Below are 144179 nucleotides of genomic sequence, written 5' to 3'. Positions count from 1 at the left end.
TAATTTATATATTTGTAATAATTATTTATCTATTGCATGATGTGTACCATTTTATTTATTGTGTCCAATCCAATGAATGTTGAAAGCATTGCCCAGTCACAAACTTTCTTAAGTATAAGCCAGTGCAGGGGGCGTCCGTTTGTTTGTTTTGTGAGCACTATGATATCTTCGGAACCAAGGGCTATGTATAAATGTGCACGTTGAACATATTGGCCAAGGTTTACAAGATCAATGATGTCATGTTTGTGTGAGTCTTTTCGCATGTGATGTTTTGCAATAAAATTGATCGTAATGTTAAAGGTGTCTTTTGTGTAAAACGAACAGGTGGCTGAAGAAACTCAACCTATTTCTTCTCTGAGTATCTTTTTAATCTCTTGCGACTGTAATGACAGTTACGTTGCTTTGCAGTTTTCTTTCTAGGACATGGTTATTCACTGCAGAGGTAAGTATGCCAGGATCCGCTTCTACGGGTTCGAATCTAACATTGGAACCAATTATGATCCTTAGGGTTAATCACCTACTGTGTCTCTACGAGCTTACTTCCTATCCAGTATACCGAGTAGCTGTGATATTTCTTACATAGTGATCAAAGCGCCGCCCCATGGAAAACTTGGCCTACCGTGCCCTATACGTACCACACCAGCTGTGTTCTTCCACCAGGTGACCATAACACCACGTGTCTGGTATGTCTTTGCTCAAGGATGGGAGTAATGATGGTCTTAGGGACCGTTCACAATTTATGACCAGGGGGGTGATGATGATTTTATGGAGAAGCATGTACAATGTGAATGACTCCTCCTAAAATTTATGTACAAAGTAAGTGATAACCCACCCACCCCTGCATGTCATGTACAAAATCAATGACCCCCTCCCCTTCCAATATTTTTCAAGCATAACTTTCAAATATTTTAATGTACAAAATTGCTGCCCCCTAGAAACATGTATACAAAATTGACCCCCAATAACACACACACACATCTCCTCAGAACAAAATGGGTGACCCCACTTAAAATCATCATCACACACCCCCCTACCCACCCATAAATTATGAACTGTCCCTTAGCAATAAGATCGCTTCTTTAGTCCATCCGCTTTAGACTGAACATTAAGTGACATTTTTGTCAAACGGAACATGTGTTTATAATGAAACAGGGCCTCGTTGTACTAAACGATCTAAGTTCTGAGGTATCGTAACTCCCGCACTTTATCATAGCCCTACGAACGTCGTAGAGCTAAGGTCGTTTTGTGTGCTGGTATGTTTTGACGTGGAGATGATAAAACTGAAGTGTTATAAAGAAGCTGACATCTCCTAAATTCTCAACTGAATTCCCCTCCCCATCTATCGGTCAATCTCAATGGTTAATCTCAACTGTATTGTTAACCTTGCACATGTTCCCATCTTGTGTGGAGCACACGGATGTTGCTGATATGAGAAAATATAGAATTATGTTATTAACTATGGATCTTAAATGTGTTGTTTTTTCTATTTTCTCTGTATTCAAACTTAATGTTTCGTTGTCATATGATAGGTCTGTATATCGCCCAAAAGATATTGGAACAGAGAAAAATATTTCACCGAAATCACACGCGCGCACGCACGCACACACACATACACTCACATGTATAAGCATTCGTCCGATGAAGGAGCAAGAATTAGCTCTGAAACGTTGTGATAAGGAATAAAAAGAAGTTGCTATCCATACAAAGTGTCATTTATTCATCCACATTACAGTGTTTTTCGTGTGCAGACCTTAATTAATTTGAGTTTATATTTTGATCAATCGTGTATAGCATCGAAGCCAGTCGCTTCATCACACACATTGTCTGATAATACAAAACCAGTCACCGCAAGAGTAATGTACCTGGGGTACATATTTGCTGTACCCGTCACAATATCTATCTGTGAGTAAAAAGTACCTTTACTGTGGCGATCTCAATTTATGTCTGTTGAGGATGAAATCTCATCTTTGTAAATCGTTTTTGAAATCAAAGCAGCATTTTGATTGGACATCCTGTTTTCATCACATGGAATACAGCCCACAGTCTACGCTTGGCACTAAAGGTGCTCAGAAAAGCAGGCTTGAATTAGCAAGGGCGGAAAGTAGGTTTGGAAATAGGCTAGTAGCCACTCTTGCCTCGCGAAGAAGATCCGATGCGGGAAACATTTAAAATATTTTGAAAATTCTCGACTTTAAATGTGAAAACTGAATAAGACAAATCCTCTGTTATGCATAATATTCTCTTATAATGGAGAAACGCATAGAATATAACCAAAATGCTGATTTTGTGAATTCTTGAAAATTAATATTCATTACAAACGCACATATGTCGTTTAAGGATCGGAATATCCTTCTCAATTCAACCCAAGATTGTCATAGGAATAGTAAAACAAGAGTCTTTCATGTACGAAATCGACATGATTCTGCCACCGAGACAGCATGTGCCTAATTTGAGGAGACATCAGACCATCTGCAGTCGTCTTGGCAGTTTGTATCGATGTCAACGTATGCGACACAGCAACACCGTGTAGACTATGAGAACTTCCTTGGACTCGAGTTCAGTGATTTCTTACCCTGTTGTCGAGACGAGAGACACCGTGTCTACCAATATTCACGAGCTGCGTTCCGACACATCAACAGATTCGGTGGCGGAAGTGTGATACTGAGGATCATACATGGAGATCTGACTTTGTGGAAGTTCAACGGTTCTGAGAAGTAAATAGGTACATCGGTCAAATTCTTCAACGTCATCTCCGTCCGATTATCAACCGACATAGGGAGTTGTTTCAACATGGCCTCGCTACACAGCTCTCGTCACTGTTGATTTCCATCATAATTCAATCATCAGGGACTATTGGATCTCCGGATCTGAACCCAATAGAGTATGAACTTCTTAGACGTCTACGTCAACGACAAAATTGTTCGGTAAGAATGGAGAGAATTCCACAGGACATCCGTTGACCTCTGATCTGAACGCCCCCTCGTGGACGTTTCTATTTTGTGACGGTCCTACTTTTAATGTCGAAATGTCTGCAAAATGTCACCATGCTACGTTATATTCTTCTACCAATGAAATAAGATCAGCTTGCATATTCATTTGAACGCAGTAAAGTTTTAAAAAGAATAGGTTGCGGAGATTGTTTGGCAACACATCCAACGGACTCTGGAAAGTATCTTTCGTATTAATCGTATTTAATGAGAGATAGGCAATGATTTGGACGGAATCAGTCGTTCGGAATATCCCATGTTAACCTTCGATGTAAATATGTAAACCACGAAGACCACCACGAATGCCCAGTCAGCGAGATGCACAATGTTAGCTTCCATTATACTTGAACCGTGTTATCGTTACATTGCAAACTTAAAGTTGACAGTGATTTTGTTTGTAATATGTGTATGTGTGTGTGTGCGTGTGTGTTTATTTATAATCAGAGTGAGAACATATTCCATAGTCTGGGAGACCTCTGTAGGGTTTTCTTCGGCTCTCTGGGCATTGCTAGAGTGAGTACGTGAACTGTGTGTACCGTCACTGTGAACAGTATGTAGGATATCACGGTGTTTAATGTGAGTGGGAGGCTCGAAGTACGGAGGTCTCCGACGTTTAGGACAGGGGTGAAACCCCGAGCACGGGTATGGTGCTGACAAACGTGAAAACATAGCCGGGGCGAAACCGAATTTAAAGGCACAATCAAACACTTCCGGCGTGCTAAAGGGACACAACTCTGCACAGCGAAAAGCTGCGAGTTGAACTAGCTTTGACGTCACAGAATGATCCGTTGTTGACCCGACCCACAAGATGTCTAGATATATCTAAAAGTGTCCTTGCATCATCAAGTTCTGCTTGGGACACATCGGTGGAGAATTCCTACTTTTGAAATGTTTTACGTGCTTTAGTCCATAGTTTAGTTCAAGGTCATGGTCAAATGGTGATCTGTAGCCACAACGATATATTTTGTTCTGTTATGAGTAGCGAGCATTGCTAACGGTGGTACTGAATAACACAAACTTCCACATACAAATTGAATACATTATTCATTGTCTTACTATTCATGTTTATTCGACATCGGCACAGCACGCCTAAATAAATATTAAGTATGTACAAACAGCAGCAAAAGTAAGGTTAAACATGAGGTCAAACCATGTCACATATGTACATCGTGATTACGAATATATAATACTGTACAGGATAATTAAAATGAAATACGAGTAGTTTACATAGCGTACAAACATCATATTGACAGGGAACAACACACATACAATACAGAAAAATCATCGATCCAATATTTCTGCTGTTGCGAAGAAACACACCCATGAAACATTTGAATGTAATCTGGCTGCACGAAGGCTAATGTCTAAATATTTCCAAGACCTTTAAGAATAGGACTCGTTTAGTTTAGTGGAATTTCTCCTTTAAGAAGGTATATCGACACATTGACAAACATTCTAAAATAACGAAACGGCATACAAACAATTTCATTTCTAAACTTCAAACAAAGAATATATCAAATAGGGAGGCAACAAAGTGATGTAATTAATTCTCTCCAGTCTTGTCCACAATCGACCATGACACTGTGCTCAACATATATACGGTGCTGGTAGATTAGAGACGTCACTGATCATACAGACAATTTGCCTGAAATCATTTAATTAATAGTTTCTTTTGAATTATTAAGACTGTTCTCCGACGTCTGTAATTTCTTTTTGTTGAAGATCAACAAGCTAGTCATAGGATGGAGACTTTTATTTCATGTTGTCCAATAGCCTGTCACCCATCTCGACTAAAATCTGTCCTTATTAATGTTTAGTTCCGTTTCTATAGAGGACCAGCACATGTTGGCATTTCATAACAGTTCAATACAAATGTCTGTCGTCTCACAAAGTTGTATCTCTGTATATGGCCGGACTGAGCAGGCTCCTTGACCTGGACACTTTGGCGCTGTTTAAACTTCGACCTTTCTTCCGCATGGAGCGTGAACTCTTGGCTGGTGTGTTTGGTCTGACGAGTGGGTCCGCCTTCTTCCAGTAGAGGGCGCGGTCATACAGATAGTCCAACCCGTCGTCTGCTTTATGCCGCAGCGTGCTCTCAGATCTTGTACTGGTGGCTGATAGAAACGAGTAGGAAACAAAGGTGAAATCATTCCTAGAAATACCAGGTGGAAAGGAATATATACTACTCACACTTTGCTAAGGATCACAGAAATACCCAATTTTACTTAAACATAGATTTATACTTTGAAATCATATCCATTTAAAACTGGATAAATAATAATATGGTAACCCTTCTTTAGGCAGACAGCCACTTTAATCTAACCTTATGCACTTAATACAAGAGTAACCATGAAAATGGTTTTCATGGCACCAATCAACCATTTTGCAAATCATGGAACGAGTCATTACAAGTACACAACACCTGTCAATAGCAGGTATGGGATCCACAAGATGAAATGACATACTGAAACCTAGGATCCATACTTACAATAAGCTTAGATATTTAAACCAAATTAGACCCGACATCATAGTTTTCTGTTGAATCAATGATTTGATCCTTAGCAATGTGTGAATAGTATACTATAGAATGTTTGCATCAGCCCTGTCATCTGATAGATTACGCCCACAACCTAAATCTGAAATACTGGATATTGATATTCTCTTTGAATTCACCGGTATATATGCATGATTCACCGTTTTTTTCTGTTTTAAGCCGAACTCAGTAATATACCAGACGGTTGTCTGTAAATACTGAACCAGACAATCCAGTGATTGGGTTTCATGATCATCGGTCTACGCAACTGGGATACGACGACATTTAACAACAAAACAGCGAGCCTCACAGCAACCTGATCCGTCAGTCGCCTCTTACGATAAAGCACGCTGTTTCTGAAATCGTTCTAACTTACTCCTAGATTTAACCTGGGGTCATAGGCATTATAAAAAACCCCAACTATCACCCATGTACTAAAGCAACAAAGCATAAAACAATCTGTTGGTCTATGCTCAATATAATAGAGATAGCTTTCTATGCAATGTTATGCGAAAGTTGTTTTCATGCCTAGATTTTTGAACCTAACCAGGACTGGACTGTCCGAACACTGCCCTAATGTCCGAACACTGATCCTATATAAATAAATACAATGGACACTTAAACAATCTTTCTTAGACCCGTTCATTTTCATCGTGTCCATAAGTTCTTGCATATATCATGCTATTCCCAACTGCAATGAGTATAGGATGCAACATCAAATGTCGATGTCAACGTATGCGACACAGCAACACCGTGTAGACTATGAGAAACTCCCTTGTAATCGAGTTCAGTGATTGCTTACCCTGTTGTCGAGACGATAGACACCGTGTCTACCAATATTCACGAGCTGCGTTCCGACAGATCAACAGATTCGGTGGTGGAAGTGTGATAGTGAGGATCATACACATGGAGATCTGACTTTGTGGAAGTTCAACGGTTCTGAGAAGTAAATAGGTACATCGGTCAAATTCTTCAACGTCATCTCCGTACGATTATCAACCGACATAGGGAGTTGTTTCAACATGGCCTCGCTACATAGCTCTCGTCACTGATGATTTCCATCATAATTCAATCATCAGGGCCTATCGGATCTCCGGATCTGAACCCAATAGAGTATCTGCGGGATGAAGTTCTTAGACGTCTACGTCAACGTCAAAATGTTGCGGGAAGAATGGAGAGAATTCCACAGGACATCCGTTGACCTCTGATCTGAACGCCCCCTCGTGGACGTACGTGTATTTTGTGACGGTCCTATTTTTAATGTCAAAAATGTCTGCAAAATGTCACCATGCTACGTTATATTCTTCTACCAATGAAATAAGATCAGCTTGCATATTCATTTGAACGCAGTAATGTTTTGAAAAGAATGGATTGCGGAGATTGTTTGGGAACACATCCAACGGACTCTGGAAAGTATCTTTCGTATTAATCGTATTTAATGAGAGATAGGCAATGATTTGGACGGAATCAGTCGTTTGGAATATCCCATGTTAACCTTCGATGTAAATATGTAAACCACGAAGACCACCACGAATGCCCAGTCAGCAAGATGCACTGTGTTAGCTTCCATTATATACGTGCCGTGTTATCGTTACATTGCAAACTTTACGTGGACCGTGATTTTGTTTGTAATGTGTGTGTGTGTGTGTGTGTGTGTTTATTTATAATCAGAGTGAGAACATATTCCATAGTCTGGGAGACCTCTGTAGGTTTTTCTTTGGCTCTCTGGGCATTGCTAGAGTGATTACGTGAACTGTGTGTACCGTCACTCTGAACAGTATTTAGGATATCCAGTGTTTAATGTGAGTGGGAGGCTCGAAGTACGGAGGTCTCCGACGTTTAGGACAGGGGTGAAACCCCGAGCACGGGTATGGTGCTGACAAACATAGCCGGGGCGAACCCGAATTTAAAGGCACAATCAAACACTTCCGGCGTGCTAAAGGGACACAACTCTGCACAGCGAAAAGCTGCGAGTTGAACTAGCTTTGACGTCACAGAATGGTCCGTTGTTGACCCGACCTACAAAATGTCTAGATATATCTAAAAGTGCCCTTGCATTATCAAGTTCAGCTTGAGACACATCGGTGGAGAATTCCTACTTCTGACATGTTTTACGTGCTTTAGTCCATAGTTTAGTTCAAGGTCATGGTCAAATGTTAAAGGTGATCTGTAGCCACAACGATATATTTTGTTCTGTTATGAGTAGCGAATTTTGCTAACGGTGGTACTGAATAACAAACTTCCACATACAAATTGAATACATTATTCATTGTCCTACTATTCATGTTTATTCGACATCGGCACAGCACGCCTAAATAAATATTAAGTATGTACAAACAGCAGCAAAAGTAAGGTTAAACATGAGGTCAGACCATGTCACATATGTACATCGTGATTACCAATATATAATACTGTACAGAATAATTAAAATGAAATACGAGTACTTTACATAGTGTACAAACACCATATTGACAGGGAACAACACACATACAATACAGAAAAATCATCGATCCATTATTTCTGCTGTTGCGAAGAAACACACCCATAAAACATATGAATGTAATCTGGCTGCACGAAGGCAAATGTCTTAAGACCTTTAAGAATAGGACTCGTTTAGTTTAGTGGAATTTCGCCTTTAAGAAGGTACAGTAGAACACGGATATAACGAACTGCAAGGGACCAAGAAATTTAGTTCGCTATATCCGTTGTTCGTTATTCACATTTGACCGCCATCTTGGATTGTAGAGATGTAGAGACATGTGTATGCTGAGGCTACAAATCTTTATTCTTGTACATGTACATTGACATAACACTTAGTGTTCGGTGGAAGGAAGACCAGTTTGACGTGTGTCCGGTGTTTCACAACAGGATGGGCAGGACAATTGTCTACAAACATCAGGATCTTTGCTGACTTCCCCTGTGACTAACAACTTAAGTGTTTCACTCCCGGACATGTTTGCCGCTTGATGTATACCGCTAAGTCGCTGAGCTGACACTGAGTGAGTTCGCTAATCACGTCGTTAATTGGGTCTTGGGGGTAGTAAATCAGTTCGCTATAGCCGTTAATTCGCTACTCACGAGTTCGTTATTCGCGTATAATTTTAATGATATTATAAAGGACTATTGACGGGACTTTTAAATTTGTTCGCTATATCCGTTTGTACGCTATATCCGTGTTCGCTATATCCATGTTTTACTGTATATCGACACATTGACAAACATTCCAAAATAACGAAACGGTATTCAAACAATTTCATTTCTAAACTTCAAACAAAGAATATATCAAACAGGGAGGCAACAAAGTGATGTAATTAATTCTCTCCAGACTTGTCCACAATCGACCATGACACTGTGCTCAACATATATACGGTGCTGGTAGATTAGAGACGTCACTGATCATACAGACAATTTGCCTGAAATCATTTAATTAATAGTTTCTATTGAATTATTAAGACTGTTCTCCGAAGTCTTTAATTTCTTTTTGTTGAAGATCAACAAGCTAGTCATAGGATGGAGACTGTTATTTCATGTTGTCCAATAGCCTGTCACCCATCTCGACTAAAATCTGTCCTTATTAATGTTTAGTTCCGTTTCTATAGAGGACCAGCACATGTTGGCATTTCATAACAGTTCAATACAAATGTCTGTCGTCTCACAAAGTTGTGTCTCTGTATATGGCCGGACTGAGCAGGCTCCTTGACCTGGACACTTTGGCGCTGTTTAAACTTCGACCTTTCTTCCGCATGGAGCGTGAACTCTTGGCTGGTGTGTTTGGTCTGACGAGTGGGTCCGCCTTCTTCCAGTAGAGGGCGCGGTCATACAGATAGTCCAGCCCGTCGTCTGCTTTATGCCGCAGCGTGCTCTCAGATCTTGTACTGGTGGCTGATAGAAACGAGTAGGAAACAAAGGTGAAATCATTCCTAGAAATACCAGGCGGAAAGGAATACATACTACTCACACTTTGTTAAGGATCACAGAAAAACCCAATTTTAATTAAACATAGATTTATACTTTGAAATCATATCCATTTAAAACTGGATAAATAATAAAATGGTAACCCTTCTTTAGGCAGACAGCCACTTTAATCTAACCTTATGCACTTAATACAAGAGTAACCATGAAAATGGTTTTCATGGCACCAATCAACCATTTTGCAAATCATGGAACGAGTCATTACACAACACCAGGTATGGGATCCACAAGATGAAATGACATACTGAAACCTAGGATCCATACTTACAATAAGCTTAGATATTGAAACCAAATTAGACCCCACATCATAGTTTTCTATTGAATCAATGATTTGATCCTTCGCAATGTGTGAATAGTATACTATAGAATGTTTGCATCAGCCCTGTCATCTAAAAGATTACGCCCAAAACCTAAATCTGAAATACTGGATATTGATATTCTCTTTGAATTCACCGGTGTATATGCATGATTCACCATTTTTTTCTGTTTTACGCCGAACTCAGTAATATACCAGACGGTTGTCTGTAAATACTGAACCAGACAATCTAGTGATTGGTTTCATGATCATCGGTCTACGCAACTGGGATACGACGACATTTAACAACAAAAACAGCGAGCCTCACCACCTGATGCGTCAGTCGCATCTTACGACAGGCATAAAGCCCGCTGTTTCTGAAATCGCTCTAACTTACTCCTAGGTTTAACCTGGGGTCATAGGCATTATATAAAAAGAGCCCAACTATCACCATGTACTAAGAGCAACAAAGCATAAAAACAATCTGTTGCTCATTATCAATATAATAGAGATAGCTTTTATGCAATGTTGTTTTCATGGAAGCTTTCAAGCTATTCCAGGATCCTGGACTGTCCGAACACTGATCCTATTTCTTATATAAACAAATACAATGCACACTTAAACAATCTTTCTTAGACCCGTTCATTTTCGTGTCCATAAGGTCTTGCATATATCATGCTATTCCCATCTGCAATGAGCATAGGATGCAACATCCAAAACTTGGTGCTTGTGACTATACCTTTTGCATAGTCGAAGTAGAGTTTGTCAGGGTATATCTCATCCAGGTACTTCCCCCAGTCTCCATCCCTGGCACTGCGTCTCAGGCCGCCACTGGTCACTCTCGCTGTCTCGATGTCCGGCATCGCAAGGCTGGCCGGTGGCTTCCGGTGTATCCGGCCCAGATAACTGTTGTTGTGCCGGACCTTGGTGCTCACGGGCTCTCGACGGAACTTCATGTTTGGAGTTACCTCCCTTCCACTCACAGTGTACACCTTAGCTGCATCCTGAAGGACAAGATGGTGAAGTGAATTGGTTTTATTTGTTTCCAGTAGGGCTACGATAGTACATACAAGATATGCCACAGAATAAAAAACGATACCCATAGCATTGCAGGACACGTATAAATGCCTTTGGGAAATACCGATTTACAAATCATTTTGAAGACGTACAACAAACCACCCTTGAATACATCTTTTGATTCTAGAAATAGTCCAGTGATCCGATACTTGCTTTCATATAAAGACCCCAGAGCATGTCCACCCCCATCAACATTCAGTATCCTGTTGCCTGTGTCCATCCCTCCTTGTACCTCCTTGTACCTCCTTGCACTCGGTATGTAAGGCTTTAGCAATATTCCAGCAACATTCCAGCAATATCGCAGCGGTGGCCAGTAGACTAGGGATTCACACTATGTACCATGACGTGTTTCGCTTTAAACCTTTGCTAATAACTAGACTACCCAAACGGCTTTCAATCACAGTGAATACGCTGTGGAGGATACACTACTACTAACTAAACACTTTGCTTTATGAACGTTAAATCATTCAAGCCTAGGGTCGGTTAGGTCGCCTAGAGGTTAAAGCGTTCCCTGAAAACGCTGAAAACCTGAGTTCGATTCCCCACATGGGTACATTGTGTGAAGCCTATTTCTGGATTCCCCTGCCGTGATGTTCCGGGAATATTGTTAAAGGCGGCGTATCAAAGTTTCGAAAAAACTTTAATACTGTAGACATGTGGACGACACTCCCAAACGTGGTGCATCAGAGTCAAAAATGATTTCCCTACTCTGACTTTCTTAATTATGCTGACATGTTTGTTCAGGTGCACGCTTGACTTGCCTTTGCATGTGTTTGTGATCTGTGATACCGTCACTATTTAACAGGTACCAGAACTGACTTACAGTGATTCAGAAAAACATGTTTGCGCTATCGGAGATGTAGAATAAGGGTGATTATTTTTATGTGTTTTTTCCTACTTCCATTGAAAATACATCATAACCTCGATGTTGAGTCAGTGGTAGCTGTAGATGAACCAATCTCTGACGTGACCGGCCATGGGGATGTCCTCGGATCTTTAATTAGGGGAGCGAAAACTAAAATCTGATTTAAAGAGATTATAGATGACCCTACCTCAGCCCTTTCAGGACTCCCCATGGTAGTGGTGTGTTCCAGGTCCTCCACGATCACGTCGTTGTTGACCTTGCCACCGTCGGCGATCGTCACAGCCTTGAATAGACAAAAGAAGTAACATGCTGGGTTTTTATTAAATTCTTTCTCAGGCTAATAAAACTAACATGAGCATGTTAGGATACTGGAATGAACTGTACATATGACATGTGACATATACCTCTGAAGCACATGCATGTCTGTGCCCCTCTCTATGGGTTTTGTTACCCTCGGGCGTTGAGTCCATACCTCCCCAGAAGGGAGGCGAGGACGCACTGACACCAAGCTGGACACGAACACGGTCAACGCTAATGTAAATTGCTACAAAATAGATTCCTGCTACTTCGGAACGTGCACATACAATTAGACATTGTACATCCTACATTCAAAACACACTGTTTACAAGAAAGAGTTCCACTCACACTAGCTCCCCCGTCATGAGGCCTGGGGTTTTCCAGATCAGTAATAAACAAATTATATGTATTGAACTTGGGGGTGGGGGTGGGGGTGGGTGGGCAAATAGTATCTGATCGACGTATATAACACCATGGCTGGCGGCTGTGTTGCTACACTGGGAATTAGAACTCGGGGGTAGTCTTTAAATAGAAACAAATCATCATTTATTCAGAATAATATCTAAAATATTCGTTGCATGGGAAAGTAACAATGACACACTGCAATTACATATATCTCTTTGTAAGCACCGGGGCGACCTAAGTCGCCAACGGTATTGTTTGTGTTGCTGCCGCGTCACGGGTTTGTAGATACGAGCGGGTACGTTATCAAAACATACCACCAAAACACAGCAAGTTAGGAATGAATCCCAGCCAAGATACCAATACACAGAACACTGTACGGGAGTGGTAAAACAATATGAAAACTCCATCCTCTTTTGACACGATGTCCTTTGACAGTTTCTCTTAGGTGAACTAAAACATACGTACTCCGTGGGAAGTGATCAAGGAAGGGTCTGCCATATTTTTGAAAAGTTATAAGTAATTGGAGATGTAGATGTGCAATGTAACTATTACTGGAATACCACTTACTGCGCCGTAAAACAACATGTATTTACAATACCCATATTCTGTCGTCTATTACATCTTGGATGGTGTCATAAAATACCTAAAGGAGATTGGCGGTAGTGTGTACGTGTGGTGAAAACGTGTGTGTGTGTGTGCGTGCGCGCGCATATGCATGCATACGTGCGTTCGTAGTGTTTTACCTTGGGTCTCCGATCCTCTCCGCGGGGCGTCTCGGTGGCGAAAGGGGGTAGGGCAGTGTAGGCAAGCAGCTGTGATACGTCCAGCTGTGTAGGGACACCGTCATCGCTTGCTTGTGATCCCCCGTCCTCGTCCTTTTCCATTATCTCATTAGCCTCGTTCTGGTTTACTTCATTTGTTTTTCCAGCATCCACGGTGCTGCTCTGAACCGCGCCAGACGTCCTCCGTCGTTTTCGCGCCATTTTCTTGATCTTGCCAACAAGGTTTATTCCAGCGGAGCTCATCAGGTCTTTTTCATCCTTGAATCCCTTTCGTCCATGAATTTTCATGAATCGTTTCTCCTCTGGCTGAAATGATTAACACATAAGTTATTAATTTTTTTCGAACTGTTCATTATGAAGAACCCGTGAAGATCCAGTTTAGAACTGATCTTCAGTAACCCATGCTGGCCGTAAGAGGCGACTAACGGGATCGGGTGGTCAGGCTCGCTGACTTGGTTGACACATGTCATCGTATCCCAATTGCCTAGATCGATGCTCATGCTGTTGATCGCCTATTGTCTGGTCCAGACTCCATTATTTACAGACCGCTGCCATATAGCTGTAATATTGTTGAGTACGGCGTAAAACTAAACTCACTCACTCATTACATAGACTCAAACTAGATTTTGCTGACTTAGATATGAATTTCTAATATAACAACATCATTTAACTTGCTATCAATTTATATTCATTCCAATATAAGTCAATCACAAAGTTGAGATCATGTTAAAATGTACCGTTTTAACACATTTGACAGAATTGGAATATATATCATATTGAATAGTATGATACGTTTTTTTGTTATGCTTCTATTTACTCACAATTTTAGCCCTCTCTTTCTCCTTCTCGCGCTGCTCGTCGTGGAGGGTAATAAGCCTCTTCATGAAGTCGCTCACCTAGGACAACAGACAAGCAGGACCGTCAACTTCCACTGGTTGTTCTAAAATGTTATTTTTCTAACAAAATCTATACCAAACCCTCAGACATCTCAGGGTATCTCATTGATTTTGTGCTTTATTCGAACATACACTCCACCAGATGGAAGATCCAAAGGTCTGAGGAATATGCGAAACGAAGGCAGTCTATTATTTTAACGTTAGAGCTAGTGATTGAGCGTTTAATGTCTGTTTATATGTTTTACATCATGGTTACATGACAGTGAGATGTGGATGAAAACATCGGTCTCTAACGTGTAAGGCACGTGTGTGGAACCCAGGAGAACCGACCCATATGGTACTGCAAACATAGCAACACCAGGAACCTAGACTCGAACTCATTATCAAACGTTCTCGCTCACCGAAATGACGCGACACTATACGGAACAGGATATATGCGGCAGCGTTGACAACTGGACCACCCTCATATCAGATACATAAGATCCGTGATATACCCTCTCTGTAAGCTTTCATTATGGTTAAATCTTGATGTATATACTGACAGGGTTTTAACACTGAATGTTTCTCTACATCATTATATACATGTATATATGAAACGTTTTTCGCAAAGTTCACAGGTATACAGTTAGATATATTTAAATAGATTTAAAAAAAACACGGAGCCAATTTCACTCCTACATGTTTCATTATATCTTCAGGGAGTAAAAAAGGTATTTTTAACAATGTATTTAAAAAAAGATTTGTTTACTCCCCTAAGATATTAATGAAACATGAAATTGGCTCTGTGTTTTATCAATCTATTTAGATAGAACAACATGGACTCATGTGGTACAGCAGTTATAAACATACCGGCCTTGCCCTCTGTGACCTCAACATGGGATAACCGTCATCTTCCTGAAAGAATGAAAAGGAACAATTTAGGTTTAAATATGCGAGAATAATGATAAATCTGACTCCCATTCAGAGCAGAAAAGTAGTCTCATTGCCCTTAATGAGTACACTGGTCAACGTATTCAAGTGGACCAGTAGTACTTAACGCACCAAACAGTAACATTCCAACTATATCAGGCCTATCAATGATCGAGTCTGGAGCAGACAAACCGTTAGCTTACATATGGGGATCTTTGACACAAGTTGAAGCAAGACACAGACCATCTGCCACATACGTCTTCTCTTTCCACAAGCGAGCATCGTATCCCAATTGCGTAAATCGATGTTCATGGTGTCAATCACGGTATTGTCTAGTTCACACTCGATTATTTTCAGACCGATGCCTTATAGCTTGGATATTGTTGAGTAAAGGCGTTACACAACAAACAGGACAAATATACAGGCGACCGCCTCCATGACCAAGTCGGAGGATGGTTACACGATGTTCAAAGATGCTTGTAGGGGCGGTGGGGTAGCCTAATGGTTAAAGCGTTGGCTCGTCACGCCGAAGACCCGGGTTCGAATCCCCACATGGGTACAATGTGTGAAGCCCATTTCTGGTGTCCCCCGCCGTGATGTTGCTGGAATATTGCTAAAAGCGGCGTAAAACCAAACTCAGTCAGTCAGTCAGTCAGAGATGCTTGTTGTTACTGTGCCTGCTGCTTGGCATTAAGAAGATTATACAAGGACTGGTCGGCTCGGGGTCAGTATACCGTGTCTGAGTGGGGTATCTATACAAACATGCAGCATGGTATCTCAGTGGACTAGCACTATAATACCAGCATTGGTCCGGACTAGAACAAGCATCCGCAGTGAAAACATCGTGAACGCAACCTTAGACCCATTTCACTGTCGACAAGCTACAGATAACTCAGAACCTTGTCCCCACACGGACCATGGAACCAAACACACACTATACTTTGTGTACACATCGTCAGTATTTCACGGGTTGGTAGACACAACGTTCCGGCAGCACCGGGTCATGGAAGAACGTGGCGTATATATACCCGCGATGAGTTGACGATGGCGTTACCTCCTTATAACTTGTTCATACCACGAAAAGTAAAATGGGCGTACAGGAATGTAACTAGAATTACCATATCATTGCTTCACAAAGTCATTTTAGCGATAAGATAATTCTAATACTTTTTCATAGAGCTATATTAGACTTAAGGCTAAGATGGTGTTAGGCACACGGTCCATAATAGTCACTGAAGTTGTGCATTCCACTCTCACTCATTAGGGCTTTGAAAACATATGGAAAAATTACTTACATCCATTCCAAGGGCACTGTCGGGTGATTCCGTCTCCCTGACGGAAATACCCGAAGGTGATAGAGGTCTATCGTAATCATCCTTGACAAGTCTGGTTCTATCTCCTTTCTGCTGCTTCCGAAGGTTGAGAAGCATGCGTCGAGTGTAGTCTGGGAAGGTGAACTTGACGCTAGGTGGCGCTTGACCTCTCTCCTCATACTTCTCATCAGTTGCCCGATGTTCGTCGTCTGCTGCGCGACAGTCGATGATGTTCCGCTGGTGGGCATCCATTACTTTCTTGTAGTTGTAGCAGCAGTAGACATAAGCGGCGATGATGAGGCCGAGGAAGACGAAGATGCCTATGACAACGGCTGCGACCCAGTCTAACGAAGCACTTGCTGGCTCCGGTGCAGGAGTTGTTGTTGTCGTGGTGGTGGTGGTGGGCTCATCTACAGACCATTGCCATACATCACGCCATATATCATATGAGGGCGACCATACCATATGAGCTATACTTTGCACACACTCACTCACGCACGCAAACGCGCGCACACACTTCTTGATATATGAATAAATATATAGTCCTCACTGACAGTTGAGGGCTTTTATTCTGAACCAACTCTCGAGGCTTTAATTTTGCTGCCATTCGAAACTTTTTAAAACCAACAGATGCTATAACCATTTTCGTCTTGTCCAAGCAGGATTAGCCTCTATGAGGACTTAAGTTTAGTTTACACAGTAAAAGAATGAATATCAATGGCTGATTTCGCTTTACACATTTGACTTAATTGGCTTCCCAAAATATACTTCAAAACGTTTTCATATAACTGATTGGTGGACGAGTTATCTGCTTTGCAATGTTCCATAGGCAGGATACTTACAGCAGCTGGCTGGAATATAAAGAGAAAATATGTTAATTATTGCATATGCATGTTCTCTATACTGGGATACATGCAGATTTAACATTTTGATAAAATATACAACCACGTATTGACTGTGTAATTAGACACACTGTCTCTGTTTTAAAGTCACTGCACAATATATATGCATATGAAAGAAAAAGAAACAGCATTGTGGTTCCGGGCAGGTGGAAGAGTGTCGTTAAACCGAACACGAAAATGTTAAATCATGAAGATTGAGATGTATAAAATGTTAGCTTTCCACTAACCTGGAATCTATCTATCTATCTATCTATCTATCTATCTATCTATCTATGAGTGTGTGTGACACTCTATATGCGTGTGTGTAATTTAGTTTTCGTTTAATCTTAAAATTTCACTGGAAGATGATATGTTTGGAATTCGTTATCTTTGTAAAATATATGGATAGACTTTTCAGTCAATAAATCTGAAATAGTGTGAAAACTTAAATAATTTTACATACTGACTGTAACAAACATATGAGTTCTGCTAGCGTTAGACACTCGCCAGCTCTTGCATGTTTCCGTAACCACGAATACCTTTCGGCACGTTTTGGAATGATACGAGCTGGTCACGAATGAGAGCGAGACTCACCGTTGAAAGTGAAGACGAGGCTATTGCCAGGGGACTGGACTGATGTGGAAGTCTGGTTGACTTGACACGTTCGGGGATACTGGCTGGCGGAGATAGCCGTGGAGCTGCTTAGATCCAGGACCTGGTAGATTAATAGCGGTAACATAAGGCAAATCATTCAGCCGATCTTTAATCAGGTAGTGTAGGCACTGCACCCATTCTTCATACCGATAAATAAAGTACACGAAAGTGACATGTTGTGCCGTAGTTTAAACTATAACCTATTAATTGGGTAAACTATACACCCTGAAAGAAGTCGAGCCCCTCTTACTATACATTTCCATATTGCAACCGCCATTTTCTGAAAACGTATACTGTATAATATCTATTAGTGCAGAGTGTGTACAAAGTGACACGGATATTTATACAAATAATATTATTTTTCCGAAAAATGATTGAAAATATAATAAATATGCTTCAGACTAAAGACATATCGTTTGCCACAATAAACAATATCCCATACACGGTGAACATTCTATTTTAAAATACAGTCGGGTTCAATCCCGTTATGGTTCCAGTGTGTAAAGACAGTATTGTTTGTCTTAAGACATGTCAAGCTCTGTCTCTCACTTACCAGACATGTGAATCTGTAGGTGCTGGTGTCGTCGACACTGTAGTCGGTGTTGTACGTCGTCAGGTAGGTTGTGGAGCCGGATGTGTGATTGTACAGACAATTGACGGAACCGCCACCTACAACAGTGAGTGAGTGAGTTTGACAACCTGTCAGTATGATGTGATATACACGTTTGCCCTTGTACGAGTGTAACGGTAACGTTCTGACACAAGGATCCGGGTGGAAGTGAAACGGAAATTCAAATACGGATCCACGATTAAGGGACGTAACTCTTCACAAACAATGTGGAGCCATAGGTCTCAGTTCATGCGTGACTCTTAAACAACAATTATTTTTTAATTTTTTCATGAAAAAATAAAGTCTTCCATCATAGCATTCGTTACATAATGACACTTAAGAAATACACTTCGCTCTACCACCATGCCTGAACTATTATAGTTAAAGCACGAGGACGCTTGCGTCCGAGTGCTTTAACGTTATAATAGTTCAGGGCGAAAGTTATTTTATTACACTATACATGGTGGTAGAGCGAAGTGTATTTCTTTCTAAGATGCCAAATTTCATACTTTCTAAAGATAATTACGATTAATTTAAGGCAGAAAACAAACGACGGTGTCGGTGACCTAAATTAAGAATCCTCGCACAGGGCTAACTGGCGCGCTGTTCTATTGATGTGTCTGCCCCTACGTTAAGACGAACGTTACCAGAAAAAAACAAATGATAACAGTTTGATGACGGTTTACGTTCGGATTAAATATCTTCTCTGAATTATTTTAATTACATCTGTCATTAACGTAAACCACATGGGGCAATATGAACGTTGCATTTCTACTACTAGCGTAAGTTTAGATCAGTACATCCAGAGGAAGTTGAGTAGTCAAGCGACATTCCACAATTGCATTGTGGGAATGTAAATATTACGAACGTTACCGTGTCGCTGAAAACTTGTGTGTCGAAATGACACATTTTAACCGTCGTAAAACATAAACGTAATGTTTCCACCAGTGATGTTAGCTGCGTGAAGCAACAGCAAACCAAGAAACTGGATGCAACGGTGTAGTTTACTGTAGGAGGCCGTACGAGGCGATGACAACTGACATGCATCGTGACGTCGCTTACATTGTGACGTAATGTAAAATGGTTCGATTACGAGGGGGCACACTAGAATGGCGCAGTGACGGGATAACGTCATTCAATTGTTACGTCATCAAAAAACTATACCTTTATTGTCTGATAATGTATTTTTTTTCGATTGTTCTAACCGCTAGGCATCTTAGAAATACAAATACATGAATATGATCATCGGCCTCATATCATACATAGCATGTTGTATATGGGTCACAACCAACATATGTTGTATATTGCGCAACTTCCAAAATAAGTTGTATATAATGTTCTTAAACAACAATTAACATCGAGCACATGTACCTGAACTATATAGAGAAACGACCCTGCAAATGTTTTACAGTAATCTTAATTGGTCATTAGATCATTAGTTTCTGTTACATCATCTGGCGTTTTCGTACAGTCAGTCAATTGCAGACGATGTCCTATAAAACAGCTGACGTGGATACATGCGACCTTCCCAGTATCCCACAATCCACACATTCCAAGTATTGTTTTTCATAATTAAAGTGCGGTGGGGTAGCCTAGTAGTTAAAGCGTTCTCTCGTCACGCAAAAGATCCGGGTTCAATGCCCTACATGGTTATAATGTGTGATGAGCATCTCTGGTGTCCCCAGCCGTGATATTGCTTGAATATAGCTAAAAGCGTTGTAAATCCATACTCACTCACACATATTCCAAGTACTCGTTTCCTTTTTTAAAAATGTGTTTCGTTTCCACTTTTTACATAACCCTTATTTCTTCAGAAAACGCATTGTTCTTCTTATTATAACCAATGAATTGTAGATACCCCTACTTTCAATGTACTTGCTAGTTGTACTTAGGGAACAGCTCTTGTTTTTATTTCAAAGTTTCATTTCATAAGTTTTACAAATCTGCTCACTTGAATACATGATGTAAGAGCTGCACAGAGTGTAGTTGAAGGTGAAGGCCGTGGTGTCGAGGCAGCCATTTAGCTGCGTCTCATTGGAAGAACACGTGTCTGCGCTGCCGTTGCTGATGCTGTAGGTCCAGTAGTTCTCGAACTGATAGGGGCAGGCCACTTTGGAGGACGAAATAGTGTCTGAGAAGCAAATTGGATAGATAAAGGGTGAGATAAAATGATGCAAGCAGGTGTACGGGTGTGCGGGTGTTTAGGGAGGTTAGAACGGGTGTCACGTGTATACAGAATCCCCTAAGGTCCGAGCACCAGAGTGACAACAAATGACACCCTTTAACGCGTTCTCATTTATGGCATTTAGAGCATGAAGGGCCATCAGAAATAACTCCACCCAGTTTCTGGGTATAGTACAGACATAATAAAGAAAGACTTTGATCTCTGTGGATCTCTTTTTGAAAGTCCTTGGTAAGCATCCGGAAAATCTGATATGGGCCACTTTTAGGGTTCACACATGCAGTTAACGTACGTATTAATAGCCAAGTACGGAATACGTGTCCGTATCTATGCAATCGCGAGTATTACATTATTTCAATAAATTAAAGTCGATCTGTGTTGTTTAACAGCTGCCTAAACTCACCATTCCTCATCAGGAACCTGTACGTCCCCGTGTCGTAGGAGGACGTAGAACAGATGTCGCTGTAGACGGGGGTGGCGCCGCTGATGTACATCTTAACGTTCTCGCCGCCAGCATCCGACAACGCAGCTGTGGAAATAGACAAAATGTTCGTTCTCGAAATCGCAAAATGTAATATTTATCAAATACTCGAAAGAGTAACTTTGAATTAAATTGGAGCCGTGATACCATTGTAAATTATTTTGTTTGTTTGTTGTTGCCTAACGCCGTATCGTGATATATATTGTTTTCGGTAAGACGAACATATCGAACATCGAACATATCGAAATTCAAGTTGGCTCTCTCTTAAGTTGGATGCATTCTATTTTTGCTTCTAATATATGTTTATCGAGCAAGTACATATGATGAAAGGCGGACGTTCAGTGTATGTGTTATTGAAAAAAGTGAAGGTTTTTGCTCGTGTGGTGGTCGAGAGGGGATATCTATTTCTCGCCTCTCACTTCCGGTGAGAGAGAAATCGCGAGAAACGAAAATGAAATACACATTGGACTCGGATATTTCCATGTATTATAAAGCCAGTTGCCAAGCCTACGATGCATGAAATTTGAAAAGTGTCTTAATGGCAAAAACATTGATCGAAGCGCCTGATTTTTACTGTGGAGATATATTTCCCCATTCTTTCAAGCCTTACTGCACTAAACACTGGAAATATCTTGTAATATCTAGGGGGGAATGAAAACACGGACTGATTCCATGTTTTGAATGTATCCGAGTCAGACCTGTGGATTCGTAAAAGTAGAACTTGTCTGAGGAGATCTCCGTCAGGTCCCAGCACATGTAGGCGTCCCAGCTGAGACTGAAGTAGGAGAAGCTGGTGGCCGACCTGGGGACGGATATATGGTCATGGATATACTGGATATATGTCAACATGTTGTCAGTCACTGATAAACTGGATATGCGTCAACGTGTCGTCAGGCATAGATAAACTGGATATATGTCAACGTGTTGTCAGACACAGATATACAGGATATATGTCAACGTGTCGTCAGGCACAGATATACAGGATATATGTCAACGTGTCGTCAGGCACAGATAAACTGGATATATGTCAACGTGTTGTCAGACACAGATATACAGGATATATGTCAACGTGTCGTCAGGCACAGATAAACTGGATATATGTCAACGTGTCGTCAGACACAGATATACAGGATATATGTCAACGTGTTGTCAGTCACTGATAAACTGGATATATGTCAACGTGTTGTCAGTCACTGATAAACTGGATATGCGTCAACGTGTCGTCAGGCACAGATATACAGGATATATGTCAACGTGTCGTCAGGCACAGATAAACTGGATATATGTCAACGTGTTGTCAGTCACTGATAAACTGGATATGCGTCAACGTGTCGTCAGACACAGATATACAGGATATATGTCAACGTGTCGTCAGGCACAGATATACTGGATATATGTCAACGTGTCGTCAGGCACAGATATACTGTATATATGTCAACGTGTCGTCAGACAGATATACAGGATATATGTCAACGTGTCGTCAGACAGTTATACAGGATATATGTCAACGTGTTGTCAGTCACAGATATACAGGATATATGTCAACGTGTCGTCAGACACAGATATATAGGATATATGTCAACGTGTCGTCAGACACAGATATACAGGATATATGTCAACGTGTTGTCAGTCACTGATAAACGGGATATGCGTCAACGTGTCGTCAGACACAGATATACAGGATATATGTCAACGTGTCGTCAGGCACAGATATACTGGATATATGTCAACGTGTCGTCAGACACAGATATACTGGATATATGTCAACGTGTCGTCAGGCACAGATATACTGGATATATGTCAACGTGTCGTCAGACACAGATATACTGGATATATGTCAACGTGTTGTCAGTCACTGATAAACTGGATATATGTCAACGTGTTGTCAGTCACTGATAAACTGGATATGCGTCAACGTGTCGTCAGACACAGATATACAGGATATATGTCAACGTGTCGTCAGACAGATATACTGGATATATGTCAACGTGGCGTCAGACAGATATGCTGGATATATGTAAACGTCTCGTCAGTCATAGATATACTGGATATATGTCAACGTGTCGTCAGACAGATATACTGGATATATGTCAACGTGTCGTCAGACATATACTGGATATATGTCAACGTGTCGTCAGACGGATATACTGGATATATGTCAACGTGTCGTCAGGCACAGATATACTGGATATATGTCAACGTGTCGTCAGGCACAGATATTCTGGATATATGTCAACGTGTCGTCAGACAGATATGCTGGATATATATTATTCTGTCGCCATAGTTACCTACACACAGAAAATATATAATTATGTCATCATTTCATCATTTTGTAGTGATACATTTTTCACCTTCCACATCAGTTCCACACAACTGAGATCAATAATATAGTTTTACACTTCAGCAGGTATAGATAGAAATGTGTTCACAAATACAACATCAGAACGCTGAGGTTTTGGGGCCGGCTGTGTCGTCTTAGGATCATTAGCCAGTCGGCTTACAAAGACAGCGGATCATGGTATAGTCAACCAGACTAGTTACAGCTGACCGTTGCTCATCTCAAGAAGCACCTCTGCTTAACGAGTAGCCCAGCCTAATAATATCTATAACCATTGCAGAACTAAGGGATCGCATCTCTGCACAGTAAAAGACGAGTAAACTATGGGTGTTCCAAAAGACGGTGATAATTGAGTGTAATTCTAGTCCATGGCGGTGTCGACTTACTTCATAATGTACTGCGTTGAGGAGTACTGGTGGTCGCAGTTGAAGTTGAGAGTACCGAACGTGTGCAGGACGTATGACGTCATCTGACTGGAGGTGAACGACAGTACCCCTTTAACGCTCTCGTCGAAAGTCCCGGATAGATGACTTGGAAACGTACAAGCTGCATCTGAAAATTGGGAAACATGTCTTTTAGTTGTTGGTTGTCAAGTATGATGCCTGGAAACACTACGACGGTTAACTCGGTCTTCGAGACAACGTTATTACACCAGGTGAAGTCTAATGAACAGCAACACGATGTAGTGCATCAACTCATTCTTGTCCGCCATATGCAAATGACGAAAGCGTTTAGAAACTTGTTTGAAAGTTACCGGGTTTGTTTATATGAATTACAAATTTTTGGGACTTATGACGACTATGATACGAGAGAGATATTTTCAGGTATCGTAGCTCTTGAATATAAAGTATACACTTCAAAATTAAATTTGATAACAAAATTACAAACCGTATCCAAAGTAGGCTGAAATGAGTCCCCAAAACACTGCCATTTTAGACATATCAAATACAGCACCATCAGACAACAGTTTCTTGTTTGTTTTGCAACCAACCAAACCGGTTTTTGAACTTCTTACTTTAAGTCGATCTTCTTAAAAATCAAAGTGAGTGAGTATGGTTTTACGCCGTGTTTAGCAATATTCCAATAATATCGCGGCGGGGGACACCAGAAATGGGCTTCAGACATTGTATACATGTGGGGAATCGAACTCGGGTCTTCGGTTTGACGAGCGAACGCTTTAACCACTATGCTACCCCACCAACCCAAAGGATGTCTACATAATGACAGTACATAACATGGAACGTTGCTTAAAGTTACATTCCCTCCATCATTTCGAAAACAGTGCACTGTATGTCCTTCACTGTTTATTAATCAGTCGTAACTTTACGTTCTCATTTCGTCAATAGTTGATTAGAAGCAGACTGCCTGTATATATAAATGTCTTTCATAATGTCTGACACGTTACTTGTCACCCATGTGTCTATCCAGATGATATTAGATATAACAGGAGCACGTCTATGCACTACTACTGTTATATTACTGACAATACTACAGTCGTCAGTTGGTTTATTTCTCACTGTGACGATAACACCCGAACAATAACATCAAAGGAAAGCACGGAAAATGGATAGTCCTGATTTACAGGTGTTCGGATAACTGTTTGCTGATATTCATTGATCATAAATATGGTACTTAACAGAAACCGACCAGTAGATAGAATTTCCAGACGGACAGCTGAACTTAAATATAGAGTTATTTTATATTTGAAAGTAAAATATACCGCTTGAGATTAATAGAGACATAAAATATGCTTGCATTGAATCCAAAGGTTCCATAGCAACAACAGAAATCTCGCCATGAAATATATTGTTTTCGTGGTAGTACATTGCTAAATAATGTAGACCTGTAATTTTAGGGTATATACAATTTGCAATTTCAAATGAATACTTCTCTATATGTGGCCATATATTTTACCATCAGTCAAAATCTTACCTCGTCCAGGAGTAATCACACCAATTACTGCGCACATCAGCAGCACGACCTTCGGCTCCATTTTGTATATTCGCTTATGTCTCTCAGGTTAAACCTTATCCATTACTTGTTCAGCTTTAACTAGTCTTGTCCACAAGTCTTTAATGTACAACACCAAGTTCAATATACGTCATCAGTCTAATAAACTTGTCCATGTGCTTCCATCGTATACACTTCCAGTTCTTCCAGGATATCAGAAAGTTTTTACGGTGCGATACTGTCTATATCACACTGTTGCTGATATTGTCTGCATCACACTGGTCATCCTGGGGTCAGTTGTTGCCCATGTCACTGCCCCCTGAGGCAAACAGTTTGTTTCTAAGGGTGTCCTCCCAATCCTTCACCCTCGCGAAGCCGATAGGTGTGTGATTAAAGCCTGGCCGCTCTGCTGCCTAGACTGAAGCCCAGTCTCAGCCTAATCCATAACACTGGTTTTAACGTAATCTGATTGGGCTCATACGTAGCGCTATATTGTTAAGGTGATTGTATTAGCACTCTGAAAATGGCAGATTTGGGACACTTATACGTAGGTACAATTATACTCCTCAGAAACCGATTGAGTATGGTATTCGAAAAGGTTGCATAATTATATGCAACCATCGTAATTATTGATTACATGTACGCAGGAGTTTATTGTAGGAAATGAAACCACTGGACTTGTCTTTGTAATTAACATTGTTGATAAAACTAAAACTGCCGGGCAAAGAGTAGTATACACTTGAAAAACTACGAACATTATCAAAACGTTACAAGGTTGAAAACTGTCGCCGAACCACTAAAATCATAAGGTAAAAAACACAACTATCATATCTGTATCGCCACCGTCAAAGTAGGGCGTGTAATGGCCGGCCTGGCAGTGTAAATGCTGTCGTATTTTCAATGATATCAATTGACACTTTTCCTATGTGTAGCTACATATTTGTGCATGAAATAAATACCAATATGTTTAATTAGTCGAGGAATTATATTTTGCAACCTTGTCTGCTGAAGACCCGGAGGTCGTCGATACTGTATCGAGTCATCCGTATTTCGGTACAGACGGAGTAACGACATAGTTCACAGTTCATGCCGATAAGGATGCTGATTGGAGCCCAACATTATTAATAACACATCGTGACGTTCGTTGTTGTTTAACGAAGCACTCAGCAATATTCCACCTATATTGCAGCCGTTTGTAAATAATAGAGTCTGGACCAGGCAATCCAGTGATTTATAGCATACTGAGTTAATACGGCTCGTGTTAAAGATTAGTATAACTATTCATCAGGTATTAAAACAACTTCATGAAAATATAATTTACTTAATATAACTTAATATGATACCAACCTAGTCAACATAATATTAATATTGTTAAGTGATTGTTAGATCAAGAGTTCTGTTATTCGTGGACTAACATAAGCAATCGGTACCATTTATTGGTGTTTTATAAAAGAAGAAGTTCATCACAACAGCGCGAAACATATCAGCAGCAACAACACACCAGGCTGTACAGAGAACAACCTTTATTGTCTACCCAGGAATCACCACAGCAATCCGTATCTGACGCATTCACCCCTTTCACGGGTGACACTGGCAACCTTTCCCTGATGCTGCTGTAGTCTGATTTCAACAATGGGACCCTCCGCCATTCCTGAATCAGTACACTAAGTCTTGAATTGGAGAGTCTCCAGTTCTTACATTGCGGCCTGTGTAATCCTAAACGTGTTACGCTGGGTTCAGATAATTGTTTTAATTATTTGGGATTGGGTTTTGAATCAGATAGTGCTTAATAACACCAAGATGAATATATCAAAATGGCGGCATACATGGCCGTCCTTTAATATGAACGTATACGTCATGACGTGGCAGGAGTGACGTTACGACAACACGATCACTCACAAATTCCAAACATATTTTTGAAAAAATGTGTCATATGTGAAGTCCAACACATAAAAAATTATTATTTATTTTGACTCTGTATATTATAATAAATATCATCATTAAAACTTGTATGAAAAGATATGAATATATGGGTTGTTTTGAATGACCCAACATGACAACAAATGTGGAACCGCTTACCTCCCGGACAACCGGGTGTTGTGTAAGCAAATCACGGCTTAGGGAATCAGAAACAATGACTGGGACTGTGTACACCCGGGTGGAACCAACCAGCCATTAACATAAGCCCTAAAAGCGATTACGAAGAACGACTTTGGAACCAAGGATTACCCAGGGATTGGTCGTCGCATGGTTTGCGTCAGCGCACACTGGAAGCGACGCCATTTTCCTTTCTGGAGTTGGAAGAAAACAACAGAAACATCTGTACAGGAAACGGCAAATCAGGAAATAGTGGGGAGTTTGATCAAATAGAAGTTGTATAATCGTGATCTCAAATTTGACAAGAAACAGATTTTGTTAAATTTTTACTTTGTTTCGGCGCATACAAAATGGAGTAAATCGCGAAAAACACTTCACGGTAGTTCAAGAGGGTGTGTCCGGTTGTAAGATGTCGAACAACATGAGGACAGTGAGGAGATGTAATGTGCTGGCTGTCGTTGTCATTGTTGTTATAGCGGCTCTACAAGGTGAGTTACCATTAGCTGTGTTCCTACGTTGTGTTTGTACATAGAAAATGTAGACATCTTGAGACGTATTTTGAAAAGGCAGACTAAGCATTCTATGATCTCGAAATTTGTCAATTTCAAATAAATCTCCAATTTCAATTTCAATAACAATTTGCTGGGCCTAAAACGTATACAACATGTTTTATGATGGCAAACTATGAAACAAACATGAGTTAGTTATTCGAAAATGATGTGTTCATTAGGGGTCTTGGCCCTTACGGTTGCCGTGTGTTGCTTTCAGCAAAGTCCGGTTTGATAAGGGTGTAATGTTTATTTTCAAATCCTTATTCACGTGTATATATGCTCGGCATTTAAATCTCTAAAACAAACATAATTCGGCCGTTTCAAAGTATTTATTTCATTTTTAAAACATTTTTTAGTTTTGTTAATTTCACCTCATTTAAGAAAATCATGTCCGTATTTAAAATGTTCTAAAACAATGTGTATAGTCGACGTTTGACTCTGTGATATTTACAGAACTACACACAACATACTGTTGTTCATGACTGTAAGTAACCAGCTTTCGGCCATGTTGGAATTTCGCTAATTCGATCACGTCTCAAAATGTATGTCTCTATTGCTCTGCTTACATTTTGTTATTTGTGATGTTTATTCACTTTTATCTTGTAAAAATACTTTGTTAATTATCGACAAGTGAATATTTCCTGCTATAGTAAACTAGAAAGATTATTATTGCTGGTTTTCTTAACACAGACTGTGACAGCTCGTGTTCCTACCCCAGCGCTCTCGACGGCGTCTTCTACAGCTCCCACGACGGCTACATTACGTGGAACTCCACGGTATTCGGCACATATACAGTGGTAACCTTCAGCCAGACCTTTACTGACCTCGAGTACGGCTGCCACCTGAACGATGGCAATTACTATGTCGGCAGGTACGTGTTGAGCTGTAACGACATTCTGAGCTAGGTACGGCGTCATGGCTGTGATGCTTGTTACACCGTACAGTGCCAGAGATGGTTACACCAAGGTGGTAAAAATGTACGACATGCATTTCATGGTGTGTTACCAGATGTGGCTTCTAAACCAAAGTCACTCACTCACTGGTTGTTCTTTATCCTTCAGACACAATCTGGTATTGTCGCGACAGTGTAGAGAGCTCCGGGATGTGGGAGTTGGGGGTGGAGGGGTGGGGGGTTAGGTGCACACATGGGACATCGTCACCTATCTCCACATACATGGAAACATACATAGGATTATGGGTCCTATCCTCTCGGGGGAGACACGTGGGGTACTGGGGAGGACTCCCACAAGGGAGACGCGAGGGGACATACGGGGGGCAGTTTGGATATACTCTTTAAGGGAGACATACAGGGGTACCTTGAACCGTCTCTCCCAAGGAAGATATACAGGGGGCATTGTACCCCGTCATCCTATACCGAATCCGTTGACTCAGTATGATGACTTTGTTCTCCAGGTCTGAGTCTTTCACCATCTACACCAGCCCCTTCTACGCCTACATCTGCCTGGAACTGCACAAGGTGTCAGACAACCTCTTCTATTACTACTATGCCACCAGTAAGTCCAGCAACTTGGTTCTATATTAATGAAGGCAATTAATATAATGAACACCGCACCTCTGCAACACTCAAGGTCAAGAATAACGTCATCACAGCTGAGTTGACGTCAATATTAACTATATTAAAGTATTTCATGCTAATTATGACGTTACATTATATTTTTGTAATTGTATTTATGTTCTCTATCATACAATGACGACATTTTACTGTTATTTGTCAAATATGAATATTGAGATGTCAGATTCAACTATAACCAAATATAAATGTCAAATAAACAACTGGGTTTACAACTGAATACTGGATTTGCCCAAAACTGTTGAAAGGTCGTTATGAAACGTTACAAGTCCCCGAAACACGGGACACTTACGGTCCAAAATGTATCTGTGATACCGATATCAAATACCAAGCCCGATAACCATTTCTTTTCTCTCGTTTGAAGCCAGCATCAAACATTAGTGCATACTTTTACCTAGTAGTTTATAAAAGGTTTGGGGCGGTGGGGTAGCCTAGTGGTTAAAGCGTTGGCTCGTCACGCCAAAGACCCGGGTTCGAATCCCCTCATGGGTACATTGTGTGAAGCCCATTTCTGGTGTTCCCCGCCGTGATGTTGCTGGAATATTGCTAAAAGCGACGTAAAACCAAACTCAGTCAGTCAGTATAAAAAGGTTTAGTATATTTCTAATTATCTAGTCTGTCCACAGCCTGAACCACATTGATGTTGCTGGAAGCACCCTATGTGCTAAAGCCCCAAATAAAAAGTCGACGTTCAAAACCAACGGTGTCTCCCTAGCAATTGAAACTTTCAATATGAAATGGGCTTGTTAGTGTCAGTATCAAAAAATAACAGAAAAAGAAAAAGTAAGCCTTAGTATATTTCTATCCTGTGCTGTAGTGAATGTAGTCATACTCTGTTGCGTCCCCAGCTGAGCTGAGTGGCGCTGGAGGGGCCCGTGTGAAGATCCTGCCAACCAGCACCAGTGTTACATCCGTCTCCACCATCTGTGACGAACCAACCCCTACGGTGACGGCACTTTCAGCATCCTTTACAAAAATGGTGTGTCATGATTCTGATGACTATTATTTTTAATTGCAATGATTTTGTCTACATTGGAAATTTCTCTCAAAACAAACCAAACCTTTGAAGTTTTGGAGAATGTTTTAATCCCTATTCAAATGGTTATAGTTTTGGCAGATATGATAACATGACCCAATAATAAATCAATTTATTATGTTCCAAACCAAAACAATTTATTTTGTTATTTCAGTTGTGTTTTCTATATGATTGTTCATCCAAACATCAAGTTCATTCTAGAATGCTTGTGTTTCTCTACATTCCCAATGAACATGACAAATACTCTCACGTAGCTCATTACAAAGTACTGACTTGTTTTGAAATCAAGTTTCATCTGTAAGTCATAAAAACCCATACCAATCTGTATTGGAAATCAAAGTATCATTAGTTAAAAAAAGATGCTTGCCATTTAAGACACACTTTAGCTAACTCTTCACTAGAAATCAAGGTATCATAAAAAAATCTAGAGCCTTTGCATGATTCCAGTAAATTCAAATGACATTCAGTTATGAGTAAATACAAAAACTGGGATATTTCTAGAGTGTCTAATGGTATATTTCCAAGTATCAGGTAGTATATTCAAAACATGCAAATAGTCCAAATATGTGCCTTTAGTACCACAAATTGCCTTCAACTTGTCAAAGGATAAGAAACCAGTTTTGTCACATAGATCCAATTATGGTTAAACCATAGTGATTGGGCTTGGATTCATAATTATCTCCAGAATTCACATGACTTTTTTACAATATTTGTTCCATACTTTCAAAACATCCTTCCAATCAGTGTTATCAATATGTATTACTTGATCAACATCTGTACAGGATTTTAAAATGACATCAAAAGTAATATTACAGGGATTTTAATTGTTGTTTTTCTACAATATGATCTCAGATTGGCAAGTTTCAATGCTTCACCAAAAGCTGCAGTGTCAACAATCCTTAATCCACCATCTCTGTATATCCTTTTCAAATTGTTCCTTTTGATTTTATCAGGTTTGTCATTCCATATGAATTTGAAGAAGATATTTTGCTATAAAGTAATGAAATCCTTTGGAGGATTAAGCATAGTATTGAATTTATGAACAAGTTTTTGACAGAGCCTAAGTTTTCATTACAGTTATTTTACCAATCAGAGTCAAATGTATTTTCCTCCATTGTGCAAGCAGTCTATTTAATTCCTCTAGTCTTTTTTTGAATTGATTACTCACAAATTGTTAAGATCTGTGTGGAATTTAATTCCCAAGGCTTCAAATACAGTATTTTGCCATTCTATTTTAATGTCTTTGCATGATAAATCAGTACTATTTCTCTTTGAGACAATCCATATTGCTTTTGACTTATCAATGTTTATTTTAAGCCCTGACATTTTATAAAAAGTATTTATTTCATCAATAGCAGCCTTTAAGCTTTGTTCACTCCCACCAAGAAATACTTCAGTATCATCTACATATTGATTTAATTAATAGTTACTCATTATTGGTTGTTAGGGACTCGGTTAATGTTTTCTTTAAACGGTTAGTGATACAAGTGCTAATAATTTTATAAAGTGCATTCAATAAAGTAATAGGTCTCCATTTTTTCAAAAGTGTGTTATCTCTGTCAGCTTTAGGTATGCAAGTTATTACTCTTCTTTTCATAGTTATAGACATGATTTTTTTCAGAAATATTTTGAGTTCCTTCCAAAAGAATTTTAAAAATCATTTGTGAATCCATCAAATCCGGGCTTTTGTTATTTTTCATATTCTTAACTGCATAGGTAATTTCATTCATATCAGTCTCTTTCTCCAAATTGTTTCTTAACTCATCATTAAGGGTTGGGGTTTACAATGTTATCTAGAGGGGTTGGGGGTGGGGGTGTGACTATCTGTTAAATCCTCATTGGTGCTTGACAGAAGTTTATTAATAGAGTTACTAACATAATTTCTGTTTTCCAAGTGACAAAGATATTTTGTTGGTTTTTCACCTTCTTCATACCAGAGCAGCCTATTTCTCATTAATATTCCTCTCATTTCTTCTTCTTTCATCTGTTCAAGCTGGGTTTTGTATTTTGAAAGTTCACCTTGCAAATTTTCACTGACGTTTTGAAAACATCTTCTTAAATCTTCTTCAAGAGTCTTTATTCTAGATTCTAGTTCATCAGTTCTATTCTTTTCACTTTTTTTGAAGATATGTAGAATAGGATATACTCTTACTTCTTATTTTCATTAGCAGGGTTTCTTGAAATAAGTTATCATCAATCTTAAGCTGTGTTTCCTTTGGATTATTATAATCGACTGGTCCAGATATCGTGTTTTCATCAATGGCTTCTTTTATTGTATATCCAACTAATTTTCCATAACCTGGGTTTAGAAGCAAGGAATTATTGAACTTCCAATGACCTCTCCCTCTTTCTTGGTTAATAGAGTTTGAAAAAAATAGGGAAATAGTAGAATGATCAGATTTATATCCTGGTAAAATATTGGAATCCAAGGTTAGGTCACAAATGTCTTGTGAAATCCTGAAGATTTCTAGTCTAGCTTGTTGCCTTGGATTTAATTTCCACCAGGTATATTTAATTCTCTCCAAATATCGAAAAGGTTGTAATATTCAAGAGAGTTCAATACTTCTTCTCTGGATTTTGGGTCATTTATGTGTTTATAATTCTCTAAGTCTATTGATGGGTCTAAAACAAAGTTCCAATCGCCCACAATGACAATCTTTTCATTTCCGAAATCATGAATATTTTCAAATATGTTTTTATAGAAATTTGGGTTATCGTTATTTGGTCCATAGAGATTAGTATGTTCTTTTATCTTCTACAGTTAGATCTGTGATGATTTCCATTTTCATCGATAATTGTTCTATGTATATTGTAGTCAATATCATTATTGAAAAGTATTACGACGCCTCTTGCGTTACATTTATAGGGAGCAGTTATACATTGCAGACCCCTCTCATATTTTCATAGTATTCACATTTTCGGGGGTTTATAAGGATTATTTATTTGTTAAAGAATTACGTGGTATATTAAAGATAAAGAAACATTCCAAATACGCGGGCGTAGCGAGCAGTTAAATAAATGTCGGATTAAAATCCCAACTTGTTAATTTATATTCACTTTTTCGGGTTTACATTTTAATGTGTTTATGTAAGTGTATTTTGTAATAGTTTGCTTATCTGACTGATCTCTTACAAATAATACATCTGGTCGACTATGATAGCTTTAAGCATCACAATTATGACTGTCTGTAGCTAATGTTGAACACAGGCACCAGCATATCGACAGAGGCAACCACCTGTCCAACTGACCTACAAGGATACTACTTATACACCCTCAACGACGGCACGACGACTCACTGCAACGACAACAGTTATCTCGACGTGTGTACCGACACGAAGCTTCTCTCCTTCAACTACACCCTGTGCAACAGCACTAACGCATTGTATTCTGGTGAGCTAAACAAAAATATTCTTATGAAAATTTGTTATTTAGATTGTGTAAAACAGATGGTGTTTTGAGTTGATGTGTTTCATACAGCGTATGTACGGGGTAGCGCCACTTTTTAACAATATTCCTGCAATATCACGGTGGAGAACAAAAGAAATGGGCTTCACACATTGCACATATGTGGGGAATCGAACCCGGGTCTTCGGCGTGATTAGCAAACGCTTTGACCACAAGGCTACCCCACCAATCCGTGTTACTTCAGAACTGATTTGTCAGATTGATGCTAAAATGATTGACACAAAAACAGTAGCCACCAATATATCAGGGACATCGTCCACAAGCCACGCCCACACTGTCACCAGCCAGTGAATATACAGTAGTCTAGTGGGTGTGGCCTAACGTTATAGATTTATGAAAACATTAATGAACAAAACGTATATGTATAAGTGTGATTAGAAATATATCCATTCCTAATATAATTTATACGTTTGAAAATTTTCGTATTTTCACCTTTGTCCTACATCATGTCGAGTCTCTTCCCAGAATTGGGTCCCTAAGTAGACAATTTCTGTGGTTTCTTGGTTACCGATCAAAACATCGAAATCGTGATGTGTCTATCTTCCATCACTCGCTCACGTTGTTCTATCGCTCCTGTTGCAGCCGGCGGTCAACTGTACTGTCTATACAGTCAGAACACAAGCTCCACCCACTACACGATCCTGTACAACGCTGACGCGAGTGTTGATGACAGCACAACCTACCAGACTGTATGCATGGTGAGATCGTTGTTATTATATTTAGCAACTGAAAATAGGACGAGCTGATGTGTTGGTGGACCACAGGTCGGCACATGCTATCAACCTTGCATAGTGGTAATATAAGTTATCACATCGTGTCGAGGGAAATGCGGGGTTTTATCAGTCCCGAGTAAGGTTGTATTTCCCGAGCCGGAGGCGAGGTGAATACGACCTTACGAGGGACTGATAAAACCCCGTATTTCCCTCGACACGATGTGAAAACGCATTTATCTAGCCGAATGTTTTTCCTAAATGAAAAGAAAAGAAAAGAAAATTCTCAGTTGTTGTGGCAAAACGTATCCTCAGTGCAGCGCACGTTTCTAAAGGCTTGGCGATGCACGCTTTTCTCACTTCGCGTGGTCACCGAGGCGTGGCGGGATAATACGACTTTTGTACTCCCTGCTCGCGGATCGTCACGGGTGTACATGGTATTTTATCAGAGTCACGTGAACCAATCAAAACTCGACATTCTTACATGAGGCTGGATAATAGTATTGTTATAGTTTTAGTTCAACGTCGGTCTACATATTTGCGCTCAGCACACTCAATAATTAAAAACAAAGCATTATACTGAGACAACAGGGTAAAAATGTTCATTTGGCCACATACCCAAGTCTATATGTATGATAATAATGTCTCCATTTATATAGCGCCAAACTCCACCCCAGGTATACTCATAGAGCTAACAATCAAAGCACAGCACATTATTACCCCGGATAACCCAAGCTGCCTGTTAGGCCATGATTTATCCCACCGGGTACCCATTTTCTGATGGGTGAACAGAGACAATTTTGAACAAACTCATTTCCCTAAGGTGAGACCACATGTGCTTCGTTGTGGGGCATGACTGAAGTCTCAGGAGTCAAGCTGCCAAACACGGTCACCCATCCAAGGACACTCTCCGCGCCCAACGTTGCTTGACTTCACCTGATTGTGACCTGCACAGGATCACAGACCATCAATAATTTGGCTATCACAAGCTTCACGCACAGCAGTACTAATAGTGAAGTTGCGAGCCCTGAACTCTAATGTTATTATCCACAGAACATTTAACAAGGTAGCGCTCAGGTGGTGACTTCAAACTGTACAATGGCCACATTTAGAAAAGAACGCCCTATTGACGATATTCCTATCTAGGAGCCACGGTTTCACCACGGTGACGTTTGCGATCAGATACGGCAGATAGTCGGCCCGGCAGTGCAAGCACCCCACAATTGTTCACAACGTATTGAAATAGATTTCGATGAAAACAGCTTCAAAATTAAATTTAAAAACGTTAGAACTCAGTCCAGGCCTGGACAGATGCCTTGGAGCAGAGGGATCTAGGGGATTACAATTGTAAAGACCATGCGAAGCAGATAATCTCTGAGTTCAGCTTGACCGCCCCACATGATATATTCCACACATTCGCAATCTCTATAACGTGCTCTTTGATTTCATCTTAACCATGCATGGATTGCTCGTGAGTTCATCACCCCGACAGACCAATGTTTATCTTTAAATGTATTTGTTTCCAGTTTTAGCTACACTTAGCAATAATCCAACTGGAATTGTTAAATTACATTCAAAAGGTAGAAATTCGTGCCTCACTCATTTGAAAAGTACCTTCTTAATAACCTGTGAACCAAAGGAAGCGATTGACCTTTGAGTTCGACCTGCTGACACACATTATACACATAGGATTTGACCAGTTGTATCATTCATTCCGGAACTGTGAGCCAAAATTGATAAGACTGAATTAAAAGTGATATGCTTTAAATTTGGATTTAGTCAGAAAGTTACATAAAAAGTGGTTTGAATATTTAAGAAAGTCAAAAGGGATCTCCAGATCAATATCAAATTAGCAAAATTAACTTTTGCCAAGAAAATGTCAAGAAAATGTACGTATTGCAAGTACGTAGAGACCGCAGCTTACTGTATGTGCTCCCAGACAAACATTTGGAGTTGACTGGATTGACCTCTCGGTGGTGTCCCAATCGCAGAAAACTGACCATGGCGAACACGGTGCAAAGATAAGTTGAAGTAATGAAGGAACGTAGAGTGTACAGGTATTAATGATATACTAAATCCCACACAACAGAGAGGGGTTTGTATCATGAAGCTTCGTCTGATTCCTGCAGGTCCTCGAGAAGTCCAGCAGCGGTGCAGTGTACGCCACCCAATATCCCAAAGAATGTCAGAACGCCACCGTCATGAATTCCACAGCAGTTGCCTCCCCTGGAGCCAGTTTGATCCTAACGCTCAATGGTAAATCAGTTATGTGTGTGTTCATGTATGTGTGCTTAATGCGTGGACTCGCGAAGTTAATAATTAGTCTTCAGTAACCCATGCTTGTCGTAAGAGGCGACTAACAGGATCGGGTGGTCAGGCTGGATGACTTGGTTGACACATGTCATCTTATCCCAATTGCGAAGGTCGATGCTCATGATGTTGATCACTTGATTGTTTGGTCCAGACTCGATTATTCACAGACCGCTGCCATATAGCTAGAATATTGTTGAGTGCGGAGTTAAACAACGAAGTGAAACTAAATCAGTTCTTGTGCAAGGATCAGTGCCTGAAGGACTCTGAGCCTGACGAATGGCGATGATATATAGAGTTGCATGGTTGTTAATTATGTTTTACACAAACCCATGAAGCAACAGTTGACGATGACATCCCTTTTCCATCAGTTTTAGGACCATATGCATTAACTTTGCTTTGAACTGCTTCAAATCACATATGTGGCTGTGTTAATGTGGTTCTGTTCTTGTCTTTTCAGATTCCTGTCGTAAGTAAACCCAGCTGGCATTATACGCGCGCAGGGACGTTGTAACGCAAACCAGTGTCACCAAAGTGTAAAATCCTTGTATGTGGTAGTGATACTTGATGTCGATTCTAGCTTAAAATGTATACATGTCGGCATTTAATCGCACAGGCAAGACTGGAAAGAATTATGTGTAGAAAAAGTACTTCGGCTTGTCGTAAGAGGCGACTAATAGGATCTGGTGGTCAGGTTCGCTGACTTGGTTGACATATGTCATTGTATCCCAGTTGCGTAGATCGATGTTCATACTGTTGATCACTGGAATGTCTGGTCCAGATTCGTTTATTTACAAACCGGAATATTGCTGAGTGCCAGATTAAACAAAAACAAACATGTTGACTGTCATTGTTTCCCCTAGCTGTCACCACCACGGCCGCCGCGGCTGAACAAACTAACACAGCGTCTGTAATCGGGGGAACACTCGGAACTCTTATCATCATCGCTGCCGGCGTCGTCATCTTACTCGGCGTCTTGTGGTGGATGAAGAGTAAGAAGACGTCGTCCAAGGTGGACAAGCAGGAGGAGGACAAGGAAGTGATCATACCTCAAGGTAAAGGCGACATCAACTCCAGGACGTTGTTCACGCCGACTAACAAGATCCCACTTCACAACGAGGGCGAGGTTCTTTCACAACGTCAGATCCACACCAGCTTCGACAGCACGGACGGCACGACTGGGGGAGAGGGGGAAAGCATTACAAATGAGTACGGGGAAATCCAAGCTGACGAGATCATGATCGTATCCGAAGGCAGGACTCTGAGCAACGACCAGCTGACGGAAGCCAGTCTTCCCGTGTCCAGCGAGGGAGGGGAGACACCTCAGCCCACCGAGGTCACACCTCCCGGAGTGGTCAACGACAGCATTGAGAGTGCTCCAGCCACCGCACGCACACCCCGGACTTAAACCCTAAGGGAATGGCGGACAAGCGTTAACGTCAGAATAACGTTAACGCTGAATCATAGATGCATAAGATTGATTAGACACCTGTAACAATGGATATTTAAAAATAAAACATGCTCCAGGGCGAATGGGTGTGTTTACACCAGTCGTCTCAACGCCAGGACTAAAGTAAATCACATGCGTCTCCTTTCCTGAGTGGACAGTGAGGTAGCCGAGCGGTTAAAGCGTTCGCTCATCATACATGAGGTGTGCGTTCGATTCCCCACATTGGTACAATTTGTTGAGCCCATTTCTGTTGTTCCCGTGGCTACATTGCTGGAATGTTGCTAATAGCGATATAAAGCTATACTCATTCTCCAAATCGTGTATCAACCTTTTTGTTATATTTCCTACAAGTCAACGTGTTAGTCGTTTTCAGAGTGCTTCATACGAATACTTGTAGACATTGATGGGAAACACACATACAATAGACATACATTGGACTCGAGAGAGTAAATAGATTATTTGTTGACTGGTATATTGATATACAAGATGTCAGACTGTGTCAGTAGATACATGCATACCTTTGCATCATCAGAATCAAACCTGGCAGGACATGTAGCCAGTCTAGTCCAGGCCAACTGTCTGTTTATATATTAATGGCTATGCTTGGAAAAACAACGAGTCATAAAACAAGTATGTTCTGGCTTTTGAACATCTAATATACAGGCACGTATATGTCCAACTATTACAGTTTGCCTTCAAAAGTATACCTGATCTTGCACATCATCAAATGCCAACCAAAGCTGCGATGATAAACATTGTTTCCATTGTATTTCAAAACATTGACATGCACATATTTTGCTTACTACTGTTATTATTTTCCCAGTGTTCTTGTCATGACTGGTTAAACAGTTTTATTGACTTCTAGTGTATCTGTCAATGCTTTAGTTATCACAATGTGACTTCGTGTTTCATACGAACTGAGGTGTACTTTTGTATAATGTGACTTATATGTATTAAATGATTCTTTACATTCCAGTCTGATATGTCGAAACAGTACTTTTCAATAAACAAACATCTCATTCAGAAGTTGTTGATAGTGATGTTCTGCATCAGTTTTTTTCAAACGTAAGCAGTTATCTCATTCATCAGATCTTAATGCTCACTGTTGCTATCCAAAGCTTCACAGTAGCGAGGGTTTTATTTAGGATCTGATTTCAATAAGCTTTTTTCAGTAGTTTCCCAATGTTAATGTGAAGCTTTACAAAATGTTCTGAGTAATGACACCTGAACAACCCTACCTCATTTGAACTTGATTCAGTCTAAACAAGCACTTGTCCAAATAGTGTGAATGTGTCTTTTTCAAAATATTTTGTACTTTTAAAAATGTCATCCCATCTGGATCTGTGTATACTACATGTTGCCTGGGAAACTCCAACTATACACCTGCAGTGATGATCTGAGTTAGAACTTGTCTTCAGCAACCCATGGTTGTCACAAAGTCAACTGCTGAAATCAGATGACTGACTTGCTTGATAATGTGATCATATCCCAACTGTACAGACAAATGTTCAAGATGTCAGTCACTGGATTGTCTGGTCAAGACTTAATTATTTATAGAAGATTACCATATCCCGGTAGCTGGAGGGGAATTAAAAACAACTGACACTATATATGAAACTTGCTGATCATTCCCCTGCAAAAACAAAGTGAGTGAGTGAGTTAAGCTTTTCACCGCTTTTACCAATATTCTAGCAATATCACGACAGGGGACACCAGAAATGGGTTTCTCACATTGTATCAATGTGGGGAATCGAACCCGGTGTAGCAGGCCATTTCTTCCCCGGTCTAAACTTTCCCTGGGAAGTTTTGTCCTAGGATATTCTTATCCCGGGGAAAGTTTGGGCTACGCTAAAGTTTTCCCCCTGTTTAAACTAGGATATTTTGTTCTGTTTTCTATGGAAAGGGGGGAGATTCTGGCCTAGCTGGGCCACTTCTTCCCCACCCTTGCTCTTATATAAAAAGGGGGTGTTTCTGGTCAAGCTAGGCTACTTCTTCCACACCATTGCTCTTATATCAGAAGGGGGAGAACAAGTTATTACAAACATCAAACAGACAGTAGTTTTGACTTAAAGTATGGTACACATTTTTTCCAAATAGTCGATTCTTGCGTCTGACTTGGGTGTACTAATTTGAATGCACGGCATGTTTGAACGGCATATATCCCTAAATCCATCCTGCTTCTGGCGCCATTCCTATGAAGACACATTGCATTAGTTCTTCATCTGTCAAATCATGTCGCCTAAAGATGTAAACATTCAAGTATACCCCTTATCAAATCTTGTCTTTTGAATTTAGAATAAGTCACTATCGTGGAATGACAGATGATACAGCATTTGATATAGATATTGTGTATGGTTGTCGTGTTGATTTTTACGTCCGCTTTATGTCGCCGATGTGGATGCCATATTCAAAGCCATGAGTGAGGGAACAATATTTTGAATGGATATGGACATCCAAGTAAAAACTGGGTATTTAGTCAAAGATTCAAATATAGTAATGATTTTGAGATGGGCCAATTTGGAAGAAGTGGGGATAGGTAAATTATTGAAATATAAAAATGCGTAAATGATAATATAAAACAATAGTAATGATATGATATATAATAAAGTAAAGAAGAAAATTGTAATATTAAATTATTTTTAATAATTTGGAATTAGGGAATTGTGTTGGGTCAAACATGATTATTATTACCAGTGGTTGTTTATATTTTAGTACTTATGTCACAGAGATACATATTGATACAAAACTTTTATATTTAATTTTCTGTTAAGCTTAAGGGTCTACTGCATACATTTCTGTACCTGTCCTAGCAGGTTGCACCTGGTGCAAGTAACTTTGTAATCTCAATAAGTTCTAGCTCATGATTATTTGATCATTATTGATATATAAGAAGATAAATGATTCAAGAGATTCATACTTTGTTTCATGACAACATCTGCATCATGAACTGTATATACATGCTTACATACTTGTGATACTTTGCTTTTATGCTTGGTTGCTTTTCTTTTTAATCTCACCTTTTATAAGGCTATTCAAACAAAATGTGAACCATGTACATGTTATATATGAAGATGAAGATGAGGATGACCTGAAATTGTTGTTAATGGAACGTGCTCATGTGAATACCTATGTCTTGTTTTCGTCTCTGACTTTTCCAAGACGAACATAAACATGAAACCTAGGTTGGAGAAGAAATAGCCCAGCTGGCTAGAATCTCCCCCCCTTTCGATATAAGAACTGGCCGGAATCTCCCCCTTTCGATATAAGAACAAGTGTGTGTGTGTGTGTGTGTGTGTGTGCGTGTGCGTCCGTGCGTGTGTGTGGTTTGGCCTAGGCCAAAGTTTCCCCAGGGAAAGTTTGTTCTAGGCCAAAGTTTCCCAGGGGAAGGTTTGACCAGGGGGAAACTTAGGTCTGTTACACTGGGTCTTCGTGACGACTGAGCACTTAAACCACTAGGCTACTCCACTGCCCCTGCAATAACAAAGACAACTCATTTCCCCATACAGGTTTTAATCCACTGACCAGAATATAGATAACATGCCATGATAACAATCATGAGAGATTCACAATCAACAATATATGACAAGGATTCATGTAGCAGTAGTGAGTTTAGTTTTATGCCACACTCAGCAATATTCCAGCTATATGGCGGCAGTTTGTAAATAATCGAGTCTGGACCAGACAATCCAGTGATCAACAGCATGAGCATCTATCTACGCAACTGGGATACGATGACACGTGTCTCGTGTAGCAGTATGACATATGACACTTCATTTGGTGGAGAAAACTAACTATGATATAATCATGAGAAATATATTCAACTAAGGAAGTAAGTTAAATGGTCTGCATTGTGCTGCTAAAATAACAAAATAAAATAACACAATACAAAAATCATTCCAAATAATACCAACACATTTAACAGAATACCTACAAATATACTCTTTGGTATGAAAAATATCACATTCTGAAAAACCAGCATGATCATAATCCACAAAACATCTTTTCATGACCTGACACAGGCTTACCAGGTTTCTACTGGCTAATAGGGCCCTTGTTACATCCCCTCCTTTCCATAGTTGGTGGACAGATGAAGGCTGTTTTAACCTGTGCTCTATCTTAGGAACTTGTCTGGGGTGAAGAGACCATAAGTCATGTGACTTGGTCTTAATACGGTTGTGAGCCAGTATTTTATCCCGGTTTGTCACTTTCATGGAAATGGGTGAAAGTTGTAAGTAACACAGGTAAACAATGCTTACCATTTCGGTAAATATTGTTGTTCACTGAAAGTACATTTTCTGTGCTTACAGACAGCCATTCATTTCCATGATCCAGCTCAGCTAAGGGAAGTAACTCAAACTCCACACCAGACTGTCGGGCTTAGATCCTGACAGAGCTAAGGGAAGTAACTCAAACTCCACACCAGACTGAGGGACTTGGTTGATTTAGCCACCCATGCATTCTGGTACAAGGGAGATGAGGAAACAAAATGAACATTAACAAAAAGAGTGTACCACACAGTGGAGAGAGTCGCCATGTTTTAAGGTCATGAAATACATGTATTAATGACAACTGATCTGATTATTGTTTTTTAGCACATCAGAATGCAAAAAATATTTGTGCTTCGAAATGTAATTGAAAACAAGCATGGCAAGAACGCACACGAAAGCACCTGGCTATGAACAGTTTGTTGCTAATAGCTGAAGCATGCTAGACATAACCCAACAACAAAGCTATAACAGGTAATATGATATACAATACAATACAGGAATCAGTGAATAAATTAATACTGCAGAACCCCTTAAATCTCAGCACACATGGGAACAGGAAATTGGTGTGGGTAGATTCACCCAGAACGCAGGGCGGGACCCCCACGAAGACAATCACAAGAGCTCATCAGGATTCAACTGAACTTGCCAGGGATGCAGGTAAACCCATCCAAGTGAACCCATTAGTGAGAGAAAATGGGGTAGCATTCATATGGATGTTAAACAATTAGCATTCTTTTGTATTGGGCACAGAGGTTACTTTGGAAGAACGCAAACTCATATCCTTAACTTCATAAATCCCATCACCCACGTGAAATTGTGTAAAGACAATTGTAATCATACATATGTTTTGAACAAACTTTGAAAATATATCACATGGCTCTTCATGAAATATCAAATAGACAACTGAATCAAACAAAAGAATTCACCTTCAAATACTACTTCAAAACTTAACAGCCAGTATTAGAAATTATTCATATGTTTATAGTCACTTAATAAGAATTGAACAAAATTTAATATTATGCCAAGAGAGCCTAAGCCATGCTCTAAATACATAGATTTCTGAAACAAATAAAGTAAGTTAAATAGTAAATATTTTGACAGTTTGAGGTAGCCGCTATACATGCTATATCTTTACAACATAGGTTCAACTGTAGTTTTGGTACAGACATTTAAAAAAAAATAACAACTGAGGAAATATTAGTAATAACACAACTAGACTAGTTACATTGCTGTTTCCAGGCAAGTGATATTTCTTTTCATATTACCTCAGGGCTCTGTGTTCAGAAAAGTTGATTGTCTGATATGTGTGAGCGTGTAATATACTGAACAGCAAAAGAAACGCAAGTCTGGCTTTTTGTCAAGTTTGTGAATAGAAGACAACCAAAATCATGTCCAATCATTTATTCTATAGACAACACTGTGAATTTAACAGCTGAAAGTTGCTTCTGACATTGAATTGCAATAAGTTCAAATTTATCACAGTCCGTCAAATGGAGATACCCGCGTGTATGGCCACCTTGAGCTTGCACACAGGCCGTGCAACGTGGCCTCATTGAGTTCAATAGAGTCTGAAAGAATGCCTGAGGCAATTGGTTCCGCTCAAACACCAATCTCTATTCCAACTGTACAAGTGTTAGTGGCTGTCTACCTACACCAATCCTCTGTCCAATTTCTTCCCAGAATGTTCAATGGGAGCCATATACGGGGAAAGAGACAGCCATGGAAAACGTTAATGTTGTTTTAAGCCAGATAATCCATCGACAACCCTGCTGTGGGAGGGCTGCAAATGTCGCTGGGGTTGTTGGCGTGTCAAAATTGGCCCCACATATGGCCTTCGGCAGTGGATTCCAGCAGCCCGAATACCACGCCTAATCGTATCGCTGGACACTGCTCCCCTTGACCCATGAACTAAGGCTGCTGTCACTGTTGGTGCTTGAGTTCGGTTCCTTAGATGAGTGACCCAGATGAACCAATCTTGCGCATGAGATATCACTCGTTGCCGTTCGGTACGGGGACGATCAGCAGCAACCCCAGTTTGCTGATGACGTTGAGCAAGTCGTGTAATCGTGGTAAGATGACAGCCCAATTGTCTAGCTACAACGGTTGCAGAGCTACCTCCGTGCAACTTTCCAATGGCCATTCCTCTCTGCTCAGTCGTGAGTCTAGGCATCGTTTGTGTAGCGTGTACATCTCCTAGTGTCAATACTGAACTGTTTTTTGACACCTTTATAAAGGATACTTCAGAGTGAAATGCATGCTATTCATCCAGAACCGTCGATGCACATGCTAAAATGATGGTTTTGCTGCACTGTTGGTGTGTTTGTGCGAATGGTTCGTATGGACATCAAATTGCATGACATCATCTCATCTTGGATCATTACGTCACTTTACCATGAACCTTCCATAAACATGAACGCTCACCTTCATGAGATTTCATTTTTTCGAAACTTGCGTTTCTTTTGCTGTTCAGTATATGATTATTAAACTATTCTTTTAAATGATTTACAAACATGATAAGAATAAGTGACATTCAAAATTGTGAAAATGTGAAGAGTAATTGAGCATGACAACTGATGTAGAACAATCTTCGAGTATTTCTGTTACATTATCTTGAGCATAACTGTTTCCTCGTTTACTTGGAGAACACTTACCTAAAGTCACAAACTCAGTCTTAGATAAGTGAAGACATTTTTCTCCCTACAAAGTCTGATAACTATGTTTACAGGGAAATACTGTCATGACACACAATGTGATCTAAAACACCCAGTTCAAATAGGGTTTGAGAACAAATTTGTATAGGATGTAACAGACTAGGAGGATGTTACTTCCTGCAATCTAGTGGCTGCATCATATGAAATATACCAATACAAATCCAAAACAAGGATATAACATTTGATATCAAGTCTGCCATAAACAAGACATTCCGACATGCTTCAACTGAACATGTGTATAATACCAGATTTTCCTTTTCCTTATTTTTAACAGGATTGATGCAGCCTAACGGTTTTCCAACACATTAAATGAGGGATATGAAAGAAACAGGAAATCTGTAGTTATTTTGGAGTAGTATTGTTGTAAGCTACTATTTCCTGCCATCCAACTGCTGCACACATTAACATATAAAGTTTTTAAGGCACCAGCGATATCACACCATCAGGATAACACAGAGTGGATGCTGTCTCTGGTCCTGATGGGATTCAGAAACAAACTTCGGAATACTTCATAGGTACATTGTATTTTACCAAAGTGGTATGTTCTGACTGTAAACAAAGCGTATGGAAACTGTCAATGTGTATAACCTACTAGCAAGAAACAAATAAAATCAATATACACAAGTTTACAGTCAAATACTTGTGTATACTTCAAACATTTCTTGCAAAAAATATCTGCATTTATGTTGTTGCATCTACCACCACGGTAAAAAACCTGGAATGCTTTGTGACATAATTTGGCACATATATAGACCTCATGTATTGTCCAATTAACTAGGTAGGCCTACTGATGTTTTTGACATTTCTGAATGCATAATGGTTTCTGCAATAATCTTCTCATACTAACAACCCATTACTTGTGTACATGGCGTGTGGGGGAAGGGGGTTGGGTCGGTGTCTGTGTCATAAATATTAGTGAGGTGAGGGTCATTCACATTGTACATGATTCTCTATAAAAATTATCATCACACCCCGTAGCCATAACTCGCCCAAAATACAAACCTTGCCCTACAATATTTTACATCACCATAGAGAAGATTCGGATGCCAATTATCAGCTGTCAACACTTTTCTGCAAAATAAACTGAATAAATCGTGGAGAAATATGAATGGCACAATCCTGTGGCTTTACAAGGTTACTCCTTGACCTTGCTGACGACCAGGGATTGAGTGTCAGGATTCTCCCACACCAGCTCCCCCGCGATGTACGTGGCCAAGGGTTCAAGGTTGTCATTGATGACAATAAAGTCAGCGTCTGTGTTGAACTCAAGTGTCCCTTTCTGTGCCGTTATCCCCATCATCTTCGCAGGGTGGAGAGAGGCAGCTTCCAGCGCCAGGACTTGGCCACAATCTGGGGGAACAAAATCATTACTATCACTCTTGTTGACTCCTTAAACTCATAGCTCACTTACTGAGAAACAATAATATAAAAAAATGTAAATTAAAAAGAAAAACACAATCAGAAGAAGTAAGAAAAAATATCTAACTTGATCTTTCAGTGCCTTACTTGTAGATTTGATGAAGTGCCTCACACAGTTATCCAGGGTTGAAATACTGAAACAGAAAAGACGAATCAACATAAGACCTTGTGATATGACCTGTTGTCACAAGCACCATAAAGATATTACAAGGTTGACATAACAGACAGTAATGGCATGTTGGTCTTCATGCTTCTGTTATGGGGTTCCTCCTCTTGAATTGGACAAGTACAAACTGGCAACTGCTTAACTGGGCTTGCCATTTTAGTCACCCCCATAAGAGTGACAATCTCATCAAAGCAGATTTTAGTTCTCTTAGCTACTGCTCAACAAAGATCTGCGGACATCCCATATCTTATCACGTCAGAAAGACCTTTCATCCACCCAATCACAGCATTGCTGAACAGATTGGGACAGTGATGGTAATAGTGTTTTCTAATAATCTAACCACACAAAAGTTAACACAGGGTATACCGCACAACAACACATCATTGTCTGTCATTTGTTTCAGTGGGATAAACATTTGAAATGGAGCAGACTTAAGATAACCTGTAGGAAGTACTGCCATACAATCTTGGAGACCTATTGGCAGGGCTCGGAAATTCCACTCGTCCGCTCGAATTGATGAGTAAAATTTGTTTCAGGCAAGAGAAAAACATAATTTGCTCATCCTACTGTGGACGAGTACGTTTTCTGACCCAAAAGTAACATTTTTTCTTTTTCCTTGAAGTTCAGCTATCTTAAATGGTGAATGACTTCCATTTTTTCAAAGTTTTTGAACCAAGACAAAGTAGGTAATGTTTATTGCAGTTTTATTCCAAGCAAACATTTGTAAATTAGATAATTTTTTAAATTTATATTCATTGTGATGCATGATCTATAGGGCAAGTACAATTTTAGAAGGACGAGTGGAAAGTTCATAGGGCGAGTGCAGATTTTTCAGTTTTCAAGCCCTGTATTAGGCAATATAGACACACTTTTTGGATAAGGAACTGTTAATAATTTATGGCTAGGGGGGATGATAATGATGATTTTTATGGAGAAGCATGTACAATGTGAATGACCCCTCCTAAAATTTATGTACATAGTAAGTGACCCCCCTGCATGTCATGTACAACAAAATCAAGTATCACACCCCACCCCCACATAGTTTGTTGGCAAATATTAGAAATACTTATATGTACAAAGTTGCTGACCACCCTGGTACATGTGCATAAAAGTAATGACAAACACACCCCCGACCCCCAAATTATGTACTTCTCATACCATTGTGGACCTGCTTCACAAAGGTACAAGAATTTGTATCTCAGTATAATCAGAACCATCAATCTCAATGTGATCAGAACCATTACATGGAAGTGGCTTATTCACTGATTTCATTCACTTACTCACTCACTCACCTTCCACAAAGTGTATCTGTCCCAGCCAACACTGCTCTCTTTCCCTTGATTTCAATCTCCTGCTCCCCGAACACATAGAAGCCCTCTGGTAGACCCATTGCCTGGATGGCATCCGTAACCAGCACTAACCCTGTACAACACAGGTATAACTGGGATATCACATGGTCCTGTACAACACAGGTATAACAGGGATATCACAAGGTCCTGTACAACACAGGTATAACAGGGATATGACAAGGTCCTGTACAACACAGGTATAACAGCGATATCACATGGTCCTGTACAAAACAAGTATAACTGGGATATCACATGGCCCTGTACAACACAAGTATAACAGGGATATCACATGGTCCTGTACAGTACAGGTATAACAGGGATATCACATGGCCCTGTACAACACATGTATAACTGGGATATCACATGGCCCTGTACAACACAGGTATAACAGGGATATCACATGGTCCTGTACAACACAGGTATAACTGGGATATCACATGGTCCTGTACAACACAGGTATATCAGGGATATCACATTGTCCTGTACAACACAGGTATAACAGGGATATCACATTGTCCTGTACAACACAGGTATAACAGGGATACCACATGGTCCTGAACAACACAGGTATAACTGGGATATCACAAGGTCCTGTACAACACGGGTATAACTGGCATATCACAAGGTCCTGTACAACACAGGTATAACAGGGATATCACAAGGTCCTGTACAACACAGGTATAACTGGAATATCACAAGGACCTGTATAACACAGGTATAACTGGGATATCACATGGTCCTGCACAACACAGGTATAACTGGGATATCACAAGGTCCTGTACAACACAGGTATAACTGGGATATCACATGGCCCTGTACAACGCAGGTATGACTGGGATATCACATGGCCCTGTACAACACAGGTATAACAGGGCTATCACAAGGTCCTGTACAACACAGGTATAGCAGGGATATCACAAGGTCCTGTACAACACAGGTATAACAGGGATATCACATGGCCCTGTACAACACATGTATAACAGGGATATCACATGGCCCTGTACAACACAGGTATAACTGGGATATCACAAGGTCCTGTACAACACAGGTATAACTGGAATATCACATGGACCTGTACAAACACAGGTAAAACAGGGATATCACATGGCCCTGTACAAACACAGGTATAACTTGGATTTCACATGGCCCTGTACAACACAGGTATAACTGGGATATCACATGGTCCTGTACAACACAGGTATAACTGGGATACACATGGTCCTGTACAACACAGGTATACTAGTATTTGGGCCCGTTTTGGGCCTATTTTGAGTCCAGCGGCGCGCCCGGCGGGTTAGCGTTTTTTGCCTAAGTCCACGGTGCTTAGTATGACGGCAGGGGGAAGGAGTTTCGGGAGGGATGCGGTTTGACTTTGGGTATGTGGGGGTGCTGGGCGGATGTGGGAAGTGCAAAAAAACGCATGTTTGGCACTTATTTGGGCCCTTTTGGGGCTTATTTTGAGTCCTTAGGGTTTGAGCTAGGGTTACAGGTACGAGCTAGGGTTAGGTTTATTTCGACCCTTTTGGTCGATTTGGGTGCGGTTTTCGTTGGGACGTGTTGGGAGGCTGGGTGCGGAGGTGGTGAGCGCAAAAAAACGCATGTTTGGCACTTATTTGGGCCTAACCCTAACCCTAGCCTGCACAAGTTGAGGTAACGGTGAGTGTTAGGGTTACAGCTAGGGTTAGGTCATTTCGGACCCTTTTGGTGGATTTGGGTGCGGTTTTGGCCTTTGGGCATGTGCGGGGGTGCTGGGCGGGTGTGGGAAGCGCAAAAAAACGCATGTTTGGCACTTACTAGTAACTGGGATATCACATGGTCCTGTACAACACAGGTATAACAGGGATATCACATGGTCCTGTACAACACAGGTATAACAGGGATATCGCATGGCCCTGTACAAACACAGGTATAACAGTAGTTTTAGGGTGTATCTACTGACCTTGAGGGTGTACTCTGTGAGCAATACGGAGTGCTGCAGGATGAGTATGGATGCCATCGGAGATAAGGCCGTAATATATCGTCCTGTCCTTGGGTAGCCTCTCACTGGCGAGGAGACCCACAAGGTGAGGGTCACGGTGGTGGAACTGTGGGCAGAGCCAACTGCATGAAACATACCCCCACAAACAGAGACTGATGTCCAGTAATTTCTCCGTACCCAACTGACAGTTCACACATGGTGTCAGGGAGTAGAGAAATGCCTATATACTCCTGGTCTGTAGAACATGCAGCTACTGAGTTCAAACATAAAAAAAACTTAAAGGTCACATGCAACGTAAAACACAACTTTGCAGATTCTGATACCTTTCGGTATGGACTTACCGAAACAAAGCGTCAAAAATGCAAATTCAACTTATAAAGTTGAAAAATAACGCGATGAAAAAAAACGCGCGAAATCGGAGTTCAAACGTTTCACTAATTTTCCCCAGACTTTTCTGGGAATACGGGTTTCAACAGCTGGGCTGCGCTCATAGCACGGCGCAGTGAAATAGGTTTGCGCAACTTGGAAGCGGGCTGTCTGGTGAATACTCGGTGAAGGCTTTGGTGTGAGCTATTTTCATAATGTTTTGTTGATATCTCACAGGCGCGAGCTTTTTATATGTTATGACGGTAAATACTAGTAAACTGTTTATATAATTTCATTTGTCTATTTCACTACACGTTCTTCTTACCGAGTCACTTTCTCAGTTCGATACTTAAAAGCAATGTCATTATTTAGCGTTGACACAATTTCTAACTGTGATATAGATATGTCGTTGTCACAGACAAAACTCAGTGTCTTGTTTTATTGACACCTGTGTGTCTGCCTGCCTGTCTGCTAATGACAATATTCAATACACAACTGCGACCACTGACCACATGCAATTTGAACTTAACACCAATCAGGCTATACACCATAAACAAAACGCATTGATTTATGGCCCGAGTTCGGTCTCTGTCACATCATGTAATTACACAGACAGGTGTGATACTTGAACACATGACATGTTATGATGTCTGTTGATTGCAAAATGTTATACACAAAAAATGAGCATGTATTTACAAAACCCAACATCTCTATATATACACACACAATGAGCTGGCGGCAGCTGCTAATGAACCAGCCGTTACACTTGAGTGCACACCCACCCGCTCTGACTGGGTTCGGTATCCCGGCTGCTTCGTTTCGAGGGAGGTAAACCTAAGTACAAAATATTGCACTTTTGATTTGCGATTATACGCTTATAATTTTGTTTATTTCTTTTTTCATAATCAGCAATGCATATTATATGTCATGAAGAAGTGATAATTGTGTTTTAATTATGTTTGATTTTTTGGTTGCATGTGACCTTTAAGAGAGTTGGACTGTGACTGTCATTTGTTGTTCAGTTTTATAACCTTATAACCTGGCCTTCAAAATTCATGCTAGTCTGCTAGTTTGAGGCGACTGATTTGTGCTCGGGGCAAGTATAATCCAATGATGGTAGTCATCAGTGACTTGTAGAACTTGAGGGTTATAATTCTGTAACCAACATTGACATTAAAGCAGAGGCGGATACAGCTTTTTGAGAAAGTGTGTGTGTGTGTGTGTGCGTGCGTGCGTGCGCGCGCGCGCGCGCACACACACACTATTGAGAAAAGGAGGGGTGCACACTTCATTTTCACCTTAGTTTCAATGGTCATTTAACAAACTTTCAGCACATAAAGGGGGTGCACACCCCTGCACTCCCCCTCTGGATCCGCCTATGTAAACGTACTTACTGGCAGCATGGCATTGAAGAGATGAGTAATGTAACAAGCCCCCTGGCTCACAGCCTCCTCGCCCTGGACCAGATTACTCTGTGAGTGGCCTGGAGACACAGATCAAGGCAGCAGATGAGCAGTCACTGATACATCACCACACACATTCTACATGGGGATTCTGAAGAAGTTGATGCACATTATGCACATCATGATATGTTTATGACTTAATAAATTTAATAAAATCATCATTACCTAGACTGACCACGATTCCTCTCTTGATGAACTCCTCAATCACCATTTTAGAATTGTTCAGCTCTGGTGCTAATGTAACTATGGCAACATCACTAACTGAGCCGTATGTTTCCAAGACATCTTGGAAGCCATTGTCAAAGATGCGGATGTGTTCAGGTGGATGGGCTCCCTTCTTCTCCCGACTGATGAACGGCCCCTCCACATGGGTACCTACACACAGGGAAAGATGAGATGACAGACAGAGAGGATCATCTGTGTTCATGAAGCTGCTGATTGTGTAACCTGGTAACTGAACCCATGAGTGGACCCTAATGAACAATCTCCAGAGGAGGTAACGTGAGGTGAAACAACACAACAAACTTCATCTCACACATCCATAGGGTGATGCAACATACTTCACTGTCCAGAACCAGTCTGTTCAATATTACAAAGGTCTTTATTGCAGTCCCTTGGACACCAATTCTATATTTGGTTGGCAAGCGATATCAATATTTAGAGCTTATCATGTCTTAGGCGACAAAGATTTTCCATCAAAAGCTTCAGTTTGTCAACTGACCTAAAACACCAGCTCCTTCCTTACTGCCAGGGCACTGCTTGATGTGAGGCAGGATCTGCAGACAGTAACACAATCTTGTTTCTACAGGTTACCTTAGAAACACATACACATTAAGAAACGCTTTTCCATGATAGAAATTGTTTTGTACATGTACCCAAACAAACAAAAGTGCAAAAGTTTTTTCTAAATCGGGTAAAAATCTTTCAAATCAAATTCAAGATACTGTTAAAAGTTTAAAAATATTGACTGATTTCCCTGATAATTACAGACTAGTTGAATACTCTGGGAACACTAGTTCCAGGCTGTCTCCTATTGAAGCAAGTTGTGTACTGATCCATTAGAGGCAACTTAACAACTGTATCGTATATTCATGGTTACAACATCACAACAACTTTACAACGACTTTATTACAGACCAGTAGACATCCTGAATGCTTCATCCTGCTGAGACACCATTCATTTCATATGGCTATAATGATATATCCATCTTGTATACACATAATAAATACCACTGTTAGGGACCGTTCATAAGTTATGGCTTGGGGATGTGATGATGATTTTAAGGGGGGTCACCCATTGTGTGTGTGTGCGTGCGTGCTTGTGTGAGTTCAGCATTTTTGTACAGGGCATTTTTTTTTTACATAACATGCAGGGGGTCACTTACTTTGTACATAAATTTTAGAGGGTCATTCACATTCTTCATGCTTCTTCCCCTTGCCATAAATTATGAACGCTCCCTAAGTTGGAACTTTAAGAGAGCTATATAAACACCAAACTGTTAAGCATCCAAATCATTGCTGAATGGCCTTGACTACAGTAAATTCTGTAACAATAAATCCTGAGTCAAACCATTTTGTGGAGACAGGCTGAAACTGAAACAGGGAAAACAATCACTGTAACCTTGTGGTATGTGCTTGGAGGGGAGGTAATCACAGTTGGGCAAAATGATGTCACTCCGTGAGCTAGAAGGCCCTTCGCTACTTTGAGCACACCTTCTTCTATTGTTCCCTTGTCAGGCACCTGGGAGAAGTCCACACCAAATGCACCTGCATAACACAGGCACACATTGTGACACAAAGTAGATATTAATTAAAGTTTTGTACTTCCTAATACCAGCAACTAAGCCATGGATCTTGGTATCACAAATTTCAAGAGTCAATTCTTATCTTTGACTACCAGGCAATTTTCAGTAATGAGTGAAACAGCTGAACTGAAACTCAGTGAAAGACGTTTTTAAGAAAAACGGTTCTAGAAAGTAAATGAAAATATAATTTGACCTAAGCACATATGAAACACAACAGGTCCAGAAAATGTGGTGTTGTTCTTACAAACTGATTGCCTCCTACTTGTAAACCATGGAAGCACTGAACAAAATATGGTAGGGAGATGATGCTTGTATATTTATACTGGATAATGCTAGAGATTTCTTCTCTACTAAAAATGTTTGTGAATCAACGAAGTTTGATCATAATGACAGCAATATTATTCCATTTATGACTCAAGATATATAACAAAATTATTGAATGACGTCAGACCAACAAGAGTCAACTGAACCAGTTTTATGATTATCAAGAAGTTTTGGCATTCCATAAATGAAGAATGTGCATACCATGTTTTGTCTATAAATTAACAAGCCACCAATACATACCAGCATCTAACACTGGGTCAAATAATCTGGTCTTTCTTGGATGGATGGTGATTAATTGTTATTTTTGTGAAATAAACAAATTCTGCCACCATGTTGACATGTGGATGCAAAACTCAAAAGATTACATGGACAATGAAAGGTCTACAAAGCTGAATATCACAGAATGAATGATAAATATATGAAATGAAACAAAAGTTTAATTTAACACCGTTGATCTGTGTCTCGATGAACCCTGCACAGATGATAGCTCCATTACAGTCAATCTGAACATCAGCATAGGATTTTTCCTCAAAGAAGAGTATCTCAGGGTTGACAATCTTCCCATCTCGGACCCACAGGTCATCCTTGTAAATGCTGTGCTTCCTTAGAAGTCTGCAGTTTCTGTACTGATACAGTACACCATGTGAAGACTTGGAGGGCATACTTCTCAATTGTGCTGAAAAAATATATTCAGGTGACAGAGGAATCATGTAATTTAGGACTTTAAGTATGCTATAATTAGGATAAAAAAAATTCAACAAAATGTTGGAGACCAGAAAAATATGTATACAAATTTCAGATGAACTTCCTTATTTACTATATTGTTGGACTATATGTTTTCAAACATCAAATATTTTCAGACAGCATTGTTTACTCATGCTATAACCATAACAAGGTGTGGTCAGTCACACTGACATTGTAAAAACTTGGATGATGTCTTGTTCTGATTTGGTTCAATTACAATGATATCTAATATTCCTCTGACCGATGCAGGGTCATGACTGGACTGTATAGGACCACATTGCATGATTGTGGCTCTCGACTAATAGTCACCCATCATAAACATGCATGATGCATGTACAAGTGTATCTTAGTCAACAAACATTTTGTAAAAATATATTTGTTTATATTACTATTATAATGGTACATAGCACTTCACATTTCAAAGATAATACATACAACACAACGCATGTTACAGTTGATGAATTATTGATGCCATTATCAATATGTAACTTGAGATTAAAGAAAATGAGGATGGTAAGAGAGAGAGATAGATAAGGGAGTTATCAAATATACAATAATTTAGGCCTCTGCTCATTGAAATGACATTTTCATACACATGACTTCTTTGAGTGGCATTTTAGAAGTTGGAAGTCAGATAGAACAAGTATACTATATAATGGATGACTAGAATAAAAAAGTTGTCATCCATACATTTGTTCTATTTCATACACATATTGACATGTAGCCATGCATAACCACATGAATCAGGGCGTGAGTGTATTTGTAATCACCTTTGGTACTAATCGCCTGATAGGTTTTTCATATCGTTTTTACCATTGCCATAGTAAATGTAGCTATATATCAGATATATCGTTTACATAGTCTGCAGGATTAAATAAAAACTTTTTAGAGGTAACCTGATGATATCACTTATCAGTATACAACGACATAATGTTTGATTAAAAGCTTGTATTAAGTGATTGCTTGAAATGACATAACATGGCTGACAAGGGGTTTTATCGATCATAAATCCTGCCACGGCTATGTAAAGAGGGTGCTATTTTTTCACAAACTAAAGTAAATATAATAAATCGTAACATTGCCAATCAACTGGCCAGTAGATGTGACATGCATTATCAAGAACATGTGTGAAGTTAAACTTGGCAACACTTGCCATACTTACGCAGTTGTCTCAATTCTATGCAGGAAACAGCTGATTGTTGTCTTGTGACCTCAGAAATGAGGACATGCCCCGTTCAGAAATATTTTATGGGCGCAGCCATGTTTGTTTTGGTTTGATCCAAACGACTGTTGGTTGGTCGTTTGGTATATCATTAATCCAATAGACGTAAGGTTTACATTTTTACAGAACTAAAACTTGATTGGTTAGTTAATATTCCGGACAATTGTGTTTAGGTTTTATATATCTTTATATATATACGAACAAATACTACGTGGCAAATTACATGAACATCTTCACTCTTCTACAACCCTATTTTATTCAAATAAGAGGCATATATTTGTCACGAGCGTTTAATGTCATCCTAAAAACATTATCTTGGCCTTGCGTATATTTATCTGGTAGTTTCCGGCAAGGTGTTACCTTCAAGGTGAAGGTCAATCTTGATTACCTCCGCCGAAGGTGTTCGTGTCGGCCAGAAGTTGGGAGAAGTTTATTTGGCCCCACAGAAACTAAAATCGCTTATGTGTCGAACTTGAACAATGACATCCAGATATTACAGATTTCCTATTTTATTTGGCGGTGTAGTTGGTGTACTGTATTTCGGTTTCTCAATGAGGTAATTTGATGTCAGAGCTTGCAATTCTGCAAACTAACTTCACTGAAGACTTCAGTCTAAATTTTAGGGCCAGAGATTTAGAATTCGTGTCAAAAAGTAAAACAAAATCCCATTGCAGTTAGTCAAAGGCGTAGATATAATAGCACTTATTTTTATGTAATAAATGGCACGGAATAATTAAAGTAAGCACTATCTATCTATCTATCTATCTTGAACAAAGACCAGCACGTATCATACACATTTTTGTCGAAATACAATTTATCTTCTGTTGATGTCTGTCTGAGATGAACTAGATATAGTGTAATCTAATTTTATTTGGCCGACTTTGTTTTCCTTAGGATGTGACCTTCAAGAGATATGTTTTAATATCCTCTACAACTATACATTATGTTGAAGGAAAACCAGGTTCTATGGATAGTCAACTTCTTTATTGCAATGGGTGCAATGTTTCGGTGTAGGTACTAACACCGTTATCAAGCAAGTGATTAGCAATCCAATGTATATCAACCTTGTCAATTGTATATACACACTATGCAGCTATGTATATATTCTCCATGTTACAACTCTTTGTATCACTTGCTTGTACCCGAAACATCGCACCCATTGCAATAAGGAATTTGACAATCCATAGCACTGGTTTTCCTTCATCTATACAAGACCCGTGAAGATCCGGGGTAGAATAGGTCTTCAGCAACCCATTCTTCCCACAAAAGGCGACTATGCTTGTCGTAAGAGGCGTCTAACAGGATCGGCTGGTCAGGCTCTCTGACTTGGTTGACACATGTCATCGGTTCCCAATTGCGCAGATCGATGCTCATGCTGTTGATCACTGGATTGTCTGGTCCAGACTCGATTATTTACAGACCGCCGCCATATAGCTGGAATATTGCTAAGTGCGGCGTAAAACTAAACACACTCACTCACTCATCTATACAACTTCTAAAATGCCTCTCAAAGAAGTTATACATTATGTTGTGGAAAAGTGTCATGATTCCATAAATATATTCTCTGAAAATATGGAGGAACATGATGTCGTATGCAGAATGAGTACAAAAACATTTAGGACTGGAATGTGTATGCTATCCTAGGCCAAGTTGTTTTTTATAAATGCTTGTGTTATTTTTAGGAAGCAAATATTTGCTGATGGAGTTGAAGCTGCAAGAAGAAAGAATTATGAGGACACTCATTTCAGTGAAGAAGCAAAGGCTTTGGGGAAGACAATGCAAGAGGTAGAGAAGAGGGCAAAGCCAAAGACTTGACCTTCTTTGTGTGTGATTGTGAACTGTTACGCTGCAGTGGAGATGTACATAGATGGTGAACGACAACGTTACATAATCAAGTCGTGGATTACTGTGACCCTTTCTTTACAAAACTGGAATTCATTGAAGTTGTTTTTTTTGAAAGGATTGAGACACATTTTAACATTACTTTCAATGCAATGAAATCAACATAAGCATTAAGTCCTGCTTTCACCCTCTATTTTTTTTGTTATCCGTGAAATACAAGTTACCTCTACAAAGTCAAACTATAATAACATGAGCTTGGAGGTTTAAGTACCACAGTTGGAATTATTGACATTTGCTGGAGATCAGAGCTGAATATCAGCCTTTGTGTAGATGAATATCATGTAATGTATCACTGTGATTACAACATGTATGATGCCACATATGTCAAGACTCTTGCCTTTATAATGTATCGATCCAGTGCGTTACAAGAATTGTAGCTGTGTGCTACAAAGTTATTTATGTTGTCATGGTAGTTCATGTATGTTCTGCATTGTTTACTTTTGAAAGTCATGTTATGTTGATGATAAAAGATGGTAAAAGGCTCCCACTGGAGGGGATGACAAATTATTGGAAGTGCAAGTTTGAGAAATTCAAGAAACATTATGGCTCATGGCGGATAGCGGGTTAGCCCAGTGGTTAAACTGTTCATCTGATTCTCCATCTGGTTACAACATATAATCAGTTGTCTCAGTAGTGTGGGTTCGAAATCTCAAATGGGATTCAACCCCCGAAAGTACTAGAAACTGTACTTTTATGCGAAAGTATAATCCCAAGTGTAACATGTTATAGTCTGTCTCACAGTCCCTGAACCACGCTATTTTCCTTAGTGCCTAGTCCTCCCTGCAATGCTAAAGCCCTAAATGAAGCAAGTCTAGAATCTCCCAACTCACTGGGGCTCCTTTTCAATTTAATTGGATTGATTTGTTACAGTCAAAATTATATATATTCAGGGACTAAGCTTAGTCATCATGTCACACTTGACCACTTTCTACATGTCTAGAATGTGAATTCTGTATGTGGTCTTCCATGCCAGGGTGAAAATAATCTCCAGACAGTTGCTGGTCATGATAATGTTGATGTAATACTATATATGATATGATAGAGGCATGTGGTAGTATTATATGATAGAGGCCTCGTTATATAATCTAAATTCCATCCAGAATATTCTGTACTGTGCTTGATTATTCAGATTACACTTGACTCCAGCTGCATCTCAATAAACATGAATTTCTTTACCACTGCTTACATGAGAATACATTCCTGACCACTAGTTATTGTCAAAACACTATGAACCCAGGGACTTACAGGACGTGAATTCCTGCGTCCTATACGCATAAAAATTGACAATGGATGCAACAAAATTTATTAGCGCATCCACAGGGACTCAGGAAAAAGTCCAAATACTTTGGTAAAAATTCCAATCAAGTAACAATAAGTTATCACTGAGTTTGCTACTACTGGTACTAGCTGAGTTATGGTATCATTTGCAATTTCATTACTGTAACAATTAATGTGATGATCATGATACACAATACAATTACAGTATTAATAATAACATTACGTGTCTGGGACCCCCATGTTGTTGTCCAGGATCCCTGAAAAAATAAGAGTATGAGTCCCAGGGACCCTCAAATACAGGACTCAAGGTATATCCCTGGAACCTCTTTTGAATCTTAATCAAAACAAGCAAAAACAGTTACAACATTGTTTCATTATACACTACACTGTCATATAACAGTAAAATAGTCTGGCTCCATACTGAACAATTATGTGTGAATAATATAAGCCACAGATAACAGCATGGTAGAGTGTACCATGGTAGTCATTGGCAACAGCTCAAAAGGGGACAAGGCATGGGACTATTGCCAGCTCCAGCAAGTTTAAACCATGTTGTTTTGAACTTTCTTTGTTAGGCTGCTAACACAAACCTATATTCTAGTTACAAAGTATGCCAATATAATGTCTCAAGTTCCTACTTATCATTAAGATCTGGGCTGGACCAGGTCATGAAATAGGGACTATACGGCTGAGAATTATCTCCCTTCTTACCATTCAAACAATACATTTTCAATTTTTATTTGTGATACATGTCAAAGGATGTCTGCTGACATTTTTTCTGCCATATAAGTCAGAATATGTCAAATCTGACCAGCAACAATTTTCATGGGGATGTTAAGGCCTTGATTTTGAAAAGTATTGTTTTGATTAGAGAACATCCAATGTATTTTAGAGTTTGGAAACCTGGTTTACATGATGATATAATGTTAAAATATAAATTTATATGTTTTCACAGAGATAACTACGCAGCGCAAAGCTTCAGTGTGTTTATACATTGATAAACAAGAAAAAGTTATAATGTTTGTTGTTGGATGTTTGTCTGCATGCTATATTATGTATCCATTATACATTAAATGTATCAGAGATGACATCAGTTGTGTATGATGCTGTGTATAAAGTAACATTTAAAGTAATATTTGTGAAAATAAAAATTTCATTCAGTTGAATATTGAAATCATGATTTTTACACTGGCTCCAAGTGAGCTCTTTGATACACTATGCTGTGACTGCTGCCAAATGGAGTCTATCAAATAACTAGCAAAATAAAGAAACATCGACAAAACAAATACTTGTTGAGTCATTTTTTACTGAGGCAAAATATTGAATTAACTTCACGGATACACTGGATATTCATTAAATATGTAAAATCAGAGATACCCAGCATTCTGTAGGACCGAGGTGGGTAAATGCCATGTTGGGCCCATAGTTTCAGGCTGTCTGGGTCCTTACAGAGTTGACGCAGTAAGGGGCAGTATTTTACATGATGGACGTGAAGGGGTTGATCAGTGTCTGCAGCTTCCTTAGGGTCCTGATGGCACTTGGCAACTGTTTATATTTCAAACACTGGGACACCTGCATATAATTCACTGTTCTTAACATGAAGTGTGAACTGTAATTACTGTGCTGGGCAAAGTTATACACAGGGTGGAAGCGCTGTCCACACGAAATGTGGAGTTGCCCCCCAAAGCAACTCCATTTCCTCGCTGGACAGTGAAAGAAGGACACGTGGCGCAAGAGTAAAGGTAGGTTTTTCCTCGCATTTTCATTATTTTGCAAGTATACTAGGTTTTGCCATTTGGCAGAAGGATCTAGAAAGTTACAGATCTTTCTGTAATAGCTTGACACCTGTGTGATATATACAATCAAATTATGTTACTACTGGAAGTGTTTCATTACAGGAAAGAAACACTTTTCATTTACTTTGGTCTTTGAATTATTGTGCACACAGACACAACTATACACACGCTAGAGTGTTTTAGCTTGACAACGGCGTAAGTATTCACATCGTTCTATGCAACAAACATGACGTTTTCCATCAAGTCGTATGCCTCGTTATTTTCTCATTTAAATATGGAACGAAAATCCTTTGCTTGAAATAGAGTGCCTCGGCAATAGCAGATAAATCCGTTTAATAGTAATTTTAGAACGAACAAATGCACAAAAATCTACAATACACATTTCATAGAGGAGTCAGTGAAAAGCCACAGGAAGCACGTGGATTTGTTTACATCGGAAGGAGCTGCCACACTTACATAAACAATTTTCATTGGCTGCTGTGGTGTACTTTACCCAATGGTCGTCCGCGATACGTTTAACCTTGGAACGTGTGCACTGTCGCTGGCGAAAGGGGAAGGCAGCGATGTCAAGACGAAAATCTCCAAATCCTGGTCTGGTGAGAGGCTTGAAACTGGTTGTTGGAGGAATTGTCGGATTTCACCTGACGTTTATGTGCTACACGTATCTCAGGTACTGAAAACTGAAGTCACGAACAGGTCGGGAGAGGGGCACTTAGTATCGAGTTTTTGCCACAATGTGAGAAAACGTACAACTTCATCTGTTAATGGTATAAGAATATGCTATATAGCGGCCTTTTTAGTGTGGATTTCTACACTGTTATACTGTATTATAAAGTTGGAGTGACCACAACCAAGGGATTAGGTGCAATATGCATGATATCCTATGTATCGTTGATCTCTGTTAAAGGTTTGTGTAGCCGAGTGGCGGGTATGTCTAACTGTAGGACCCCACCTTAGGTTTGGACAACTGATTTCTATAGCTTCTGAGGGTATTTGTGAAATACTGACTTTTAATATGTATTTAATCAGCTTGTCACAACTTTTTAGCCTCATTACTCCTTATCATTACTGTACATCGTTTAGTTTTACACAGCACACAGCAATATTCCAGATATATGGCAGCTGTCTGTAAATAATCAAGTCTGGATCAGACAATCCAGTGATCAATAGCATGAGCATCGGTCTCTGCAATTGGGATGAGATGACATGTGTCAACCAACTCAGCGAGCCAGACCGCCCGACCCCTTTAGTCACCTCTTACGACAAGCATGGGTTACCGACGATAAATTCTAACCTGGATCTTCACAGGTTATTGAAATCATGAACAATCAGGATACCATGACATGTCATCCAGCCAACCACTGAACCTGACCACCCGATCTGTTTATAGTTCCCTGTTACCACAAGCATTGCTTTCTCTGGGCCGTGTTCTTACATCAGTTCACAAGTTCAGCAGTGAATAAAGCTATAAATACAACTCAATGTCATTGTCAACATTATCATAATCATCATCATCACTGCTCCAAGCAGACTCGTCAGCTCCTTGTCTGCCAACCTTACCAGCGTATGCTAGCTTCCTTGCAATTAGCAGTCCATAGTTTTTGACCGTCAACAAAGTAACTGCAGTTTCAGGGTCGTCTTCATTGGTTGTTGATAATTTTCATGCACTACTTGTCTGGTTGAGCACAAGCATCATCTGATAACTAGCTGGTCTGTTTCAGAAAATATGGCATATTCTTGTCACAGATTTCTGTATGTTTGCGTTAATGGTGAGATGCTCACAGTGTGATGACATCTAGGCCGAGGAACTAGACAACGTGCGGGGAAAAGTGATGAAAATGTTACTTGAAGTAAATAGTTGAAAAGATCAGAGACCATATAATAGATATATGGTCTCTGAAAAGATGTTCTGAAGAAATCCTACTGAGGTCAGCCACAAATGCATGTTGACATTCATGGGAAGCATGTAGAAATAAATAAGTATCAGGTTGTACGATGGCATTTGCCTTATGGTTAAATCGAGTGTGTAACAATATATTTACTGTTTAGGGGAAACAGTTTCACGTAATGGTGGATAATTGTGCATTTTGTCTTAAAGCCACGGAACTTTGTAAATGGGAAGAATATGTTATGTTTATATGTAGAAATTTTGAAAGCAGTGGCATCCTGCCAGTATCTAAGTCCAAACTCTCCAAACACAACCCCATAGGAAGCATGTCCAGGGTTATTGAACTGTTACTACTTGACTCCGATCTTTTTATCACCTTCTTTATTTGTTAGACATGACGTTTCCAAGTTAATTCTTACACAGAAATGTCATGTCTAACTAATATATAAGTTTATATCCAAATATTCTTGGACACATGTTCATCACCTATGAATGTTCTTCAAAGAAGGGGCGGATGGGTAGCCTAGTGGTTAAAGCGTTGGCTCGTCACCAAAACTTGGTTCTGTTAATTTCTTTCACTGGAATATTGCTATATGGCAAACTCAGTCAGTAGGATTATTGATCTTTCATGAGAAGGTTATGATTAGTTTTATGTTTGAAGATTGAAGATTAATCAAATTTAAGATGCTTGATTAATATTTCCCATGTAAGATATTGTCTTAAGTATACATGCAACCTCGAGAGCTTTACAGAATGCAGAGATATCAGTAAATACTGAAATCTTAAAACCATCAGTTAAAAAGAATACAGATGAGTACCAGTCTGTCGAAGTATTAACATTGAAACATGACATCACAGTATTCAAAAAGTCACGCCCATGCTTTGGACTTGTTCCTGTTCAGGTTAAAAATGGAAAGGAACTCCCATGCTTTGCCTAGACTTGTCTCCTGTTAAGGTTAAATATTTAAAGGAACTCCCTACTGTGTGGAGGTCTGTTTTTTTCACATAAAGTTCTTAAGCCTTGACAAGAGTAGGCTTCGCTGATCAGAGTGTGAGCTTGCATGAGCCATGAGATCTGGATTTATAATCTCCGTCAAAAGATCATACACCATTTGGGGTAAATGTGTGAAGCCCATTTCTGGTGTCCCCACTGTGATATTGGTGGAATATTGATAAAAGTGACGTAAAACTTAACTCACCATTTGGGGTAATCAGATATCCTGCAAACAAATGCAGTCTGTTCTCGTTTAATTGGAGATAGATGTCATGTTTGTTTTAGAACAGGTGCTCTGACAAGGACACCTCCAGTTTTTTTGACAGCTGACTGCAAACTGAATGGTTATTAAGCTTCAGTTGGCTGACAGTATGTCATTATGTACCCTGTACAGTGTGGATAACTGATTGCAATATAAATCACTGGCTTTTTTGGTCTAATCTCGATTTTGCCTCAAATAGCTGAAAAATTGATGATGAAGTGTTAAGCAATATTCTCTCACTCTCTTGCGTGCTGCATTACGGTAAACAAAAAAGAAGAAGAAGAAGGGTTTATTTTGTATAAAGGCCATACGACCCATCGTACAAGGTTGTACAATAGTGATTTTGGTTACCATTTTCATACAACAACGCTAACAGGAGCAGAATAAACATGTTCTAAGAACTTGACAAAATTATTTATGATGTTATTGTCGGATGATGTACATATGCTGCGGAGTGAATAATAATATCCATGGACCGTTTTCGGAATGTAACGCCGACGCATATCCTCATAGCGTTTACAAATATAGACAATATGGATTTCATCCTCAATACTTTTACAGTGTTTACATAACACAATATCATCATTGCAGGAGGCAGTACCTCTTCTAATACATTTGATACCTACTGCATTACACCCTGATCTAAATAATGTGAACAGACGCTTGCACTTATTACTTATGTTCAATGATAAATTTTTTTTTTTTTTGCTTAAACAAAAAAACCACTTTGGGTATTATACATGGTGCGGCAGTGACTGAAGTAGCCTTAACCTGACATTTAATAAACTACCAGTACTCTCTTCTTCCACAGGAGGACATACTACGAGACACCCCTGGAGAGGAAAATCCGAGAATCTAATGTAGCAGTTTCACAAGAGCGATGAGATGCCATGTAGAGATGTGATACGTGGATTAATATCGAGACTGTTGCGTGATGAACAGTGCCAGATGTTCACCTGCAAACTGGTGTGTGACTGATGAACCTCAGAGACTGGAGTGGTACACAGGGTTGTGGAGTAGCTCTGGGTGGGATGTTTTAGGCTGTACAACTAGTAACAAGTCCCTCCATATATGTTCATGTACATAAATTTGTTATTGTTTCAAATGTATGTATCCTTAGGATCTTACTGACCCTCTGCCAGTCAATTGTAGGTGTTAGTGTTTTTATAACAAAACATGACACACTGAAGATTCTCTAAAACAGGACTTTTTCATGTGACAATGTTTATTTACAGATTCTATTTGGTCTCTGGTATTTATAAAGCTGTTCATAAAGTTTACACAGCCCAAAGTTTTAATCTCTCTGGAAACAAATCAGGGAATTATCAGGGAATTTTTATAGGGGAAAACTGGGAACCATGCATGTTAAAATGGACTTTAAATCCAAGTTTAAAAATTCCTGTTAATAGATTTGATCCTATGACACATTCCAGCTCAGTCGAATAGCTGCAAATTACATGTGTATGCAAACAAAATCCACATAATTTGTCTATAAAAACAACAACAGTTTATTTGATTGAATATGTAACTAAGTGAATGAGTTAATTTTTAAAACTGTAACAGGAGAGTCCTCAGGTAGTCAAATTTGTGAATTTGTGAAACTTTCAAATCCACATATATCTGATCCAGGGTTACACACCTCAGCTAGCCATACAGTCAGTCGTACATACCGTCCAAGTTTTAGGTTTTAGTCAGTCTGGCTGCCTTCATAGATTTCACACCAACCGTGAGTCCAAGCATGATAGATGAACTGCTCATGGTTTAAATTTGACCCGACAGCAGACGCATATATGAAACGTTTCAGTTAACACCCCATGTTGTCCAGCTATAAAACAACAAACAAATGAAAAAGAACAAAAACTTCTCTAGCATCCCCCTGCCCCCAGACCTGTGCCCCCAAGTTGACATCTGTGTGTCCCCAGCTCAGCATCTGTATTGTATGAGCCCACTCCGGCCAAGTCTGCATTAAACTTTGATTCTCATTTCATTCTTCATCTCGTGCATGGCTCTCGACAGTGGGTAGCTTAGTAGTTAAAGCGTTCGCTTGTCACGCCAAATACCCGGGTTTGACTCTCGACATGTGTACAATGTGTGAAGCCCATTTCTGTCCCCAACTGTGTTATTGCTGGAATATTGCTAAAGTCAGTGTAAAACTAAACTCACACACTCACTCTGCATGGCTTTGTAGTACATGGTGGATTCATTGGTGTTTACATAATTTGTTTCAGTAAACAATAAAAACATTCATTAGACACTTTATTCAAGCCTTAAAATAAATGGCACATTTTTTTGTTTCCAACAATGTATTTATGGCAGGAGAATGTAGCAGCATTTTTAGACTTGAATTTAAGTGCAAATTTCATTTTATGCACTTTAACTCAAACTTCAGCACATCACCTCCAGCTGAGGTCATGGTCAATAGTGGTATGAAACATTGAAATTTGACATTTTGGATTACTTCCTTCGAAATTTAAAACGTTTTACAATCACTTGAATTTCAACGCTAATACCTGTGGTGTGTTGGTTGGATGAAATGTCAAGGTTAGTTTGAAGCACATTTAGTCATGAAAAGACCAGTGAATGTTTTCTCTCAGAAAGTATTGGCAGCAGACATGAAGACTCCATGTTTATGACAAGGTTGCGTTTAATTGTCTCCCTTGGCACACTTCAATTGCTCTCTGACAAAACTCCAAAATTTACCGACTCAAACGTCGCTGGAAAACATAACCTCTCCAAACCTCAGGATGGGGGTTCGTTTGGAAGTTTGGCGAGCGAAAATTGGAAGATTTGTCAACCCCATGGCAAGGGCAGAAAACATTGATAAAATTCAACCATACAACCCCACATCGCAATGGACGCCACATATGGCCATGGGATATAGACTATTGCTATGTGGTACTCGCATGCTTCTTGTGAGCTCTCTCGGCACAAACATGTCGACGTGGCAGTGGATACCTCACCAATCTCGCCTTTCATACACAGGGTTGGGGCGGAATCAAAGATAGGGCGTTAACCTCTGGGTAAGAGTTCCGCCCGTAACCCCCGCTTGAAATGTATTCTATTTATTAAGATTATTTCAAGGTTTTAGGGTTAGGTTTAGGGTCTTGGGGTAAGGGTTAGGGCGTGGTTTAGATTTAGGGTAAGGGTTCGTGTTAAGGTGTTTTGATAAAAAACCCAACAACATTTGTTCTTAGGTATAGAATGATAAAATGAAACGGGGTTACGGGCGGAAAACTTTCCATCAAGAAGAACGAAGTCGACGCAACAACATGGTTATATATGGAGTGCCAAAGTCACCACGGGAAACCTTCACCGAGAGTAAGGAAAAAGTGCTCGAGATTCTCAACAAGGTAAGAGAAGTTAAGAAATTGCAGCCCCCTCACCCCAAGAGATATTGTAAAAGCCCACAGACTATCTCCCCCAAAACAGGATAAGGTCAGACCCATAATCGTCAGTATGTACCATTGGGAAGATAAATGGTACTCTTTAAAGATGCGGGAGGTGCTTTTTGACAGCTGACTGCAAACTGAATGGCTATTAAGCTTCATTTGGCTGACAGTATGTCATTATGTACCCTGTACAGTGTGGATAACTGATTGCAATATAAATCACTGGCTTGTTTTGGTCTAATCTGGATTTTGCCTCAAATAGCTGAAAAATTGATGATGAAGTGTTAAGCAATATTATCTCACTCTCTCGCGTGCTGTATTACGGTAAACAAAAAAACACTTTGGGTATTATACATGGTGCGGCGGTGACTGAAGTAGCCTTAACCTGACATTTATTAAACTACCAGTACTCTCTTCTTCCATAGGAGGACATACCACGATACACCCCTGGAGAGGAAAATCCGAGAATCTAATGTGGCAGTTTCACAAGAGCGATGAGATGCCATGTAGAGATGTGATACGTAAATTAATATCGAGACTGTTGCGTGATGAACAGTGCCAGATGTTGACCTGCAAACTGGTGTGTGACTGATGAACCTCAGAGACTGGAGTGGTACAGAGGGTTGTGGAGTAGCTCTGGGTGGGATGTTTTAGGCTGTACAACTAGTAACACGTCCCTCCATATATGTTCATGTACATAAATTTGTTATTGTTTCAAATGTATGTATCCTTAGGATCTTACTGACCCTCTGCCAGTCAATTGTAGGTGTTAGTGTTTTTATAACAAACCATGACACACTGTAGATTCTCTAAAACAGGACTTTTTCATGTGACGATGTTTATTTACAGATTCTATTTGGTCTCTGGTATTTATAAAGCTGTTCATAAAGTTTACAAAGTTTTAATCTCTCTGGAAACAAATCAGGGAATTATCAGGGAATTTTTATAGGGAAAAACTGGGAACCATGCATGTTAAAATGGACTTTAAATCCAAGTTTAAAAATTCCTGTTAATAGATTTGATCCTATGACACATTCTAGCTCAGTCGAATAGCTGCAAATTACATGTGTATGCAAACAAAATCCACATAATTTGTCTATAAAAACAAAACAACAGTTTATTTGATTGAATATGTAACTAAGTGAATGAGTTAATTTTTAAAACTGTAACAGGAGAGTCCTCAGGTAGTCAAATTTGTGAATTTGTGAAACTTTCAAATCCACATATATCTGATCCAGGGCTACACACCTCAGCTAGCCATACAGTCAGTCGTACATATCGTCCAAGTTTTAGGTTTTAGTCAGTCTGGCTGCCTTCATAGATTTCACACCAACCGTGAGTCCAAGCATGATAGATGAACTACTCATGGTTTAAATTTGACCCGACAGCAGACGCATATATGAAACGTTTCAGTTAACACCCCATGTTGTCCAGCTATAAAACAACAAACAAATGAAAAAGAACAAAAAAACCTTCTCTAGCATCCCCCTGCCCCCAGACCTGTGCCCCCAAGTTGACATCTGTGTGTCCCCAGCTCAGCATCTGTATTGTATGAGCCCACTCCGGCCAAGTCTGCATTAAACTTTGATTCTCATTTCATTCTTCATCTCGTGCATGGCTCTCGACAGTGGGTAGCTTAGTGGTTAAAGTGTTCGCTTGTCACGCCAAATACCCGGGTTTAACTCTCGACATGTGTACAATGTGTGAAGCCCATTTCTGTCCCCAACTGTGTCATGTGTGTTATTGCTGGAATATTGCTAAAGTCAGTGTAAAACTAAACTCACTCACTCACTCTGCATGGCTTTGTAGTACATGGTGGATTCATTGGTGTTTACATATTTTGTTTCAGTAAACAATAAAAACATTCATTAGACTCTTTATTCAAGCCTTAAAATAAATGGCACATATTTTGTTTCCAACAATGTATTTATGGCAGGAGAATGTAGCAGTATTTTGGTAATATACCAATAACCACTTAGACTTGATTTTAAGTGCAAATTTCATTTTATGCACTTTAACTCAAACTTCAGCACATCACCTCCAGCTGAGGTCATGGTCAATAGTGGTATGAAACATTGAAATTTCTCAATTTGGATTACTTCCTACGAAATTTAAAGCGTTTTCCAATCACTTGAATTTCAACGTTAACTAACACCTGTGGTGTGTTGGTTGGATGAAATTAGTTTGAAGCACATTTAGTCATGAAAAGACCAGTGAATGTTTTCCCTCAGAAAGTATTGGCAGCTGACATGAAGACTTCATGTTCATGACAAGGTTGCGTTTGATTGTGCCTTGGCACACTTCAATTGCTCTCTGACAAAACTCCAAAATTTACCGACTCAAACGTCGCTGGAAAACATAATCCTCTCCAAACTTCAGGATGGGGGTTCGTTTGGAAGTTTGGCGAGCGAAAATTGGAAGATTTGTCAACCCCATGGCAAGGGCACAAAACAGATTGATAAAATTCAACCATACAACCCCACATCGCAATGGACGCCACATATGGCCATGGGATTAGACTATTGCTATGTGGTACTCACATGCTTCTTGTGAGCTGTCTCGGCACAAACATGTCGACGTCGACACATTCTAGATCAGTCGAATAGATGCGCATTACATGTGTATGCAAACAAAATCCACATAATTTGTCTATAAAAACAAAACAACAGTTTATTTGGTTGAATATGTTACTAAGTGAAAGAGTTTATATTTAATACTGTAACAGGAGAGTCCTCAGGTAGTCAAATTTGTGAATTTGTGAAACTTTCAAATCCACATATATCTGATCCAGGGTTACACACCTCAGCTAGCCATACAGTCAGTCGTACAGACCGTCCAAGTTTTAGGTCTTAGTCAGTCTGGCTGCCTTCATAGATTTCACACCAACCGTGAGTCCAAGCATGATGGATGAAATCTGGAGATGGATGTGACGTCACATGGGCTGGACGTGTTTTGGATCGCTGAGAATATCAATGTGAGATTTCGACGAAATATTGAAGAAGCCAAGTGGGTACAGGTTCTAAATATGAAAAGTATGTAAGATAAACATTTCTGTTATGATATAGCTGCGTTTTGGAAGTAGATGAGCTGTAAAAAAGTGGATTTTTATGGATTTCACCACCGACTGCAGTACAGACCAAGTATAGTTTTGATCCACATTTCTATGTATATCTCCTCATTGATTGGTTCTAACGTTATTAATTCAAACTCTAGCGTGTAAATTCCGAATTGCCACGAAGAGCTGAGATAGTACCCCCGAAAGCAATGCGCATGCTGTTTCGCTTTATCGTTATGTTCAGAGTAATATTGCCCTGAAATGCCATATATCATATTTAGATTCAGACAGATAGATCAGCCTGGTGGCACCTGTGATGACCGGTTTGACGGCAAACAGTATCTCACACAGCTTAAGGCAATTCTCATTAACAGCTATTATCTTAAATCAAGTTTAATATCTATCTAAATTGACATGTTCGCTTGTACATAAAATGACAAAATGTAAACTAATAAGTGTTCTTCGCATCACAAGTTGGGGTATCCAACTATCCATTGCTCAAAGTCACCCTGATTTACACATACATTCGTTGACATAACGCAGTACAGGTAGGCAGTGGATGCTGGGTTACACTTCATGCAAAAGAAAATGCATATAATCTTGAGGTCTATATATTTTATTTTAACTTTAGATGTTTTGTATCAACCGTCTATTTCCATATTTATCACCATCCTTTACTTTGTTGCGGAGATATTCACCCAAACCCGCGACCAAATAATGATAGGGAAACTGGCTGATCATAAATACATACTCACTAATGAATTTTCCACTTAGTACTTAGCACTTTAATTCGATTTGATTTTACATGAAACTAGCGTTTTAGCCTGTGCGTACTTCGATCCTATATGCAGTGATCGTCCAATTTTCGCAGTAACAGTAAAAGTCAAAAACTGATGTTATTAAAAAGACTTGTGTACGATTTTAAATATATGGATAAAGAGTGGGAGAAATATTTTTCCTCTGCACATTGACACTGCAGTAGAAATCCTAACGGAAAAGATAAAGTACATACATGTATACATCAGTACACCAAACAGACTGGTCAATGTTAGAGCCAACCGTCAAGTTTAGGTTTTAGTCAGTCTGGCTGCCTTCATAGATTTCACACCAACCGTGAGTCCAAGCATGATGGATGAAATCTGGAGATGGATGTGACGTCACATGGGCTGGACGTGTTTTGGATCGCTGACCCAACATCTTGGTTATAATATATCATTACTTGGTTGTTACATTAGTGATTGTCGAGGGCTTTCAGGTTAAAGTTTTAATTTGGCAGTAGGTTAATTCGTAGACCAGACTGGTTCGTAGACTTGGAAATTCGGTGGATTCGTTGACGGACCGAGCGGTGGATTCGTAGACGTTAGTAAAATGGAGAAAACTTCAACATAACTGAAGATGAAAATCGATATGATGACTTTAGTATAAACCAAAAGTGTTTGAGTTTTGTGAAATAAAAAAAATAATATTAGGTAAGTTAGAAAAAAAACATGTTTCCCAGCGGGCCAGGTCCGACAAATTCTTCCGCTTATGGGACAACTTCCAGGCCGCTAATATATTAAATTAAGTTTTGTGAAATAAAAACAAATATATAAGGAAAGTATGATCAGTGATGAAAAACCCCATCAATTATCAACATTCAACTACGCAGACCAGCAGAGAAGTAGCAGGGAGAGAAGAAGGATAAGGAGGGCCACCGACAAAGTAATTAACAAAACACTTCAATATACACACAGTATTTCACAATCAAAACAACTCACCACTTCCTAATTAGCATGCACAACAACCCAGTGCAACCTGTTTTCGATGAGTAGACTAATTTATTTTAATCCCCCGACAACCTAAATGACCGTGAAAACTGTTTAACAATTTCATTATTTTCTTGTTGGAAAATTATGATGAGTCGACTAATTTTGTCTGATCCGCCAACAAAGATTACCTGTACAAACACCATCAACGCACCAGATGATGTATTCGAGGAATGAATTACATTAATTACATAATTTATTATTTCACTAATTCATTCGGCATATCTGACTGTCAAGTGTCACCTGATGTCATCAAGTCAAAACAGATAAGAAATAATGTGTGGTACGAGTCCCCCAACCCCCACCCTCCGGTGTTGCAAAATAAATCCATTTCCAAAATGCTTTCTTTACTTATAAACGTCGTAAATTTCATCCTCTGACCATTACAGACCGCCATCACATGGCAGGAGTTCTCACCAGTACAAATCGATTTGTAGGAAAATTGTGTGAGTGGCCATGTTATCTGTATTGCAGGACATACTTCAAACAGCTGGCATCCCTGACTTTCTAATGCGTTGTTTCAACTTTTGGATGACCTTCATATAAGGTCAAGGCCATTGGAGGTCAAACTTATGGTTCAGATTTTATGGACTTCATGAAATATCACAGACCAGTTGTATCGCTTTTGCGAAATGAAGGGAGGTCTATTTGGAGGCAGAGTGACGCGTTTCGAGGCAAGCGTTCGAGGTAAATGTTAAGTGATGTGAATCTGATGTTCTGATATGTGTAAGCTAATTAAACAATCTACGTCAAAGGTTTGGGAGGACTAAAGGCACGGATTTTCCCAAATCTGAAAAAGAGGACATCGTGTTGAAATACATGTATATAAAAATATTGAATGTTATGAAAATAATTACTTTCTTTTGTATGTTTCCCCAAAGCGGAGAAATCGTTATGTAATGTAACGAACACTTCCCAATATAAGATTCGTTCTACCCACTCTCAGTCTTCCACACAGTTCTATACATCTCTTCCCCCCATCGAGACGAGACTGTCAGGCTGGGAGAGTCCTTGAGCAGCAGTAGCAGCATCTGGAAGGTCACGGATGTTGGTAGAAGGAGAAGTCGCATCTCCATCTGTTTGCGTCTGACGAACAGGGGTGAAGCGGACAGTGTTGATTTCGTTCTGCTTGTTGATGCTGTCCATCCGTCTGTATATGGAGTCAGTTGAAGCCCCAATGGACACTTCACTTGGGGGGAGCATATCAAAAACGCACTCCCCATGAGCTCTTGCATAGTCAGTGTTGTATGTCACAGCGCTTTTGAATTCGTCAGCATTATCAGATTCTGAAGGATGTACATGCATTTCTCTGAGTGGTCTTGTTGCTATGGAGACGGAGTCGTCTGCTCCCACAGGGCTCTCACATTTGGTTGAAATGGAGTCGAAGCCTGAATCTTCTTGACGAAAGAACCTCTTATCAAACCACTGTGGGTCCGACCTTTGGAAATGTTTAGCTTTTCTTATGGCCTCCAATAACTGTCTTCCACTTGAGGTAGCTTCTAGATCAACCATTTCATCAATGCCAGACTGCCCACTCATCTCATGGATGTGGCACACGAACTCCTTGAAGTGTTTCGGCAGCCTGTACTGAACACCGGGGCAAACGTCCTTCAAGATGAAGTCCTCATCGGTGTAGTCAAAGTATGCTAGGATGGTCTTCCTGAAGAACCACGGCTCCGATGATTTGGTCAAGACGTGGGTAAGTGCCAGAGAGAAGGTGTCACCCTCGGGGCCTTCGTCTAATCTTCTGAGAGTCTCGTTAGTATGACGAGTTTCAAACAATTTGAACGCTGCCTCTGAGTTGATGATGAGTACGAAGTCGGCCTGATCAATGTGGGTGAGAATCCATTCGTATGCGCCCATTGTCTGGATTTCTCGGGGGAACCAGCGTAGAAAGAAGACTTCACAACAGCATTGTTTCTTGAGGTGGGTGGCCAGGTTGGTGATCACATTTATATGATCCTTGTGATCTTCAGCATACATCAAGTAAACCTTCCTCGCGTAAAGAGCTGAAACAAACACATACAATTAGATACCAGCATACATCTTGACTGGACCAAGTGGTTCGAGGCAGCAGCATCGACAGATTCGGATCTTCAGGTGTTCAGGACCCATGATCCTTTTTTGTTCAAATCTCAATTTGATCTAATGGTTTCTTTGATCAGAGGGCCACCCATGTCCCCTACCAAGGACACAAACTTGATCACCCCATTTTTCAAGAATTTCTGAAACTTACAAAGGGTGTTTTTGCGTTTATTCCTAGATATACTGGTACATACGGGTATATGCACGTCATCTCCAACTACCAGCCTCCCGGTCTTCATCCGGAGCGGAGGGGTAGCCTTGTGGTTAAAGCGTTCGCCCGTCACACTCTTTTAGCTTAGCACAGCTTTACTCAGATGCCTGTTCGACCATTGCTAAGGGCAACTTAAGCTATGACTTCACTTCTAATTGTGAGGCCGACATTTTGATATCATACATATACTTGGAAGTATTTACTTTACCAAATGCACCACGATGTTGTAGATCAATAGATGGAGTGAAAACTGCTTGTAAACTGTAATCATATTCATTCACAAATTACCAGTACTTTACACTATAATGACACATTGATTTGTATGGCATTACAGTCCCATCACCAGTTCACTTGAAATGTTTAAAATAGTGATGAGATTATGTTAAGTTTCTCCAGAAATTCACGCTGTTAAAGGGCTGGATTTCGTCGAAAAGAGAATAACTTGTCTCACATTCTTGAAAAATACACTTATGCTGCAGGCTGTTGGAAAATGGTTTTACTGAAATTTGCTGCCCTAAAATATATATTGGAAGAACCTAAGTTTCTTTTGTATCTTCAGTATAAAGTGTCCATACCACGTTGACTGTGAGTGCCCGGGTCATGATCCTTGTCAGTTGAGATGCTGCTATATACGAGACGCCGTGTGGCTGGAACAAACAAATGGATCGGGTTGAGTCTGCAAAGCAGGATATCAATTCAATCGTGTTTCATAAAACGCTAAACCACGGTGATATGTATCTCTGGTCTGGGCTTGTAACGCATAAAACAACAACTTTGGTCTTAGTGCTCTATATAAAATAATCTTTTTATGTAGTGTGAAGACAGTGTCAGTGACATTATACACCTTGACGCCAGTGTTTCTGAGTTAAGGCCCTTGTCGGCAAGTCTAGACTGCCTCAGCCCCAGGCCTAAAACAAGGAAGGCTCGGCGTTGGATTTCTTTTTGTAAGATATAGAAAAACGAACGGCCCTACCCACCCTCATAATGTGACGTCATGGGTCACTGGTCACAACATAGATCACTTTATTGTCTGGTCAAGATTCTATTAGAAAAGAGTCGTCTTCTTATAGCTGGAACATTTCTGTGGGGGATTGGACTAATAAACTCACAGTATTATTTTCAACACTAATACACCGTCAGATTTGTCTGTATGATAATGCTTCGTACAAGGATAGAAGTGAAGTTCAGTAACCCATGCTTGTCGTACGAAGCGACTAACGGGGCCGGCTGGTTAGGATCGCTGACTTGGTTGACACATGTCAACGTATTGTAATTGCGTAGATCGATGCTCATGATGTTGATCACTGGATTGTCTGGTCCCAGCGTCCTCTTGCTGTATTGAACCGTCTTCTCTAGTATAGGCCGCCACTTACACATGTATCTATTTAGACCGCCTCCGTGGTCTTGTGCTTAGAGCGTCCGCCCGGAGTGCGGAAGGTCGCGGGTTCGATCCCCGACCGCGTCATACCAAAAGACGTTAAAATATGGTACTTGTTGGTCCCTGCCTGGCGCTCGGCATTAATTGGTACAACAAGGACTGGTCGGCTCGGAGTTTGTATAATGTGTCTGAGTGGTGTTTTCATGCTTCACTGCGGCATGGTATCTCAGTGGGCTAGCACTATAAAACCAGCTTCAGTCAGGGCTAGTACAAGCAGCCGCACATGCACATGCATGCACGTCAACATATGAGCGAAATATTCTCAAGCACGACGTTAAACCCAATTCCACAAACTATTTCTATTTAAGTACAATAATCCTGATGTGAAACTCTATTTCACCTCGCAGCCACAGCTGTGGCAATTAGATGCTAACCCCATTATCAAGCACGACAGAACCTGCATTAGTGAGTAAGTTCAGCTTTACGCCGCACCCAGCAATATTCCAGCTATATGGCCCGGTCTGTAAATAATCGAGTCTGGACCAGACAATCCCGTGATCAACATCATGAACATCGATCTACGCAATTGGGATACGATGACATGTGTCAACCAAGTAAGCGAGCCTGACCACCCGATCCCGTAAGTCGCCTCTTACGACAAGCATGGGTCGCTGAGGATCAATTCTAGGGGCTGTCAAGTGAAATGAGGATGTTGACCACCCGAACTAATTGTGTCATCATAACGAGGAAGGGCGTATGGTAGCGTAGTGGTTAATACGTTCGCTCATCACAGCAGGTTCGAATCTCCACATGGTTTCAATGTGTGAAGGTATTGCTGATGTCCGCCGCCGTCATCTTGTTGAAATGCTGCTACAAACGGCGCCCTGACATACTCACAGACAGACTGCTTCTTCTTCCGCAGCACTACTACCACCGTGAGTACCAAGCCACAGCAAAGCAGGGCCGTTGCTGTTGCTGCCGCTGTGATAAGTGTCCTTGACGAGGCTGAAATATACATAGAAGAGACAATTAACAGTAGTGGCAAAGGGCTGTTTTCAGTTTCCCTGAGGTGCTAAATGTATTTTCTTCTTGAAGCAGCTTATATATCTATATTTACTTTGTAACGCGCCCTGGAATAATCTCAGAATAGGACATGGCTGAAATGTGTACACCTCAACAAGGCCATCATCTGTGAAACCTGTCTAAACCGGCACCCCACGGGACCGAAATAAAATGCCGGTTTAGACAAGGTGCCGGATAGGTCCTTGATTGGACTGCTCATACCCATGCCGGTTTAGACAGTGTTAATTACAGTTAAAATTACTTGTTGGGACCGGAAACTTTTAATGTTTTAATGATCAAAATATCGTTGTGAAATGACGGGACCAAAATTGTGTGCCGAATTTGACAGTGTGCCGGATTAGACTGGTGCCGGTGTTGGCAGGTTTCACTGTACATATATAGATACCTTATGTTTTGAACTAGAAGGTGTCATGGCAGGAGAGAGACGAGTTCGAATCACGAGTATGGCGTTCTATATTCATTAATATCCTTTCATGAATATTTTAATCTAACTCGTCACTGCCGAACACTGTAGATCCGGAAGCCGTGTAATACAGAAATTGGAGTGCAATACGGAATTCACCTGAACTCGTACGATTAAAAGGGTGTGATAAATACGGTAGCATCAGTTTGAAAACACATCATTCTCACCCCGGAACACTAAGCCTTACTTGACTCATCGGCTTGATCCTGTGAGAGCGTGTGTGTAGCCAATGGAGAAGTCGATGGTGCTGAAGATAGAAATGCATATATTGGCATAGTGAGGGAGGTGGATAGGGATAGTATAATGTAGCGATGTCAGGAAGTTGGCATGTTATAAATACAAATTATCATTTATATCAAATTTATATTATTGGGATAGTAGGAAGAGTGGGTGAGTGAGTATGAATTTACGCCACTTTTCGCAATATAAGAGCAATATCAAGGAAGGGTGGGTGGGGTGGTGGAGAACAGAACGGGCTTCAGAAGGGGCTTCGCACATTGTACCTATGTGGGGAATCGAACCCGGGTCTTCGCTTTAACGAGCAAACTCTTTAAACACTAAGCTTATTCCCCACCCCATCCCACCCCACCCCAGAAGAATGGACGTAGATAATGAAAAGAAATGGACAGTGACAGTGACTTGGATGAATAAAGATGAATAGCCAGTGTGAATGATGGACAGGGATAGCTGGATGGGGAAAGTGAGAATCAGGAACTGGAATAATGACAATAAAGCGTGATCGATGGATAGGATGAAAGCCTTACTGGATTCTGTTGCTTGAACCTGTGAGGTGATGTCTGTTGCTACTGGAGATATTGATGGTGTAGATACTGCCTCTGTTGAACACAGACAAGGGATGTACTGGTGTAACGAGGAAGGTGGATGGATCATGTAGTGAGAAGAAGGTGCAGGATAGCGAGAGAGATGTACAGGATAGTGAGAATGATGGACAGAATAGTGAGAATGATGGACAGAATAGTGAGAATGATGGACAGGATAGTGAGAATGATGGACATAATTGTGAGAATGATGGACACAATAGTGAGAATGATGGACATAATTGTGAGAATGATGGACACAATAGTGAGAATGATGGACACAATAGTGAGAAGTGTGGACAGAATAGTGAGAATGATGGACAGAATAGTAAGAATGATGGACACAATAGTGAGAAGTGTGGACAATAGTGAGAAAAGATGGACAGAATAGTGAGAATGATGGACACAATAGTGAGAAGTATGGACAGAATAGTGAGAAGTGTGGACAGGATAGTGAGAATGATGGACAGAATAGTGAGAATGATGGACAGAATAGTGAGAATGGTGGACAGAATTAGTGGACAGAATAGTGAGTATGATGGACAAAATAGTCCCCCCCCCTCTCAGAAGAATAGGCGTAGGTAGTGAAAAGAAATGGACAGTGACAGTGACTTGGATGAATAAAGAGGAATGGCCAGAGTGAATGATGGACAGGGATAGCTGGATGGGGAAAGTGAGAATCAGGAACTGGAATATTGACAATAAAGCGTGATCGATGGATAGGATGAAAGCCTTACTGGGTTCTGCTGCCTGAACCTGTGAGGTGATGTCTGTCGCTACTGGAGATATTGATGGTGTAGATACTGCCTCTGTTGAACACAGAAAATGGATGTACTGGTGTAGCGAGGAAGGTGAATGGGGACAGAATAGTGAGAATGATGGACAGAATAGTGAGAATGATGGACGAGCAAAGTGAAAAAAACCGGACAAAGCGAGAATGGGAATAAAATAGTGAGTATTGATTTCCAAGTGGGGATGGATAGACAGCGAAATTGATGGATAGTGGTAGTGATATGGATAGTGGGAAGGATAATGAAGAAAGGATTAAAGTTCATAAGCTTGTTTAAAAAGGAAAGTTTTCAGTTGGGACTGGAAAGATTCCACAGACGCGGCTTGTCGGATGTGAAGAGGCAGTGAGTTCAGAAAAGGGGAGCTGTGTAAAGAGAACTGTCTATGTCCATATGACTTTAATCTGACCTTGGGGACATTCAACTGACAATTAGAACTTGATCTTAAAAGCCGTGGTGGGACATATTCACTGAGGAGATCTTTCAGATAGATTGGAGCTTTGTCATGGAGGCACTTGAAAGTGAGAGTGAGGATTTTATAATCTATTCTCTGTTTCGTGGGCAGCCAATGTAAGCGTATCAGCAATGGTGTAATGTGACTGCGCTTGTTGACTCGGCAAATCAGTCGCGCCGCAGAGTTCTGAATCCTCTGGAGCTTGGACAATAGATCTTGGCGGATATTTACAAGAAGACTGCAGCAATAATCCAAACGTGAGAGAACAAGTGAACGAGCTAGGTGGTGAGCTGCATCAAATGTCAGAATATCACGAATGGAAGCAATATTTCTGAGATGAAAATAGCATGACTTACAAACAGAGTTTACGTGTGTTTCCATGGATAAATTTGAGTCTAGAAAAACACCAAGGTCTTTCACGGAATCACTGAAAGGAACTTTCTCATTACCCACTACCAACGAAGACACATCCACCTTAGCAGTGCTACTGGGTGATCCACACAGCAAAACCTCGGTCTTACTGTCATTTAATCTCAGCTTCCTTTGTATCATCCATGCTTTGGCGTCAAGGATACAGTCTTCGATTATAGACATATCGGCTGGAAGTGAGTCGGTTTAGTGGAACGCAACAGTTGGTGTCATCAGCATATGACTCGTACATCACAACATGATGCCGAATGATATTGCCGAGATTCTTCATATAGAGTGAAAAGAGAATGGGCCCAAGAACGGAACCTTGTGGCACTCCGTATGTAAGCTGATGCGTACACGATTTCACGTCTTGAATGACCACAGATTGTGTCCTATTATTGAGGTATGAGACAAACCATCCAAGAGCTGTGCCATGAATACCAAATTCTGTTTCAGACACTCAGTTAGTTGAACATGGTCAATGGTATCAAAAGCCGCTGATAAATCAAGCAGCGTTAGAACTGTAACATAGCCCGCATCAGCTGCAGCAAGAAGCTCTCTCCATCACATGCAGAAGTACGGTCTCTGTGGAATGATCGGAGCGATATGCAGACTGATGCACGTCATAGAGATCATTCAAGGTCAAGTGATCAACAAGGCGTACCTTGATTGCCTTCTCAAGCAATTTTGATATGAAGGATAAATTAGAGACAGGCCTATAGTTCGATAGTGTGTCAGCGTCTAAGCCAGGCTTTTTCAGGAGTGGCTTAACAACAGCGACCTTCAGACGCTTGGGGACACATCCGGAAGATAAACTGCTGTTTATTATCCGTGTGATCACTGGGCAAAACATCACTGAATGGTCCAACATACAATGGGCACTGATGTAAGAAGGGATGAGTAGACAAGGTCAAGGAAGGACCAGGATAGCGCCAAGAATAGATCGTGATAGTTTGAAAGATGGTGATAGTTTGAAAGATGGGGAGAGAGAACGATGCATTTGGACAGCGAGGATAGTTTTCAGCCAGTTCTGTGGTGTAATGTTTAAGTCGCAGTCACATCTTAAGGTCATGAACTTTGTTCTACTGAACCGTAGTGATTAACGCAGTAAACCGTAGTTTGATCTTAGTGCCATGTTACCACGGTGTTCTACGGTCAACACGATCGTAGTGCCATGTTGCCACGGTGTACTACGGTCAACACGATCGTAGTGCCATGTTACCACGGTGTACTACGGTCAACACGATCGTAGTGCCATGTTACCACGGTGTACTACGGTCAACACGATCGTAGTGCCATGTTACCACGGTGTACCACGGTCGTAGTGCACGGTCGTAGTGCCATGTTACCACGGTGTACTACGGTCAACACGATCGTAGTGCCATGTTGCCACGGTGTACTACGGTCAACACGATCGTAGTGCCATGTTACCACGGTGTACTACGGTCAACACGATCGTAGTGCCATGTTACCACGGTGTACTACGGTCAACACGATCGTAGTGCCATGTTACCACGGTGTACTACGGTCAACACGATCGTAGTGCCATGTTACCACGGTGTACTACGGTCAACACGATCGTAGTGCCATGTTACCACGGTGTACTACGGTCAACACGATCGTAGTGCCGCCATGTTACCACGGTGTACTACGGTCAACACGATCGTAGTGCCATGTTACCACGGTGTACTACGGTCAACACGATCGTAGTGCCATGTTACCACGGTGTACTACGGTCAACACGATCGTAGTGCCATGTTACCACGGTGTACTACGGTCAACACGATCGTAGTGCCATGTTACCACGGTGTACTACGGCTCAACACGGTCAACACGATCGTAGTGCCATGTTACCACGGTGTACTACGGTCAACACGATCGTAGTGCCATGTTACCACGGTGTACTACGGTCAACACGATCGTAGTGCCATGTTACCACGGTGTACTACGGTCAACACGATCGTAGTGCCATGTTACCACGGTGTACTACGGTCAACACGATCGTAGTGCCATGTTACCACGGTGTACTACGGTCAACACGATCGTAGTGCCATGTTACCACGGTGTACTACGGTCAACACGATCGTAGTGCCATGTTACCACGGTGTACTACGGTCAACACAACGGTGCAGTGGGGTCATCTACGGTTAAAAAAGGGGGAGCTAAGGTCAACCACGTTCAACCACGTTCAAACTACAGTAACAGTAGGGTCTTTGCATTCAAGCTTACCTTAGAGTTATTTTAAACCGGATGAGAAAGTTTTGGTCTAACCGACGCTTAAATACGTCTAACTACGTTTAACTGAGGTGAAATACGGGTCTACTACGGTCTGTTACGTTCAGCCTCCACTACGGTCAACTACGTACGTGTCCGTAAGATATGACCGCCGCTTTATACAACTGACCAGGAGTGCTCGCGAGACCTGCATCACCAAGAAATGTCTTCCAATTTCTAGTGAGAACCGCGTAATAATATATGGAATACTGTTAAAAACGGTGTTAATCCATCTAATTCACTGATCAGAAGGTTCTGGGTTCGATTCCCGTCATCAATAATGAGCGAGTTTAGTTTTACGCCGCACTCAGCAATATTCCAGCTATATGGCGGTTGTCTGTAAATAATCGGGTCTGGACCAAACAATCCAGGAATCAACAGCATGAACATCGGTCTACGCAATTAGGATACGATGACATGTGTCAACCCAGTCAGCGAGCCTGACCACCCGATCCAGTTAATTGCCTCTTACGACAAGCATGGGTTGCTGGGACCCGATCCTCAAAACGTTCGTATAGCGCTATGCCATTCGTAAGCCAATGATAAAGTATGGAGTTACGATATGTCGTAACGTTACGAACCCTTTGTGCACCGGGACCCTGAAGATTAATTCTAACCCGGATCTTCACGGGTTAATCAATAATGAAAAGTTTCCGTTCTTGTCTTCAAGTTTAGATCACTGCACGTTTGATAATCTGAGCCCAAGCTTCATCTTTCAGTAACTCTCCCAGTAGACATGAGGGTCTGACTTGGAGAAAGGACAACGCCATACCTAGTGTTACTCATCCTCTAAGGCTCACATTTCGGCAAACCTGCACTAACCTCAGTGACCGATCAGTAGGCAAGGTACAAAGTTAGATTTTGCTGAAATACGAGGATGAGTCTTGCTTAGGAAAAGCCATTTCTAGGTGGATATTGATCGTGGTGGATCGTTCATAACCTCAAAATCCAGATCAAATGGTCTCAGATTACCTGTCCTTGATTTCTATTGATCAAGCAACCAATCAGAATGCAAGCTACACATTTAGTGTAGGTTTGCTGACATGCGAACATGGAGACAGAGGTGGGCCTTGCATAGAAAAATAGAAAAATTCTAGTTGCATATTGATAGAACACTTTGATTCATTGACAAGAAGCCTCAGAGTAAGAGAAGGGAAGAGAATATGAATTGTTTGCTTCTATTACCAACCATCCTATTGTGGAGAACATGGGCGGATCTAGGAATTTTGAACCCCCTGTCGGCTCCGCCAACGCAAAAAAAATATTCTTCAATGTGGTCTTGTCATTTTCAAAAAGTGTATGTATGTGTGTGTGTGTGTGTGTGTGTGTGTGTGTGTGTGTGTGTGTGTTTCGACCCCCCTGAACCCCCTCTCTGGATCCGCCAGATCCAGAAAGTGAGTTAGTAAGTGAGTATGGTTTTACGCCGCTTTTAGCAGTATTCCAGCAATATCAAACGGGGGACACCATGCAGACACCGTTCTCCAGACCGCACTATTCGAGCTATAAAATAGATAAAATGAGTTTGTGACAGCAAACAAGTGGTTAAAAACACGATCACCACACCATTGAGTGCGCAAATGTTACAGTTGACTGGGAGTCTGAGTGAGTATATCATGGCCGGCGGGGGACACCAGAAATGGGCTTCACACATTGTAAGTGGGGAATCGAACCCGGGTCGCCGGCGTGACGAGCCAGCGCTTTAACCACTTGGCTACTCCACATCCCCGTGGAGAAAGAAACAATCAGGTGAAATACATGCATGAGTAGCTGATAGAAACAGCGTCTACCAACCTTTTGGGGCAACGGTAATGAAGCCAGTCTTGGTCGCGATGCATGAGACACAGGTGTTTGATGGCTTCTGGTAACACAGGCACCGACCAGGTTCGTGCCTATAGAGGTCATCTGGCTGTATCTACCGAACAAGTCATGTGATCAGACATGGCGACTGTATAAAGAAGATAGGGACATCTCACGCTCTACCCAGGTGGGGAAATAACCCGGGCCTTTGACGTAATGAGACAACGCTTTAACCAACTGTGAGGGAGTTGGTTTAAGGTCGTTTTAAACAGTATTACAGTTATATGGCGTAGTAGCTCAGAGTGGGACAAGAGCTCGAGTTTGTTTGTTATTTAAGGCCGCACTCAGCAATATTCCAGCTATATGGCGGCTGTTTGTAAATAATCGAGTCTGGACCAGTCAATCCAGTGATCAACAGCATGAGCATCGATCTACGCATTTGGGATACGATGACATGTGTCATCCAAGTCAGCGAGCCTGACTACCCGCTCGCATGTGTTGCTGAAGACTCATGATCTTCACGGGTAGAGGGGGCTTGAAGTGATGATGGTCTAAGACCTTCAGCCAGTAGGCCACTTATGTAGACACAGCGTACTCGTGGTATCATGTACAGTTAACGTGTCTCACAGAACCCACCTGGACCACGTACGTATCTGCCTGAAGATCATAGAACGTGACTGCCATGGATGTAGCATTCCCGGAGGGCGGATCGATTGTCTAGAAACCAGATGATGCACATAATTAAAACAGCTAGTTAGTGAATGATTTGGGATTTAACACTGCTTTGAACACTTTATCAATTATTATTAAACTAACACAATGGTGACAACTTCATATGACCCCTCGGTCTGCGGATCCTGATTCCTAAGGGAAATAACTCTGTAAACTAATCAGTACCGCTTTGTCAGTGGGGTATAGCATGTGTATATTATGATTTGTGACGTATTCGAGGTTTTCCGAGTTAAGGCGGAGACTAACACCAGAATTTAATACTTACAAGTTCCTGGCATTTGGAACCGTGTTGTGTGCTGATGTCACAAATGTGTATTGCATTTTGTTTATCTCGGTCTCCGAAAAGCTTCACCCTATATGTGAGAAAGTTGTACTCCTTCGGTGCCAGACTGAATCTAACTGTGATCCGCGCAGGCGCCACGTAGTCCTTCTCGTAGCTTAGCAATGCTGACCAATCTCCAGGTGACTTTCCATCTACAACATATCGATATGTACGTGATGAATGAGACAAGGGCCTCAGTAGACATAGGTAACACCTCTCCTCAAATACATTTACCGGGCGGTGGGGTAGTGGGGTTCGATTCCTCACATGGGTACAATGTGTGAAGCTCATTTCTGGTGTTCCCCGCCTTGATATGGCAGGAATATTGCTGAAAGTGGCGTAAAAACATACTCACTCAATTACGTTTACAGAACCATTTGAAACAAGGTTTTGTCATCCACGATGGAATATGATATAATAAATGTCAATGGAATATCTTTTTGCATTGAGGATAATCGTTAACCGCTGGATTGACAAACTGTAGAACCCTGTTAATCCACACGAAACGTTCATCATCAAACCATCCGGAGTCATGGATGTCTGGATATACGAGTCATGGTTATTGAGTAATGTCTCTATCGCCTCTGTGGTGTAGTGGGGAGAGCCTTTGCCCTGGGAACGGAAGGTCGGTAGTTCGATCCCGATCACGTACCAAAAGTCATTCAAAACGTTGTAAATGTACTTGTTGTTACTGGGTCTCGCGCTGACGCATTAAGGGATACGACACGGACTGGTCAACGTGGAAGTAGCTGTGTAAAACTGTGGCTTTGGTTAAAATTAAAAACTACCTTTCCCAGCAGTTGATACAAGCACGGGAATCCGAATTTCTATGCAGGATTGTGCAACACAGATCGCTGTAGAAAAATTAAAGTTCTGAAACAACACGACAAATAGAGCTTCATTTTTTCTGAGATACAACTCCCCCCCTTAACGTCTACATATCAGTGCCTAAGTTTACCTGGAAATGGCAGAAGTTTGAAGAAATGGCCCTTGGACTTCGAGGCTGGTGACATAGGCAGTGTGTACATCTGCAGGAGATATTCGTATTTTGATCCGCCTTCTATATCCAGGAGCTTCTTTCTGAACTTTAGCTGAAATTAATAAAATCCTTGAAATACATTATGATTAGATAACCTGCACGTGTGACGGGAGGAAGTATGTGTTTATCGATAACCTGCACGTGTGAAGGGAGGAAGTATGTGTTTATTGGTGATGTGCACGTGTGAAGGAAGGAAGTGTGTGCTTATCCGCAGCCTGCTCGTGTGAAGGGAGGAAGTATGTGTTTATTAATAATCTGCATGTGTGAAGGGAGGAAGTATGTGTTTATTGGTAACCTGCACGTGTGAAGGGAGGAAGTATGTGTTTATTGATAATTTGCACGTATGAAGGAGGGAGTTTGTGTTTATCGGCAACCTACACGTGTGAAGGGTGAAAGTATGTGTTTATTGACAATCTGCACGTGTGAAGGGAGGAAGTATGAGTTTATTGATAATCTGCACGTGTGAAGGGAGGAAGTATGAGTTTATTGAAAATCTGCACATGTGACGGGAGGAAGTATGTGTTTATTGGTGATCTGCACATGTGACTGGAGGAAGTATGAGTTTATTCGTGATCTGCACATGTAAAGGGAGGAAGTATGTGTTTATTGGTGACCTGTACATGTAAAGGGAGGAAGTTTGTGCTTATTCGTGATCTGCACATGTAAAGGGAGGAAGTATGTGTTTATTCGTGATCTGCACGTGTAAAGGGAGGAAGTATGAGTTTATTCGTGATCTGCACATGTAAAGGAAGTATGTAAAGGGAGCAAGTATGTGTTTATTGTGTGACATGTATAAAGTACATGTTAAGGGAGGAAGTTTGTGTTTATTGGTGATCTGCACGTGTAAAGGGAGGAAGTATGTGTTTATTCGTGATCTGCACATGTAAAAGGAGGAAGTATGTGTTTATTGGTAACCTGCACATGTGAAGAAAATCTGCATGTGTAAGGGAGGAAGTATGTGTTTATTCGTGATCTGCACATGTAAAGGGAGGAAGTATGAGTTTATTCGTGATCTGCACATGTAAAGGGAGGAAGTATGTGTTTATTCGTGATCTGCACATGTAAAGGGAGGAAGTATGTGTTTATTCGTGATCTGCACATGTAAAGGGAGGAAGTATGTGTTTATTGGTGACCTGTACATGTAAAGGGAGGAAGTTTGTGTTTATTCGTGATCTGCACATGTAAAGGGAGGAAGTATGTGTTTATTCGTGATCTGCACATATAAAGGGAGGAAGTATGTGTTTATTCGTGATCTGCACATGTAAAGGGAGGAAGTATGTGTTTATTGGTGACCTGTTCATGTAAAGGGAGGAAGTTTGTGTTTATTCGTGATCTGCACATGTAAAGGGAGGAAGTATCTGTTTATTCGTGATCTGCACATGTAAAGGGAGGAAGTATGTGTTTATTCGTGATCTGCACGGGTGACGGGAGGAAGTATGTGTTAATTGGTGACCTGTACATGTAAAGGGAGGAAGTATGTGTTTATTGGTGATCTGCACGTGTGACGGGAGGAAGTATGTGTTTATTGGTGATCTGCACGTGTGACGGGAGGAAGTATGTGTAACGAGGAGGTCACATAAATATAGTCAAACTTCACACCTGATCATTGGCACCAGCACAACCTTGACCGGTCGACCGAAGTCAAATACAGTGTTGTATATAGCTGCAAATTGCCAAGTCAAGTCATGTAGATGACCCATACATTCGTCATATGGCATGTAGATGACCCATACATTCGTCATATGGCATGTAGATGACCCATACATTCGTCATATGGCATGTAGATGACCCATACATACGTCATATGGCATGTAGATGACCCATACATACGTCATATGGCATGTAGATGACCCATACATACGTCATATGGCATGTAGATGACCCATACATTCGTCATATGGCATGTAGATGACCCATACATACGTCATATGGCATGTAGATGACCCATACATTCGTCATATGGCATGTAGATGACCCATACATTCGTCATATGGCATGTAGATGACCCATACATACGTCATATGGCATGTAGATGACCCATACATTCGTCATATGGCATGACCTATAGATGACATTCCATGGCATGTAGATGACCCATACGTCATATGGCATGTAGATGACCCATACATACGTCATATGGCATGTAGATGACCCATACATTCGTCATATGGCATGTAGATGACCCATACATACGTCATATGGCATGTAGATGACCCATACATACGTCATATGGCATGTAGATGACCCATACATTCGTCATATGGCATGTAGATGACCCATACATACGTCATATGGCATGTAGATGACCCATACATACGTCATATGGCATGTAGATGACCCATACATACGTCATATGGCATGTAGATGACCCATACATACGTCATATGGCATGTAGATGACCCATACATACGTCATATGGCATGTAGATGACCCATACATTCGTTATATGTTACCTTATGATCACTCGATGTAAAGTTGCTTTGAGAGAAATCGAATACATAGCAGCGTAAGTATCGTGAGTTTCTTCTGGAGATTTCCACGTAGAACCCTTTCAGGTTGTGGAATCCTGCAGCTGTAACATCAGACAGAGAAGGTACTGGAACCCGATATATAATATACACACATATATATGAGGGGGACGGGCAAAATCCAGCCGGACAAAATCCCACCCACACTAAATCCCATAGGACATAATTTCTGTGGACAAAATCCCACACCAAAATGACCAACATAGGACAAAATCCCATTTTTATATGTTATTGCTACCCTTTTTCACCAGTTATATGTAGCAAGTCGATTAGCATGTTTTCGTAACAGAAGCCAGTGGCTGCATTGATAAACTGTATAAATGTGTCTTTGATGATGACAGCTTTTATCAGTGTTCTAAAATGGAAGTACTAAAGAGCAATAAGGGAGGAGTTAAAATAGCATTAGGTGGATATTTGTACACTAAGAAGGTTCCAAATAAGAGCAGTATTAGGTAGGAAATGTTCAAGAAAAGTTGCATTTGAATGTGGTGGGTCCATGAAGACATCGTTGACAATGGATAATCCGGTTCTTGTAACATCTCATGGTCATCCAGCCATACATCAATTAAGATGTACAAAGATGCTGATGTTCTAGAATGATGCTTTAGATGATTACATGTAGCATGAAAATATACACGGATGATGCATTACGTCCTGAGATCGGCGTCGAATCATGTTTTTAGTGCTTATGACCAATACTGTTAATTTATGAGGAAAATGAAATTATCTACTTCAGAATAAATTGTGTGTCCTGTTTCACACTACGAATTTGTCCGCCGTGTGCAGACATTTTGTCCGAGGGGATTTTGTCTGGGTGCGATTTCGTCCTACCTTTATATATCCTATATTCATTGTAAAAGCCGTTACCTGTCTGACATATATATCCTATATTCATTGTAAAAGCCGTTACCTGTCTGACATATATATCCTATATTCATTGTACAAGCCGTTACCTGTCTGACTATATATATATCCTATATTTTCATTGTACAAGCTGTTACCTGTCATATGACATATATATCCTATATTCATTGTACAAGCCGTTACCTGTCTGACATATATATCCTATATTCATTGTACAAGCCGTTACCTGTCTGACATATATATCCTATATTCATTGTACAAGCCGTTACCTGTCTGACATATATATCCTATATTCATTGTACAAGCCGTTACCTGTCTGACATATATATCCTATATTCATTGTACAAGCCGTTACCTGTCTGACATATATATCCTATATTCATTGTTCTGTACAAGCATTGTTACCTGTCTGACATATATATCCTATATTCATTGTACAAGCCGTTACCTGTCTGACATATATATCCTATATTTTCTGTATATTCATTGTACAAGCCGTTACCTGTCTGACATATCTATCCTATATCCTATATTCATTGTACAAGCTGTTACCTGTCTGACATATATATCCTATATTTATTGTACAAGCCGTTACCTGTCTAACATATATATCCTATATTCATTGTACAAGCTGTTACCTGTCTGACATATATATCCTATATTCATTGTATAAGCCGTTACCTGTCTGACATATATATCCTATATTTACTGTACAAGCTGTTACCTGTCTGACATATATATCCATATATTTTTTTCTGTATAAGCTGTTACCTGTCTGACGTATATATCCTATATTTACTGTATAAGCCATTACCTGTCTGACATATATATCCTATATTTTCTGTATAAGCTGTTACCTGTCTGACATATATATCCTATATTTACTGTATAAGCTGTTACCTGTCTGACGTATATATCCTATATTTTCTGTATAAGCTGTTACCTGTCTGACGTATATATCCTATATTTTCTGTATAAGCTGTTACCTGTCTGACGTATATATCCTATATTTACTGTATAAGCTGTTACCTGTCTGACATATATATCCTATATTTACTGTATAAGCTGTTACCTGTCTGACGTATATATCCTATATTTTCTGTATAAGCTGTTACCTGTCTGACGTATCTATCCTATATTTAATGTATAAGCTGTTACCTGTCTGACGTATATTTCCTATATTTTCTGTATAAGCTGTTACCTGTCTGACATATCTATCCTATATTTTCTGTATAAGCTGTTACCTGTCTGACATATATATCCTATATTTTCTGTATAAGCTGTTACCTGTCTGACATATATATCCTATATTTTCTGTATAAGCTGTTACCTGTCTGACATATATATCCTATATTTTCTGTATAAGCTGTTACCTGTCTGACGTATCTATCCTATATTTAATGTATAAGCTGTTACCTGTCTGACGTATATTTCCTATATTTTCTGTATAAGCTGTTACCTGTCTGACGTATCTATCCTATATTTACTGTATAAGCTGTTACCTGTCTGACATATATATCCTATATTTACTGTATAAGCTGTTACCTGTCTGACGTATATATCCTATATTTTCTGTATAAGCTGTTACCTGTCTGACGTATATTTCCTATATTTACTGTATAAGCTGTTACCTGTCTGACGTATCTATCCTATATTTACTGTATAAGCTGTTACCTGTCTGACATATATTTCCTATATTTACTGTATAAGCTGTTACCTGTCTGACGTATCTATCCTATATTTTCTGTATAAGCTGTTACCTGTCTGACGTATATATCCTATCCTTATTTTCTGTATAAGCTGTTACCTGTCTGACGTATATATCCTATATTTACTGTATAAGCTGTTACCTGTCTGACATATATATCCTATATTTACTGTATAAGCTGTTACCTGTCTGACGTATATATCCTATATTTACTGTATAAGCTGTTACCTGTCTGACGTATATATCCTATATTTACTGTATAAGCTGTTACCTGTCTGACGTATCTATCCTATATTTTCTGTATAAGCTGTTACCTGTCTGACGTATCTATCCTATATTTTCTGTATAAGCTGTTACCTGTCTGACGTATCTATCCTATATTTACTGTATAAGCTGTTACCTGTCGCGGGCGGTTCCCATGTGATCACGACTTGCTGGTGGAATTTCCCTGAGGTATCTTTAAACAAATCGCCCTCTACCTCCAAGGACTGTGGAGCACCCATAAAATCCCCTCCAACAGTTGGGGGCAGAATTCCATTTTGCATCCTTGAAAAAACAAAACAAACTACAGTGAGTTATCAACACAAGTCTAGAATGGTATAAAGGTTGGTTACAAGAACAATCGTCATAGGGACACCAAAAATCGTCTTCAAACAATGTACCCTTGTACAGAATGGAACTCGGGTATTATACCTTTGACTCTCTTTGACCACTACTCCAGCGATAAATATCAACTGAGGTGTGTGAGTGAGCATTGGTTAACGCCGCTTTGAACAATATTCCCGCAATATCACGGCGGGGGAATAGGCTACCCCACCGTATCTCAATACAGAAAGGTCCTCAGGTACGTCAACTAGCACTGGTATCAAATCCTTTACAGCTGTCCTCCTTTTCTTATGACATATGCATGTTACTATAAAAAAAGGGTTGGTTCAACCCTCAAAGTCGCCACAATTAGCTGTACAGAGTTGCCTCCCTTTGGTGTTCAAGAATCCTGTGCGTACATCGATGCTTGCGATATCAATCACACTGGATTGTCTGGTCAGACTCTGTTATTTACGGATCGCGGACTTATAGGTGGAATACTGATGAGAGTAAAAGTACAAACAAACAAAACAACACTTGTGCTCGTGAGTTACACCGGAGTGGAGAAAGTCTAGGATCTGCATCATGTTAGATTTTGTTCTACGATTAGACCACACGCCCTGGAATAACTGAAACAATTTGTAACTCACTGGTTACGTTGAGGAAGCTCACTGTAAATGTTGCAATACCAAATATATTAGGCTTAATCAGTATGGTTAAATTTTGGTTGTAATTATTCCTGGTAATAACTCTCATCAGTTTATTGATGCCTCACACAAAATGGAACTGTGTACTATTGGAATCGTTTGGTGTGAAATTACATGATTGCCTTGAAGGTCTATCCACAGAAACAGCCTATGGGATGAAGTGTTTCTCTGCGACAAGTCTGTATAAACAGTTTTATTCTTTTACTTTTGTAAAAATAAAAGGACCAACCTGAAGAGTGAGTGAGTGAGTGAGTGAGTGAGTGAGTGAGTGAGTGAGTTTAGTTTTACGCCGCACTCAGCAATATTTCAGCTATATGGCGGCGGTCTGTAAATAATCAAGTCTGGACCAGACAATCCAGCGATCAACAGCATGAGCATCAATCTACACAATTTGGATGCGGTGACATGTGCCAACAAAGTCAGTGAGCCTGACCACCCGATCCTACCAACTTTAAGAACACGCTGTGAACACGTACTTGTAGAAAAGGTGCTTAATGCCGAAAGCCATTCCTAAAGATACGAGCACATCCCTAGGGAAAGATGCCCCTTTATATGACACCTTACCGGAGCGGGCAGCAGGGAAGTACATGTTGACGCCTTGGGTCTAACGGTCATAGGGATCCACAAATACAACTAGGTGTAAATTATAGCGTGAAAAATGAAATCGTCAGCACTCGTAGATTGAAAGGCACGTGCAAAGCTCGTATATACAGTTACTGACCACATGCATTTTCAGTAACATCCAAAACAAATCCTGCGTTTGACGTCATCTGTTCACGAGGTGGACAATACTAAACATCCAAGAGGTGATATACATAGAGGATAGTTCATGTGGTGACAAGTGAAATATGATTTATCTATCATTGAGTGACGTGGAAACCGTGATATTTACACCAGTGGTGTAGTAAAGTAAAGACTGTTTACTTCTTTGTTCAGCCACACAGATAAGAAAAGAAAATATATATCAAGACAATACATATCTGTTAACAGTTGCTATCTTTCTATTTATTGTCAATGTTTGAATAAGAACAACAATAATATCCACCAAACGATCCTTTCGGTTTGATTTAAACATATTTTATTCACAAATGTGAAAGGGATTGGGGACAAGTTCTCCAACTTAAAATACCCGCTCCTTTCGGTCTCAGCGTAAACGTCAAAAGTCAGGCGCACTAACACATAAGAACTCGCACTGAATAACTCGTTGATCAGCTGATCGGTGTCGGTTGGGCATCCCATGCCATTTTTTGTGTAACAAGATACTGGACATAAAACTTTGTTGAGCCACGAAATATATAGTTCCGGCCAAGTGCTATTTTCTCTGCAGTGAAATATCACTTTTCTCAAACTCATAAATCTGTCTTTCACGGGGCCTAGTGTTTCAAGCGTTCGCAGTCCCGCCAAAGATCCGTGTTCCCCACATGGATACGATGTGTGAACCCATGTGTGTCTGCTGTTACTCGGGTTTTCACAATGCCTATGTGAATGATATCACTTTCAGCCTTTGTGTCGTAGTTAATCGTACAGGATCTGCTTTAATGGGGTGAAATTTGGATGACAAATACTAAAAATGCCACTTTCATTACCTTGTTGCAATTATGCATAGGGCATGATTTCTTTAATGTTACACGTAGCCACCAAATTCTGTACATGGGCCGGTCAGTCGGGGAAAAACAACTTAATAAACACAACATTATCTGAATAATGTTCTTGAGGAGGGGGAGGGGGCGGACAACAATATAAAATTAGAAGGGTCTGTCGGTCGATGAGAAACACAGAAAATAACCATATCAACGGAAAACTGTGCTTCCTAGAAATTTAGTTAAAATAAAATAAGTAAACTTTGAATACGTATTCACTGAGAGTTCAGCTCGATTTTAAGGTCCTGATTCACATATTGCATGTGCATCTTAACAAATGCACGCCGCAAAATTTGGACGATACACTGGCGTCCTTTCGACACACAATGATTGTTTCCTGACGAAATTCTAGTGTTTAATTAAATATTAAACGAGACTTACCTGTAAGGTGAAGTTTGATATTAATTCCACCGACCTATGAAGTACTGAGGGATTACGTGAGATGTGCGCATGCGCTGAAACATCAGTCTTTAGCCTAGAAATATGGTTCCTGGCCAACAAGGGTGGGAGTGGAGGGCACGTAATCTCTCAGTACTTCATAGGTCGGTGGAATTAATATCAAACTTCACCTTACAGGTAAGTCTCGTTTAATATTTAAAGTCCACCTCCCTATTCTGTACTATCGCGATCCCGTGAGATATTTAGAGCAGGAAACATATTTCCAAAACAAAAAAGGGTTTCCCCTTAACTCATGCTACAAAACACACAAAAGACTCATTGTCTATCAATAATTCTATGTTTTCCAAAAAGTACAATGTAACATGTCACTTGGAAACTCATTGCCTATTGGCAAATACAGCCTAACTCTACAAACTGTACTAAGGTAGATCCAAACTACATCTTCAAGTTCTTGTCACATAAGTGGATTACTCAGAACTAGACAAATTGCAGGGTGGTAAAATAGCATTACTGAAAGTACTGTCATTTAATACTGGTTTGTTGTAGACTGACTGACTGACTGACTGAGTTTGGTTTTACGCCGCTTTTAGCAATATTCCAGCAACATGACGGCGGGGTTTGTTGTAGACAGACTGACTGACTGACTGACTGAGTTTAGCAATATTCCAGCAACATGACGGCGGGGTTTGTTGTAGAAGCGCCCAAATACACTGCTCCAACCAGCTGTATTCAGGATTGTTTTTAAAGGTACTTTAAGTTCACATGCCTTGCTAGTTGATGCTGCTCTGATACTATGAGGTTTAAATATGTCCATATTAATCCCAGACATTTTTAGTATAGTCTTCACCCATCTAGTTATTGTGTCCTTAGAAACCCTTTTGTGTGGTTTCTGAGTCGCTATAAACAAAGCAGTCTCTTCTCCTCGAAGCTCATTGGTTTGTTTACAGTATTGAGTTAACAAGGAAACTACACACGGTACTTTGTCAGGGTACCTCTGAAATGAGAGTTCTTGTTGTTGGTAACCAGGACGTGTCTGTTTTAACAGATCCCCAAATCTGATCTTGACCTGTGTATTAGAGATGTCAACATTTCTGTTGTCAATCACATGAAGCGACTGAATTCTCTGTCCTGACAGGAGTAGGATCAGAGTTAGTAGCTTCATTGATAGCACCAGCAAGGACCCCTGAGGAAGCTGATCACTGTGCTGGCATCCCATGTCACATTATAACGAGGTGGGCGGTGGGGTAGCCTAATGGTTAAAGCGTTGGCTCGTCACGCCGAAGACCCGGGTTCGAATCCCCACATGGGCACAATGTGTGAAGCCCATTTCTGGTGTCCCCCGCCGTGATGTTGCTGGAATATTGCTAAAAGCGGCGTAAAACCAAACTCAGTCAGTCAGTTATAACGAGGTAAGGAAGGCCTCAAATTGAAAATACCTCTCATAAATCTTGTGACGGTGGGGTGTTGTCCAAACTGTGGATTAGTCAGTTCTGGTGTCTTCACAATATTAGACAGGGCTAATCTGGCAGTGTTAATTGCAGAATAGCTTAGTCCTAACTTAAACAGGTGAGCTAGGAAGTCCAAGGCCTGCCTCAAAGTGGGTGAAAAGGGATTAACATTCCCTTTGTGGCAAAACAACATCCACTTTGAGAGATATGTCCCATATTGTTTGTGAGTGGTATCTCTCCATGAGTGCAGTATGATGTCCTCAATTTCTGTTGAAAAACCCTCTGTTTGTATGGATCCCCTGATAACCTGACGGCTGCCAGTCGCAATTTCTTGTGGAGAGGATGTAAAGCTTGTGGTCGGTTTTTCAACGTCAGTAGGTTTGTTGATCTTGGCAGCAGCCTTGGACAGTCTACTAACAACTGCATCAGCTTGGTGAACCATGGCTGGGTTGTCCATATTGGTATCACCATCAACATGTCGGCGGCTTCTGTCCTGTATCTTCTGTAAGGCTGGTCCGATCACACTAAAAGGACAGAAAATATAGTCATAAAACCTGCCCCAAAACAAAGAAAAGGCATCCACTGCTTCTGCACATGGGTCAGGATGCCAGGACACAAATCTATCCAATTGTCTGTTAAGCCGTGAGGCAAACAAGTCTCTAGATGGTGTACCATAGATGAATGTTAAAGCTTGGAATATGCTGCAATCTAATTGCCATTCCTTATCATCACATATATTTCTAGAATGCCAGTCTGCTTCAGTGTTTTGTGTCCCTGACAACTTGGCAAGTAAGCTTCTGAGATCCAAATGTCTCGTTTGATACACCACTGCCATAGTTTCCTTGTTATGCTATAGAATCCTATATTTGTACCAACCATATGGTTAATGTAGGCAACTGCAGTGGTGTTGTCAATGATTAGTCTAATGTGAAAATGGTTGCAATATGCACAGAGTGATTTGAGCACTAACCAGGCTGCGTACAGTTCTAGGTAGTTTATATGCATTTCACTTTCCTCACTGGACCACAGTCCCTGTGCACTAGCTGCTAATCCGACCCATCTTTGAGGCATCAGATGTCACCACTACATCAGGCTGATGTTGGTCAAGTAACTGTGGTAATTTTCCCACATTGTCTGTCCACCATTTTAAATGATGAATGCAAATATCGTCAAGCATAACTTTCCCATCATAGTTCCCTTTTCCGTCTTGAGAGCCTTGTTCTTGACAATTTCTAAGTGTTTGTAGTACAAAGGTGCAAACATCACCCCGTGTCCACTAGCATTTAACTGTCCGATAACGGCAGCCAAAGTTCTGATTGAGACAGTTTTAGACATGTTAGATTTCAGTCAATCTTGACACACTTTCTGAATTTTCTTAATCTTTTCTTGTGTTACATTTACTGTCATGTTTTCACTGTCAGTTACAAACCCCAGGTAAGTCATGGATGTTGTAGGCTGTAACATGCAAAAGTCTCCCGCCGACTTGTTGATCCATATGTCCCTGCCTGACCTGACAGGCCTCTGCCTTTAGAAAATCCACCTTTCTTATGTCCTTTGTATTATGAATCGTAAGGCCTGAATCTGTTTCCATGGCCATAGCGAGCTCCACGTGAAAGGATGATGAAGCAGTAAAACCCCTGTTGGTTTTGTCCGAGCTGTGCAATTTGTTGCTCAATTCCTTGCTTTCTGTGATGTCCTTTATGTTCCTTGGGAGGTCATCCCCAAACAAGTTTGTTGTAGCCACAGTTTCCCCTGAACACAACCGCCCACGAAGGTCAGGCTTAAATGCCTCTTGTCTTGTGTTGTTGATGTCACTGTGCAGACCAACAAGCATCCTGACTGCGTCCTTGGTCTTCCCAAAAGTTCTTTAGCATTAGGTTCCTTCTTGTGTACAACCGCCGACATCAGTGAATCCATGGGCGGTGGGGTAGCCTAGTGGTTAAAGCGTTGGCTCGTCACGCCGAAGACCCAGGTTCGATTCCCCACATGGGCACAATGTGTTAAGCCCATTTCTGGTGTCCCCCGCCGTGATATTGCTGGAATATTGCTAAAAGCGGCGTAAAACTAAACTCAGTCAGTCAGTGAATCCATCATCTGGACTACTGGAATAGTGGCCTTGTCAAGTAGACTTTGGATGCGTTGCAAGTTAATGTCTTTGGACCTGGTCATGGCTCTCGCCTCAAGCCAAATGACCGAATTTACACGAGGTGCCATCAGGTAGTCCAGGTTTTTCGGGCGTTTGTATGCTTCCATAAGTGGCTTAAGTTTATCCATATTCGGGCTTTACGTCAGCCCATCGTTGATGGACTTTGCCAAGTCACTGTTAATCTCAGGCCCGGTTGCGTCTTCTTCCCCGAAAAAGTCAACCATGTCTTTCATGAGACTAATGAAATCGTCTGTCTTATCATAATTCAAAGAGTTCAACTCGATTTCAAGGTCCTGATTCACATATTGCATGTGCATCTTAACTAATGCACGCCGCAAAATTTGGACGATACACTGGCGTTCTTTCAACGGCACGTCACACAATGTTTGTTTAACTACAAACAACAGTTATGTAGGACCATGACATGGTGAAATTACAACGCCTACAAGACCCGAGAATTGGTTGCAAATAAAAATACATTCGAACGAAGTTAGCAGTCATGTTAATGTTCATCACTCAAAATATCTCTCGGCTCGGCCCGATTATGTCAGTACCACACCCGTGCTCGTTACACTCGCGAGACCTGCATCATTCACTCACTACCTATCTATAGCAGTCACCCATGACTTGGGGACCGCCTCCGTGGTGTAGTGGTTAGAGCGTCCGCCCGGAGAGTGGAAAGTCGCGGGTTCGATCCCCGACCGCGTCATACCAAAAGACGTTAAAATATGGTACTTGTTGGTCCCTGCCTGGCGCTCGGCATTAATGGGTACAACAAGGACTGGTCGGCTCGGAGTCAGTATAATGTGTGTGAGAGGGGTATTCATGCTTCACTGCGGAAGGGTATCTCAGCACTATAAAACCAGCTTAAGTCTGGGCTAGTACAAGCAGCCACACATACACATACACACGCATGCACGTCGTCATATGAGCGAAATATTCTCAAGCACGACGTTAAACCCAATTTCACCTCACCTCATGACTTGGGACAGGCCGGTCGTCCATGTGTGACGTCAACAAGACAACCACATCTGGTTGGTTCATCTACGATTCGATACCAAACTGTCACTTCAACAGCTCGGGCAATTTCTGTAGCAGGAGCGTACGTAACTGGTAACTGTCTGTAGCAATAATCCAGCAATATCACGGCGGAGGACACCAGAAATGGGCTTCACACATTGTACCCATGTGGGGAATCGAACCTGGGTCTTCAGCGTTACGAGCGCACGCTTTAACCACTAGGCTACCCCATCACCCTTTGGGATGGAAGTGGTATGGTGACATCACAACTCACAGGAGAACACAACTGATCATTTTCAATGGCAGACTGAACTGCATACACTAATGCTATGACATATTTCGAGATCATGTTCTGCCTTTGTGCAAATAGAGGGCCGTAATGCCCACCCACAAGTCTTGTAACAGACTTTTTGAGGAAGCATAACACAGCTGTACTGTCATTTTACGATCTCTTCAACCATAAAATATCTGGGACGACACAAAGGGACGCATACGGCAGGATCAGAACCAACGTTAACGCAAGCTCATTTCTTTGAGATTAGGAATAACGCCCCCAGTTTGTTTTCAGTAGCGGTAACCCCACGTATCAACTTAGATGGCGGTCATCCCCAATACTGACTTTGTTAACTGAGTGGTTACACTGAACTCTGACCTCTTTTAGGCCGTGTCTCTATCCCTGGTTACCAAGTAGCGTTTTTGTCTACCAATTGTAATAATGAAACATTGCTCTTATTTTCAATTACATAACATGTATGCCGCATTGTCGTAACTATACGTTTATACTTCGTCATGAAATTTTTCAAACGTCTCTCAAAGTTTGGCAAACTTTCCTTTGGACGTCAGTTTATTTCTATAATTTCTAAATTATCGGTGAGTGCACTGCGTAGCCGAAAAAAAATATGTACCATCATTGAAATTATACTTGCCTTCAGCATAATTAAGTGGCCTCGGGCTAACGGACTAGCGCGATGTTTCAAAGACTGCACATGTAATTATGTCTATACTTACTCTCCGTCTCCCACAACGTACAGGACAAAGCGTCTCTCTGCAAAATAGTCGTGAGTGAGTGAGATAAAGACGTTTTATAACTACTGGTAATACCATGGCTGCGGACTGCGGCGATGTTCTTACAGGAATGAATCTGGCTGAGTGAAAATATACATTAGACCAGAATCTTTAAATTGATCTTGTTCTTCTTATTTTTATAAATGTACAAAAGAAAAGAGACAGGTGGGCTAATTGTTCTTCTTATTTTTATAAAGGTGGGCTAAATGGTCAGGTATAAAGCAGTTTTTTGCCAAAGTTGAATGCTGAAAGACAAGTTCAAGTACAAACAGTTTCAACGAAAGTGGACTTTAAATAAGGATTCCTGAAGGAAAATATACTTGGGGTTTCATTTCCGAATAATATATCTGAATATTATATCTCCATCTTATTATGATAAATATCCTGGGTCCGTTTTTAATCAATTGAATCACGCCGCAGTATGAACAATTCTTGTCTAACCATATTCAAGAGATTAGTGGTTAGTTAATGATACCAAATAAGGATACAGTGACGTCACTTCTGCAACAGTGTGCCGAATGGCATTCGTAACTGCTCGTGTCATTCCGGCAAGCCGGATGGCGTCTCGTACCCCTCTCGTGGCCATGTTTACGACTGGGCCATGTCTAAGCGCATTCGGGCATGTAGATGAAAATAGTCTAGTACTATTACAAAGGAAAGATAACTCTGAATTTCCAAACATGGCTCAGAGAATATCCTACATCCCGTGGGCAAAACAGCAGTACAGTCATTCCCTTTGTAAATATGTTTCAGTGTTTAAAGTTTTTGTTCCTTTAGCTCAAAGTTTAAGTTTAAATTGTGCTTTGCATAGTTTAGCGAAGTTTCAAAGTTCAACGGTGCCGCCATTTTCATGCTTCGAAATGATTGGTTTGCCACGATTCTTTGCAATTATGGCGTACAATAGGGGTACGAGTCTTCTTGTAGGTCACGGAAAGAGGCGAGTAGTTACGAATGTGGCGAATGGGTCTAGGCTATTGGATATGGCAGAATGGAGATTTCATTCATTGGCTTTGCAGGTCATCGATGGTGTATGCAAATTCGCTCACATACAGCAGCTGATGACAAGTGTTTCTAACAGTGACATAGACGCCGGAATGCCATCGGAAGTGCCTGACACCTATATCTCTTAAGATGTGATTCTAGCAGATACAGCAAGTTGTCGGATATGTGCAAGTCATTATCAACCGTGATCAGAGACCTTTACATCCTCTTTGTCATGAACAACAGGATACTCGGGCGTCAAACTGTGACCTTTGAGAAGCTTCGTGTGCCCGAACAGAATTTCCAGACCCGCAGAATCACACATGATCCATTGTACATCAAGTCTCAACACACACACGCACCTACGCACGCACGCACTCATGAGGATTAAGTATGTACCTCTTGGTTCCATAGTCGAGTGCGTTCATACCCTGGCATACAGAAATGTATGTCACAAAATGTCACAAAAGCGATGTACCTCATTGTCCACGTACTGCAAAAGTGCCAACCACATTGTGGTAAAAAGTTACAAAAAGTCAATATCTCACAACCATTTTCCGAATTGATTTAAAAGACGGCGCGCAGAGCTAAACTATTAAGTTTATTGATATGACAAGACGTAGACTTTCAGAACATACACGATGGCATAACGAAACGATGTCGCGTCGCAACATGAGTGCAATAGTGTACATTTGACCATCATTGGTTGAGTAAGCAGGTGGCCACCGGTTGGAATCGCCCAACACCTGGAAACCAATGATCGCGTCCTAACTCGTACTCGCAATGGAGTGGGTTATCTCCCATTCTACCATGGCTACGTGAAATGCTCGCATTTGATTGGTCAAGCCACAAAATCACGGTATCAATTTGGATTGAAAAGATTTCACACCCTGCCGCACTAAGGCCACCAACATGACTAACATCAACACAACAGACGTGATGGAAATACTGATGAAACATTTATTAAAACTCGAAAAATACAATTATACGATTTCTCCACCACAATTATTAGGGGATCTCACTATCATAATTATTACCTTCTATTATAAAAAATATACGCGTTCGGCTTCAAATGAAATTTAGAGACTATCAATTCGGTCTAACATTCATCTAATTTCCAAACACAGTACGTTTATCTCCTAATTTGACAGTCAGTTGACAGACACTGAAAGAGAAGGTTAATTAGGGTAACACCTAAGGGGATAATGGAACAGTCCACAGTCTAGTGAGTAGAGTAGGGTGAGTCTAAAACAGGTTCGTTACTGAGAAGTTTGATTGTGTATAAATAGAACTTTGTTGTGATCAAATGATAATCTATCTTCTCTTCTCAAAATTATTTTACTATTGAATATAAAAACAGGTTTGTCACTGAGAAGCTTGATTGTGTTTATTGTTGCAGCATATTTTATTTATTCTAGGAAAGGATTGAGCACTAGTATCACCAGAAGGAGATTGCTGGTGTGAGGACAAGCCTTCGGATCAGACGTCCTTTTCCTACAGGTGCATGCTCCGAGAATACCGCAACACCAGGAACTAATATGGTGGTCAGGGGTGGCACAACATTTTAAGGAGAACGTGACAATCCGAATGGCAACATTGTCGTTTTTTTGTGTATTTCTCGCAGATTGCTAGTACATTGTTACCAAATTTCAATTTTGCTTTTGTTTTAACCAGAGTAATATATATATTACCGGTACCATTTTATTTCACAAAATTTGTTCTCGAAGCACATGCAGCAGCATGCAGCGTTATCGTTCTTATATAATAAGTGGTTTGAGGAGAAAAGATATACATTGTATTTCCACATTATATCACCAAACAAACGCTGAACACAAATCCTAACGGGTTAATGGAGACTGTTAAGGGCAGGTAGTTTTGGAGGTGATGGTTCCTGGGGCGTGATACGCTTCCCTTTCCGCGGACACCGGGTGTCACCACTATTTTCTAATGATGAAAAAACAACATGCTTCTGATATCGCAAAAGATCAACAGATGTCTTATGATTGGGTTGTTTGTCGCTGTTATTAACATGATCTTTAATTATATTCGCCGTTTACGCTCGAGGAGAAATGAAATAATTTAGATCCCTTTTTAATTTTTATTTATAAAAAGCTTAAATGTTCCTGCCGTATCGGATTCTGTTTAAGTCGGACCAGTTTCGAGTGTCTTTCAACAAGGACAAGGGGTGTACGCGGCGCAGTTATACACCTGATGTAAAGGTTTTGTTCCACTTCACTCTTTTGTTCGAAAAAGAGTAAACCTGTCTATTTCAAGGTTATCATGTGAATCTTCGATCCATATCGTCCAATCATCTCCGCGTCATAGACAAGACATTCCGAGCAGGTGTCCCTGCGACCGGAAGAGTCTGATTCTGGATGCGCGCCGGACATACGGTAGACTAAGGCTTAGTCTCTGAATATATATAATTTTGATAATAACAAACAAGCCCATTTATATTGAAAAGGAGCCCTAGGGAGACCAGAGATTCAGAACCTGAGGAAATCTAGACTTGCTTTATTTAGGGCTTTAGCACTCCAGAGAGGGCTTGGTAGTAGGGAAATTAATGTGGTTCAGGGACTGTGAGACAGACTAGACATACGGATGCAGTCGTTTCAATACAGGACAATAGTCAACACAATGTCGGGCGAACTAGCAGCTGGATGATAGTTTTAACCAACACGGATATTGTGTGGATCAGTGTGGCCCTAGACTGGTGTTTTGTTACGGGTGGTGGGAAATATTGCTGTGATGTATGTCAAGTCATCAACAACTGACTCACATACCAACCAGCTCAAACATCCGGCAACCCACACCACCCATCCATCTACCTGAAAGTACCTACTCACCCAGGCGCTCACTCAAACATTTACTTGCCTACATCCACCTGCCTACACCTACTCACTCATTCATACACCCACCTGTCTACTTACACACACCAGCCTATATCTACTCACTACTCACTCACACATACACACGTGCCTACTCACACCCCCACCTGCCTATACCTACTCACTCATACACCCACTTGCCTGCACGTACTCACTCACTCACTTGTTCACTTGCCTAACCCTACTTACTCACTCTCTCACACACACACCTGCCTACCTACTTACTGACACACACACACATTTGCCTATACCTACTTACTCACACACACACACACACACCTGCCTATACCTACTTACTACTCTCACACACACACACACACACACACACACACACACACACACACACACACACACACCTGCCTATACCTACTTACTCTCTCACACACACCTGCCTATACCTACTTACTCACACACATCCATCTGCCTATATCCACTCTATAGCTATGTCTGTTCACCTCACACACACACACACATTGGGCAACCAACCTACCCACTCACAAATCTACCCACCCACCCACACATACACCCATCTATCTATCCACCCAACCAGACATACATACACCGACACACTGAAATAGACGCCCACCTACCTACCATATTTTTTGCTTTGTAGGGGCGGTGGGTAGCCTATTGGTTAGAGCGTTCACTCATCACGCCGAAGGCCCGTATTCGATTCCCCACATGGGTACAATTTGTGAAGCCCATTTCTGGTGTCCCCCGCCGTGATATTGCTGGAATATTGCTAAAAGCGGCGTAAAACCATACTCAGTCAGTCAGTCTTGCTTTGTCATCACAGTACCGCCACCAAGGTGATGCTCATTTAAACCCTTCATCACTCGGCCTTCCTGACACATCAAACTGGCATGATATCACTGATATGACAACTCACAAGTATTCACAAGTAGGCATCGCGTCTTAGATGATGCTTACTCCTTGTGGCTTTTAGAAGATCTACAGACAGGCAGAGAGCTTTGTAAACATGATGCATATGATAACCGCGAACATTATTGGCAAGAATGTGTCAGTGAGTATGGTTTTACGCCGGTTTAACAACAAGAATGTGTCAGTGAGTATGGTTTTACGCCGGTTTAACAACAAGAATGTGTCAGTGAGTATGGTTTAAGCTGGTTTAACAACAAGAATGTCAGTGAGTATGGTTTTACGCCGGTTTAACAACAAGAATGTCAGTGAGTATGGTTTTACGCCGGTTTAACAACAAGAATGTCAGTGAGTATGGTTTTACGCCGGTTTAACAACAAGAATGTCAGTAAGTATGGTTTTACGCCGGTTTAACAACAAGAATGTCAGTGAGTATGGTTTTACGCCGGTTTAACAACAAGAATGTCAGTGAGTATGGTTTTACGTCGGTTTAACAACAAGAATGTCAGTGAGTATGGTTTTACGCCGGTTTAACAACAAGAATGTCAGTGTGTATGGTTTTACGCCGGTTTAACAACAAGAATGTCAGTGAGTATGGTTTTACGCCGGTTTAACAACAAGAATGTCAGTGAGTATGGTTTTACGTCGGTTTAACAACAAGAATGTCAGTAAGTATGGTTTTACGCCGATTTAACAACAAGAATGTGTCAGTGAGTATGGTTTTACGCCGGTATAACAACAAGAATGTCAGTGAGTATGGTTTTACGCCGATTTAACAACAAGAATGTCAGTGAGTATGGTTTTACACCGGTTTAACAACAAGAATGTCAGTAAGTATGGTTTTACGCCGATTTAACAACAAGAATGTGTCAGTGAGTATGGTTTTACGCCGGTATAACAACAAGAATGTCAGTAAGTATGGTTTTACGCCGATTTAACAACAAGAATGTGTCAGTGAGTATGGTTTTACGCCGGTATAACAACAAGAATGTCAGTGAGTATGGTTTTACACCGGTTTAACAACAAGAATGTCAGTAAGTATGGTTTTACGCCGATTTAACAACAAGAATGTGTCAGTGAGTATGGTTTTACGCCGGTATAACAACAAGAATGTCAGTAAGTATGGTTTTACGCCGATTTAACAACAAGAATGTCAGTGAGTATGGTTTTACACCGGTTTAACAACAAGAATGTCAGTAAGTATGGTTTTACGCCGATTTAACAACAAGAATGTGTCAGTGAGTATGGTTTTACGCCGGTATAACAACAAGAATGTCAGTAAGTATGGTTTTACGCCGATTTAACAACAAGAATGTGTCAGTGAGTATGGTTTTACGCCGGTATAACAACAAGAATGTCAGTAAGTATGGTTTTACGCCGATTTAACAACAAGAATGTCAGTGAGTATGGTTTAACAAGTATAATGCATCAGTATCACACCGGACACACTCGGTTTATCAGCGGGACGAACGAACGAACGTTTCAAGCACTTGTCTACCCCACCGCCCCATTCTGTCATGTACCCTATCTCGCTGGTGTGACTTGAGTTCAGGGAAGACCTAGGTCAAGTAGAGTAGGACCCAAGGGAATATAGTCCAAATCCACAACGTACAGCTGCAACCGCCGCCATTAATGATGTGAGCGCAGGCAGATTGTCCTGATTGTCGGTAGCACACCTGAACCAACATATTCTCAACGGTCTTCCTGTAAGTCATGTGGTACTACATGTCACTGTGATAACCTGGCCTGGTTCAAGATAGTAAATCAGGATTTTCCTCTCACTGTTACCCAGTGTACCATAAAATAGATACTAGCGCCATACATGTTTTTTATTCTGTTAAGAGAACTGCGCAATAATGATATTTTCTGTCTAAAATATTGCTCTACACAACTGCTAGACAAAATACACCAATATTTGACGGTGGCTAAAATTGAACAAAAACGGAATGGTTATTCGATAGGTCACGTGCTTCATACGTACTTGGTGACGTGAACGTCGCGTGTCAAGGTCATAGGTGACAATATCACCGTACAATGTAATGAGAAGGGTGGAAGGTGAAGTTTCAAGTTCATATTTTCTTTTGATCGGCTGTATATGTGTACGTAACGAACATGCGATGGCCTGAAAGTACATGAGTATGTTTTAGTTCCAGCAATACAGATATCTTGTCAAAAGTACAATCCAAGTAACATTTATTTCCGATTTCAGCTTGTTTACGTGCTGTATATTAATGTTAAAATGCATCAAGTAACAATGATATAATCACAACAAAAGACGCGCCTACAATATTCGCAACACAACCACTGCCGCTCCTGTTTCACAATGTCTTTATATTTGTATGACCTGCAACAACGGAATCAGACGACGTCTAGTCGGACCAGGTAACAAGTTTTAACATGGTGGACAGACCGGATATTAGTAAACAATCCCGAAATAAATGTTGCATGTCTACATAGTCATTACACCACCACTGTGATTTCATCAGTAATCATAATATTAGGCTATTCTCTTGCCGGCAGTACTTGGTGAAGACACACTTCTATAGGTATGAGCATACTCTCAAAACATGGTCTACTGCAGATAATAACAGCTTTAGGGAAGCTAGTGGGCTCACTTCAAACCACAGCTCCTGTTAAAGCATTCATATCCGTAGGTCACTACCACCCTCCCCGTCTTTACGGTAAAGCTACACAACGACCAGTTATAATGATATAGACCACGAGTTTGTCTATAGACAAAACCACAGGCGTATGGTACAAGTTGTAATAGTCTGTCTCACAGTCTCTGAACCACACTATTTCCCTTCTGCCTAGCCCTCCCTTCAATGCCCTAAGCGAATCAAGTCTAGATTGCCCTGAATCTGCCAACTCACTTGGGCCCCTTTTCAATTTAAATGGGTTTATTTGTTAGTATCAAAATTATATATATTCAGGGACTTAGCGTTAGTCTAAAGTTTTAACTACAAGTCGTATGCTACAAGTTGTAACTGCAAGTAGTATGGTACAAGTTGTTACTACAGGTCGTACTGTACAAGTTGTTACTACAGGTCGTACTGTACAAGATATTACTACAAGTCACACTATTGAGAACGCTCCTTTAATGTTCGGGGGTTACCTACCTTCGCTCCCCATATGTCTAAGGGTTCCGACCAGGCATTCCCAGAGCAGTTTCCGGTCAGACTGACCTGGCTGGACACCAGTACAGACAGGACCAACAGACAGACAGTTACCGCCACAGCCATAGCGTTACCCCCTGTGCACATCTTCGCCGGAGTACTGTCCGACTGCAGTGAGTGATTCAATCCCGGGCTATAGATAACATTACGTAAACAAGTTTTGTAGGTCATAAGTGTTGATGCGTAACCATGAAAGATCCGGCAGCTGTAGTTCTGTTTTCGTTTGCCTGCTATCCAGTTTGTAGTTAGTCTGACGAGTTCCATTTCGCTTTGTGGCGTCCCTAGATGAAACCTGCAGAAACGGTTCTCGAGGGTTCGAATTCTAAGCTCGCGTTGAGGATGATATCTGGTTTATGAATTGAGATGACGCGAGGCGATATTAGGTGAGATGGATCAGTGTGTGCGCGTGTGCGTTTAAGGGCACAACACGCGTGCGAGCATGTGCGCCGCAGTTTCACATTATTACCTCCATCAGGCACATTATACTGACTTTGAGCGGACCATTATCTTTTAATTTCAACAACCAGGAAGATAAACAACAATGCCACGTTTGAACATGATTTGGTATTTATATGGAACGACAGACCTTCCATACGCCCTATCCACATGCAGGCGCTCCACCAGTTTGCAAGACCCAGTAACTGATTGGAGGTTTACCCCTCAGGCCCTCGTGTCTTTGCGAGGATTAGATATTAAACAAAAATTGTTGAGATGACCCCCAACTCAATACTTCACAGTACATCATGATGTATTGTACCGTGAAACATTTCGTGTCGGGGGTCATAAAAAACCCACTTTATTCCTCGCAAAGACAGGCATGACGGCCTGTGGTTTACCCGCTATGTTCAATCAGCTCACTCGCTCTGAAATGGCTGATCTTTTGTCCGCACATATTTTGCTCCATAGTACGGCGTTAATGATTATGAGAAAAATGCTTGGCAGAATGATCCTACACAGACTCCAAAATAGGTGTCGTCAGGTTTTATGGCTGAGTGGGGGTGGAGTGGGTAGACAAGAGGGAGGAGGCGTTAGACGCTCCTTACAACAACCATGGGTTGCTGAAGACTAACCCGGATATACGCTGGTCTGTCATACTCACGTATATTAAGTTCAGTGGTCTTAAGCACTACGTTAAACCCTCATCTCTGATGGAAACTCACGAACACAACAAGCTTCTCAACAAACAAACTGGCGGGCAAGAGAGTGTGGGTGGCTACCTCCAACAGTAACATGTATCCAACTGCGTTGAAGGAGTGAGTGAGTGAGTTTAGTTTTACGCCGCACTCAGCAATATTCCAGCTATATAGCGGAGGTCTGTAAATAATCGACTCTGGACCAGACAATCCAGTGATCAACAGCATGAGCATTGATCTGCGCAATTGGGAATCGATGACATGTGTCAACCAAGTCAGCGAGCCTGACCACCCGATCCCGTTAGTCGCCTCTCACGACAAGCATGCGTTAGTGAAAATCAATATTCTAACCCGGACCTTCACGGGTCTGTGTTGAAGGATGTCCCTTTCATTGCGACTATGAAGATGTTAGCAACATAGTTCATGAAGGGACGACATTTAGCGTGTCCTCCGCCGTGATATTGCTCACCGTCAGACCTTCCTATCCTTGGAGAAGCAATACTTAGTGGCACAACCTAAGTTGTCCATATTTATTAAGGGTACGTCTTCCTCATTCCTCTCCTATGAATCTACACTGTGACACGCGTCTATTCCTGAGTGTACCGGAACGTCCGGCTAAGAGTTTCCATTTTAAACCGAAAAAAACTGTAACTCTGAAATCAAAGGTCAGATATCTAAAAATATACAAACAATATGTGTATGTGGACTGTGGCTGAGTGTAAATTGTTTGGTCGGTATTCTAGAAGCTGGTAAGTATATAAGAAAGAATAATTATGATTATGGTTTACAAATTCGTGTTTATTGCAAAAAGAGCGACCTTTCGATGCAGATTCTTACACCGTTAGCAAGCTGAAAGTTACCCACAAACTTCTAGAATGCCGATCAAACAGTGAAGGCGTCTAAACTGAGACAAGAGGTTGTAATGCATACCAGTGTTATGTGATTGAGTTCATTTATCCCTCTCAAAGCTCTCAAAGTGAGGACTCAGAGCAAAACTGAAACTCGCTTCACTGAAAACAACATATTTTAAGCTATGGCTTCTCAACCGTTCATCCTATCGCAATCAGATTACGGCTGTTATCATCCGATGCCAGTCACTATTTGTGTGTGTGCATTTAATGTGCCTCGATACATAGACGTCTACCGTAACGTTCTTCTCTGAGCGTAGCCTACCTGTTGAAATACATCCACATTTTCTATATTCGGTCCTATTATTTGACACTGTGCGACAATGTCATTTGGTAACCGGCAAATGGGATTTTACATGTAGAATGTTTTTAACATCTTCGGTCTGCATTGAAACAGCATATGTTTGTCAAATTTTGGGTACCTGGCTGCTATATTAGATAAAAGCCAAACAGAAATTACCACAAAGTTTGTTACTTAGTCAGAAGACGCCCACAGGAACTGACTTCCAATCATTACACGAACTACAAAGGCGATTGCTTTGACATCAGATGCAACGCCTATGGCATGGTTGGCGAGCTGTCTAAGGAGCCGCGCTAGTAAGCGAAAGGTGCCTGGATCGATCACCTCTTGTGACCGGGTGTAAAAACCTTGGAGCTAACATTACTCGCAGGCCCTTTCAGTGTTGTCAGAACCCCTAGTGTGCAGTACACAACCCTTAAAACAACCCACTTATCCGATGGTAGGTGACCAGATTGTTCGACACACGAACATGTGCAGACACCTATGCAAGCCAGTGTTACGAAAACCATGTGAAAATAATTAAAGTGCTTATTTTAAGAAAAATTCTCCCTTTGTCTTTTGTTAATGTTGAAAGTGTGTATTTAATTTTGGTTTTAAAAGGTAAGTTACAGGACTTCAGTGTAATATGTTGTGTGTTATGATACAACAGTGAAATTCATGGCATCTTTTTGCTTAAGGCAGATTACTGTATGTACTGTAACTACGGTATAATGCCTGGCAGCTGGTTGCCAACAAATTACCGTACCTACGTGGAAAGCCTGTATCGACAGTGCGGTGCTGTACTTACGGTACAACCATTTTTACTACGGTAATCTGCTGGCAACCAGCTGCCAGGCATTATACCGTAACAAAATCACGGTAATTTTTTACAGTGTAGTTGCGGGTACAGTAACGTGCAGTATCATTGGACAAGATACTACGACTGTGTCCCAGTTCACCCAGGTCCAATGGGTACCTTGTGAGGCTGAGGCTGTGTGATAACTCGCTAACAGGCTGCATGAGTTGAATACTCCCCAGGGAGTTGAGTTGAAAAAAGACACTCTAAGGGAACACTCCAGCGCCTTGAGCATGTACTTAAGTTACGTGGATATGTGCGCTGTATAAATATCGTTATAAGAAAGTCGTATTTATTTTATTGACGCTCCGTGTTTGTTTTGAAAGAAGCGTCAATACAAAGAGGTCAACACCGTAGAAAAACCAGTCTCAGTTATCTTCCCCAACAGATTCCATTGGGCGTAGACGGAGCACAATAGCGGTGCAAACAATACCAATGGATCGCCAAAATCAGCTTTGTGTTTTCTGATTTCATAAATAAAACATACTGCACTAAATGGTTTTGTGGGAGTGGGATGCATGATATCAAATAACTAGGATAATCTTCAGTGTGCACTTGGACGAGCTTTCTACAAGTTGATGGGCATTAGAATCGCATTCTATTCAAACTTTTTATAGCGGTTTGGACGGCGGTAAGTGCAGATAGGTACTCATCTTAGTATGGGCTATAGTCGTATACAACCTCATTTCCTGTTCTTTTATGTACGCTTCTATCTGGATGGACAACCAGCAAGGAAAACACTGACCATACCTAATTAAAATCGATCTAATAACTAACACCATTTAATGAAGCACATGCAATATAAAGATGGTGATACCCTTTCTCTGTCGTCTCTCAGCATTAGTGTATTGAACGGAACCGTATGTCTTGCCGCTGTGAAGTCGTCACAATGCACTTAATGGATTTGTCACGTGAGCGTCAGATTAAGCTTACGTGCCACACAACAACATACCCGTGGTAATGACAGCTATTCCTGGGGTTAAAACTAGAGCCCTGTCTCTACTAAACATTACAGCCACGCTGAAGCTTCCCCTTGGCCGAACATGCCATGCAACTCACCGTTAATACAGGTGGACAACGGACTATGGGTGAACGCTGGACATTTACAATCGTTGAGGTAAGTCTGTTTATTTATGTGTTTAATATTCGTCTTATACAGGTGGCGGGAGCCAGTTATCGATTATGTCTGGAGGTATTTCTAATCTTTTGAACCTGAAGCTGCGAGAAGCGATTAACTGGCTTGCTTTGTTACCTTGGGGCATGTGTGTATTGGTGATCTGCTTGGTCCCCGAAGAAGGAGGTAAAATGCGAGGAAGGACAATGTCATCTGGAAACCAGTGTTGCCGATGTCAGAGACATAGAATGTCCACGCATTGTGTACATGCATTTAACATTAACGTATTTTCATGTTATGAAATACATTTCTATTACACACAAGATTCGCAATATTATTATATTATTATGACGACCCAACTACTACTACCACCACTACTACTACTACTACTACTACTACTACAGCAACTACTACTACTACAACTACTACTACAACAACAACTACTACTACTACTACTACAACTACTACTACAACAACTACTACTACAACTACAACTACTACTACTACTACAACTACTACTACTACTACTACTACTACTACTACTACTACTACTACTACTACTACTACTACTACTACTACAACAACTACTACTACCACCACCACCACCACCACGACTACCACTGTTATAAAATATTCTTTATGTACTCTAGGACAGGACTTTGGAACTTCGTCTCAATTATGTATTCAGACGTATAGTCTCACATTACCAGGAATGACCTATTTTCATATCTGTGGCACGAGTGTGGGGTGTTTGCGTGCATAAAAAAGGGCTGTGTATGTTGATGCATTTGTTGATAAAAAATGTCTTGAAAGCTTATATATATAACACCCTAACCCTAACCATATACCTATAGCTAGCCAAACCAAAAATGACACATAAACCAACACAATAAAATCAATAATTCAGTCAGATGGATTTGCAAACAATTTTAGAACAACACTGTACTTAGATATACATGTAGTGTTGCTTGTAGAACAACACTGTACTTAGATATACATGAAGTGTTGCTTGTAGAACAACACTGTACTTAGATATACATGTAGTGTTGCTTGTAGAACAGGAATGTTCCATGACATAGTCGTGAAGAATACGTTATACGAGAGAGAGAGAGAGAGAGAGAGAGAGAGAGAGAGAGAGAGAGAGAGAGAGAGAGAGAGAGAGAGAGAGAGAGAGAGAGAGAGAGAGAGAGAGAGAGAGAGAGAGAGAGAGAGAGCAATATACAGACCTATGATTTAGCAAGCCAGGAACAACGAAACACTAAGACTGAGTATATGAATTAGATCGACGGTTACAGACGCTTATTAAATATTTTCTCATATAGGCAATAGCCGGGTCTACCACAGGAAGTAACAAGTGACAACATATACAGAAAAAAGGAAATTGAAGAGCAGAAATAAATAGTACGCAAGACGTTTGTTAGAGGAAAAACGATAAACTTGAGCCATGTCGGTGTCTGATTGCTTGTATGTGTGGGTACGGTTGGTGTAACTAACGGTGTTTTGTTCCGGGGCAAGATGGAGTGATCGCGTGCGTCATTCTCATTTACCGTTATACAGTTTAACAGCTGATATGCTGTCGCCAAGGCCAACTTGTTACCATATACAATTTTAAACTTAATTAGAACAATTGGTGACTTTTATAACCTTGTTTCATTTCCGCATGCGCAGTTACTGCCTTTGTAGCCGTATGTAACAAAGTTATATAAGTCGGCACTGGTAAATATACATCTAAGCGTGATAATTATCGGGTTCAACTGATGTAGTGCGCAACCGCCGAAAACATTCGGCCATAATTATAGGTTGTAGCCTTGACACCAGTTTCATGTATACGCTTGCAAGGTGTACCGAGGACAAGCAAAAACCAAAACGAACAAAAAACAGCAACAAAAAACAAGACCCTTTCTGAAATCTAATTATTTAGGGTTTAGAAAAAGGATAAATTAAAGAAGGGAATTAAATTTTATTATGACCAAATAAGTCTTATTCTTCCGCATAGAGACAAATTTCCTTTTGAACATACCACATCTCAAAATAGACCGCCGGATTAAAGAACTTATTCGCTTAAAAACTAGACTTGGCATCATAAACAAAAATATTACAAACTTTAATTCCCTGAAAATAAATTATTAAGTTATGCAGGGCTGATTACCCCACCATCTTCGCTGCCTTTCATTACTACAACGCGGTGACCCTGGTTATGATAAAAACCCGTAGTTGATCAGTTAAAAACGTCTCAAGTTTGATAACGTATTCCTCGCTTGCTGAAACTGTAGAAGTAAATAAATGCCATCTGCAAGAGTCTGCGCGTGCGTTAAGTGTGCATTTCACATCAACGCCGCACGGTCACCTATGTATATTGCGTCTAAACGGCGTTGTATGTAATAAACGTATTATACCACGGGAGAAGAGGGCGGCTGTCTTTGGGTTCATTTGTTTGTGAGTGAATGAGTATGATTTTACACCGCTTTTAGCAATATTCCAGCAATATCACGGCAGGGGACACCAGAAATGTGGTTCACACATTGTACCCATGTGGGGAATCGAACCCGGGTTTTCAGAATGACAAGCTGATGCTTTAACCACTAGGCGTTAAAACTCGAAGTGGTTTTGTCGAAGCAGCCAGTGTTAATTGTGCATACTCCTAATTATAACATTTGGATGGTGGGGTAGCCTAGTGGTTAAAGCGTTCGCTCGTCACGCCGAAGACCCGGGTTCGATTCCCCATATGGGTACAGTGTGTGAAGCCCATTTCCCCCGGTGGCCGTGATATACTCACTCAGAGTCTCTGTCAATTATAACATTTGCGCACTCGACGGTGTGGTGATCGTGTTTTTAACCACTTGTTTGCTGTCACAAACTTAATGTATTTATTATATAGCTCGAGTAGTGCAGTCTGGAGAACGACTATAGACCAAACCACGTTGGAATCGCATGTTGTGCCCCAGGAAACCTTGGCTGGTCGTAGATATGACCGAAAGGAGCGGGTGGACAGGCCCGATAACGTCATTGATTTAGCGTGGATGGATGTTGATGGGTTGCCAAATACTGTACATGTATTTACAGCTCGACGCCATAGAGGTACACACACATGCACATACACACGCACGCACTACGCACACACACATACACACAGACGCAGACGTGCGCGCGCACACACACACACAAACACATGCACTAAACACAAACACTTCCTTCCTCCACAACCAACCAACCAACACTGAAATCCAACCAAGTGAAATGTTCTTCCTCGTCTAAACAATGTTATCTCTGCAATGATCTTGGGGAGGAAAACTCCACAGGGACTATTCTGGGTGCTAATTGTACTTATTTCCTCATCAACATATCTATGATTACATGTATTAGAATTGTTGTGCAAAACTATAAACACACAATCCAAACAGCAATTCACGCTTCGATAATAAGCTGGTTATAAAATGTATATAAAGCTGGCCGTATTCAAATCATTATTCAGCTATATAGACTGTTAATGCGCTTGCAACCTACGAGCAATGGGATCAGAGGACTTTCAACATCGCCCGAAGCGCATCAACGAAACTGAGGTATCTAATCGAAAACGCCCCGACGTGCGGCACCGCGGCACCCTGCAGAGTTTTCAACATCTGGCTCACGGTATATCAGAAAGGTATATCACACACGTTTTTCATGGCAGCTTACGGCTGCATTTAACAAATTGGATGCTGTTCTAGAATGTATCACAACATTCGGTTATGTCCATGGGTTGGTGAGGCTGGCACCGCTGATACTGTAAGTAGATGAAATGGGTTGGTTTGTGTTCCAAATATTGCTGAACATGATGGGGTATAAACTTCTGTAGTAAGTATTTAGTAACATTTCGATGTGTTTATTTGTATACAGATTTTTTGTACAAAGTGTTATTGTATCTAAAGAAGTTTGGTGTAATTGCATACTTCTTATGGAGATAATAGTGACATTAGCGTTAGAACCCGACAAGTAAAGCACCTTTGCAGATTCAGAGTGGCGAGTGATGGATTTGTACTAAAATAGTTATTACACATTCTTAAAAGCTTTTTCTATGCAAAAGGCGTGTTACTGTGTGTATGTCGAATTATATTAGTACATGCATCAATGACGGACTTTAGTAACGACAGGTGCCCGTTATTCTGGGGGCACATGTTTGACTAAGACGGATCGGCTAACTGTTTGATCGTTGCTCATTACTATTAGACCCTCATTTGCCAGGTCCGAAGTCGATTAATTAGAGCCCCCGTTGTTTTTTGTCTGGTGCTGAACGCCGCACTCATCTCATTTCATCTAAGTAGGTGAATCTAAACCAGAAGATCCAGTGATCGATATCAACTTACGGAATGGGGCAACAATGACATCCATCAGCCAAATCGGGGCGCCTGGCCACCCGATCCCCTTTGTTGCCCCTAACATATGGGTTGCTGAAGACCAGTTGTAATCCGGATGATCACGTGTCCCCCGTGAAGTAGTCTGACTATTGCGAGTGAGTGGGTTGAGTTTTACGCCGCACTCAGCAATATTCCAGCTATATGGCGACGGTCTGTAAATAATCGAGTCTGGACCAAACAATCCAGTGATCAACAACATGAGCATGGATCTGCGCAATTGGGAACCGATGACATTTGTCAACCAAGTCAGCGAGCCTGACCACCCGATCCCGTTAGTCGCCTCTTACGACAAGCATGGGTTACTGAAGATCAATTCTAACCCGGATCTTCACTGGTGCTGACTTTTGCACTCACTGTTGTTTAACTATTGTATCTTCCAAAACTACTTATATTCTGGTCATGTTTTCAAGGAGAAATGAGTTTAATGCATGTAATAGTTATAGGTCATCTGTCATATCACGACCGGCAGTTATCAAACACAGAAAGTCTCAATTCACACAACTAGGTCGTATATGTTAATCGGGGTGAATCTGGAGTTCAAACCCAGGGTCAGCGGATCCTGACGCATGGCGAGCCAGGACGCCCTAAGTTACTAGGTCATCCACTCCAGGAATATATCAAGGCAGGATTTACCTGACTTCGCGCGGTCGAATCTTCAGCATCGAGATAAGCACATTTCATGATAATGAACTCCTGCTATGAGTTTCGAACTTAGTACAAATTCACATGTATGAAACATGCCGTACAACAGATAACGTCTACAACAAAGTATTAAATCAACCAGTTAGGATTGTTGCACAAAGAGTTCTTTCAGTCATCTTGGAATACCCTTTGTATTCATCGTGAAAAGGCTGGGTATTTCATCGGAACAAGACTGACACTCACCTCTAGGTCAATGATAACCAATATGGCATAACCTAGCCCCAGCTTACGTTAATAATTGGCAATGTATTGTAACTATCCATACAAGGCAGTGTCAAGTCGCTACAGGAAGACACCTTAATTACATGTATGAATTGTCTTCTAAAGACGCACCTGTATACACCATACCTGCCTTTTCAAAAGGTATGATTTACATTTAGACACCGACTTGTTATTAAACAAGCCTCCTGTAAACCCTATTGTTAGTGTACGAGAAACACAGGTATATTAACTTGTATTCGCGAGAGGTGTATTGTAACGGTACAAAATAATCACATTACATGGATTAGTCTTTGTTCGAGGGATCGCCTTATCCGTTTAACATCTAATAATAACGTATAGTAATAAAATGCAATAACTCATAATATACGTCAGAGAAGGTGGTTAGGGAAGGGAGATAACCCGTACGGCCTTGAGTTACTTGTCAGGAAGGCATCCTGAATGTACAGGACGGTGAAAGTTGAGATTTCTCTTTTTGACATTTAGTTTTTAATCAGGAAATTGATTTATGATAAAATACAAGATATACAGGTTAGAAGAGAATTGAGCTCCTTTCTGTAAATAAGAAATAGATAAAATTCGTTCTAAAAACCCATTATTATGAAATTAGTATTTTGAACGTATATATGAGGGTTCCCATGAGATTGTTCATGAAGGTATCCCAAGGAATTCCCATGAGATTGTCCCAAGATCTTGTGAATTGAATTGTCCATGAAGGTATCCCAAGATCTTGTGATGTTCATGAAGGTATCCCAAGATCTTGTGAATTCCCATGAGATTGTCCATGAAGGTATCCCAGAGATTCCCATGAGATTTGTTCCCATTGTTCATGAAGGTATCCCAAGATCTTGTGAATTCCCATGAGATTGTTCATGAAGGTATCCCAAGATCTTGTGAATTCCCATGAGATTGTTCATGAAAGTATCCCAAGATCTTGTGAATTCCCATGAGATTGTTCATGAAGGTATCCCAAGATCTTGTGAATTCCCATGAGATTGTTCATGAAAGTATCCCAAGATCTTGTGAGATTGTTCCATGAGATTGTTCATGAAGGTATCCCAAGATCTTGTGAATTCCCATGAGATTGTTCATGAAAGTATCCCAAGATCTTGTGAATTCCCATGAGATTGTTCATGAAGGTATCCCAAGATCTTGTGAATTCCCATGAGATTGTTCATGAAAGTATCCCAAGATCTTGTGAATCTATGTCGTTTTCAACCTTATTGAACTATTTGAGATAGTACAACATGTCAAGGGAAATGTATGTGAACTTATTGCAAGATAATACGAACATTGCAGATGTTAATCAGATGATCTTCAGCTGTAACTATTGATCAATCTTCTATGGGTATAAACATTGCACAACAGGGTAGTTGAATCGTATTTCACATGATACTGGGTAAGTGGGTACGTGATAACCGAATGCTGTTTCTTTCTCAAATGCCTTCATATCTTACCAGCATAGGCCAACCTTTCGCCGTAGGTTGTGTGAAGAACATAGACGTTGCCAGATAGATTTGAATTTAAAACCATCAATGATCATTCGAAAGTTTCAGGTAGCAGTCCAAATCATCACCAGCACATTTAAATATTCCAAGAAATTTTGAACCATGTCGCCTAAAATCACAATGTGTTAATAAGAACACGTACTGTACAGTTAAGTTCCTGTGAGTATGTAGCTCCCCTGGTCAGGTAGCTTAACACTATATCTCGTCCGTATTGATGAGTTCATTGTGGTTTAAATCCCAGATTAAGTCAGTCTAGACGCAACAATATACCTACTATCTGCTGTAGATATGGTGAAATATGTTGATAGTATAGGAATGTGGTGTTATATATTACCGTGGAGCCCACCTGACACTTGACCGGTGTCCACACTTGGACAGGGGCTGGTGCGTTCAGAGTTCCACGCTCAATCTGGAATTTGGCCAGGGTCACCGCGGGGCAGAATGTCCACGAGAGCTATGGGGAGTACTGGGTTAAGTTGATAATGCAAGTTTAAATTTGAATTAACTACCCGTCATTGGATATATACATATGAGGTGTTTGAATGTTTGCAGCGATCTTAGAATTTGAACCAAAAACAGAACAGAACAAATAGACCACTGTAAAATCGACTAGTCCCCAACTGAAAACAATCTTTCCCCATCTTAAACGTAGTAATTCTAAATCATATTTTATTCAAACATGTTCTTTAATGACATTAACTTCGTAATTCTATATCATGCATATTTAAGTACGGGGGATAAATTCGCCACCAAATTCCACTATCTTACATTGTTAAGCATTGTTCCAAGTCATGCATATATGAATTAGAATGGTATCTTCTGTCCTCAACTGCGTAATTGTTATTCATACGGATATGGGGTGTGTGGGTTAGAATCACGGACCTAGGTGCATGACGACACACGGTCAAACAAACATACATAACATTATACAACAACGTTGGTGCATGACGGCACACGGTCAATCAAACATACGTAACATTATACAACAACGTTGGTGCATGACGGCATATCGTCAAAAACGGATCAAACATTATACAACAACGTTGGTGTATGACGACACGGTCAAACAAACATACGTAACATTATACAAAACGGATCAACGGCATTGTACAACAACGTTATACAACAACGTTGACGACGGCACATCGGATCAAACATTGTACAACAACGTTGGTGTAACATACGGTACGTAACATTATGCAACAACGTTGGTGCATGACGGCACACGGTCAAAAACGGATCAAACATTGTAATACAAATTAGGTTCATGACAAACACACGGTCAAACAAACATGACGGCACACGGTCAAAAACGGATCAAACATTGTACAACGACGTTGGTGTACGGATCAAACATTGTACAACACGATACACGGTCAAACAAACGAACCAAACAATGTACAACAACGTAGGTGTATGTCGACACTCGGTCAAACAAACGAACCAAACATTATACAACAAATAAGGTTCATAACGACACACGGTCAAACAAACGGATCAAACATTGTACAACAACGTTGGTGTATGACGACACGCGGTCAAACAAACGGATCAAACTTTGTACATCAACGTTGATGCATGACGACACACGGTCAAACAAACGGATCAAACATTATACAACAACGTAGGTGTATGACGAAACACGGTCAAACAAACGAACCAAACATTGTACAACAACGTAGGTGTATGACGACACACAATTAAACAAACGGATCAAACATTGTACAGCGACGTTGGTGCATGACGACACACGATCAAACAAACGGACAGAACATTGTACAACATCATTGTTAGGTAAAGGATAGTTTAATGGAAATGTATACACGGTTTAACGTCTTAACGTGACGATGTCCTCCAGAAGAAGGTAGCTAGATTGCTGGAGTCATGTACAATGAACTCTAACTGACCTGGCAAGACCTTTACCTGCTGATAGTGGTCCAAGTTATTTAGTGTCTCTAATATCTTCTTCCTGAAGCTCTTGTTTGAGTTGGCACCGAAGTGTTGTAATATAAGGCCTGAGTTCTTACCTCCAGATTATCTGGCAGATGAGGCGAGACCAGCCAGGAAATGACCTAGTTACGCCCACGTGATCTGATCTCAGACCCGACAGGTATCGCTCTTTGCCTTGCCAGTACCAAAACCGTTTAATTACTATCGAGGCAACCTCTAGGTGTTTTGTAGTTGTAAATACATTTTGTTAGACACGTGCATTGGTGCTAGAAAATAGACAAGCAAGATATGGCGATCCGATGGTGATGTATTTGATAGAGGTATCATATGCCATTCAAAAAAGTATGGGATATTCCATTGGGCGAGCATACCACTAGCCAATGCCAATGCATATGAGAAAAAGTAATATATATCCATACAGATGAAACATTTCCAAAGCAATGGAATGAATTGTCATATTTTCCCTTAATTTCTCTTAATCATCTGTTTCCTCCTTGGCTTCATCGTTTGCATTTTATCAATCTTGTAAATTCAATACCCCCTACTTTTTTTTAATGGTATAGTTGTGTTTTGATCAGTAAGGTACATTTGCGATATTTCTGCCTCCCTTTTAATTTAATGGTTAATCCGGTTGTCAAGTGTATGCCTTCTTCTTCCTGTCAGTTAGATAGGATATGATTAACAGGCACTCCAAAACACAAACACCTAAGTAGAAGACAAACAGTCAAGGACACTCAGATAAGTAAAAGTATCCCAAGACGTTTAACTTGTTTAAATGAAATACTGCAAAAAGTTGGAACACATCTGGTTGGGCATAACAGTCACATCGAAAGGATACGGAGATATAAGCCTTGGACACACACACATGCACCTTACTGAACACATCGTGACTTTGCTTCTACCTTGACAGCGAGAAGTATAATGATTGTGCAAAAGGATTACCTTTGAATGACTTACTGGACACAATAACAACCAAACTAACAGGTACAACACGAGACAGGAATGTATTCAGGAATTAGAGTCTTTTGTTGCCGTGTATAATGGGTTTCTTGCACAAATTGAGCTAACATTTCCACACACCGAATCTTAACACAACACTATAACCGTCTTCGCCTTCTTGCAAACAATCTGTGACCATGGGGTTGCATTAGAGCATTGTCTAATAATTAGTATTCACGTGTGCACGTGCTTGGTGACGTCACCGGCGTCTGGGGCCTAAGGTGTAGTCGCACTGTAAACTTGAGATTTGGAAAAGTGTATAGAAAGAAATCCCCCTAAACGCTGGTTTGTTTAAGGGTTGGGCTTATGATAACACTACACATGCACGAGTGTTTAAATTTACATCTTATTTCTTACTTTTGTTTGAGTACTTTGTGACTGGTTAGCTGTACGAGAACGCAGTTTTTAAACAGATTGTAAAACCTATATCTTTGTAAAATTAGAATGATACTAATTTGTTAATGGTTAAATTGGCGATAGAGGAACGACTCGTGAATGTTGTTTACACCGCTATGAGAATAGTCCTGGAATATGAAGAAAGCCGCGGAATGAGCGAGCCTGGACCAGACGATCTAGTGACTGACTGACATGAGCATTAATCTATGAAGTCCACAAAATATAGCCTGACCATTATTAGACACACTGTCAGGTACAGAGTACGTCACTGCTTCAACGGGGCGGTGGGGTAGCCTAGTGGTTAAAGCGTCCGCTCGTCACGCCGAAGACCCGGGTTCGAATCCCCACATGGGTACAATGTGTAAAGCCCATTTCTTGTGTTCCCCTGCAGTGATATTGCTGGAATATTGTTGAAAGCGGCGTAAAACCATACTCACTTACTCACTGCTTCAACAAATATCTGTCAACACTTACACCTTTTTCCTAATTGTACATATATGATATGCTGGTACACTGACATTTGTGCACAAGGGGATATTTGTATATATTTGTTCTTGAACGCGCCGTTTGTTTTCTATTTTTGGTAATTTACTCTGTATGAAAATATGTTTATGTGTGACTTGAACATTCGCATCATTATACGCACAACAAGAGTTACAGTTATCTAAATGTATTACTTCATGTAGAAATAGTATTTGGTTGTGAACATTCCAGAAATATACGTTTGTTGTGTGCAAGAAGGTGTTATTTGTATGTTTAACGCCAGCAATATTCCAGCTATTTGATGGCGTTCTGTACAAGCAACTCTGGACCAGACAATCCAGTGACTGGCATGACTGAAACATGTTCTCAAACTATGTGCTATGTGCTCTTTGACCTTGTTGAATGCTTCTTTGACAAGCATGTGTTCCTGAAGACCAGTTCTAAGCCGAATCTTCACAGATCCCAAAATGCTTGTATGCAAGATTTGTGAGACGCATAGTTCGTTCCAAACACAAACATGAATAGTGCCGTTGTGCTGTTCTAGCACATCATATGGATAATTAATCAACATTTATGTCAGCAACATTTCGGATTATTCATACTTTTAAATGTCAAAAATAAGCAAAGCGGCGCAAAATGTACGCTTGTCATCAGTGGTTACGAAAAAACTTGTTAAAAATTTCAAACATGCAATTGTTCAGCACACGGTAGTGCAAATGAAGCAAAATCCTCTGCAACTAAATATGGATGAACCCTATTTGTTATTCTGCGGAGGGCGAGTAATTGAGCTGATACGGATTTTACAGTTAAAACAAGTTAATCCCCAAACTGTTTTATATGGTTTGGTCCGAAAAACTGTTTCACTCGTCAATTACGGAATGTAAGGAAAAGACACGGACTTGGCACGAGCAGCACGTGCAGAAGTGTGCAGATTGTGGAATCAGATAGCGTTAATCGGGAGCTCAATAAGGTATTTACAGTCAGTATCGCTGTCTGTGCTTCATAATATCTGAGAAGTTGTTACGTAAGGACAATGCATGGGTACGAAAATACGTCGATAGTTGTGTGGAATATGTCTGCGAACGTGTCTCGTTATGGCCTACGATTTGTGATAGCAGACTATCATGAATATCAGATGAATAACCAGTGGTCAATCTTGTCAGCGGATAATGCAGGTTGCTGATGAGACTGATCTTGCTGTTGCTGATTGTTTTTTTTGTCTATATGGCAAGATTATTGTATATACTGCACCACTGTGTTGCATGAAGTAAAAGACTTTCACCCTAAGGCATGTTGGATTTAATTTACCCTCCTTAAAGTTAAACCCATGTGTTTTTATCAAAGTGTTATCTGGGATATGTGTCACTATGGGTTACCTCCCTTTAAGTTGACACTTGACAACTGCTTAAGTGATGTCAAAACATCTCACTGTGAAATAAGTAGACATACTTGAGCAGTTGATGATCAATATTACTTTTCTGTGATTGAGAATAGTTACAATTCTTTGATGTAAACAAATTCAATGTACAACTTTTTCCAATTCCTATAATACCAATTGTGTGTGCCTGTAAAACCTAATTAGCAAAGTACAGGTTTACAGACACTGTCACAAGGATGAAGTTCATGTTTCACTGTACCAATTTGTCACAATTTCCATTTCAGGTAGCTGAAAACTTTATAAAATGCAGCAGAAAGGTATTAAGGCTAACAAGGAAAATACCACACTGTACCTAGAAGCAGCACCCAAACCCATCCCACCGTAAAACATGGCAGAGTCTATTCAGAGACATGTCTACCATGAAAAATAGTAAATTTCTCAGTATGGCTGTATGCATTTTTTGTCATTCCAGAAATGCACAGGTTTGGGCCCAAAAAATTGACATCGGGATATTGTAATGAGGTGTCACGATGAAGTTAATGAGTGCATGGAGGCTTCTCAAACAATGATGGGCAAGTCAGTATCAACCAATCAGAAACGCTGTAACATCCAGGGCCTTGGACGAGCAACAGGTCTGTCAGCATGGTGAGTGGGGTTCAAGAAAGGGGGTTTGTAAAATTACAATTTTTTTCTTGTTTATTTTTTATATATTACTCTAAAGTATAGTGTGTAATATTTCACATATTCATACTAGTTGATATTCAGTACTATCTGTCAGTAGAAGCGATGTGATGACACATTGCTCCACTGTTCACAACAAGACATCATCCATTGTACATGTACCTTGAAAACCTGCAAGGTTGCCCATGTAGCATTTAGCAATAATCACTCACTCACTCACTCACTCACCCACCCATTTACTCACTCACTCAATCAACCACTCACTCACTCACCCACCCATTCACTCACTGTATTTGAAGTAAAAATTCCATATCTTACTTCATTGCAACAACAGGTTGACAGTTTCTCCATAGGTCTGACCTTACATTCAGTTATCACTGTTGTCTTAGCATGAACACCTGGTGTCATCGATGATTTGCAGTTCATTCATATAATTTTCACCACTATTTTGACTTTTACACCCAATAGAATCTCTTTCTACAGATAATTGAGATTGGTTACTCCCTGGAATTATGATTTTTTAATATCAATATGAGCATTGGAAAGTAACCTTCTCCAAACTTGGAGTCAAGGACTTTCTATCTATTGTTATTGGATGCTGAAGGTCCTAAGCTGTGGGTTGGGTATGTACATTGGGTTTAAATGTAACAGATGATAAAATATTCATTGTAGCTGCTTCAAATAATTTGTTACATTTTTTCGTACATTTGTTCACTAACTCATTAAGTGACAGTTTTAATCTTCATGAAGTTGGTTTTGCCACATATGACTTATCCAGGCGTATTCTTAAATATTTTGCTTGAAATAATTGATTAACAAAATCGCCCATCACAGCACCCCATACAGAGCCCCAAAGTGTTGTTTACTAAGAGAGATGTTGAACCTCTTTAGCTAAACACTTAGTACAAAGATGTCCTGGATCCAAACAACACAATACCTGGAGCCACACAGATCGGCCACTAGGGTCACTACTGTCCAGGGCTGGCTGCTGACCCCCTCGACCTGTGGAGGGGGCACACCTGTGATGGGGTTACTGCTGGTTAAATACACACTGTATCACAACTAAAGAGGACAATAGGAAGTCAGATTATCCAAGTGTTAACTGTACTTTGGAACATAATTTTAAATTTATAATTTTGCATTAAACAAATGACAATGGATATGGTATCATCAAAGTATGAAAACATGAAGCATTAATTTTTTCCTGTTTAATACATAAAATGGAAGAAGAAAGAAATTACCTTTGAAATATTGTTATGATATTCACTTTTCAATTTTGATGTAATGACTGACATCAGATAAATAATTTCAGCTCTGTCCTTAGTATATTTTCATATTCCCTGAAGCGTCTTTCTGGACATCTTGGCATATGGTATTAATATCGTTTTGATAAATATCTGAGATTAAGTGTGACACTATACCTACTGAAAAGTTGGTACAAGAACACAATGTTTTCCCTGATATCGCAGGTATTATGGAATCGTAATTGAAAGAAGTAGAGGGATTAATTGACAAGAGTGAGTGAGTGAGTTTAGTTTTATGCCGCTTTTAAGCAATATTCCAGCAATATCACGGTGGGGGACACCAGAAATAGGCTTCACGCATTGTATACATGTGGGGAATTGAACCCGGGTCTTCGGTGTGACGAGCGAATGCTTTAACCACTAGGCTACTCCATTGTCCCAGTAATTGAAATAAGCAGATTGATTAATTGAAAGGAGGTCAGTTCACTAGTTTCATCATGGAGAAGTCACAGTTGCAGCATGTAGTCCCTTATTGAATGGAGACTGTGACAGAGAAGATAACCCAGCATCTTCTCACCAAGATAATGTCATCTTTGTGTTGTACATCGTCAGTCTTGACGACCTTGTATGTCAGTTGATGTACGCTTGGCAGTGATGGATAACTCATACTATCAACCATTGGTTTGTGGGGTGTATATTTGTTAACAGAACACTTGATAGGTCAAAATATAATGATGAATAAAATGCTCATAGTACCCATGTGGGGAATTGAACCCGGGTCTTTGGCGTGACAAGCCAACGCTTTAACCACTAGGCTACCCCACTGCCCCTGTATTGTATTGAAAATGGACTCAAGACTGTTTTTCACATCAGGATTTCTGTCAATGCACAATGTTTAAAGAGAAATCTTTGTTTAAACATAATTTTAAAGACAGTGACAAAAAACATGATATTTCTTAATGCAGAAGGAATGAGAAGGAGGGGGTGGGGGAGACAGGGGGTATTAACTTTCTTCTTGATACAACAAAACATTCTAACTCTAATTTGCCCTTGTCGTAACACAAACACAGCTTAAAAAGAAAATTTGTGTCCTCTCGACAAAGGTAGTTCTGATGTTAATCTATTGTCTAATGACCATTAAACAGTGCTCCCTGAGTCAATGTTAATGAGCCTACTGTCTGAACTCCTTTGATTACAGAGCTCACGAACCCATTGTTTGGAACCAGATGCTTTCATCTTTGTTACAATCAGCTACATTTGACCTTGATGGATGAAATTGATTCGGACTTAAAATTTTTCAGAAAGATTGTGTGTTCTGGAAGGGAAATATTTAATTTATTTAAATTGTATCCCGTGTATTTCTTGCTTCACGAATTGTAATATCTTTATTGATTGACCTGTTTTTATACAACGGAAAATGTGCATGACCTTGGAATTTAAATATTGTTTTTCAAAGTACTTTCTGATAATTGAGTTTTACCTTGACCCTGAGTATGTTTCTCGGTTTGCCAGCACCTGTCTCGTCTGGGGTTTACCTCCCATGACAAGTTTCCACCTGACAGCCAAGTCTATCTCATCTCTTACAATCTGCATTGCTACTGATACTAGTGGTGGTAGTCAGAACGTCCATTTCTTAACAATCTTTTTTAACTTTGTAGTGTGCAAGCTTAGTGGTAATTGTAATATAAATAAAAAAGTGCAAACAATTAATAGTTTATCCAACTTCCTCTCCTTGGATTTCCTCTGTCACTTGAAGACAGGAAATCCACCCAGCAGTTGTTTCCTATCATATGTGTCTTAAGGCATCATACTGGAAGGATGTCACAGAGTAAAAACAGCTTTCCACAAAACATAGAATTTTGCGTGATTGTCTGTGAGTGTATCTGCGATCTTTACCTTCAGTGACAGTCTAGTCCTAACAGACATCTTCACCGCCTCAACATCAAAGTGTCCTAAATCCACTTCCGTAGCCATGTCGACTGGCAGTAATTGCATGTTACCCACACACGGCCTGCTTCTTTAATCTGGGGGCCTGGGGAGTGGTGTAACCTGCCGACGTGGAGAATGGCTTTCCTTGTTGTTAAATGTTAAGTTGGGTGTCTTACAAGTGGAGTTTTCAGGTTGAGATTTACATGTGTGATTTGGTTGGGTTTCTAATTGTGATTAGTCGATTTGAGAATTTTGGGTTTTGGGTTAAGATTTGGGTGGTTCTGAATGTAAAGTCCTTTTGGTGCCAGGGTTGACTTGCATTTGTGGAAGTTTGGTCTTCTAGTGCTTAAAAGTTCACAGGGCCATAAACCATGGTTTACTTTCTCACATAGGCATTATGTATGGAGCCAAATTTGTATGTCCCCAGTCTTGATATTACTGTGATATTGCTCAGCTGGCTATAGAACTGTTTTTACTTACCAATATTAAGTGAGAACATGTCAACATTGGTACATCTGGATTGAATGGTGAGCAGGTAGTAATGTTTACTACAGTTGCTTACTGGTTCTTGAAAGGTTTACTTTGATAGTTGTAATACTTGTAATGTAGATGTTGTTTAAACCTGCATGTTTGAAAGTTCTGTTTCTATTGATTATCAACCCTATGTATTTAAGGAAACAATTCCTTTACCAAGTATCAAAAGACAGCCTACTATCCACTTTGCCATGACAATTTCTTACATTTCTCACCATTTACTTTATAAGAGAGGAGCGATAGGGTAGCCTAGTGGTTAAAGCGTTTTCTCATCACACCCATGACCCGGGTTCTATTCCACACATGGGTACAATGTGTAAAGGCCATTTCAGGTGTCCCCTGCCATGATATTGCTGTGATATTGCTGGAATATTGCTTAAAAATGGCATAAAACCATAATCACTTGCTCACTTTATAAGAGAGCTATAACATTGATTAGTCAGAGAGAAGACATAGATTAGAAGTTTGTTGACAAATCCTGACTGTTACATGAAGATTTTATGTGTTCCTTGAGTCCCTACATTCTCTCAGTGACTTGAAAATGGCTGAAATGTTCACAAAATACAACTGATTCTTAATAATCAAAATAGAGAGACAACTAGAGTTTTGTTACAGTCTTGGTAATATTCATATGATTTTATAAGCAGTATTTCAATATTGTTACACCGGTATAAAGATGTTCATGATATACTTCCTAGAGCTGTGTGCTGGCCAATGCAGGCAATGATAGAGAGTTCATCTCTCTCACTGGACCTTGTGGGTGATGACTCGGACAGAGCTTGCATCTTGTCAAACCTGTTCTGGTATGTGAAGTTGTTGTTCCTTGCATGTGGTGTTGTAAAATACACCTGTCATCTTGATAAGGTTTCCACACAAGAAACTGCTTGTGTAGCGGACATAAAATGTCCAAGTCCTGTGATGGGATTCAAACCTTCTGATCCAAAGGTGGATGCTTTGTCTCACGAAGAAGTAAACCACGTCAGCAAGGTGACAAGGTAAGGATGTCATTTCTGGGATGACTCCACATCCTGCTACATACTACCCAGTCAACAAAAGGCGCATACTGGGCCTCATAGTACGTAATATTCTTAACCCACTCTCTGGGTACCAATGTAGCGGCCATATAATTCCCAGTTCCTAGGGGGGATTCAAACAATGAACCCACTGATCGGGGGTCTAACACCTTCTCCACATGACCAAAGAGGTTAAACCTGTCAGAAAGCTGATGAGATAAGGATGTCATCTCTAGGATGACTCCATATGCCCTGCTACACTTGGATGAGATAGGAGATAAGGCTTGGATGAACGTGTGGTTTGCGAACTGTGATGTCATCTCTAGGATGACTCCATATGCCCTGCTGTCCTTGGATGTAGGAGATAAGACTTGGATGAATGTGTGGTGTGCGAACTGTGATGTCATCTCTAAGATGACTCCATATGCCCTGCTACACTTGGATGAGATAGGAGATAAGACTTGGATGAACATGTGGTGTGCTAACTGTGATGTCATTTCTAGGATGACTCCATATGCCCCTGCTACACTGTGATGTCATCTAGGGATGCTACACTTGGATGAGATAGGAGATAACTTGGATGTGGTGTGTGAACTGTGATGTCATCTCTAGGATGACTCCATATGCCCTGCTACACTTGGATGTAGGAGATAAGGCTTGGATGAACATGTGGTGTGCTAACTGTGATGTCATCTCTAGGATGACTCCATATGCCCTGCTACACTTGGATGTAGGAGATAAGGCTTGGATGAACATGTGGTGTGTGAACTGTATGTCATCTCTAGGATGTCCATATGCCCTCATCTCTATAGGAGATAAGACTTGGATGAACGTGTGGTGTGCTAACTGTGATGTCATCTCTAGGATGACTCCATATGCCCTGCTACACTTGGATGTAGGAGATAAGGCTTGGATGAACATGTGGTGTGTGAACTGTGATGTCATCTCTAGGATGACTCCATATGCCCTGCTACACTTGGATGAGATAGGAGATAAGACTTGGATGAACGTGTGGTGTGCGCTTGGATGAATGTGTGGTGTAACTGTGATGTCATCTCTAGGATGACTCCATATGCCCTGCTACACTTGGATGAGATAGGAGATAAGACTTGGATGAATGTGTGGTGTGCTAACTGTGATGTCATCTCTAGGATGACTCCATATGCCCTGCTACACTTGGATGAGATAGGAGATAAGACTTGGATGAACATGTGGTGTGCTGAACTGTGATGTCATCTCTAGGATGACTCCATATGCCCTGCTACACTTGGATGAGATAGGAGATAAGACTTGGATGAACATGTGGTGTGCGAACTGTGATGTCATCTCTAGGATGACTCCATATGCCCTGCTACACTTGGATGAGATAGGAGATAAGACTTGGATGAACATGTGGTGTGCTAACTGTGATGTCATCTGTTGCAACGATGTCACAATCAAATGACATCAGTGGAGCTTGGTAGCATAATTTTCTCCCCTGAAACAGAAAAAGTTGGAAGAAATATTTTGGATATACACTTTTATCTTTCAGAGTTTTAGACTTTTATCAACTTGTGTTCATATATTTGAGATCAAAAGACAATAAGTCAATATTTTCTATGTATCCAAGGCATGTCCAGTATGTTGAATATAGAAGGGAGCATGCTATGTTTCTGTGAACGACAATATATGATAGGTTGACCTGTCAGGTAGGGGGGAAGTTTGAATTGATGTAATTCTGATATAAGAATAAGTGTTTGTATAATTTTGGTGTGTGTGTTAGCAAAATGATTCAACCAAAATGACAAAAGCAATAGTGGAAGGGGAAACAGATTGTTTTCATACCTTGCCCACAAAACATTCCGTTTGAGAACAGTTTTATGTGTAACCAGTTTAACTGGAACATACTGACAACTATGTAAAGAAATAATTAAAATTGATGAGATTTCAGTTTAATTCTATAATCAATCTGTTTTTCATAATTCACAGTGAAAGTTAACAGTGAACTTATCCAATGTCATTTGCTTAAAGTAAGGTTATCAAAGAGAAGTAGAGCTTCCGGAACACGCTTATGTGAAGTGTAGCACTTTCCTGTAGACTGCTTCTTACATTGCAATGTGCTGTACACAAGATATGGCTAGAATTTCATAATATCAAAATAAACTACTTCAGAATGTGTGTAAATTGGTTCAAAATTGAAGTATATTCCTGATATTTGTAAACATAATTTGTTTATTTGAAAGTTAGCTTGTATGTAGACCTTGTTGCATGGGGATAGTTTGAGGGGGAAAAGGGATATTTCATTTGTTAATTTATAACTTATACATAGTGTTCATGTAATGAGACTACATGTAATAAGTAAATGTTTGCATGTCTGTTGAACAGTATCTTACTTTCCAAAGTTTGTTTATATTTTTAAAAATATATATACTTCATGTATTTCCTTTCTTAAAATATATTTGAGTTTGCGTTTGATTGATTAATATATTTTTGTAAAGAAAGAGCTTTTTGTAAAATTGTTTTTCTAAAATTTCATGTATTTCTTTGTAACTCAAAGTGTTTTGATGAGTGTTGAACTTCTTTGGAAATGTTGAAACATTTAAAGGACCTGAACATACCACACTATATTGTCTTGATGAAACGGTGCTATTACTGCCTGATTGCTCTCTCTAGAGAATTTTTTTTCATTATTAAGGATTCATATTTTTTAAAAGCTTACTTTTATAAATGTTTGTGTTAGTTTGCATACTGTAGACAGATTATAGGAACTTTTTCTGGTAATTAGATAATCTTGAAAATTGTTGCAGCAACTTAGGTGAGGACAGACTATTGACACATGCTCAGAACAGAACAAATATACACTCTCTTCAGTATAACACCTAAATTGGGACCAAAATTTCAAATTTAAACAGCCTCCACCTCCCCAAATTTAAATGTTTACTCTGATCTCACTTTGTGAGAACATGGTTTATTTCACTGAAATTTCTAATTCCTTTTTTGAAATATTTATGCTAAAGGTGAATTTGTTAAAATGAAATTGCAGTTGCACAGAGTTGTGCAGCTAGGAGAGAGCAGGACACATCATTGTACACTCACATCCAGGCTTAGGGCACAGTCGGATGCGAGGATTTGGGTGTTTAGCAAGGTGTTTGTCTTTGCCAGCGTAACACAAGTCCTCGGCGCAAATGTCTGCTTCACGAGCCAGCAGGGCAGATGGAAGCTACGATGATCGCTGTCGTTGAGTCACAGTTTGTCAGATTTGTATGTGTGACGGGTTGGGGAAGTTGATGTCTGGTCATCATCCAACATCGGTCAAATGACAAAAAGTAGTTAAGTTGTTACTAGAACTTGATTGACCACTTGACTGTCTGGTTGACCAGTGGATGGGATATAACAGCCGTAACGTCTTGGATAGCAGGAAGCACAGATGCACAGGTACTTCAGTTTTGTATTTCTCCTTGAGAATATCACAAGCCATGTCATGGTTAATCGGCAGATATAGTATTTATTTCAATTTCAGTTTGAAGGGTTTTAACGAGACTTAGTTTAATGGAGATTAATATTTTCTTGAGAAAATAGTGACTCATAAGTTTGTGATTTGTTGTTCTATGTGATGTTTGTACATGTAACAGATGAGTTGTTTTTAGATGATATATCTGTCATTGTCTAATATATAGTTTGGTATTTTCATAAATCATTGCTGGTCAAGTGAAATTGTTATTTTGCTAATTTATGCGCATCATGATTATAATATACACAGTTCACTTTCCAACATTAAGCCTGTTATTTATGAGATTTCCTAGACATAAACATCCTGACTTATGTTTGTTGATGATAGTGAGGTGTCTGGACTATTTAGCAGCCCAGTTCCTTGTATTTGTCGTGTACTGGAGCTGTGTGTCAAGCTGTTTCTTCCGCATGTCATGTTATGTAATCACTACATTCTGTGCATCTTGAACGCCCATACTACTCACACTGGTCATGATGGTGTGAAGTTGAGTTGAAAACTTTGGGGTTCCTGAAATGCTTCCAAGTAGCAAGTTAACAGTCATATATTTTAGAAATATCGAGAAAGACAAGTTGTAATATGAGCTGTTTGAGAGGCTTTCTAGAAATTGTAATAAATAGGAATGGCACGTCTTTATGGATGATCAAATTCTTTATTGATAAAGAAGAAGTTGATCATCCATAAAGACTTGTCATTCCAAGTTGTAATATGATTCTATACGTGTTCCTTCAGGAGTCATGTTTATAGAAACATTTAAAAAAAGAGATTATCCTAAAAATTGAAAAGACAAAGGTCTTCTTGGGTCTAGTCTGTCATAAGACCCTGAAGCAAATATATCCAAGAAAGCCCACGCAAGTCTAGAAAATGTGGCAAGTCTAGAATGAAGAAAGTCTCTGGGCTCCTTTTTATTGTATTTATAATTTTAATTTAAATTACATATTCTGTAAAATATGTTCATTTCAGAGACTAGCTGTTAGTCTATCTTGGATCATGAGTTTGTAATAAATTCTTTCAATCATAAACTTCGTCATGTTGAAATAATTGTTTTGAAGGTCCATAAATACAACAAAGCATTCATGACTCATATTTCTAGGAGATTTAATATGAAGTCTTCTAAATTAAAACTCATTAATTCAAATATTTAAGTTTGATTGATAGTGTACATTATTTTAATGACTGATACTCTTTTAAGCAGTTAAATCTGATATTTACTCTTCTTTCATTGTAATCTTCACATTTATGTTTTGATGTTTAAAAGCAAGTTCATTTAAATGGCAAATTTACTGACCATTGTCTTGATATATTTGTGCATCACAAGTAACGTTTTAGCTGTTGTGTAACTAGTTATCTTAGTCAGTGTAACGTCTTCATTCATACATAAGTGTAACTTAAACTAGGTTACATAACGTACCAGTGTACTGGTAGCACAGAGCTAAACTTGGACTTTCAACACAAGCAGTTAAACAAATAGTCTTTAGGACAGGTCAGAGCACCTGTTGGGAGTATGGGTTCACTGGACAATTGTCTTGAGAATCAATCTACTACAAAAAGTATGTGGTTTTGAATAATTTGGAAACACAAATTCTGTTCCTTCACAAACAGTACAGAGAATACTTAAAGTATTACAGAAACCATATACATCCCACTTATTACAATAACTGGTCCTTATGAGTTATGTAATGATGGTTCAAGTACAGTATGAAGTTTCATTGTTAGCTCAGTATTTCAGGAAGTGCTTTAAATACACACCAGATTGTTAAACATTATTGTCTTAAAGCACAATATTGTTGAAGTCTAATAAAACCGCAGGGTTCTAGAATATTAAAGTATAGAATATGAGATACAGATACCAAATTCATCATCACAAATATTAGGTATCATACCATGGAAGGGAAATGTTGGTATCATATCTTACAAATATTAGGTATAATACCATGGAAGGGAAATGTTGGTATCATATCTTACAAATATTAGGTATAATACCATGGAAGGGAAATGTTGGTATCATATCTTACAAATATTAGGTATAATACCATGGAAGGGAAATGTTGGTATCATATCTTACAAATATTAGGTATAATACCATGGAAGGGAAATGTTGGTATCATATCTTACAAATATTAGGTATAATACCATGGAAGGGAAATGTTGGTATCATATCTTACAAATAATAGGTATAATACCATGGAAGGAAATGTTGGTATGATATCTTACAATTATTAGGTATAATACCATGGAAAGGAAATGTTGGTATCATATCTTACAAATATTAGGTATAATACCATGGAAGGGAAATGTTGGTATCATATCTTACAAATATTAGGTATAATACCATGGAAGGGAAATGTTGGTATCATATCTTACAAATATTAGGTATAATACCATGGAAGGGGAAATGTTGGTATCATATCTTACAAATATTAGGTATAATACCATGGAAGGGAAATGTTGGTATCAAAATCTTACAATTATTAGGTATAATCATGGAAGGGAAATGTTGGTATCATATCTTACAATTATTAGGTATAATACCATGGAAGGGAAATGTTGGTATCATATCTTACAATTATTAGGTATCATACCATCGAAGGGAAGTGCTGGTATCAAATCTTACAATAATTAGGTATAATACCACGGAAGGGAAATGTTGGTATCAAATCTTACAATCATTAGGTATCATACCATGGAAGGGAAGTGTTGGTATCATATCTTACAATTATTAGGTATAATACCATGGAATGTTGGTAAATATCTTACGACATATCTTACCATGGAAGGGAATGTTGGTCATATCTTACCAATGGTATAGGGAAATGTTGGTATCATATCTTACAAATATTAGGTATAATACCATGGAAGGGAAATGTTGGTATCATATCTTACAAATATTAGGTATAATACCATGGAAGGGAAATGTTGGTATCATATCTTACAAATATTAGGTATAACACCATGGAAGGGAAATGTTGGTGGAAATGTTTGTATCATATCTTACAAATATTAGGTATAATACCAGAAATGTTGGTATCATATCTTACAAATATTAGGTATAATACCATGGAAGGGAAATGTTGGTATCATACCTTGACGGTGGAAATAAACACACATTATTATCAAAGTAATGTTTCATTATGAAATAGGCTTACTGACCAGAGAATTTTGAATGTTAGCCAAATGACAAGGAACAATACAAATAAGTTTACTACCATAGAAAACTGCATACAATATGTGAATCTGAAAGACAACTGAAACTGGCATCATGAATGCTTTATTATTGTTATACATTAACGTGAACAAAAAAATGCAAATAGTTTTGGCCATCCTATAATCATATACAAGGAAACATGCTGTGAATTAATAATGATGCAAATGACTTATTGTGAAGAAGGTGACACTGATACTGTAAACAAGTCCATACAAGGTTACCTATTACTGCCTGAGGAAAATAGTTTACCTGTTCTTTTTATGGATTAATTTATAAAACATTACGTTGAAAGCACATCGGTATTATGTGGTTGTGATGTGAAACCCTGCAATCAAGAGGATTATGAAACTTGCTAAGTATTTGCTCATTTGGGGTTTCCATGTCAAGAAAGTTTGTTTCGCCGCTTTTAGCAATATGCAAGTGAGTGAGTTTATATTCCCAAGGATCTCCTGCCTTTCGGACTGACTTTGGGGGCTGGGTTGCATATTGGACCAGCAATATACCCCGATATGTGGTGGGGTAGCAGTGGGCATTCACTTGTCACAATGCTATCGAATCACTGATAATGTTTAGCCCATTTCTGGTGTCCCCTACCGTGATATTTTTGAATTCTAAACCGGCGTAAAACTAATGCTCATGATCAATCATTGATTTACCTGACCAACTTTTGACTTCTTTAAGGCTGACATAGCTGTACCACATAAAACAACATTCACTCTTTCATTGCAACCATTTGAGACTTTGAGTGACTTCCCTTGTCACAGGGTAGTAGTGAGTGAGTTTAGGTTTACGCCGCTTTTAGCAATATTCCAGCAATATCATTTCAGAGGACACCTGAAATGGGGTTCACACACTGAACCCATGTGGGAAATTGAACCCAGGTCTTCAGCGTGACGAGCAAATGCTTTAACCAACTGGCTGCTCCGCAGCCCCCCAGGTAGTAGAGAGGAACCAATGAACAGCTGAGACATAAAACAATCACTCTCATTGTAGCTACTATTTCAGACTTAGTTGAATATGAATATTTCGCTCATATGATGACGTGCATGCGTGTGTATGTGTGGCTGCTTGTACTAGCCCAGACTTCAGCTGGTTTTACAGTGCTGAGATACCATGCCGCAGTTAAGCATGAATACTCCACACTGACACATTATATTGACTCCAAGCCGACCAGTCCTTGTTGTACCCATTAATGCCGAGTGCCAGGCAGGAACCAACAAGTACCATATTTTAATGTCTTTTGGTATGACGATGCCGGGAATCGAACACAATGTTATATCTGGGTTATCTCACAGTGGCCTCAACCAAGACAGTGAGCCTTTAACAGAGAATTCGGTGGTTGAGCTTTGATTATTGCCAGTTGGGTCCATAATAAATGTCACACACATTATAAACACAGGATATTGGATTGTTTCAGCTTAGGAAATCCTAAGGAGATTCAAACCATTGAATGTATGCCATCTTATATTTCCAATAAACAAATAGTAATCTCAAATTTGGCAGTGAATTTAATATGCAATAGAAATATGCATTGTTAGAATGTTGGGCACAAGGACTTGGTGTAGGAAACAGAGGGACTCTCAATACAGCAGTTTAGAACATTAGAATCACAACACCACAAAAACGTTCTTTCAGGATTCTTGAGTTTGAGTGACTTCCAATTTTTATTTTGAAATTTGGCAGCGATGATGTTTTATTTTCACTGTGATAAAACGAGCCTGTTTGATATGTGATTAATAAGCAAATAATTGCTCACTTCCATTATTGACTGTCCTGCTGCATTTGTTGGACCCTGTCTGTGAATGAAGATATGCGGTTGATGCAGGTTTTTCATCACAGGGCAGATGATAGATGTTTGAAAGAAGTCCTGTCAACATAAGGGCACACCAATGTATGTACTTGATTAACAGATTAACCGACTCTCCAGGTTTGCAAACTGACAAAAGATGAGTATTAAATAGCTGCCAATGCAAATATATTTCAATGAGTGAGGTTGTGTTTTAGTTGCAGTCTAGATGCCATGGGCTCCCAGTGTTGCGAATGGGAGTAGGGGGTTATAGTTGCACACACTTGCACACATGAAGTAATCTTGAATAACGCATGAAACTCCACCACATTCTTGTACCATTTATAGTCTATAGGTAGTAGGGCAGTGGGGTAGCCTAATGGTTAAAGCGTTGGCTCGTCACGCCGAAGACCCGGGTTCGAATCCCCACATGGGCACAATGTGTGAAGCCCATTTCTGGTGTCCCCCGCCGTGATATTGCTGGAATATTGTTAAAAGCGGCGTAAAACCAAACTCACTCACTCACTATAGGTAGTATGCTACTGAAAAATATGTAAGGTATTTTGTAATATTGTCATGATAATTTCTCGTTCTATTACAGATTAACTATAAAAGTATGAACATGATTTGGTGGCCCTTAACTTTCTGTGTGTAGTATATGTAGAATATCCTCTGGAATAAATGATTGTCTGTCCAAAGTCGGCATTTTGAATAATAATAATAGTAATGCACTTGATGAACGCCTAATATCCAACCAATGCTGCTCAGTGGCGCTTTTACAGGGTTAATCAACATTACACAAGGACAGTCTGTCATACCTCACAACTTACATGTCAGTGTTGCAATCACATTGCAATCTTGTTTCAATGTCATCATGATCAGAATATTTCCTCTGATGTGATACAGAGGGAAGAAGAAATATATTCTTCTTCTGTAACCCATCTCAGCATGAAGATGTCACGACACCTCCAAAGGAGGTCACATCAGACGAACTTTCTAATCACCAAAACTGCCATGGCTTCAAAGTTATCGGTACAAATGCAATGCATGCAGATTAGTGTATCTGATATCTGTATCTTCAAAATGAACATAATTGATGAGTTCCAAATGCAGAACTATGATACAGAGATTTTTTAAATCGCCTTGTATTTTTGATCTCCATGACATTTATACCATAAAGGTTCACTATTTGGTGTATCTGTCATCTCTGGCATTTGTCTTGTCAAGATTGAAACCTGTGAATGTCGTTGATAAGGAAATGAACGTAAGTTATTTTAAAAAGGTATCATATGAGTAGTTGAAGAACCCAGACATCCTTTGTTCAGAGTATGTTGTTGTATATTCTCACTGGGTTCACCTGATGCAACCTTCTCTTGAATTGTTTATTCATCTTGATTTATCTGTTTTAAGTCAATGAACTCATCAATATGGAGATGTATAGCATGATCCTCAGGTCCCAAGCTTTGGATGTTTGACTCACTTCCAGTATTTTCCATGTATATGACTGTCATGATCTTGCTCAATACTCAGGAAATAGTGTGAAATTACTTGTATGTGTTCACAATCTTTATCCAATATAATTTATAGAATGTTGAATTATTTGTATACATTCAAAATGTGTGTGCAATATATTTTATTGAGTTCAAAGTGTTGTGTCTGATAAAAAATTGGATGAAGTAATCTCTCAGTATTGTTCCTGTTTGCAGCATTTGTTTTTATTGGAATAGTGGATTTTGAGTGTGTCAAGAAAGAAGAGAAATATGTTTTCACTTTAATATGAGGACAACGAAGGATACTTAAAGACTTTGATCATTTGAACATATTGAACATTCTTCTAATCATGTGATTAATTAAAAGTCAATTCAAAGCTGTGGAATAAACACAAAATTGAAAAAAGATGTGTTAGGTCTGTTAGCAGTTAAAGATTTGGCTTAAGGTAGGCCAGTATTTGCATGTTCGACCGTATGCCGTTTCAGCCTCAGGTCTTTAAGCCAAACACAGAGGAAAGTAAAGTTTAACACAGGCATAGCCCTAAAAACATTGATTTCTTGCATTGTTTGTTGACGAAGCTTACTGAGCAAAGGGACAAGAACAGAATGGCAGAACTAGGTCTGGTTCAAGGGAATGTTTTGAGCCCACTTTTTTTGTTTGATGATATGAATGGGGAGAATTTAATTCATTTTTATTCTAAGGAAGAGATTATATACTTTCTGAAAATGAAAAGCTGTCATTGTGAAGTGTTACTTATACTGCATTGTGATAGTTACTTATATGCAATAATTAACATTCAAGAATCATACCTTAGCATGTGTATGTGGATAGGTATGAAAATGTTTGAAACCAACAGACACAGTCAGAAGTTTTGACAGTCATACAAACAGTACATTCCCATTTGTATTACCAGTCAAAGCATTAAGTTTATTTTTATTAAAAAAGTTAGAAATGGTTCAAATTCTCCACCTACTGCACCAAAAGCTGTGATCAAATTTGACTGAGATTAGAAATACTCTGTTTTCATGACACTTTTTTGTTAAAAAATGTTTATATAAACATGAGAAAGGTGTTTTCTCCTCTGTCATGGTTGCATCATGGCTTAACCAGCTATGCAAATTGTTGTGTGACTCAAAACAAACACGAGTTGTTTCAGCTTTGGCATCACTTGCTGGCTTAAGTTTTTATAATTACTGTCCCACCTACCCCGTGTTTTATCTGAAGTCACTGTGAATAGATTCACACGATGAGCCCGGTGTGTGCTTGCAAATGCAAAAGTCCTTCATACTCTTTAAAATGTTCTGTTTTTTCTAAGCTTCTTATTTTTCTTTGACAGATTATTCTTTTTATAATCGTATAAAACATCATAATGAGTTTTATTTATCATTTGTGCATTGAAAATGTTAATGACAGATATGAATTGAAATTAGTCTTTGGTGTTGAATGTGGTTTAAGTCAGGAAACATGTTTCCATACAACTTGTCTTGTTTTCAGGATGGTTGTTTAGCGAAGCAGTTGAAATGTTTGCATGTTACGTCAAATGCCAGGGTTTGATTCCCAACATTGTGTAATGGTCTCCCATTCCCAGTGTTGATGAAGTATTTACTAAAGACAGTCACTTAGACACTTACTTATAAGCAGGGGGCAGTGGTGTAGTGGTTAAAGCATTCTCTCACCACACCGAAGATCCGGGGTTTGATTCCCCACATGGGCACAATGTGTTAAGCCCATTTCTGGTGTGCCCTGCCATGATATTGCTGGAATATTGCTAAAAGCAGCATAAAATTAAACTCACTCACTTATAAGCCGACATGAGACATTGTGCTAAGAGAATTTCAGACGAAATGAGTTCTGAATGAAAATGAATTGAGTGATTGTATATATATTAGCTATACTGGTTGTGGATGAGTTTACACTGCAGTTAGATATGTTTGCAATCAGTAATTGTAATAATGTTTGTGTGGGAAATGGATATTTACTAAATTTGGTTTATGGACAGTCCTTCATTAAATGAGGTCAAGTTGGATGACCTGACAAATCTGTGAAAATATGTAGGTCAGGTGATTCATGATCATTTGAATATGAATACCAACATATTTGTAAGATACTAAGAAACAGTGAATACAATCAGGTTACATTTCAATGATTTTATTGGATTTGATGTTACATTTTTTTCTGTTAAATTCATGTTGAGAGTTGCACCTTTTATACAAGCCAGGATCCTATGATTGGGTGTTTGAATCCCAGATTGATTTGCCTGCACCATACTGGTCCTTGTGTGTTTCACCAAGTCGTAGATGTTTATGTCCTGCAAACCTTGAGGTCACCTCGCCAGACAAGACTGTAACATGCTGGCACTCTGTCATGTCTCTGGTGGCCAAGTGGTAACAGTGTTCCATTGTTACAAGGCCCAGGTTTGGATCCAGCATGGAAATTGTTGTAAAGTGGTGTGTTTGTGGGCCACGATAGTGTTGGAATATTGCTAGGAGTGGTGTAAAACTCATGTAGCCTGTTATAGAGGAAGAAGGAGGAATAGTGAAGCATATATCTTCTGGATAACAACTTACTGTTATTTGCATAAAGTGACATTTTGATTCTAGGGTGGTAACGATGTAGAAATCGACATTGAAATGTTGCTCTGTGAATCGATAAAGTGTCAGTGTTATCGATAAAACTTCATTATTTACTCACTCACTCTGGAATGCCAATGAAACAATTACAGGGAAGTACAAGGAAGTACAGTTTAACAGATACAATCAGTGTTGTGACAGTCCTAGGGTGTTCTCCCTGGTTAACAATGACAGGTGTGTCCAGTGACTTGATGGCTATCCCTGACTGCACTCACTTCCTGAAAGTGACATCGTCTACTTGCTGACCTGTCACGAGACGTGATGGCTGACTGTCCAGAGGCATGTCATACTCTGTACGGCCACCTGTTAAGCATCTGTCACTGGACATTGCTTGTCTTTGTCCCCATTGTCCTGTGAACTTACTGGTGTGACCTTGATGAAATCAGGGAAGTCATTGTCAACTTCTATGTCACTAATGTGATGTATGTTCTGATTCTGAGAGGCTGGTTAAAGTGTTTACTCATCACACCAAACACCCTGGTTTGATTCCACTCAGTCACTCACTTTCTGAATTTGGGTTAGCCTAGTGGTTAAGGTGTTCGCTCGTCATGCTGAAGACCCAGGTTTGATTCCACTCAGTCACTCACTTTCTGAATTTGGGGTAGCCTAGTGGTTAAGGTGTTCCCCGTCATGCTGAAGACCCGGGTTTGATTCCACTCAGTCACTCACTTTCTGAATTTGGGGTAGCCTAGTGGTTAAGGTGTTCGCTCGTCATGCTGAAGACCCGGGTTTGATTCCACTCAGTCACTCACTTTCTGAATTTGGGGTAGCCTAGTGGTTAAGGTGTTTCGTCATGCTCCGGGTTTGATTCCACTCAGTCACTCACTTTCTGAATTTGGGGTAGCCTAGTGGTTAAGGTGTCGCTCGTCATGCTGAAGACCCGGGTTTGATTCCACTCAGTCACTCACTTTCTGAATTTGGGTTAGCCTAGTGGTTAAGGTGTTCGTTCGTCATGCTGAAGACCCGGGTTTGATTCCACTCAGTCACTCACTTTCTGAATTTGGGTTAGCCTAGTGGTTAAGGTGTTCGCACGTCATGCTGAAGACCCGGGTTTGATTCCACTCAGTCACTCACTTTCTGAATTTGGGGTAGCCTAGTGGTTAAGGTGTTCGCTCGTCATGCTGAAGACCCGGGTTTGATTCCACTCAGT

At 40.2% G+C, this 144179-nt stretch overlaps 3 protein-coding genes and 3 long non-coding RNA genes across 9 annotated transcripts; 4 read left to right on the top strand and 2 right to left on the bottom strand.

Annotated features, from left to right (window-relative positions):
* The first annotated feature begins 20487 nt into the window (after window positions 1-20487).
* On the top strand, window positions 20488-21295 carry LOC124283100. The gene is made up of 2 exons (XR_006900300.1): window positions 20488-20634; window positions 21075-21295. It is a non-coding gene; the product is annotated as an uncharacterized LOC124283100 (long non-coding RNA).
* A 13298-nt stretch (window positions 21296-34593) lies between these two features.
* Window positions 34594-38834, top strand: LOC124283097. 2 transcript variants are annotated; one of them, XM_046719123.1, is made up of 4 exons: window positions 34594-34865; window positions 37007-37133; window positions 37648-37656; window positions 38051-38834. In XM_046719123.1, exons 1-4 carry the CDS (start codon window positions 34698-34700, stop codon window positions 38593-38595), a joined length of 849 nt encoding a protein of 282 aa, XP_046575079.1. In that variant the 5' UTR covers window positions 34594-34697; the 3' UTR covers window positions 38596-38834. The 2 variants fall into 2 exon arrangements, with proteins under 2 accessions (XP_046575079.1, XP_046575082.1); XM_046719126.1 differs by lacking the exon at window positions 34594-34865 and adding an exon at window positions 34878-34961.
* Window positions 38835-45871: 7037 nt separating this feature from the next.
* On the bottom strand, window positions 45872-56533 carry LOC124283096 (N-acetylglucosamine-6-phosphate deacetylase-like). Its single transcript, XM_046719122.1, has 10 exons — window positions 56392-56533; window positions 54934-55161; window positions 53978-54123; window positions 53079-53133; window positions 52523-52732; window positions 52289-52377; window positions 50490-50634; window positions 48494-48623; window positions 47123-47169; window positions 45872-46966 (listed from the first exon to the last, which is right to left on the bottom strand). The coding sequence occupies exons 2-10, from the start codon at window positions 55145-55147 to the stop codon at window positions 46752-46754; spliced, it is 1251 nt and encodes a 416-aa protein (XP_046575078.1). The 5' UTR covers window positions 55148-55161; window positions 56392-56533; the 3' UTR covers window positions 45872-46751.
* A 77-nt stretch (window positions 56534-56610) lies between these two features.
* Window positions 56611-58168, top strand: LOC124283099. Its single transcript, XR_006900299.1, has 2 exons — window positions 56611-57007; window positions 58134-58168. It is a non-coding gene; the product is annotated as an uncharacterized LOC124283099 (long non-coding RNA).
* A 3769-nt stretch (window positions 58169-61937) lies between these two features.
* Window positions 61938-66553, top strand: LOC124283098. Its single transcript, XR_006900298.1, has 2 exons — window positions 61938-62097; window positions 65383-66553. It is a non-coding gene; the product is annotated as an uncharacterized LOC124283098 (long non-coding RNA).
* Window positions 66554-73501: 6948 nt separating this feature from the next.
* Window positions 73502-108876, bottom strand: LOC124283094. 3 transcript variants are annotated; one of them, XM_046719120.1, is made up of 14 exons: window positions 108653-108876; window positions 100729-100765; window positions 92176-92321; window positions 89129-89247; window positions 86595-86727; window positions 85580-85788; window positions 85219-85299; window positions 84577-84691; window positions 79596-79667; window positions 78805-78876; window positions 78228-78287; window positions 77392-77499; window positions 75692-75763; window positions 73502-74829 (listed from the first exon to the last, which is right to left on the bottom strand). In XM_046719120.1, the coding sequence occupies exons 1-14, from the start codon at window positions 108663-108665 to the stop codon at window positions 73781-73783; spliced, it is 2286 nt and encodes a 761-aa protein (XP_046575076.1). In that variant the 5' UTR covers window positions 108666-108876; the 3' UTR covers window positions 73502-73780. The 3 variants fall into 3 exon arrangements, with proteins under 3 accessions (XP_046575076.1, XP_046575075.1, XP_046575077.1); XM_046719119.1 differs by having other exon boundaries at window positions 84577-84697; window positions 108653-108859; XM_046719121.1 differs by lacking the exons at window positions 78805-78876; window positions 79596-79667 and having other exon boundaries at window positions 84577-84697; window positions 108653-108859.
* Window positions 108877-144179: the final 35303 nt, after the last annotated feature.

This window comes from Haliotis rubra, unplaced genomic scaffold (assembly GCF_003918875.1).
Source record: "Haliotis rubra isolate DU_JTF1 unplaced genomic scaffold, ASM391887v1 Scf31, whole genome shotgun sequence".
NCBI classification, from domain to species: Eukaryota; Metazoa; Mollusca; class Gastropoda; order Lepetellida; family Haliotidae; genus Haliotis; species Haliotis rubra.
The sequence above is the reverse complement of the archived record's forward strand: the minus strand, read 5'-3'. Positions and strand labels throughout refer to the sequence as shown.

What these genes read in the sequence shown, in the direction of transcription:
- LOC124283097 (XM_046719123.1), top strand. Translation starts at nt 34,698, where the DNA reads ATGTGTCTATCTTCCATCACTCGCTCACGTTGTTCTATCGCTCCTGTT. An exon ending in CCTACCAGACTGTATGCATG is followed by an intron (nt 34,866 to 37,006) that starts GTGAGATCGTTG and finishes TGATTCCTGCAG; the next exon opens with GTCCTCGAGAAGTCCAGCAG.
- LOC124283096 (XM_046719122.1), bottom strand. Translation starts at nt 55,147, where the DNA reads ATGCCCTCCAAGTCTTCACATGGTGTACTGTATCAGTACAGAAACTGC. An exon ending in CTCCAAGCACATACCACAAG is followed by an intron (nt 53,134 to 53,977) that starts GTTACAGTGATT and finishes TACTGTCTGCAG; the next exon opens with ATCCTGCCTCACATCAAGCA. An exon ending in TCTTCAATGCCATGCTGCCA is followed by an intron (nt 50,635 to 52,288) that starts GTAAGTACGTTT and finishes CTCTGCCCACAG; the next exon opens with TTCCACCACCGTGACCCTCA.
- LOC124283094 (XM_046719119.1), bottom strand. An exon ending in CATTACCGTTGCCCCAAAAG is followed by an intron (nt 79,668 to 84,576) that starts GTTGGTAGACGC and finishes TGTGTTCAACAG; the next exon opens with AGGCAGTATCTACACCATCA. An exon ending in GAAGAAGAAGCAGTCTGTCT is followed by an intron (nt 75,764 to 77,391) that starts GTGAGTATGTCA and finishes TGTTTGTTCCAG; the next exon opens with CCACACGGCGTCTCGTATAT.